At 36.7% G+C, this 144,179-nt stretch overlaps 3 protein-coding genes across 4 annotated transcripts in view; 1 reads left to right on the top strand and 2 right to left on the bottom strand.

The window, feature by feature from the left end:
- Positions 1-1,121, top strand: part of LOC129249932 (uncharacterized) — a 2,023-nt gene extending 902 nt beyond the window's left edge. The window contains exon 3 of the mRNA XM_054889600.1: positions 1-1,121. This exon is cut by the window's left edge and continues 212 nt beyond it. Within this exon, the coding sequence (XP_054745575.1) occupies positions 1-258 (258 nt within the window). The 3' untranslated portion in view covers positions 259-1,121.
- A 27,516-nt stretch (positions 1,122-28,637) lies between these two features.
- LOC129250525 (uncharacterized protein K02A2.6-like) lies at positions 28,638-32,831 on the bottom strand. Its single transcript, XM_054890147.1, has 2 exons — positions 32,544-32,831; positions 28,638-31,583 (listed from the first exon to the last, which is right to left on the bottom strand). The coding sequence occupies exons 1-2, from the start codon at positions 32,829-32,831 to the stop codon at positions 28,638-28,640; spliced, it is 3,234 nt and encodes a 1,077-aa protein (XP_054746122.1).
- Positions 32,832-57,846: 25,015 nt separating this feature from the next.
- Positions 57,847-118,672, bottom strand: LOC129250039 (uncharacterized). Of its 2 annotated transcripts, none has more exons than XM_054889686.1 (3): positions 118,619-118,672; positions 60,985-61,092; positions 57,847-58,220 (listed from the first exon to the last, which is right to left on the bottom strand). In XM_054889686.1, exons 1-3 carry the CDS (start codon positions 118,644-118,646, stop codon positions 58,054-58,056), a joined length of 303 nt encoding a protein of 100 aa, XP_054745661.1. In that variant the 5' UTR covers positions 118,647-118,672; the 3' UTR covers positions 57,847-58,053. The 2 variants fall into 2 exon arrangements, with proteins under 2 accessions (XP_054745661.1, XP_054745660.1); XM_054889685.1 differs by lacking the exon at positions 118,619-118,672 and adding an exon at positions 118,211-118,343.
- Between the last annotated feature and the right edge of the window lie 25,507 nt (positions 118,673-144,179).

Here is a 144,179-nt window from a genome sequence, read left to right as displayed (position 1 = left end):
ACTAATGTGAGCGGTAACACAGCATTTTCTCCTACTCCAGTGCAGCCTGTACAAAATAACAGAACCAACATATGTCCAGCGCGTGAGGTACCGGTACATACAGTTATGCAGTCACCACGTCAGCCGTCGACGCGGACTGCGGCAGAGCGTAGTCAGGCCTTACATGTAGACTGCAACGGTAATTCGGTTCACAGCACCAACAAGTACAGCACGTTCGCCAAATCAGGTATTCGCAACTCAATCAGCCGATACCTGTAATTTTACGACTTCGCAGTTTGCAGCGCGGCAATGCGTGCCAAAAGACTTGCCGGTATTTAGCGGTGACCCCCAAGAATGGCATATTTTTGTTAGTGCATATGAACAGAGCACACAAATGGCTGGTTACTCTCATCATGAGAATTTAGTTCGCCTTCAAAAATGTCTACGTGGTAAGGCTAGGGAGGTCGTGCGAAATTTACTGGTATTACCGGAGATGGTACCTGATATTATAAATACGCTCAGAATGTATTTTGGACGCCCTGAGCAAATACTTATTGAGTACTTATTGATAGGGCGCGTCAATTACCATAGCCTAAGGGTAAACTTGATCTACTCATCGACTTTGCATTTGCTATCAAGAATATAGTAGCAATAATTCATGCAAGCAAACTAAGCGGTTACCTCAACAGCCCATTACTATTCCAGGAATTCGTTGAGAAGCTCTCTCAGGAGTCAAAACTTAACTGGGCAATTTATTCAACTGGCATGAATAACCCTTGCTGGAAGATTTTTCTACCTGGTTGCCCACATTGGCTGAAGAAGCTTGCCGTGTTACGAATCCAGCATCACTCTCAGAGAAACTTAACAAGCGTGAAGCTCATTTGCACACGCATAAATCTGATGCCGTTTTAAAACAATACGAAGAAGCAAAATCTATGCCCAGATGCGCAGTATGTAATAACCCGCATAAGGTTCCTCAGTGTGACCGGTTTAAAGCACTCACTATGAATGAGAGATGGGACTTTGTTAAGAGGAAAAATCTATGCCACCAGTGTTTGGGAACACACTCTCGCCGCTGCTGGAGTAATAAGTCGTGTGGGGTGGATAGCTGTACAATACGTCACCACAGACTCCTTCACAATTCTGATGTTAACAAAAATAGTGAAGTTTCAACGATTCTGAATAATCACCGTTCGATTTCCAGCAACAACACCACATATTTTCGAATCTTGCCGATAGTTTTGTATGGAAGAAATAAAACAATATCCACATACGCGTTTATGGATGATGGATCTACACTGACACTTATAGATCAAACACTTGCAGATGAATTGGGTGAGGCTGGCGTTCACGATCCTCTATGCATTCACTGGACTGGAGATATAAACCGATATGAAGCTGATTCGCAACGACTCGATTTACGAATTTCAGGTAATATTCAAGGTGCGAAAATATATCCACTCCGAGGTGTTTACACGGTTAGTAGCTTAAATATGTCATCATCAACATTGAATGCTGACCAATTGATAACAAAATATGCACATTTAAAAGGCATTCCCTTGCCAAACTTTATTGACATAGCTCCTAAACTATTTATTGGTGTAGATAACCCCAATTTGATAATGGCACAGAAGGTCCGTGAAGGTGGATGGCAAGATCCCGTAGGGGCGAAAACCAGATTAGGGTGGACAATTTTTGGTGGCGGTAATAATCAGAGTAAAGGTAACGGATTAAACTTACATAAATGCGACTGTGAGAGCGATAACAACTTGCATGAACTCGTAAAGTCTTTCATGTTGAATGAAAATATTGGAATTTCAGTGCCAAAGGTAAATCCAGTTTCAATGGAAGATCAACGAGCCATAGAAATTTTGGGTAACTGCGAGTTGCATGAGGGTCAGTACACCGCGAGCTTGCTGTGGTCAAATGATAATATACGATTGCCAGACAGCTTGCCAACAGCTCTTAGTCGCTTTAAGTATCTGGAACGTAAGTTATCTAGCAATCCTAAACTACAACGCAATATGCAGCAACAAATTGACAACTTAATTAAGAAAAATTATGCGACCAAGTTACCGAACGAAGCTATAAATGATCGTGGTGACAAAATTTGGTATTTGCCGGTATTTATTGTCCGCAATCCGCACAAGCCAAATAAAATTCGACTTGTGTGGGATGCAGCCGCTAAATCTAGAGATGTATCCCTAAACAATTTCTTACTGAAAGGGCCAGATATGTTAACTCCACTAGTAAATATATTATTCAACTTTTGGATGGGTAGAATCGCAATATGCGGTGATATCGAAGAAATGTTCCACCGCATTAAGTTACGACACCCAGACGCAGATGCTCAGCGTTTTCTCTGGCGTACTAACATGAATGATCCGATAAACGTTTACAGGCTCAACGTTTTAAGTTTTGGTGCTTCTTGCTCTCCATGTATAGCGCATTACGTGCGAAACCTAAATGCTTCGGTACACGCTGCTCAAAATTCTCAGGTAGCGTGTGCCATAAAGAATCACCATTACGTCAATGATTTTATTGATTCGACTCAAACCGTCGACGAAGATATCAAATTGGCAAAAAATGTACGAGATGTTCACTCTAAATGTGGTTTCAACATGCGTAATTAGTCAAGCAATTCGCCAGATGTTTTAGCAGCGCTTAATGGAGATGGGGAGCCACAACTTAAATCATTTGACTGCAGTAAGGATGTCACCCGTGGAGTTGCCTGATCTCCCATCGGGCGCGTCCCAGGTGGTGGATAGGGAGCCCTGGCATCACAAGAGTGGCCTTCCCTGATGGGGTGGGTTCAACACTCGTGTGATGACTCAAAGTTGGCATAGAATCAGGGTGCCATCCGCGAACCAAACTGGCTAGGGAGGAGTCCCGAAAAAAACCAAAAGGTAATGGAAAACAATGGTTCTATTACTCCCGGTGGAATCCACACAAGTGGCAATCCACCCGCTTCGGCGGCAGGGCCATGGATTCTGGAGGCCCCAACCATTACCCAAGTCTCTCAGCTCTACGAGCGAGAGCGCATCCTGGAGGAGACGGGGGTTGCTATCGCAATCTCCTCTCCTTCAGAGTCTGAAAAACGTTTCCCTGCTTCTGAGGGCCTGAGTTGTGAGGTCTCTTCGGTGGCTGCACGACCTCCCAAAGAAGCAGGGAAATCGAAGAGCGCGGCAAGGAGGAAGAGAAGAAAGCAGCGGGCAAGGCTCATGCGGGAGAAATCCTCATGTGGCTCTGCCGGCCCTTTTGCGTCTGTGTCTTCCAAACGACCTCGGTCAGCGGAAGTGACACCCACGGAAGCTACCGAATCTACGGTGGGCACAGGCACTCCCAAGTTGTCTCGCTCTCGAGGCAAGCGGAGAAAGGCGGTGGCTGAAAGCAGCACACCTCCCTGCCCTGCGGTTGCCGCCAATGGCCGAGCCACGACCCCCCAAGGTACGAGCGCGGTCTTGGCGCCAGTCAATGTGGCGGGAAAAGGTTCTACTGAGCCACGTCCCTATCGGCGCCTCGACAAAATGTCCAGCACAGCTGTCTGCCCGGCGAAATCTTCGTCAGTGGAGGATCGGGAGCTGGACCTTCGCCCAAGCACATCCAAGGGTGCGACCAAGCCATCCTATAGCGAGAAGGCTGCTGGCCCACGACCTGTGGCTGTGATGGGAAAACTGGGGCCTGACCATCAGCTGACGGATGCAGAAATCAAATACTGCAAAAGCCAACTGATGCGTCGGGTTATTGCCTCCGGTCCGGAAGCCAACGCGAAGGGCTATGAGACAAAGGACGGCACCATAAAGGTGACGTGCGTGTCTCTGGCCAACTTCGAGTGGATCAGGACCGTGGTCAATAACGTGCCCCCCATGGGGACCACTCGCTTCGCAGTCTACAGCGAGGAGAGTGTACCCCTCAGGAAGGCCATCTGCTGGATTCCGGATCCAGACCTGTCTACGGCGGATGTCCTATCCTGTCTACGTGCCCAGAATCCGGGCATCAACACGAGGCTTTGGCGAGTCGTCTCGTACACCAAGAGTAAAAACCGGGACGGGAAGGAAGGGGCTACTCTTGTGGTGCGAGTGGACGAGGCCAGTGTTGATGTCATGGGCTCACGGTACGGGAACCGTCTGAGTCTCTTCTTTGGGACGGTCAGCTTCCATGTCTTTCCCAGATGATTGACTCGGACGATTCCTGTAGCTATCGTCCCTTGACGGTCACGCAAATTAACTTGTAGCATTCCAAAGCCGCTACTGCACTACTAAGTAGAAGGCTTTCCCAGCTGCACACATTACCCCACATAACAGCAGTGCAAGAGCCCTGGGTCTTTAGGGGCCGTCTCTGTGGCTTAAGTGCGCTGAAAGGGACCACGTTATTATATGACAGGAGTTCTAGCAGACCTAGGACCGGTCTTATAGTATCATCCCATCTCACTGTGACGGGTCTTGAGCAATTCTGTTGCCAAGACCTGGTAGAGGCTGAGGTGTGTTATAGAGGTAGACGCGGATGGTCGAAGTTTGTGTTTGCATCTGCTTACTTTCCTTACGATGCTCTGGAAGGGACACCACCCGGGAAGGCCACTAGTCTCGTGAGGTTCTGTGAGCGGCGCAGTCTGGGCCTCATCCTATGTTGCGATGCTAATGCCCAGCATACAATCTGGGGCAGCAGCAAGTGCAATGGACGGGGCTCTCGACTATTCGAATTTATCGCGTCCTCCTGCCTAGACATACAAAACAAGGGCTCACAGCCAACGTTTGTAACGGCTAGAAGGCAGGAGGTGATTGATCTAACCCTATCAAACTCAAAACTTGGGTGGTCAATCAAGAACTGGAGAGTCCTTGCCGAAGATTCGTGCTCGGACCACAGGTACATTAAGTTTCAGTGTGGCGAGGAGGCACAAATGTCATTGCCCTCTAGAAACCCAAGAAAAACAGACTGGCAGAAGTTCAGGGAGGCGTTGCGGGACTTTGACGTTGCGCCACCAAGACTTCGAAAAGAATAGGCCATTGAGGCGGCTGTTGAGAAACTCAACGCTGCCCTAACCGACTGTTTTGAGTCAGCCTGTCTAATTCGACCTCTCCCGAGCCGGACTCCCGTTCCGTGGTGGAACCGAGAGCTAACCTTGCAGAGGACTGGGAGCGATACCGTGATGTTCAGAAGAACTACAAGAGGCTTATTCGGGAATCGAAAAAAGCCTCATTTAGGGAATTCTGCAGCGGTATTGAATCTCTGAGTGACACGGCGAAGTTGGTTAGGATCCTGAAAAGGGACCCAACGGCAAAGCTGGGGTCACTTAGGAAATCTGATGGCTCCTTCACGGAGCGGAAAAGTGAGACACTCAGCTTGCTGATGGAGTCTCACTTTCCTGGTAATCAGATAAGCATCAGCCGGCAACAGCCCTTATTGATAGAGGCAGTTGTCAGAGCTGCTACACCTTCTCGGCATGACTGGTTCGTTGCCAGATCTGTGGTGAATGAGGCCGCCATTCGATTTGCCATCAAATCTTTTGGCGACTACAAGTCGCCCGGACCAGATGGCATATATCCTGCTATGCTGAAGGAGGGTGCAGAGTTCGTGACAGCAGCCCTGAAGAAAATCTTCTCGGCATGCCCGGCACTGGCTTACATACCACGCTCTTGGAGGATGGTGAGAGTCGCTTTCATGCCAAAGGTTGGAAAAGACGACTACACCAGCCCCAAAAGCTTTAGACCCATCAGCATGACCTCTTTCATGCTGAAAAGTCTCGAACGACTGGTAGAACTGCGCATACGTCAGAGGTCGCTGAAGGCTCACCCTCTGTCTCTATTTCAGCATGCCTATCAGAGTGGAAAATCCTGCGAGTCGGCACTGCAAAACCTTGTTGCTAGGGTAGAGCTGGCCATCGACAGGAGGGACTACGCTATGGGTATCTTTTTAGACATAGAGGGGGCGTTTGATAATGCCCCTTTTGATAGCATGTGTAACTCTGCTAGTAGGCACGGCGTAGACCGGGTGCTAGTAAATTGGATTCGTTCGATGCGGGCCCAAAGAATCGTTTCGGTGCAAGGAGAGGAAGATCTGCTGGTGCCATCTGGGGTTAACAGGGGCTGCCCCCAAGGCGGTGTGCTGTCTCCATTACTCTGGTGCATGGTAATCGATCCTCTACTCACCACCTTAAATGATTCGGGAGTCTACGCACAAGCATATGCGGACGATGTTGCTTGTTTGGTAACAGGCTCTTCGCTTATGAACATCTGCAGGAAAGTGCAGAAAACTCTGGATCGGATTGACACTTGGTGCTGTGCGAACGGGCTGCCGGCAAATCCCGCCAAGACTGGTATTGTCCTCTTTACCAGAAGGAGGAAGCTTGACGGACTCGTTCTGCCAAGGCTAAAAGGAGTCACAATCCAGCTATCCAAGGAAATTAAATATCTAGGAGTAATCCTCGATAGTAAGCTCCTATGGAAATCACACGTTGAGACAAAGGCATCCAAAGCGCTGACAGCTTTCTGGCAGTGCAAAGGTGACTTTGGGAAAACGTGGGGTCTCTCTCCTAGCAAGGTCCTATGGATCTACACGGCTATGATAAGACCCATTATGACCTATGCATCAGTGGTCTGGATGAGTAGACTATCCCTAGCGGGAGTCAGGAGGACCTTATCGAGACTACAACGCACTGTGGCCATCTGTTGCACCGGAGCTTTTCCGACTACTTCAGGCCCGGCACTAGATGCTCTGATTGGTTTACCACCACTTGATGCTTTCATCCGAGGAGAGGCCCTGAAGGCCATCTGCAGACTGAAACACAGTGGGAACTGGTACGGCCCTTGTCCGGCATTGGAACACAGAGAAGGCATGGACATCGATCCAACGATTCTCTCCATGCCCCTTGACTCAATGCCATCAAGAGTCGTACTTGAAAAGAGATACAGTGTAGTGCTACCAGAGGCTCAGTTGTGGGGAGACTCAGAAAATGAGCCCGGCAAACACTGTTTTCGCATTTTTACGGATGGCTCCAGGACCGAGCATGGCTCCGGCTCTGGGGTCTACGTGGAATCCAGCGGGACAAAACTGCACTTTGCTTTTGGAATGCATGCATCTGTGTTTCAAGCGGAGGTGTATGCAGTTCAAGAAGCCATGAACTTTGTTGTGGAAAAACGATGGAGAGGCAGATCTATATGTGTCTGCAGCGACAGCCAAGCAGCGCTTATGGCCTTAGACAGCCCTCAAACCACATCAGGGGTAGTGAAGTCCTGTAAGTCCAGGCTGAACTATGTCGGTAGACATAATAGCCTGATGCTAACATGGGTCCCGGGACACCTGGGTATCGCGGGTAACGAGACCTCTGACTCCTTAGCTAAGATGGGCTCTGAAGCCAACTTCTTTGGCGCAGAGCCCGCTTTGCCACTCCCCTCTGCGGCCATCACGGCCACGATTAGCAAATGGGTAACTACTACCCACAAGCGAGCTTGGCAGGCTGAGAGAGGCTGCAGATGGACAAAACTGATGTTACCTGCCATGTCCGATCGACTGTCGCAAGCCCTTCTGTCATTAAGCAGAGGGGAGTGCAGACGGCTGGTTGGACTGATGACGGGCCACTTTCTGTGGGCAAAGCACATGGAAAGGTTGGGCATCTCAGACAGTGTACTCTGCCCAGCTTGTGAAGAGGAGGATGAGACGGCGGACCACTTCCTGTGTGTCTGCCCCGCCTTCGCCCGAATCAGGTTTGAGGTCTTTGGCACTGATGTGTTAAGAAGCGACCATCTTGGCTCCTTGGCACCACAAGATCTACTCAGATTTCTTCGGAGATCGGTTAGATTTAAAGAAAATTAAAAGGGAATCCAAGTGTAGTACAATGGACTCAATTAATGTCTGAGTGCTGCACTTGCTAGTTGTCCCGACAAAAAAAAAAAAAAAAAAAGGATGTCACAAATTTCGAAAAAATACTTGGTATATACTGGGAACCAAAATCCGATACATTCCGCTACGTGCTCAAATTTGTTCGGCTTAAGCGCAATGTATTCGCGGACAGGGTCGTCCCTACAAAGAGAGAAGTATTGCAAGTGCTCATGTCAGTTTTCGATCCGCTGGGACTAGTAGCTTGCTTAACTTCATATCTAAAGATTTTTATTCAAGATATCTGGCGAAGTGGAATAGACTGGGATCAACCGTTAAATTATGAACTTTCATTGAAATGGAAAACTTGGATTGGATACATTCCCGTTATTACTAGCGTGTCGGTACCGCGTTGCTACTCTCCACTCCTTTACGAAGATGACTGTAAAGTACAACTGCATACGTTCGTAGACGCAAGTGAAAATGCATACGCTGCCGTATCATATTTTCGTATTAAAGCTGGTGGTCACATCGTCAGTACGTTGGTAGCAGCTAAAGCAAAGGTCGCACCGTTGCGCCCGCTCTCAATACCACGACTGGAACTACAGGCTGCGGTAATTAGTGCACGTTTAACAAACATGGTTGAGGAAGCACATCGTATAAAATTTGAGAAGCGTTGCATCTGGAGCGACTCAAAAACCGTTCTAAAGTGGCTTCATGGTGATCCGCGTAAATTTCAACAATTTGTAATGTTTCGTATCGCTGAAATCCAAGAAGCAACTGCTATCAGTGAATGGCGTTGGATACCAACAAAAATGAATGTCGCTGATATTGCTACGAAAACGAAGCTTTGCATTGAGGTAGCTCATCAGTGGACAAATGGTCCCGCTTTCCTTACTTTACCTACTAAAGAGTGGCCGGAACAAGAAGATCTGGGTACGGTGAACACTAGCGAATTTCGAACTAAGCTTCTAATTCACAACGTGCGAAAGGTAAATATCAACTTTGAATATTTTTCGAATTGGATTCGACTATATAGAGTTATAGCAAACTGTGTGCTTTACATCGAAAACCTTAAACAACGGCTCCAAATCACATCGGAAGGCAGTCATCTAACCGCATATCATTTTCGGCGCTCAAAACTGTTTATTTTTAAGACAATCCAAATGGAACATTTTGATGACTGGATATTGCTTAAAGTTGGTAAGCCTGTATGTCAAACTGGTCCGCTACGAAACCTGCAAGTTTATATAGACGACGAGCATTCATTCGCGTGAAAAATAGGGCAACATATTTTCAGTCATGCGACCAGCCTCAAATGGCGCAATTACCCATAGCCCAGCTTGCCGCATTCTCTCGTCCCTTTACGTATGTTGGGATCGATTATTTTGGGCTGATCTTAGTTACTGAGAACCGCAAGGCGAAGAAGAGGTGGGGAGTATTGCTGACCTGCCTGACAATAAGAGCTATACACATAGAAATAGCCCATTCTCTAAGTACTGACTCCTGTCTAATGTGCTTGCGAAATTTCATTGCTCGCCGTGGCTGCCCTGTTGAAATATATAGCGATAACGGCACGAATTTTCGCGGAGCTGATAGCTTTTTAAAAGACGAGTTGCTTAAACTTAATGCTTCTATCGTAGAACGTGAACTTGCTCACAAAGATATCGCCTGGAAGTTTAATCCACCAGCTGCACCTCACATGGGTGGAGCATGGGAACGCCTAATAAGAACAACAAAGGCAGTGCTGTATAAGATTTCGCCGTCACAGAGATTCTCTGATGAAAGTTTACGTTCGGCTTTGCTGGAGGTGGAGATGATCATTAATTCTCGACCGCTGACATATCTATCGCTCGACTATGAGAACCAGGAACCGATTACCCCAAACCATTTGGGTATGCGAAATGATTCCATCACTTACACGTCGCAGTAAATGGTTTGAAAAAGTGAAACCCATAAGCGAGGGTGACATCGTATTGATTGTCGATGAAAATGCAGAAAGGAACACTTGGCTCAAAGGTATAGTCGTCGAAACAACGATGGCAAAAGATGGACAAGTAAGGCGAGCTAAAGTAAAAACGAGGCAAGGTGTTTTAGAACGACCAGCAGTAAAGCTGGCAGTGCTCGACATCGGCAAAGACAAGGCAATCTCCGAAGATTCGTCCGCTTATCGGGGGGACATTGTTGCCGACTTAAGCAACCCGTAAAAATTTACGAAATAGAGCAACTCTGCGCGAAATTATCACTTGTCATTATAACTAAGCTTTACTCTTTTATATCGCTCATTTCATTTTTATCGGTGCACGCGGACACATATAAGGTTTAATTGAAAGAAATAAAGAATAAGAGAGGAAAACTAAGGTAAATAAAAACTGAAATATAATTAAATTATGAATTGTAAAAAAATATGTAAAAACTAAAAGAATGAAATAAATAAATACATTTACAGGTGTTTTAAAGCATCCATCAAAGAAGCTATTAAAAATTAGAATCCTCTTTTCTTTACAACACCATACAACATTTCTCTCCCAAAATTATAAAATAATCCTAGATAATAACCGTACTTTTTGACATACAACCCTATGTTCTCTGTATGTAAAGAAAAACGTCAAAGAAAAAATTAAATAAAATGGATGCCGGCTAAGAAAACAGGAACAAGACGTAATTCTAATAAAATATTTGTTAGGTAGTATTGCCTATGCATTCATATAGCAGAAAAAAGCGCGTGTCCTCTTATTACTTATTATAAAATGTAATATCGAATTTCAAATGCGTATTTTTTGAAACGTCGTTTATGGATTTCCTCCAACTTTTTATTATTAGCAGCCAATTGCGCAATTAAATTAGCTATTCCTTTTACTTCTAAATTAGCTATCGTTAATAATAGTTAAACAAACCAAAAACACCGAAATATTCCACCAAAATAATTTCTATTGAGAAAAACCTTGCGCAATTAAATTTGCTATTCCTTCTACTTCTAAATTAGCTACCGTTAATAATAGTTAAACAAACTAAAAACACCGAAATATTCCACCAAAATAGTTTCTATTGAGAAAAACCTTTCGCAACAGTATTGACAGCTGATTGTCAATTTTGCAGGTAATCTGCCTTATGTGAACGGCTTGATTAATTTTGTGGATTTATTGTTAATTAATGAAAATGTGAACGTACTTTTAGACTTAATTTAATTTTCATAGAAACTTAGATATTGTTACTCAGCACGTCATCACCATTGCACCTACGGTATTTTTGCATATGTTTTGTTTTTCTTATTTTTCGGTCTTGTCTTTATTTTCACTTCCGCGCGTTTCCATATGTTTTACATTTGTACCAAAAATATATTTTGTGGTATATTTGAAGGAATGTTATTTAAAAGATGGTAGGTAAAAAAATTATACGGCAGCCTGATTCCTTCACGGTTCTCCATTTACGTAAAATATATAACTTAAGAATCTAAAACCGATAGCTCTCTATTATTTCTAAATAGATTTTAGGCTAACCAGAAACACATGATACTGATACGGAGGTTGCCCTAAGTTATGTAAAATTATGTCAAGTCTTGTTTATACATTTTATAGATATACATTGTATATATACTCGTATAGGTGTTTTTATGCCAATAGTTATAAAATATACATACAGTAATTAATGAGTTGCTAAGCTTAATATTTGGTCTTAATAGGGAACATAATTCTAATTTTAGTGATAAAGACCAATCATCGTTTTTAGTCCAATATGAAGCAGCAGAAATAACTTCGATTTGTAAATGCATTAACGATTAACGCAAAAACTTCGTATACGTAATGTACATATATAAGTAATGATGCGCTTACCCATTGTTGTTTGATTTTTGTAACAGGATCTGATTATTAAATAACAAAATAAAATATTATCAGGCCGTTTCTGTCGAGTGAAAGTGATTATGGAAATAAAAATAAATAAAATAAATAATTGGCGCGTACACTTTCAAGCCGACTTCGAACGTTCTCTCTGTGAATTCCGAATGGTAATCACGCAGCAACCCATTCGGCTACGGCGGCCGCCTATGGAAATGAATCTACATAAATGAGAGTGAGAAGTCGTCAATTTAATCAGAGCATATGTATAATAAATTTTTGAATAATAAATGAAAAAATTGGGCAGTAACGTTTGTGGCTATTTTGATAAAAGGTTAGAAACTTGCAAAATAAGTCTTTCAGAAAGTTTCTACCCGACCATTCCATTACTTTAGATTTGCTTGGATTGGGATTGGTTATATTGGCGTTTATAATTAGTTTATTATATTCGTATCGAGCAATCCTGGCCAACAAAAATACTTTTAGCATGGTATTAGAAGTTGCTGCTTCCCACTTAAAATAAACACTCATGCATGCTCAACTATAATTGTCGACCACACTAAAGGTTGCTAACGCGACAGTCGATTCTACGTTCCGGAACGACTCGGATTTACATTACATTGCAAAATTATTACTCGTATGCCAATTATTGTAGAAAAATATATTCGCTCCCGATGGGTAGAGCTATGATTGACGTAAAACGTGGTAAGGTAATCAAATCAGCACTTGCGTAGGCATAGCGTATATAAAAATAAAAATTTGCTTAAAACAATAACCTCTTTTATGACAGAAACGTATATTTTTATTCTTAATATGCCAATATTAATAAACCTCATGTATGGATACATATGTATATATTGGGTTGGGGCAAAGAGTAAGTATTCTTTCGATAGAACTCTTTCTGCTCTACAAAACTATGTTAAATTTATTTTTGAGTTATTCAATTTTTTACTAGTTTTAAGGCTTAGAAATGGAATACCCAGAAGGAAAAAGTCAACATTTTCGACTACTCTTTGCTTTTCATCGAAAGCTGCCGAAGCAGCCCAGGACATTTGCGACGTGTATGGAGAAGGTGTCATAGGTAAGTCTACAGCGCGGAAATGGTTTGCAAAGTTCAAAAATGGTGACTTTGACGTCGATGACACGTTCCGCGGCGAAAGGCGTTCTAAATTCGATGAAGAAGTCTCAGATCACTTTTGAAGTGCATTTAGTGGGATACTCAGATGACATTGCAGCTGTAATAATCGCCCGAAACACTGACGAAGCCAAAAGGAAGTTAAATCAGGTGATGATCCGAGTTCAGACATGGCTAGAAGACCATGGATTAAAGCTTGCCACAGAGAAAACAGAGCTAATCCTTCTAACGAACAGACGTATCCCATTAGAAGTAGACATACAAGTACTCGATGCCACTTTATCGAAAAAAAGGAGTGGTCAAGTACCTAGGAGTGCAATTAGACACAAGGCTAACCTACTGGGCGCATATAAACCATGCTGCCACAAGAGCTGCCAAAGTAAGCGGCATGTTAAGTAAGCTCATGGCAAACCTTGGAGGTCCAACGCAGAACAAGCGAAAACTTTTAATGGACACGACGAACTCTATTCTCTTATACGGATGCGAAATACGGGCAGATTCGCTAAGGGTGCAATGCCGGCGGAAAATTCTGCAATCTGTGAAACGCACCTGTGCTCTCAGAGTGGCTTCGTCATACAGAACAGTATCTGAAGCAGCGGTGTTAGTTATCAGCGGAACCATCCCTATAGATATTTTAGCACAAGAGCGCAAACGGAGATGGGAGGCAAAAAACACAGGAATCCCAGTACCACGCTTCTCCGATATTAGAGTTCAAACGCTCACACTTTGGCAGGCAAGATGGAACTCTGAACGGTATGGTAGATGGACAGCGAGACTAACACCCGACCTAAAAAAGTGGGTAGAAAGAAGCACGGTGAGGTTAACTATTACCTCACACAGTTTTTGTGGGGACATCGGTCCTTTCGCAAGTATTTGTGGCGAATGGGAAAAGTGAGCCAACCAAATTGCATATATGGAGATACTGAGTATGATGATGCGGAGCACACCTTCTTTAAATGCGAGAGGTAGAACGTAGAGAGAACAGGTCTGAGGTCTTGGCCTCAGAAAGTGGAGCAAGGCAGAGTCCTGATCCAGGAGTCGTGGCTGAGGAAAAGTGCCAAAGTGAAATACCTAGGTATAATGCTTGACAGAAGACTAAGGTGTAAGCCCAACTTTAAGGCGAGCATAAGGAAGGCAACAGTTGCAACCGCACATTCCCATGGCAGCCGATTCTACGTTAGCAGAATGACTCGTGTTTTTTCCGACCAAGGGCTGCCGCCCCAGTAAAGTAGTCCTGGCTAGTGTACCGTACCTCACCCCCAATCTATCGGCACAGGAGCAATACTGCGCAACAAGTTTGCTACAAATACTTCTTTTCAAGGCTGCTATTGAACTAGCCCGACCCTGGACCAGAAGTATTCTACTGCTGCATCAAACGGCTCCACCCAAACTCAACCTCGGTTAGGTGCAATCTGTGCAACGGGTGGTGCCATCTTAAGACCTGCTCAGGCCTTGAAACACAAAGGGAGGGGTCCGTACGGTATGTGGCCACGTGTTGCTCCCGCAACCTGGCGCCTCCTGCCTCAACGGTTTCATCGTCAAATGTACCGGCACTGCTAAACGCCGCCACAAATCAAACCACAATGGTTAGGAGTCCATCGGTGCAATACAACTCCCCTACTAAACCACAACCCTCCAGCTCCTATTCCAGTGCGGGGACAAATCAGCAGCTCTTGGTCCCCCGCACAGTCTGTTCCGTGTGCCAGACCAGAGTTCCTCGGAACCTGACATCAGTCAAGTGCAATTCTTGGAATGGAATGGTGCCCCTTTCGGAGGTGCTCCGGCCTGCGCACCACACGTGAGTGGACATGTGACTACGTTGCCCCTGCTGCGGAGCTCACGCGTCCCTCACACCCCGTGTTACGACTACAGGGTTTGATTGAAAAGTAATGAGTCTTCCCGCGCGGAGCGTCTGCCAAGTGATCAACAGAATCGGCTGGTGGGGGAAAATGATCGTTGGGCCTTCCCCTTCCACTAGAAACCGGTCCCAGTTTGCTGGCAACAGCGGTGCAGTCAACATCGCTCCGCACGTGAAATCTGTTTCAAAAGTGTGTTGGGATTTTGCAGTGGCGAAAATGCAGCAATCGTTGGAGCAACGTTACTCGATCAAATTTTGCGTAAAGCTAAACAAAACGAGTACCGAAACCAATGGGCTACTCAAGGAGGCTTACGGGGACCAATCTCTGTCCAGTGCCCTGGTAAAACGGTGGCAAAAGTCGTTCAAGGAAGACCGGGAGGACGTCGAAGACGAACAGCGATCTGGAAGGTCTTCGACGACGCAAACAGACGAAGATGTGAACCGGATTCGTGAATTTTTGAGCATTGACCTTCGAGGTGCTGGTCTACGTGAGAACGGTGAAGAGTTAAATTTAACTTATTACAATGTGCGGGAAATCGTGACCGGAAAACTTGAAATGCGCAAAGTGTGTGCCAAGTTGGTTCCAAAGGTTTTGACTGATGAACAAAAGCAATTGCGTGTGGAAAAGAGTCAAAAAGTAATGGAAAGTGACGAACAGGATAATACTTTAGACAGTTGTATCACAGGAGATGAAACCTGGTGCTTTGGGTACGATCGTAAGGGCAAGAGAGAGAGAGTGCGGAGTGGCACACGAGCCAGTCGCCACGACCCAAGAAGGCGCGCATGTCGAAATCCAAGGTCAAAATCGTGCTGATCATCTTTTTCGACACTCGAGGCATCGTCCACAAGGAGTATGTACCTCCAGGAAGCACTGTTAACGCGGCATTTTACAAAGAAGTGCTCCTTCGGCTGAAAAACCGCGTCACTCGGGTTCGGCCCGACCTCGTCAACAATTGGACCCTTAATCACGATAATGCGCCGGCGCACACCGTCTTCCTCTGCAACTCTGCATTGGCCAAAACTTGGGTTCCGGTGCTTCCCCACCCTCCCTAAAGCCCAGTCCTGTCCCCTCCGGACTTCTTGCGCCTGAAAAGAAAGCTGAAGGGAGGCGTTTCGACTCCATCGAGGCGATCCAAAAAACTGTGACAGCCAAATTGAACGCGATTCCGGCTGATAAGTTTAAAAAATGTTTCCTGCAGTGGAAGGACCGCTACCAGCGGTGTATTGACGCTCAAGGGTCTTATTTTGAAGAATAGTAGTTGTATAAGGTTTAATAAAACTGCTTAAAAAAAATAAGGCTCATTACTTTTCAATCAAATCCTGTATACTCCCGAGGAGTTTCAAGTTCCTCCAAATGAACTGTAACCGGATCACGAGCAAAATAGACGAGACAGTCGGGTTCATGAGCCGTCATGAAAACAAGATAGCTGCCATCCAAGAGGCAAAACTACACGCTAGCTCCTCCCTGATCAACAGGGATGGCTATAACGTACACAGAATTGATCGCGAGTGCGTCAACTGTGGAGGCTTAGTGTTTAAAGTCCACCACACAGTGCAGTATCGTCTTATCGATGAACGCATCGAACGCAGGGACAGCACCTTAGAATGTCAAGCTATAGCTGTCCGGTCAGGTGATGCCGCGCTTGAAATATTTTACATTTACATACGCCCTGTCACCTGTTGCTCAAGAGGATATCACCCTGAAATTGGTGATCTCATCACAAGTGAAAACCGATTGGTAATAGGTGACTTTAATGCGCATCACGATCTTTGGCATTCAAGCCTACCAAACGATCGTAGGGGACAGTACATCGCAGAGCAAATAGACGACTCGCCATTCAGTATAGTAAACGACGACGCCCCCACTGTGGTAGTGGGCAATTACAGCACCTCGCCTGACATAACAATTGCTAGCGCTGATCTGATAAATAGCATAACCTGGTGACTTATGCTATCGCTTACATCAAACTACTTGCCCATTGTCATTTCGATTGAGAAACCTGCCAACTTTCCGCGGATCACCAAAGCTAATTGGGTCGGCTTCGCGGAATCTACCGAGGACACCGAAATATAAACTAAAATGAAGACCACCCATACTGCACCTTCTGTGCAAATGGCGTTGTCGTCTATACTTTGACACTGAAAGGGTTGATTTTAGAAATAAGGAAGGGAAACCAATTAAGTTAACAAATTGATTGATATTGTGCTTGAATCAAAAGAAAACTGGTTCGCTATTGGCAATGCAGCTAATAAAATCATCACAAAGTTGCTTTGAGCGGAGCGTCTCCGCAAATTTTCATAGAAAGGCAGTAAGTGGTTCCCCTTCCGTGAAGCAATACCTAACGGTAGTTCCACAGACACTGGGGTAGGTTTTAAGTGACTTGAGCAGAAAGGTAAGTCCCACACTTCGGCTTTCAATACTTTGTGCCACCTCTACAACAGAAGAAAAAGATCATTTTTATATTGAAACCACCAAATTGCAAGAAAAATCAACCAGTTTCAATTCAAACCGGTTACATCAATTCCAGTAGAATATTTTGAGTTGCTGATTTCTACGTAATTCGCTAAATCTCCCAATGTTCTTTTAAAGGTCGGATGCAAAAGAATACATATAATATATTATTGCATTATTGCAGCCCTGATACTTGCTTGGAAAAGTGTTTTTTGGACAGAACGGGAAATTTAAAAAAATATAAAAAGAAACATTTCAATTTGTTTCAATACTTTCTCACAAAGAACCGATTTAAAGCTCGGTTGACACTTGACCTACATTTGGTTCTAAGCGAGCTTAATTTTTTGAAGGAATAAAAAATAATATTCAAATAGCAATTATTACTAACTTTACTTCCTTCTCGCCCCGCATCCAATTGAAATTTTTTGAATTGCGCATGTTTTGCTAGTGATGAGATATGTATTTTCAACGTATTGCTGGAGTGAGTAATGCTACCGGAATTTTTTCTTAGCAGCTGATGTGGTGTCACAAAAAGTAGCACTGCCGTAATTATTGAATCTCAAACACGCCGCCCTCATAAATGACTTTGACTATGTGCCAATATTTCTTATACCCACCTAAATTCATTTATTCAATATTGATATGAAAACTAAAACATTTATTTAGAAAGTAAGTTTTAAAGACTGAATCAGCAGTTTCAAAGTAATGCTCATTTCGGGAACAATATATTCGCAATTGGCATTAGCCTGTGAACGGTCGTGTTTTTATGAAGTTATTAAATATGAACATAAACCATCAAAAATTAGAAATTGTGTAATTTTCTTTATGAGAGAGTGATTCTAGTGTATTACATTTATTCTTTTTGGCTATTGTATATTATATCGAACTAACAATGCCGTGTCTATGTGCCAACAAAGTTTAGTGTACACAAGATAAAGTGCAGTGCGACAAATGCAATGATATTTTTCACTTAAATTGTGTCAATCTACAACCTGTTGACTTAGAGTTTTGGCTTAAAACGGGTAAGCAATTTATCTGTAATAAGTGTGCCGCTGTTCGACGCCAATCCCTTCGTGCACCATCAGCTCCCATCAAAAATGAGGCGTGAAATTATTTTCTTTTAGGTTTTTTGCTTTTCGCAGTACTATTATATGCACATACATATACTCATATACTCTACCTGCTACTGATTGACCTAAGCCCGATAAACGAGTGCAGACAGTCGTACGATAATGCATACGCTTAGGTAACTGGCGACGAGAAATATATAGATGGACATTTCAGGCAAACTTTTCTTTGCGTTGAGTTTAGGTAGGGGAATTTCGATCGCTTATGTATACATATTTTCTTTGTATTTCTTTAAATCCCGCGCTTAGATCACTTATTAACAATCAAGAACCTCAAGCAAGAACGTTCAGCCAATCTAATCATCAATCAAGACAAATAAAAATAATAATAATAATGCCCAGAAGCAAAGTTTGGCAACATTTTACAATCGTGGAAAATACCGGTGAGGCCTCCTGCAATTATTGTGGTGATATGCTGAAACGTATGGGATCCACCACTTGTTTATGGAACCATTATAACTTTAAGCATAAACTCAGTTATGGAGTTGATAATCAACCGGAACCTTCGAGTAGCCGTGCTACAGATGATTCAGAAGAAGGTAAGGTATTCGAATAGTGAGGTATTCGAATGGTAAAGTATTCGAATAGTGAGGTATTCGAATAGTAAGGTATTCGAATAGTGAGGTATTCGAATAGTGAGGTATTCGAATAGTGAGGTATTCGAATAGTAAGGTATACGAATAGTGAGGTGGTATTCGAATAGTGAGGTATTCAAATAGTAAGGTATTCGAATAATGAACTATTCGAATTATTTGAAACGAATAGTATTATTCGTTTTATTCGAATACTGTTTATTCGAATATTATTCGAAAATAATCCCACTCCTAGTACGCAGCCCCTAACGCGCACAAAAACTCATCCCATGAGAACAACTGCGTTCTTTTAATTACATATAATATTTACACAATACATCGGTTTGTGTGTGTATGTGTTTGGTTGTATCTACACAACGTTGCCATTGATATTTTTGCTTACACACTTTTTCACACATCCGCGTTATCAGTTATAATTTTTCATTGTTTAATAAACCAAAGCCAAAAACCAGCAAATGCAAATGTTCATTTATCTAAAATTAACATTGCTCAACCATGTTTTTAAGTTATTTTAATAAAAACTATAATTTTTCTAAGTTTATTTTATAAATGATTTCGAAAGGTACTGCTTGGCAACACTGTGTGGTGAGAGAGTACTCAGCTGAAAGGATTTTACGGGATTTTTTAAATACCGTGAAATAAAATCTACGATACTACGATACCGAAGGAAGGAATTTTTCATTTACATGGGGTTCTTATTAGCTTGATCGTAACAGCTGACAGGGGACTGCGTTTGCGTCGATCACTGTTTTTAGCATAATACAGCTAAAGTGAAGCTGACGCCAATTGCTGCTGCTGCTGATACTACGTCCGTTCTCCCATCAACATCAACTTGAAAAAAGCAACGGCAATGCCGACTTCTCTTGCACCAACATCAAATCGCATTCAACTGGAAGTGCCAGCTCAATTAGCCATGACAGAAGTCTCGAATGATCTCTCTAATCGTACACGTGAATAAAAACCCGTAACTAAAACCGTAATTAAACCGTAACTGTGACTCTGTCAAATCTGGATGATTCAGAGAAAGTGGTGTTCTCATTGCTGTTCCGAGAAAATTTCGGGCACCATTGGTAACACTTACCAATTTTGACACACTCATCGATCAGCTTTGTGTACGTGTTTATGGCTCATCTGGAACAGTTTACGTGTGTGCATCCTACATTCCGCCGAATAGTGCGGATTGTTTATACTTTGCACATGCTGACAATGTTTCATCAGCACCAAGCATAGCTGGTGACAGTTATCTTTGTGTCCTCGGTGATTTTAATTTATGTCGCTTGAGTTGGTCCCCACTTAGAAACTCGGCTGCTTTTATGGCTTCTGACGTAAATTCTTTAGCCGAAATTCATAGTTTTTTAAGCATTGATTTATCGAAAATTAATGGTTTTTATAATAGCCTTAATAGAATCCTAGATCTAGTGTTTATTTCAAATAACATCAACTACACTTTGGAAATATAATATAAAAATAACATCAACTTCCTTTAGATTCTTTAGATGCCTAAGCCATTTGGTATGCCAAGGTGTCTAAAGACACCTCTAAAAAACAAATTTCCCAAACTGTATAAAAGGTCTGGTGACCCAATGTATTACTCAAAATTTCAGTGCCATTTAAAGGAATTTAACTGTTCGAACAAGTTCTTATATAGGAATTGCATCCTGAATTTCGAAAACAATATTATTTCGGATTTGAACCCCTTTTGGCAATTCAACAAATCAAAAAAGTCTTGCTCAACGATGCCAAACAATGTTTTTTATAATAAATATGCATATATTTTTATGTAAATATGCAAATTCCACAAATGGAGGGACCTACAGTTTTAAGCCGATTCCGAGCGGCAGATATTTTTTATGAGGAGCTTTTTTATGGCAGAAATACACTCGGAGGTTTGCCATTCCCTGCCTACACCACTAATAGAAGGAGGAGCTTGGCCAAACACCCAAAATGGGTGTACGCGCCAAGTCTGCCATAAAACCTTCAATTTATAATATTTGCCGAACTTTTTGCTCTAATTTTGAAACCGACTTAGACTTCGATTCTAGTTTGCCCTCTAATAGTTTTTCACCTCTCAATTTTGGGACATTGTTCCTATCTGTTACTGAAGTCGTCATTATGAAGCTCAAGCCCATATCGAAAACTGACTCGGATGGCCTTTCGGGCGTTTTGCTGAAGAACTGCTTGTGTCTCGCTGAGCCTCTTACAATTATATTTAATAAATCGTTGTCTTCCGGTATCTTTGTTGACGACTGGAAATTAACTTCAGTTACGCTATATTTAAGAATGGAAATAAAACCGATGTTAGTAATTACAGGCCGATTTCGAAGCTATCGTCTGTCTCAAAACTTTTTGAGATAACTGTGAATGATAAGTTATATTTTGCTTTCAAAGGCCTAATATCTACCAACCAGCATGGTTTCGTTGCAAGTCGCTCCACTGTCACTAATTTGTCTATTTTCAATGATTACTGCATTTCAGCCTTCCAGAACAGATCTCAAGTTGATACAATTTATACAGACTTCTCTAAAGCGTTTGACAAACCGAAGACTTTTGTAGAAACTTGCGTCAATGGGTATACACTCCACGTTTTTGTCGTGGATCAAATCATATTTGTCCAACAGGCACTGCGTTGTAGCCTTTGATAATACGACATCCCGTGCATTCATTGCATCCTCTGGTGCCCCCCAGGGAAGTATTCCAGGAGCCCTTCCCTTTATTCTCTTTATTAACGATATTGGCTCTTGCTTTTCTTTTGCTGAACACTTGTTGTATGCTGATGATCTTCAAATATTTGCGGTGATTAACAGTGTTAGTAACTCTGAAAAGTTGCAACCCGACTTACACAATGTCCGGAACTGGTGCTATTTAAACCGTTTGTTACTAAATATAAGCAAATGCTTTCACGTAAAATATGCTAAATCAAACAATACTTTGTATACTTCGTATATTATTGTTGGCTTACCTTTGCAATCCGTTGAGGAAATTAAAGACTTAGGAGTTGTTTTCGACTCTAATAATACGTTCACAAATGCATTAATCGCCTATAAATACACCAAATTAATCTACCCGTTCACATGTGGCAGATTACCTACAATCAGCTGTCAATACTGCTTTGAGAGGTTTTCCTTCATAGAAATTATTTTGGTGGAATATTTCGGTGTTTTTTGTTTCTTTAATTATTATTACCGTTATGAAGAAAATACAAGGAGAAGGAATAGCTAATTTAATTTCGCAATTGGCTGCTAATAATAAACAGTTGGAGGAAATCCATAAACGACGTTTACTGAGGTTGCAAAAAATTATGGCAGCAATACGTATGGGAAATTCTATATTACATTTTATAATATGTAAAAGAAGGACAAAACGTTTATGGACACACGCTTTTTTCTGTAAAATTTATCCATAACTAATAATATTTAACAAAAATTTTATTAGAATTATGTTTGCAGACCTGTTTTCTTTGACGGCATCCATTTCATTTAGTTTTTATTTTGATGTTTCTCCCTACATTTGTAATAATACCTAATTATCGATAACACAGAAAACACAGGGTTGTATGTCAAGAAGTATACAGATTTTGGGAAAGAAATTTTGTATGGGAAATCGCGCTTTTAATTACTGATTTTGAGTTAAGCGCGAAAAAGTAGATTATCTATTTATATGTGAACGTATTATAAGCTGAATTTTACTAGCCATGTTAACCACGTCATAAGACGGTCATATGCGATGCTAGCATTCGTACGCCGAAAGTGTTCTGCATTTACCAACCCACATACTCTCAAAACATTGTATTGTGTTTTTGTTAGATCAAGATTAGAGTATGCCGCTGTTATTTGGAGACCGTACCAAATAGGTCTCTCTAATCGGATTGAGAGAGTTCAGAAAGTTTTTCTTCGTTTTGCGCTCTGATCTTTAAACTTTTCTGAACCTGTACCGCTCTCGATATTTATTGATTGACTTAAGACCCCTTGATAGCAGACGATCTATTCTATCCTGCTCATTTATTATTCGTATCATTTCTGGATATATTAATTGTCCTTTTTAAGTAAAATTCAATTTAATATTCTCAATATGAAACTCCGACAGGACGAAACCTTTAAAATTGGCTTCTCGAAAACCAACTACGGGGTGAATGCTCCGATTCCTAGGGCCTGTGCAGATTTAAATATGTTTTTCAATTCTTCTGGTGCTGATTTTACATGGCCGTATGACATCTTAGTCAACCATCTTAAATCGTTTTTTTCTTAGTAATTACTAAACTATTGTACATTAACTTAACATAGTCTGTAAGAATGTATCCATTCAAAGACAAATAAATAAATAAATATACTATGATAAAGATACAGATAAACTCACTCAGAGTAGCATAGCGAAGTAAAGTAAATAGCAAATATAAAATTACAGGGTGATTCTAATGACACAGTTTACGATAATATCACAATTTTAGACATCCTTTCCGGTTTGCAAGTTAGTTACAATGTCATTCTGCAGAAGAAGGCATAGCTTTTGAACGGCCCGGGTGAACGACCCATGTGAGGTCAAAATAACTGGTTCATCTACCGTAACCATTACCGGTTTTCCTTCGTTTGGTAGGAGTCTTTGGTTCCGGGATAGCTATTATCAGATATCCTTTTAGAAAGTTTGAAGGGGCTAGTACGAGGGGTACCTTTTATATGTCGGGATTAGAGAACAAAAATAAATTTTAATCATCGAAAATCACTTTATTGTTTCTCAAAATATTCTCCATGAAGATCTATACACTTTTGCATGCGTTTGAACCAATTGTCGAAGCACTTTTGCCACTCTGAATGAGGTACCTCCAAAACACGCATTCTGAATGCCGCAACCGCTTCCTCAGGTGTCGAAGAACGTTGACCTCTCAGTTTGTTTTTTACGTACGGGAATAAAAAGAAGTCATTCGGTGCCAAGTCAGGACTATACGGCGGATGACCCATTAATTCGACGTTTCGGGTGCTCAAAAATGCAGTTGTTTGAGCTGACGTGTGAGAGCTCGCATTGTCCTGGTGAAGAGTGATCCGTCTTTGGCGATTGGTTTTCCTAAATTCTTGGAAGACAACTGGCAAACAAATGGTTGTGTACCACTCAGAATTCACTGTTCTGCGTTGTTCTAGTGTTACGGTTGCGACATGTCCAGTTTTTCCGAAAAAACAGGCGACCATTTGCTTGGAAGTGCTTCGTGCGCGAACAACTTTTGTTGGATTTGGCTCATCTTGAAACACCCATACAGTCGACTGCTGTTTACTTTCGGGCTCATACGCGTAAATCCATGATTCATCACCTGTCACGATGTCATAGACGTGTTTCAAAGCCCCGCGATCGTATTTTTTGAGCATTTCCTTCGACCAATCGACACGAGCCTTTTTTGAGCGATTGACAAATTGTGTGGGATCCAACGCGAACAAATTTTTTTGACAGTCAAATGTTTATGCAATATTGAATGTATGCTGGTCCCACTAATGCCTAAGATTGTCTCAATCTCACGATAGGTCACATGACGATCTTGCAATATCAGTTCGCTCATCGCATCAATGGTTTTCGGAACAACAACTGATTTTGGACGACCTTCACGAAATTCGTCTTGGAGTGAACTACGACCACAATTGAATTCACCATACCATCGATAAACACTGGTCCTTGAGCTTCATCGCCAAAAAATGAATTAAGTTCATCCATGCAAAGTTGCTGAGTTAATCCACGTCGAAAGTTGTAAAAAATAATCGCACGAAAATGTTCACGATTTAATTCCATTTTTGGACCGAGATGAATCTTTTAAGTTACTGTAAACAACACAAATAGCGCTGGTATTTCAAAACGTTCTGAGTACGTAAAAGCCAAAAAATGTCAAACTTTGCGATACAGCTGTCAGTTGCCAAATTGCAACACCAGGGTTGCCAAATCCCGAAATATTAAAGGCACCCCTCGTACATACTTCGATGCGAGTATGCCAATGCCAATGTTTCTAACTGAGAGTTCCACAGGGCTTGCGTATCCAGTACGCGAAATAAAAGCTTCTTTGTAGATTTTACAGCTGCTTCCCAAAAATTAGCTGCTTCCTTGCTGAATACTCTCTTCAATAAAACACAGACGTCTAAATCGTTCTTGAACGGATCGCTTTGCCGATATCGCTGCACAAATAAATATCTAAGCATGTTTTTACTTTAGTCTACGATCTTTTGGCTCCAATATGCAAGTTGAACGGACCGCTGTAATCAACACCGGATGAGATAAAGGGTCGAGCTGCACGGCCACGAGGACGAGGTAGCGAGGCCACTTATTGCGTTAAAACAGCACTCCCAATGATGAATAATTTGAAATCGACATTGAAGAGTGAGGTGGGTTCCGCCAAGAAGATTGTCGACAAATGTTCCGTTGATTACGGAAACATGATTGTGAACCTATATGCCTTGATTAACATAGGTTGTGTAATACAGCCTCCAATTCCTAATACGCCATGACCATCATCCAGATAAGAGCTTGGAGTATACACGTAAAGTTCATCAGAAACGTATTCATTTGATCTAACATCGCATCTTAAACATGGGCCGAAAAGAAAACACGTTTTTGTTTGTTCAAAATAAGTTTTATTCATCAACGTAATTTCCATCAAGAACAACACAATCATTCCAGTGCTGCTCTAACATTTCAATACCATTTTTGTAGAACAATTTATTTTTTGCCTCAAAATAAGTCTCATATTCAGCGATAACCTCTTCATTCGAGCAAAATTTCATACCGGCGAGCATTTTCTTTTGGTCTGCGAACAGCCAGCAGTCGATGAAAGTCAAATCTGGCGAATACGTTGGTGTGGGAGCAATTTGAAGTTCAACTCATGTATCATAGTTTTGCCACAGCCAAACACTGTTCAGAATCATCAACACGTTATTATTTTTGGTCAATAGTGAGCAAACGCAACACCTACTTCCAATAAAGTTTTTTCAAAGTGAAATGCTCATGCAATATAAAGCCAACACGTTCTTTTGATATCTTTACGATGTCAGCTAACGATTTCGTGAATCTTTTTTCTGGTAACGGCTCACTTGGACGTCCACTGCGTTGTGCAGAGTCGGTGTATCTGCGACCACGTTGGAAGTCAGCAAACCATCGTTTTATTGTTGTTTCTGTCGGAGAGGAGTCCCCATAACACCTCAGCACTAATGCCATGGGATGTAGAAGTTTCTTTAGCGAACTGAATTGCTCTGTAAGCAGAATAATCTCACTGTCTAAACCTCGTGTTGTTCATAATCGGAGATCCGATTGGAGGTACTTTTTCCAATATCACGCGTGACTACTGTTACACTAAATACACTTTTTTTAGTATTCATTGACATTTCACCCTGGGAAGACTTACGCCTCAACAACGTTTACAAATTGTGCAATTGTATTACAAAAATCGACGCTCTGTGAAAAGTGTTCATCGTGCGGTCAGGCCAACTTGTGGTATTAAGTGATGAGGACCATTTTTGGCTTAATGGCTACGTCAATAAACAAAATTGTCGCATTTTGGCTGAAGAGCAACCCGAAGCCATTCAAGACAAACGCATTGCAGCCATTGAAAACAACCGTTTGGTGCGGCCTATGTGCTGGAAGAATCATCGGCCTTCATTGCTTCATACATGAGGTTGGCACCAATGTAACAATGAATGGCAAACGCTATCGCGCATTAATAAACGACTTTTTGATGCCCGTGATCTCCACAACATTTGGTTTCAACAAGACGGCTATACAGCCCGTGAAACAATGAATTTACTGCGTCGTCGTTTCGGTGAGCAATTTATCTCTCGCAAATTGGATTGGACTTTCATTTGTGGGGTATGTAAAGTCTAAATGCTTTGGAAGCCAACATTACTAAAGTTATGCACGAGATACCGATCGAAGTCCTCTAGCGAGTCATTCAAAATTGGTGTTTACGGATGGCCGAATTACGGCGGGATTGTTAAAGGTATTACCTTTAAAAAATAAATGCCATGGATGGTTCAAAAGAAGCTTGCTTTAGAGGTGCCACCTTGGCTCGCGCCGTAAGAGATTGGTTGTTATAGTACATCACGGCAGTTTACGCCGTTTAGCTGGCATTACAAAACCAAAAAAGCGCGGTAGTCGACTCCTTTTTCATTCCAAGCCAACGAGGTATCGTAGCATGTTGAGAGTATTCAGCTAAATTTCGCTCAAATCAGTTCTTAGGGGAGTATCCCAATCTAAACCTGCAGATCAAAGAGTTCGAATAAATATCTTACCCACAACTGCTATCGGCGACTAGAATACTGTTATTGCTATGGCAGACGGTTCTACGTACTCGAGTGACTCAGGTTTTCCCGACCAAGGACTACCGGCCCAGTGAACTAACCCCGTTTAGTGCGCCGAACCTCATCCGTCGTTTATCGACACTGGAGAAGTTCCATGTACCAAAAGTTTAGTTATGCTGTGTTTGCCAAAGATGGCTCCACCCAAGCTCCTCTTCGGTTAGATGTAACCAGTAAAATAACTGAAAAGGCTGATAGGCTAATGCTACAATCGCCTCCGTTAAAACCTTGGCAGGTTTTTAAGTACGTTCAATGCTACGTCACTATTAAGTTGGTGGTACAGGTTCAGTTGAGAAAACTCCAGACTTGTGTACGATTCTGGCTCTGAACACAAGCTCCTATAAGAACTCGTGTCAAATCCTCTCGTGACCTCCTTGCCCTTGCATAGGCCACGACGAGAATTATTTTAAAACAACTGTACATCGTGCAAATATAGCGGCTTGAAGCGAAGATCCAAGAAACAATAATGAAATCGAAGCAACAGCAACAATAACAAGAAACAGCAGCAAAATACGGATAAAGGTGGACGAGAGAAACATGTTCAAAAAGAGCAGCAGAGTACTGCGATCCCCAGTCCTGAGCAAGCCTCAGCTATCGAAAAAGGCAAAGAAGGCTTCGGTGGTTCTCTAAGGGCACGACAGCAGAAGATATTCAAATAGATATATGTAACAAAACAGCCATTTCTATATAAACGGGACTACTGTCGTGCTCTCACAGTTCTCCAAAACAAGAGTTCATGCAACAAATTTCTTGTGATAGTGGACTAGCTCATTTCCAAGACGGATTGAGTACAGATGGTGGCGCCTTCCCAAAACAGTTACTTTATTTTTAGCGATTTTGACAAGTTTGACGTCAAGTCCCTTGCCAATACAAAACAAGAGCCGCTGAAGAAAAATCCTTTATGAAATGTGAAAGGGCGATAAACAAAATGAGGTTTGCGTTACGAAAACACAAGAACGTCAGCATGGACATAAAAGATTAAAGAGATAGAGAGTAATTAGCAGCTACCGACGAAACTGGATGACGGTACAAAAGAAACAAAAAATAACTCAACCTACACGAGCTACTATTGAGGCAATACCTATAACAGGCAAAACAAGTAGCCACAAGTCCTCCAGCTTATAGTGGCTGTGATGCAAATTCGCAGAACATTATATGGGGAAGCAACAAGTGCTCCCCAGAGGTCTCAAATTACTGGATTTTATCCTGTCATCTCATTTGGTCATTTAAAACACTGGTAACAAACTAACTTTTTTGACCAAAGGAAGACAAGAAGTGACAAAAGGTTAGTTAGAAATTGTTGGATTTCCGGATTTTGATGAAAATGAAACTTCGTTTTCGCTTTCTTTACTATTTTATTTAATTAAAAGATCAAAAAATGGTTGTCAGATTTCACCCTAGCACGTTCTATCTCTCAGCTGCGCTGCCAACACAGGCCATAACCAAAACAGTGTTGTCAACACACACTATAGCCAAAACTGCGTTGCCAACACCTCCTTTTTTTTAGTGTATTTATCGGATAAGTTTTTCTCAAGTTGGTTTAAAACGGTCTACCGGTTTACGAATACGTTGCGGTCGTACATACGGTTGCACTGATGTGGTTTGGTTTCCAGTCCCCATGCTTTGCATATCATTATCGCGTGACTGCCCATTGTTAGTTGTTCCAATCTCAGATTGTGATGGTAATGGTACCTGTTCCAACTGTTCCAATGCCTCGTTTGGATTATTAGCTGGTGTAGGATTATAGTTTAAAACATGCTGTGGTGCGATTTCATATAATTGAAACGCTTCCGCCAGTCTTTTGTCATTGCATACAGCTTCGTTTTCCATCACTGATGAGCTCCCTTCAAAACATTTTCGCATTTGATTCGCGTGACATCGAATAATCTTACCATTCTGCAATCGTATGTTGTACAAAACTTTCCCCATGCGTTCAGCTACCGTTCCTTTCATCCATTTGAAACTGTCTTTGCTTTTGTGCACGCTTATAAAAACAACGTCTTGGATCTCATAATGCTTTTGCTTAGCACCGTGCTTTCTATTAAACTGATTTTTCATTTTAAGTTGTTTATCGCTATAAATTTCAGGTTCAGTAGAAAAAGTTGGCTTAAACAAATCGAGTTTTAGTCGTATCTGTCTTCCGAGTAACACTTCGGCCGGTGATTTGTTTTCTTCGTTCTGCTTATTTGGTGTGGATCTGTAAACTTGTAAAAATACTATAAGATTTTGTGCAGATACCCCCTCCCCGTTCAACTTTTTTAGTGCCCGTTTGAAAGTATCCACAAACCTCTCGGCTTGACCGTTGGACATGGGATGGTAAGGACTGCTGCGAATGTGTTGAATGCCGTGCTCTGCTACAAATTGCTGGAATTGGTGACTGGTAAATTGAGTGCCATTATCAGATACTATTGTTTTCGGCAATCCAAATCTAGCAAAAATTTCATTGAAACTAAAAATCATTAGCGCTGTTGTAATCGATTTTGTTCGAATTACTTCTGGCCATTTTGAAAACGCGTCGATAACTACAAGATAATAATACGAATCAATTGGACCAGCATAATCAATATGAAGTCGCTCCCATGGTCCGGAAGGCTTTGGCCAGGGTACATCCTCCATCGTCTTCGTTGGCATTTTGGCCGCTGCGATGCAGTTCGGACAGGTTTTGACCATATTTTCAATGTCAGCGTCGATGTTCGACCAATACACGTAGTTGCGCGCAATGGCTTTAGTATACTGTATTCCTGGATGACCACGATGAATTTCTTTAAGTATACGCCTTTGGAAAATTGTTGGTATTATAATTCGTCGACCGAACATTAAACAACCTTCGACTATATTTATGCTGTCTTTCCGGTTAAAGTACGGCTTGTAGTCAATATTGTCACATTTGATTGGCCACCCTTCTGTTATATATCTAACAATATTTGAAAGTATAAGGTCCTTCGCTGTTTCGTATCTGACCATTTTACTTGTAATCGGCAACTTGTTAATCGATTCATCTAAAATTTGCTTTATTTCAGATTCAAATTCAATTGCTGCAATAACATAATCTTCTGACGGGTTGAGTGTATTGCTTATCAAGCGTGACAAAACGTCAGCGTAACCAAAACTATTTGTTGATATAAATTTTAATTCGAAATCGTATGCAAGCAATTTAACTGCCCATCGCTGAAGTCTATTTGCTTGGTGTGCACTGATTCCCGCCTTATTACCGAATATGGCAAGTAGAGGCTTGTGATCAGTTTGTAGTTTAAATTTTCGACCAAAAATCATTCTGTGAAATTTTGTAAGTGCAAAAATAATTGCCAGTGCTTCTTTCTCTATTTGGCTGTAATGTTTTTCTGCTGGCGTAAGCGATCTTGATGCATGACAAATCGCTTTCAATGAGCCGTCTTCAAATTCATGGAAAATACAAGCTCCGAGACCATAGTTAGATGCATCGGCTGCCACTATTATACCTTTTGTTGGGTCATAGTGTGTTAGTAGAAGCTTTGATGATAAAATATCTTTTAGGCTATCAAAACAAGTTTGCTGAACGTTTGTCCAACGCCACGTTTTATTCTTTTGTAGCAGCTCGTCTAATGGACCTCGAAAATTTCGCATGTGGTTAATAAATTTCCCATAAAAATTTATCGCACCCAAAAATGATCTTAGTTCTGATTGATTGGTCGGTTCTGGCATATATTTGATTGCATCAATGTACTTCGGATCTGGACTAATGCCGTCTTTATTGAGAATGTACCCTAAGTAGGCCATTTCGTGATAAGAAAATTTACATTTGTCTACTTTTAATTTGAAACCGTATTGCTGTATACGAAGTAAGACTTCGCGCAAATTTGCGTCGTGGTCTGCTCGGTTCTTACCCGAAACAAAAATATCGTCGATGTATGCCGCCGTGTTGTTTAAACCTGATAGCATTTGGTCCATTATCTGTAGGAAAATTGCTGGAAATGTCTTAACGCCGAATACCATGCGATTATATCTGAATAGACCCATATGGGTGTTTATTGTGAGAAGCTCTTTGGCAGAATCGTCAACTTCTACTTGGAGAAATGCGTCAGATAAATCGATATGACTGAAAACTGTGGCATTGTTAAGTTTAGCGAAAATGTCTTCAGGTAGAGACAGAGGATATTGATAAGTTTCCAAAGCATCGTTTAGACCTGTCGAAAAGTCAGCGCATAGGCGTATGCTGCCATTTGGCTTTTTTATTACCACAATTGGCGCAACCCAATTTGAGTAATTAACTGGAGAAATTACGTTTAGATCTTGCAGTCTTTGTAATTCTGCTTCAACCAGGTGTTGAATTGCGTAAGCGACGACTTGCTTTGGACGGAAAACAGGTTGACAGTTAGCCTTTACAACTAAATGCGCTTTAGTTTTATTACAGAGGCCTAGTTGTTTGTCGAAAAGTGCTGGATAAAAATCTTTAAGTAGTGATTTATCGAAAGTTTTTTGTATTGGAACGATACTTGCCTGTTTTTTCGACGAAATATGATTACAAATAGTACTGAGAGGCATATCCTCGAGTTGAAATGCAGATATCCAATCCAAAACAAACACATTAAGATTGATTGTAGTGACAAAACACGTCAGGAGTTTTGTTATTCCGTTCAGCTCCACTTTGCTCACAAATTGTGTGTACAGGGGGGTAACTCACCAGTTGCACTTCTCGCAGAATGCGTAACTTCCTTGGTGTTTGCCAAACCTAATTTCTTGAAATTAGCTTTCGAAATTATTGTGATGTCGGATGCTGTATCAAACTGGAGCTTGACTTCCACGTTGTTGATTTTCACATTCACATATTTACATTGCGACATTGTTGTGATACTGTTTGCTTGGTATATACTGTTCGTTCGAAAATGTTGTGTGTTTGTTCTCCCTTTGTTGTAACCTTTATTTTGACCCTTGTTGCAGGTGCTTTGTTTTGCTGTCGATCTTGATTTTATTTTGCAGTATCCTTCTTTGTGTCCCATTTTGTGACATTTCTCACAGCTATGATTTTTGTAAGTGCAATGACGTACGTAGTGCATGGCTCCACAAAACCAACAAGGTGTTTTCGGCTTTTTAAATTTTTGCTCATTTGCAATCAATTTGTTTACCTGCGATTCGTAATTTTTCTTTTCTACTAGTGCTGTGTCCAATTTTAAATTTATTATTCGTTGACATTCTCTTGATAGTGCGTCAAGATTAATTCTGTCGCATTTCACACTGTTTATTTACCTCCGCTGCGTATGTGCTAAAATCCATGTGTGATGATTTTTTCATTTGAAGGCAGTTGTATCTCATACTGAATTGAGATTTTTGATTTCCAAATAATTGCTTTAATTTGTCTACAGTACAGGCGAAGTCAAATTCTCTTGAGTGTTTAGGTAAGATATAGTCAACGTATTTGCTGTGGACACTAGTGCTTAGTTTTCTTAATAGGAGTCTGACCTTTGCTGCTTCATCGAGCTTATTGGCATCTACAGAGAACAAATCTTCGTAGCGAGCGTACCACGTTTCAAAAGTGAGGTTAAGTTCAGGATCATAAACGAATTCAGTGATGCTGGACGCTAGCGTATCCATTGTTCGCTCTGGTTGCAAATCTACTTTTGGACCATCGAATGTGTCACCAGATCTCGATGAAATGAGCTGTGCTATAAGAGCTTGCATAGCAGCGCTATCTTGTTCCCTTTGCTTTTGCATTTGGTTGAAAAATGCTTGCATTTGCTCTGGATTCATTTTAACTTTTTTTTTTTTCGTTTCTAAAAAAAAATTCACCTCCTCGTCGCCACTGTTGGATTTCCGGATTTTGATGAAAATGACACTTCGTTTTCGCTTTCTTTACTATTTTATTTAATTAAAAGATCAAAAAATGGTTGCCAGATTTCACCCTAGCACGTTCTATCTCTCAGCTGCGCTGCCAACACAGGCCATAACCAAAACAGTGTTGTCAACACACACTATAGCCAAAACTGCGTTGCCAACAGAAATCAAATCAACCAATGGCGAGTTTTGGAAGAGGACTATCTTCTGATCATCGTCTTATCGAATTCCGACTTGGAATTGATACTATATCAATACCTTCCGGTAGGAATCTTCGAAATGTGGACTGGAACAGGTATGGTGAGCTTGAAACACAGCGATTACACTAGCTTACACCAAAAATGGTCCTCGACCAAAAGGCGTTTTTTAAACTAATTTGAGGTCGCTGAAACCAAAAATTTTGTTTTTTTTTTCAAAGAACGGTTTCCGAGGTATTCCCAAAAAACCTGTTTTTTGGGCAATAGTGCAGTTATTACCTGCAATCTCGAAAACAGTGCGCGTCATTTCTTTGGACGGTCGTTGTTGCTCCTGTTGTTTCCCAAGAATCCATGAACAACTTTTTGGAAAGCTTTCCAAGCTTTAGCTTCGGAACTGTCAAGGCATTGCTGAAATTCTGTGTCCGTAAACAATTTCTTTATCTGTGAACCGACGAATATACTCGCTTTGATTTTCTCTGTTAACAATCTTGGAAACTTGGTTTTCAAGTATTTAAGGGCTGCGATTTCTGGTTTTTTTGCCAAAGCTTTCACAAAATTCTTCATTAGCCCTCTGTCGTCGTGCACAAATTTATACTTGCAGAAATATGGCGCCACCGAAAAATATACCCAGACGTACAATGGTCATACCTAGCTCTTATTTAGCTGGAATTGGTACAATGGGCAAATAAGCCTATTCTGCGATATGTATATATATATATACAATATATATATTTATTTATATGAAATAAATATTGTTTTTAATTATAGCGAGCCTAAGAACAGTTATTTTGCGTGACTCAATACGCAGGCTGGCATGATTTACTTTTGTTCGAAACCGTATTGTATACATCAAAAGGCTATACGACAGACGATGAAATTGTTTTCATTCACATAATACGTTATAACTTCTACAATTTTTCTTCGAATCAGACAAACTTGGGCTTAAAATGTAGGTGACAAAATTGTCTTTTAGAAAACCTATCTTATGTCGATATAAAATTTTTTTTTTTTTCCAGAAAAAAGTTAATAAACTTTGATAATTTAGTAAAAAACGTCAAAAATGCCTTTTTTTTAACTTTGAACAGCTGTTTTGCGAAAACTACGACTTCCATTGACACGAATTATATATTGCCATGTAGGTTATATGTGTGCCTTTCGAAATTTATGCACTTCAAAGAAATGGCGCGCACTCTTTTCGAGATTGTAGGTAATAACTGCACTATTGCCCAAAAAACAGGTTTTTTGGGAATATCTCGGAAACCGTTCTTGAAAAAAAAAAAAAAATCATTTTTGGTTTCAGCGACCTCAAATTAGTCTAAAAAACGCTTTTTGGTCGAGGACCATTTTTGAAAGTGAAAATTCGTAAACTAGTGTTACCAAACCTGAAAAAACTCAAATCAATAGAAATGAATGAAGATGCTACTGAGAAATTAGAAGATACTTTAATCAATTGCTTTGAGAAACTGTGCCCACTCACGCAAAGTGTTTCCTTGGTGGAACCGTGAACTGTCGAAGCTTGGTGTACGGTCCAGAAACCTTCTTAAGAAGGCCTTAAAAACCCAAACAGAAGTGAACTGGACCAATCATCGACTTACACAGAGAGAATATAAGAAAAAAGTACGGAAAACCATACTTGAATCCTATAGAAATTTCTGTAGTAAAGTCGAAGAAATGAAGGAAACAGCGAGGCGTGTTAAGGTCCTTCATCTAAACCGCTCAGTAAGGCTAGATTCCATTCAAAAACCTAATGGTTCATACACCATTTCCAAGTCGGAAACGTTTAATGGTCTACTCGAAACCCATTTTCCGGGTAGTAGAATACTCTCTGAAGTAAAGAGCGACATTGACAATAGCGGTAATGACGGTGGAACCTTTAGGTATAGCTGGTATATTGCTAGTCGAATAGTGACAAAAGAATCGATAAGCTTTTACTTATTTTCCTTTGAAAACTACAGGGGGCTTTACCTGACGGAATACCTTCAGCAATTAAATCCCAATGGCGACACGTAAGAGTAGTATTTAATTTGAAACCAGGAAAGGACGACTATTCCCTAGCAAAAAGTTTTAGATCAATCAGTTTGACATCGTTCGTGTTGAAAAGTCGAGAACGAGTGGTGGAGAAACATATTTGAGTAGGGATATTGCCGAGAAGCCCACTTAGTAGAAATCAACACGGTTACCAGAGTGGAAAATCATGTGAATCAGCCTTACACGATCTTGTTAGCAAGATTGAAGCCGGAAGATAGAAGCTGACGAGTACCCAAGGGGCGTGTTCGTGGACATTGAGGGGGCTTTTGATAATGCCACTTTTGGCTCAATATGAGAGGCTGTTAACCGTTGATGAGAACAGTGACGAACTAATCACCGTCAGGGCCAAGTAAGGATGTCTCCAAGGGCGTGGTCTTTCTCCGCTGTTGTGGTGCTTGGCCGTAGACTCTCTACTGCAGGAGATGCAGGGACTCGGTTTTCATGCCCAAGCATATGCGTACGATGTCTGTGTGCTAACATCGGATAAATCCCTATGCAGGCTTTGCATGAAAGTGCAGAGGATTCTGGATAAAATTGATGACTGGCACATAAGACAAGGTCTTTCCCTCAATTCGTAAAAAAATACCTTAGTCTTGTTTGCGTGAAAACGGAAATTGGATGGACTTAGTCTTCCAACATTGAAAGGTGTGACACTCAGTCTCTCTGGACGGACTATGGTTAAGTCCACACTTCAGGAACTATACAGGCTGCAAAGAAGTGCATGTTCATGCATTACGGATGCCATGAGTACAACCTCCGCCGATGCTCTAAATGCTATGCTTAATTAGCTCCCTTGGGTTCTTAAGATACAATAGGAAGCAACAGAAGCAATGTGTAGACTCCATAAATATGGTTTATGGTACGAAGACGGAACTTTGGGACACAGAGACATCTTAAAGATCATATCGGAGCAGGGTCCACTATTTTTGGCACCTAAGGACGACTTGATACCCATGGTTCCATTTGAAAGGAAATTTCACGCAATGGAAATAGGTTCTGAAGCCGGATGGTACTTAAACGATAGTAATGAGTATCATTACGCTGTGGGAGAAATGGCAACTGTTTTCCAAACGGAAATTTTTGGCATTCTGGATAATTAAGGGTAGTTGGAGCGGGAAACAGATTGGAGTCAGTCTGCATTTAAGGCTCTGGAGAACGCAAAGCAAACCTTAAAAAAATGTAAGAAGAAGCTTAATTCTGTTGCAAGACACAAAAAGCTCGTACTTATATGGGTTCCAGGACAGCTTCGGGGTTTAAGGGAATGAAATTGCCGACGAATTGGACAATTGTGGGTCAGCGGTTCCCCCAAAGGGACCAGAGTCAATAATCGGAATAAATTCTTCAAGAATCAAGAAGTAGACCAGCTATTATATTATATATGCAATTTACATAAAGAGTGATGGTCCGGTCTGGAACGCTGCAGAACTGAAAAGTATTTTGTGAACAGAACAGAAAACTGTTTGCAGGGCTCAAAGTTGGAGCCCCCCCTAAATCTGAGGGTCTGCGCACGGGCCTGCTATCCTATCTCTTCCTTCTGTTACTTCTCTCCTTTCCTCCTTGACTATCTAACCTTCCACTTTCCAGAGCTTTAAATACAATGAGCTTTTTAGCCTGAGTGTTTTAGGAGTTACCAAATCTCTCGGTGTATCTTGGCTCGACCTTTCAAATTTCCATTTCACCTCCAGATTAAATAAAATCCGTGTAGACATAGGTTTCGTTCGCATTAGAGGTTTTTTAGTGCAAAATTAATTATCCAATTTGTATATGAATAACTTTTTCACTATATAAATAAAAGTTGTTTTCATAATGGAAATCTTTATTTTGGCCTTTATGCGCTCCTTTGCTCGTTTGTTTGTATACTGCAACAGTCTGCTTCACAAATGTCAAATATGATTGACGTACGCCGCCATGTGTGAAAATTATAAATCTTCCGATAGGGTGATTAATTTAGTGCCACCATTCTGATTAAAATTGTAGTGTGACAGACAGTCGCTACGCGGATTAGTGAACAGCTGATTTCATTAAGATAAACTCGTAGAATTTCTTTTTTCATGTTTGGAAAACAACGTGCATTTACTTTCGGATATACAGCTGATTTGCTTATTGGATATTTTTGTCTGTAAAAGAAGGACCGTAGGCAACAAATGCTGGCCTGATAATTAGAAAAAATTATATATTAAAAAATATCTTAATTTGCAATTTCTCCAACTTTTTGAACGTGTTAGTGCAAACTAGCACTGCATCCAGGTTTTCTTTTTGTTGTCTTTAAAAATTCCAATATTTTGCATTCACAATAGATATTAGTTATATTTTTCGGCAATATTGCTATTGAAAATTCCTCTAATCCGCTTAAATTATGAAAATTAAGTCTAGTTGTCAATCTGCATTAGTTGCACTTAATTCCTGAGATTATTCCCCGCCGTCTGTCTAGGGTTTTCCCGAAATAACAAACTTAACTTTCTTTAAGAAATGAAATTTTGGCTCGAAATTCTGAGCTGGTATTCACTAATTACATAAGCAGTTATCGGTTCCTTCAAACCCAAGTGTTAGTATGACATACCTTAATATATTATATAACAATAGGTATATTTAATACAATGACTTAGATTTGTTGAAATAATTTTTTTTTGTTGAGATAAAATTTATAGTGCAATTCTTTGTTAATATGGATGTTCATACATAATATACGTATACATATACCATATGTTGAACATACTTGCCCAAGGTATTAATGTACATAAATATATAACATACATATAACTTTATTCACTTACTTGCTTTATTTACATCTTACCGAGCGGACGTGTGTAAAGTAAAGGGTGTTTTTTTAGAGGTTAGGTTTTCAAGATGAAATAAAACGTATATAATTTAATGTTGTGGCCAAGAATTTAGCTTTATTATAAAGATAAGGGTTTGCCATTATGTTTTAAAAATGATTTCGGGCAAGTGGCCGCCGCGGCTGGCTCGAATAAATTCCAGCCGAGAGGCCCAATTTTCGACCACTTTTTGCAGCAATTGGAGCCGTATGTCAGCAATAACGCGCCGAATATTCTCTTCCAAGACGTCAATCGTCTCGGGCTTATCTGCGTAGACAAGCGACTTCACATAGCCCCACAAGAAATAGTCCAGCGGTGTTATATCGCACGATCTTGGAGGCCACGCCACAGGTCCACGGCGCGAGATAATGCGCTCACCAAAAGTTTCCTTCAATAAATCGATTGTTGCGTTGGCTGTATGGCATGTAGCGCCGTCTTGTTGGAACCAAAGTTCGTCCACATCAACATCGTCCAATTCAGGCACGAAAAAGTCATTAATTATGGCTCTATAGCGCTCTCCATTGACTGTAACATTATGGCCGGCTTCATTTTTAAAGAAATATGGACCAATGATTCCCTCTGCCCAAAGAGCACACCAAACAGTGACTTTTTGAGGATGTAACGGCGTCTCAGCAATGGCTTGTGGATTATGTTCACTCCAAATGCGACAATTTTGCTTATTGACATACCCATTCAACCAAAAGTGAGCTTCATCGCTGAACAAAATTTTCTTGTGAAAATCGGGATCGGTGGCCATCTCGTTTTGGGCCCATTCACCGAGCGTGCGATGCGCTTGATGGTCGTTCGGCTTCAATTCTTGCACGAGTTGGATTTTGTAAGCCCGCAAACCAAGATCCTTCCGCAAAATCTACCATAAAGTGGATGGGCACATCTCCAATTGCTGCGCGCGATGGCGGATGGACTCATTCGGGTCTTCTTCGATACTCTGCTCCACAGCAGCAATAGCCTCTTCGGTGCGCACTGTACGACGTCTCTGAGGATGCGTATTATCCACTAGAGCAAACGTGATGCGAAACCGATCCATGGTTAATCGAATTAGTGACTCTGATGGACGATTATGTCGACCGAATATTGAACGCAGCGCGCGATGCGTCGCGCGAACCGAACCATTATTTTCGTAATAAATTTGCACGATTTGCAAACGTTGTTCAGGTGTAAGTCTATTCATTATGAAATGGCAAACAAAACTGAGCATAAATCAAGTGACAGCTGTCAAAAAGACCTTCTACGAAAAAAGTAGTGCCCACTTGAAAACCTAACCTCTAAAAAAACACGCTGTAGATCCGGAAAGAATCTAAACGAAGCAACCGCCCGCGCTCCAAAAGCAAAAAACTCCACAAAAACTAGCAGCACTTGGTAAAGGCAACATTTGCCAAATTTTGATCAAAATAATAAAGGCGCACGCCATTTTTTTCTTTCTATTATATCCAAAATCACTCAAAAAACTAAAAGGAAAAGTCAATTCACAAACAAATTTAACAATTCAGCTGTTTCACGTCGCTGAAAAGCAGCTGACTGTCGAAATCAGTGTTGTTAAACGTACATTTACTTTACACACTATTTTAAGCTCATAAAGCCATGTACGCTCAGTCACCAAACAAACAAAAGCTTACGCAAATATGCGGCCAAAAAGAATCGTGGAGCTCTCAGTATGTGTCACCAACAACCAATGATAAATCGACCTCTCCGAAAGGCATCACAAAAAACATAAAACACATGAATAAAGATGCTACGTCTGCAAAGCGCGGGAGATCTAGTCCAGGTAAATATAAACCTAATAGAACAAAACAATCAAAACTTGACAAATACTGGCTATCAACGCCTTTTGTAAGCAACTCGAACCGATTCGCAGTACTCGACCAAGAGGAAATCAATCGCTGTACTCCTTCACCGATATTTGTATCTGGAGTGAGCAACATCCAGTCACTTCAAGAACTACTCTTAAATGTAGCCGTAGATGGCTTCGTATTCAAAGTTACTGGAGGAAGCGAAGTTAAAATCCAACCACAGTAAGTAAAACAATACACTGCAATAACTGCGGCCCAAGCGGAAAAGAAGACTGAGTTCTATACATACAAATTAAAACGAGAACGTAACTTCAATATAGTCCTTAAAGGTATGCAATTTTCGACACCCACAGACGACATTCGAGAAGCAATTGAAAACCTCGGGCATCAAGTGAAATATTTGCAATATGCGTCAATGGCAAAAAAACAAAAAACCGCTTTCTAGGTCCTACATTACCCTCAAAGCAGGCAGCAATAATAAAGAGTTATATGCTTGTGATAATCTGCTTTACACAAAAATTAAATTTGAAGCATCAAGAAAACGGCGCGAAACTCCACAATGTACAAGATGTCAACGCTACGGACACACAAAGCACTTTTGCAATCGTAGTCCAAGATGCGTTAAATGCGTAGGTAGTCACTTAACCATTGACTCTCAAAGGAAGTTAAATGCTATGTGGTATGTGATGGTAACCATCCTGCCAATTTCAAGGGTTGTACTATTTACAAAGACCTGCAACGAAAAACGTACCCAACGCTGCCAATGTTGCGCCCCGTCTTGTACACTTTGTTCACGACAGACCTGCCACTATCAAGGAACACATATATCATGCAGCCACGTATGCAGATGCTACTGTCGTCATGGCCAGGAATACCCTTCTCTCGATTGCTTCTGATTACCTACAAGAAAACCTTAAGAATTTTAGCGACCGCATGAAAAAATGGCGTATAAAAGCTAACGAAAGCAAATCGACGCAGATAACATTCATACTTCGAAACGGCTCATGTTCTGCCATATCTCTTAACAGCGTTCCAATACCTCAAACACATAATGTCAAATATTTAAGTATTCTACATATTAGACTGGCGTCTTACTTCGCGATCGCTTATACTTTTAAAGCGAAAGCAGCTTGGATTGAAACTGCGATCACTACTCTGGTTAATCGGCTACAATTCAGCACTCACACTAGACAATAAGGTGCTTATCTGCAAATCTTATATCTTATATATAAAAATGGAGACGTTTTTTTGTGTTCGTTAGTCGCCGATTCACGCCTAAACACATTCACCGATTTCAATCAAACTTTCACAGATCATTGGTATTGGTCCATAGATGGTTTATGTGAAGTTTTAAAGAAATCGGTAAAAGTATGCGTGCGTTGTGTAAGTGTGAAAAATGCAATATTTGCGTGTTTCCCTTATACGGACATTAGGTATACGGAATGAAAATACACGCGAATGAATAGAATATACACAGACATGAATAACATTGCTTCCATGTCGAGTGACGTATGGGACTGTATTATTCGTAACGCAATAGTTGTCCTCTCTTTTGTTTCCCTTTTATGCATGCGTGACACGGCATCAAAGCACATTGCTTTTTTTTAAACTGGAAAAATATTTTGAGCTTCATTTGAACGTTTTATGATTTAGATAAAATAAAAATTCGTTAAATATATTTGATTCCATTAATAACCATAAGACTGTATTTTTCGAAGTTCAAAGCCGACGAGCAAAATGTAAAAAATAAATCCTCCTGTATGTATACATATATACTCGAAAAAGTTATGCTAACACTTTTTTCATGCATTTAGGTAGTCAATTTTATATGGTTTATACGTTTACGAGATAAAGGTATAGCGCTGAAGACAAATGCTCAGGATATAGTACAAAAATGCATATTTCACATAGTAATATTATCATTGTTAAAAGAGAACAAGTTTGTATTAGGTAATAATTAAATAATGCAACCTTATGTTCTGCTTTGACGAGTGGAAAAACCAAAATAAATAATTATATAATATTTGTATGTGTGTTTAAAAGAGTTGGATTATTTTGTGAGTGTAAGCGGTTTTAAAGCCAAAGAATAGTTGCAACATTAAAAAATTGCTGAAACACATTTTCATTTAACAACTAAAATAACAAATATGAGCAAAATATGTGCTTTCTTCAATTTTCTTCTGTTGCCAACTTTCTTAAAAACGTGAATTCACCGCGATGCGATACAGAAACAAAAAGACAGCGACAGCGCGCAGAGGGTTTTGAGCAGTAATATAAATTTGTACCAAACAACGCATTAAATAGTCATTTTAGTATACTTTTGGTGTTTACTTATTCAACTAAATGCATGTATTAGTTTTTCTTTAAGAAATTAATCTAAAATTTGCAACTTTTTTTTTATGATTTCTAAAGATTACTTTATTTTTGCCCAAGAGCAACCTTGCGTACAGAAAATTGTGTTGTACCTAAAACTTCACCACTATAAACTTGGTCCTTATAAAGGACTTTCACCACAGTTTGTTTACTGGATATACTGAGGTCAAAATAATCAGCTGTATCAAAACCATTTGATGAGTGGTCAACAATTTTAAAGTGCGTTTTTCATTGTTGTTTTTTTTTTGGGAAAAAATGTATAAAAACAAAATATATTGTGCGTAAAATTTTAATAATCAGTGAAAATAAAAAAACGGTGGTTTCGTTGTTGTTGTTAGCGATTGTAATGCACATTGTGAGTTTTTCATGTTTTTTTGATTAAATTCAAATGCGAATAAATGATATCGGTCGTCGGTCGCGTAGAACGCAAAATAGATCAAATGAAAGGCAAAATCAATCACAAGAAGAGCGAGAAATTCAAAACCAAAATCAAAGGGAACGTATAGCCAGATCACGTTCAGGCCATTCACCTGAAGAACGTATACAACGTAATGAGCAAGATAGATTAAAATAAACACAATAAACAAAGCACAAGGACAATCGCTAGAATTATGCGGAATTGACTTAGAATATCCATGCTTCTCCCACGGACAATTATATGTATCATGTTCACGTGTAGGAAAACCATCAGTTCTGTTTATTTATACCACAACTCAGGGCAAAACAAAAAATGTAGTTTACGAAAAGGCTTTGCGTTAGTTTAAGTTTAAAATTAACATTAATTTTATATTCTAAAAAAAGAATAAATACACATAGAGTGAATTTAAATCGAGTGTTCATTATTCATTCTTAATTTTGATATGCCTAGCGAAGCAGGCAGAGGGTCCGCTAGTTATATGTATAAAAATGGAGACGTTTTTTTGTGTTCGTTAGTCGCCGATTCACGCCTAAACGCATTCACCGATTTCAATCAAACTTCCGCAGATCATTGGTATTGGTATCGGTAGTGGTAATCGGTAAAAGTATGCGTGCGTTGTGTAAGTGTGAAAAATACAATATTTGCGTGTTTCCCTTATACGGACATTACGTATACGGAATGAGAATACACGCAAATGAATAGAATATACACAGTCATGAATAACATTGTTTCGATGTCGGGTGACGTATGCGACTGTATTATTCGTAACGCAATAGTTGTCCTCTCTTTTCTTTCTTTTTTATGCATGCGTGACACGGCATCAAAGCACATTGCTTTTTTTTTAACTGGAAAAATATTTTGAGCTTCATTTGAACGTTTTATGATTAAGATAAAATAAAAATTCGTTAAATATATTTGATTCCATTAATAACCATAAGCCTGTATTTTTCGAAGCTCAAAGTTTTTGGACAAATATTGAAACGTTTACTTAAATTAAATGTTAAATACATATATATAAATGCGCAAATGTAAAAGTTTAGATGGATTTAAAATATACGAAATTATTCAGCGGTTGAATCCATACATTTTTTGAAATCCATCAATATGGATCGACAGTCGTTATAAATGTTCTTTTAAAAAATAAAATGTGTTAATTTGATGGTAGCTCGAGTATTAAGATCAGGTTTCTATTAGTATAACTTTGTTCATGGGTTTGCGTAATTTTTTTGTGGTGAAAGTCTAAAACCAAGAAAAGAGAACGCGAAAGCCGACGAGCAAAATGTAAAAAATAAATCCTCCTGCATGTATACATATATACTCGAAAAAGTTATGCTAACACTTTTTTCATGCATTTACGTAGACAATTTTATGTGGGCAAACGTACGTTTACGACATAAATGCCTAAAAGCAGGTATAACTAAAATAGCGCTCTCAGGCATTTCTGTTACAATACTTCTGTAAATTTCATGCTCCAAGTGTTCGAGCATTGGTATAGCGCTGAAGACAAATGCTCAGGATATAATACGAAAATGCATATTTACTTGATTTCACATAGTAATATTGTCATTGTTAAAAGAGAACAAGTTTGTATTAGGTAATAATTAAATAATGCAATCTTATGTGCTGCTTTGACGAGTGGAAAACCCAAAATAAATAATTATATTTGTATGTGTGTTTAAAAGAGTTGGATTATTTTGTGAGTGTACGCAGTTTCAAAGTCAAAAAGTAGTTGCAACATTAAAAAGTACCTGAAACACATTTTCATTTATATTAACAACTAAAATAGCAAATATGAGTGTGTTTTTCATTGTTGTTTTTTTTTTGGGAAAAAATTTATAAAAATAAAATATATTGTGCGTAAAATTTTAATAATCAGTGAAAATAAAAAAACGGTGGTTTCGTTGTTGTTGTTAGCGATTGTAATGCACATTGTAAGTTTTTCATGTTTTTTTGATTAAATTCATTACTTTTCAATTATTTTGTTTTAACTTATTGGAAATCAACTTATGCGGCCAAAAGAATTAGAAATTTAATTTCAACAATAGAAAAAAGAAAATTATATTACTTACTGGAAAGGGAAGAGTTTTGCAACAATGCAAATTAATTGTGTGGGATGAATGTACAATGGCACATAAAAAATCAGTGGAAGCATTTGATAGAACTTTGAAAGATTTACATAATAATCAAGAAATATTTGGTGGTGCTTTAATATTATTGTCTGGTGATTTTCGTCAAACTTTGCCAGTAATTCCCCGTTCAACACCAGCAGGTGAATTAAAAGCATGTTTAAAGACATCCCATTTATGGAGGCACGTAAAAACTTTGACTTTGAAAACAAATCTGCGAGTTTATTTGCAAAATTATGCATCGGCTGACGAATTTTCAAGACAACTTCTGAAGATAGGAAATGGACAAATTCCTATTGATGCTGCTATTGGGTTAATCACTTTGCCAGATAATTTTTGTAATTTTGCACACACAAAACAAGAATTAGTTTCAAGTGTTTTTCCAAATACAGTGAAATTCCCCATTACGGACAGTCCTTATAACCGGACAGCTCCAATAACCGAACAAATTTTGGGCACACAGGTTTTTCATTCATTTTTTCATACAAATATTATCCTAATAAACGGACACTCTAATAACCGGACGCGGACAAAGTATTTCAAACCATTTTTATAAAAAAAGTTCTCATAAACGGACAAAATTCAAAAATATCACAAGCAAGCTTTGTTGTTCATTATAAAAATGACCTTTTTAACATGTATGCACACATTCTGTGTTTTAAATTAAGACTAGTTTTCCATTCAGTTTGTTAAGTCAGTTGCATGCGGATGGTTGCGTTCAAAGTTCGCAATAATATGGCACCGAAAAAGAAGGTACTTTCTATTAAAGAAAAAATGGAAATTATTAATGTTTTCGAAAAAGATAAATTATCAGTACGTGGAATTGCGAAAAGGTAAAGTAGAGTGAGTCCAAAAATTTAATGGTAGGTACACGTTTCTTTTGCTTTGAAAGGTTCAATATTGACAAATCACAAGCTGCTGAAATCAATAAAAATAAAGAAAAAATTCGTTCTAAATGGGAGTCTGGAGTTAATGTTCATCAAAAGCGAAGCTTTCTTAAAGAAGGCGGCTCTGAAATAGACAAGATGTGTTTTAATTGGTTCGCTAAAGCTAGAAGTTAAAACATTCCGATTTCTGGTCCCATTTTGAAAGCAAAGGCAATGGAAATTGCAGGCAAACTGGGTGTAGCTAATTTTAATGCTTCAGATGGATGGTTAAACAAATGGCGAATAAGGAATAATGTTGCTTTCAAATGCGTATCTAGTGAAGCTGCATATGTAAACCAGGATGGTGTCGAACAGTTTAGGACAAAAGTGCCATCTCTGTTGACCCGTTACAAGCCTCAAGACATTTACAACACAGACGAAAGTGGGCTTTTTTTTCGTGCTCAGACTCACAATTTTGTTCTGTGCTAACATGGCTGGAGATAAGGAGCTGCTTTTGGTTATAGGTAAAGCAGCCCGTCCTCGATCTTTTAAACATGTTCCAATCGCAAAACTGCCAGTGGATTGGAAGTCTAATAAAAAAGCATGGATGACTCGAGAAGTAATGAGTGAATGGCTGCAGCAGTTCAATCGAAGAATGAAAGCCCAGAATCGAAAAATTATCTTGTTTTTAGATAACGCGGCTTCTCACCCAAAGGTTTTAAACTTAACCAACATAAAAATTATTTTCTTGCCGCCAAATACAACGGCAGTTAGCCAACCCCTTGATCAAGGTATAATCCAAAATTTTAAAACTTTGTATAGAAGCTTAGTTTTAAAACACTTGCTATCTAAAATTGGCAATACAAGTTCAGTCTCAGCGCTTTCAAAATCGATTAATGTACTAGAAGCTGTGTATTTCATCAAAGCATCTTGAGATAAAGTGGAAGCCACAACCGTCCGAAATTGCTTCCGTAAAGCAGGATTTTTGGAAACTTATGAGGATCTTCCAGAATTTGATTCTGAAGATGATATTCCACTGGCAATCTATACTAGGCTTCAGGAAGGACTAGACTTGGCAAATAATTTGGAAGGTTTTCTCCAAATGGATCAAAATGTTTTCACTGAGGACAACAATATAGAAATTCAATTTGACCAACAAGATGATACTATGGACATAAGTGATCCAGAAGATGAATTTTCAGAAGAAATAAGTGAGCCTATAACATCATATGATGAGGCTTTAAAAATTGTTGCGGGCTTGAAACAATTTGCAAAAAATGACTATGTAGCTTTTCAGCACATTAAAAATATCGAGAGTCACTTTGAAAATGAACATTTTAAATTAAAGCAATCAATGTTTAAGCAATCAAGCATTACCGAATTTTTTCAATCAAACTAGTATTGAAATGTAAAGACTTGTACAATGTACTTAATCGATATATGTACATATATGTATTTATATGTAATACTAAAGTATGCAAATATTCTTTACTTCCAAAAATTTCTTAAATAAACTATGTACAATACAATTTATATGTGTGGTATATATTTTGTGACTTCATCCCTTATAAGCGGACATCTCCCATAGCCGGACAAAAACACTGTGACGGTGAGTGTCCGGTTATAAGGAGTTTCACTGTATTGCGCAAAATTATCAAAATCACAATTGGTTAGCTGAAAGAGCAATACTTTCTGCGAAAAATAAGGATGTTGGTCAATTGAATGCGAATATTTTAAATGATATGCCTGGTGAGATTGTAACATTTAAATCAATTGATACAGTTATAAATCAAGATGACGCTGTAAATTATTCAACAGAATTTTTAAATTCCTTGGATTTACCTGGACTGCCCGCTCATCGCTTACAATTGAAAGTTGGTGCACCAATTATTTTACTTAGCAGATTAGCAGTCAAATAGGTCATTAATAATCTTATTGAAGCAACAATTTTAAAAGGAAAATTCAAAGGTGAAGACGTATTGATTCCGCGTATTCCGCCGATTCCACCAGATTTATATTTTGACTTCAAAAGATTGCAATTTCCAATACGTCTTGCATTTGCAATGACAATAAACAAAGCACAAGGACAATCGCTAGAATTATGCGGAATTGACTTAGAATATCCATGCTTCTCCCACGGACAATTATATGTATCATGTTCACGTGTAGGAAAGCCATCAGTTCTGTTTATTTATACCACAACTCAGGGCAAAACAAAAAATGTAGTTTACGAAAAGGCTTTGCGTTAGTTTAAGTTTAAAATTAACATTAATTTTATATTGTAAAAAAAGAATAAATACACATAGAGTGAATCTAAATCGAGTGTTCATTATTCATTTCTAATTTTGATATGCCTAGCGAAGCAGGCAAAGGGTCCGCTAGTCCATTATAAAACCGATATGGACGTACGGAGCTCAATTATGGGGCTCAGCTGCAAAATCAAATCTAGAAATTATGTAAAGATTTCAGTAAAAGGTGCTCTGCATGTGTGCCAATGGGCCATGGTTTGTACGAAACGAGATATTGCACCGTGACCAAAAAGCTACGAGAGGTTTCGAAGAAATAAACAACCTCAGACAGAGATACAACAACCGACTTGCCACTCATACGAATAACTGAGCAAAAAACCTTTCTAAGATAAAGTACTCAAGATTAAAAAAATATCAGCCTAACGATTTAATGCAAAGATTTAAAACGTAAAATACGTAAATGCAAAAGGTATGCAATTGTATAATATATCTGTTATATGATGTTCATTATTAAGTAACGAATTCCGCTGGGAGTTCTTACTCCAAATTATTCTTTTTTAATTGTTGGTAAAAATAGTACTTATTCTTGTTGTTATGACAGATTGTATGAAATAAATGGAGATCTAAAAAAAAAAAATATGTATAATATTTTTGTTAATGGACTATTGTACAATATGCATAAATTGTAAATGTTTCATCTGTGCTTCTTACTTCTTCACCTAAGTAGTTAATTTAAAAAATATAATCTCCAATATTAAATAATAATAGTGCATATCCTTTATTATATGTCCATGTATCCCTTTTTAGACGTACAAATAATAATAATATTGTATTATTTTAATACATGTTACATAAATGCCTTATTGTTTTAATGTTTACTCTTTATAAAACTATGTTTTATTTCAAAAATTGATTTGGTTTCAAAAGCATCTTTTGCAAATTTTCTGTCAAATAACAGATTTTATAATACTGTCCTTTGAATATTACACTACATGGTATGTGCAGTATTTCAAGTCTATATAATAAAACATTCAAATCTTTTTGAATGAGCGTTTCTTATATCAATACATTTCCCTTTAAATAATAGTTAGTAACTACGTAGCAAACAGGTCACTCAAATCTAATGACATAAAAACATATGCATTTTTATATGCTATGTTGTATTTTTAAATATACACACTATATATAAAATATTAACGCTTAAAAATTATTTGACTTTTCTTAGTTTATTGCTAATTCATTGGTTTTCATAAAATTCATATCTATTATTTTGTATACATAAGTACATAGCTTAGTACGTACTATATAATCATTTACATACGAATGCACGAATTATTGTGTTTTCTAAAGTTTTTTTTTTACTTAAATGTTTCGCTTTTAACGGTTAGAATATGGCTTAAACTCACCGTAATTAAGATAAACAAGTAGTATTTCTTTTTTCATGTTTAAAAAAGAACATGCATTTACTTTCGGATATAAGTAAGTAGGATCTATTGCCATCATTAAGCTGTGACTAGTTTTTTTATCCAGTCAAAATTCTTACTAATATTTTATACCTTTTTGAACTATGACGTTGGTTTATTTAATATTTTATATTAAATTAAATATTATAACTGACTTAAATTAAATGATTTTTTACCAAATAAGCTGTTATATATTAATATATTAACATATACACATGTTCAAACATGCATATGTACATACATAAATATTTAATTTCGTGAGAATTAAAAGTAACATTTTTTTCTAATAGCGGTCGCCCCTCAGCAGCAACCTCCGATATTCCTCTGCCATGAAAAAACTGCTCAGAAAAACCACCTGCTGGAAGCATCACATTTTAGATCCGTCACACACCACAAATAGAAGGAGGAACTCGGCCAAACACCAAATGGTATAAGCGCCAATTATTGTTATTAACACCTTGTCTTATAAACCGAGCGACGATTGTATACATATGTCACTTTCGATAAAAGCTTTTCTCGTACGTAAAAACAATAAGATTGTGTTAGTGATATACGAAAACAAATCAACACAGCCCTCACTCATGTTGCTTCATTGCTATCTGAGCAACGACAAGAATGATAAAAACATCAGAGAGTGCGTGACGTCACATTAGCCGAGTTCTACAGTGTTGTCAACCATTTGCTCTTCGCAAAAAAAAGCACTAATTTTTATACATCAAAATATGAAAATTTTTTAGTTTGGTGTTTGTTTCTTATTTTTAATTTAAAGCTACCGAAACTAAAACGTTTTTCAATTGGCGCGGGTCGATTTTGGCGCCCTGTGGCAGCCATTTTGTTTTGGTGACATCTGTCAAATCTTTTGTTTATTATTCAGTTGTTTATGCCAAATCATCATGGCAAGTTACACGATTGAACAGCTCGTTCAAATGATAAAACTTTATTATCAAAATGAGTGTTCATTAACGCAAACGTTTTTCAATTGGCGCGGGTCGATTTTGGCGCCCTGTGGCAGCCATTTTGTTTTGGTGACATCTGTCAAATTTTTTGTTTATTATTCAGTTGTTTATGCCAAGTCATCATGGCAAGTTACACGATTGAACAGCACGTTCAAATGATAAAACTTTATTATCAAAATGAGTGTTCATTAACGGAAACGTTGCGCGGATTGCGCCCATTTTCCGGTAGACGTGGTGGCCCTTCCAATTTCTTATGGCCCATATTGAACCATATGGACCTAGACGAAATGTGGTTCCAGCAGGACGGCGCTACGTGCCACACAGCAAACGCCATTTTATTCCATTTCAACATCTACCCGCCCTTATTGAAAAACCCTTTATAAGTTAAAAAAAGAACTGTATTATAAAACAAAAGCAGGTTAAAGAAGGTCACTCTGAGAAGATTTTAGTACTAATGAAAATTTGTTGATTCTTACAAAATTTGATATTATGGAAGTGTAAATTTAATTTTTTGCCCCTTTTAAGGTTATGTAAGAATATTAAATGCCCCTCTCTCAACTCTTCTTGACATTGAAAACCTTTTACACATTTTAAAAAGCGTTTGAATTTACTGAATGCGAATTAAAACCATAGTGGTGTAACCGTTTCTTCCGGTCCTCATTCCTTAGTGGAACATAGGGAATCAAGAGGTGTATTCATAGTAAAACAAAAGCAACAAAATACTACTGAACAAACTATAACGGCATTTTTACAAAAAGAGTACCTTATCTTGTTACATAATCTGAAATATAGCAAACACGTCGTTCTCTTAATACAACAGTTTCTCTTAACAAAAAACTCATAAATTAAATTGTACATAACTAGAACACATTTATTTAAAACAACGCATATTTTAAAGACAATTTATCACGCATACAAAGTTTTTTAAGTAATTCAATAAAAATTTGGTATTTTATTTTCTTTAAATGAGCATTTTAGTGCGTTTTTGAGATTTGATTGCTGGAAGGAGACCAGACCTGCGACCAGATGTTAAAAACAAGTAAAATTAAAAAAAAACTGAGTGAATTATTGAACTAATTAAAAACGGTGTATATTTTACAAAAATATAAACATTACATTGTAATTAGAACAGGCTAGAAAAATGCCATGAAGAAAGAATGAAAACTCCGAGACTAAATAATAAAAAAAAAATGCTAAATCAAGTTACGAAAATGGTAATCTGGCCATACCAGTGCTAATACGACGGAACTCATTGTCAAATTCGCTGAGAGCAAAGAAACGGTACCACGATGGGCGCCATCTTATTATTCTTTCCATCGTAGAGCAACGACTGATTGACTGAGTATGTGAATACATGTGGAATGATCATCCACAAATCTCGTGTGGCTGGAAAGCGGCTGTTATCGTTAACTGCATTATCAACTCAACGTGGAATGGGCTTTCCATCACAGGGCGGGCCCAATCATTCTAGCACAGACAGTGAAGTGCGAAATAAAGGTCAAATAGAAAAATTGTGCTCTGCTGTGCAAAATGAAATTTCATATCTTAAATTAGAAAACGGCAAACTTAAATCTGCTATATGTGCAGATAATAATAAATCTGATATAAATACCACAGAAAGTACACCTTTTGAAGTTCATGAAACTGATAATGAGTAGAAACCGACTGGATTCTAAAGAAAACATCTGCAAATGGTGTTAATGATTCAACAAAAAAGGAATCAACAAAGGCAACAACGACTTTAAAAACTCAACTTACTACTACAATAAATATATAATTTTTCGTTAACCTCTAAACAATGATGCGTGCCACTTAATAACGTTCGATTCGTGCGACTATCGGTTTGTAACAAAGTTATTATCAAATAAAAAAATTTCCTTGGCGGCCGCCGTAGCCGAATGGGTTGGTGCGTGACTACCATTCGGAATTCACAGAGAGAATGTTGATTCGAATCTCGGTGGAACACCAAAAAAAAAATTAAGAAAAACATTTTTCTATTAGCGGTCGCCCCTAGATTAATTGTGAATGACTTCCAATCACATGATCTAAATGCTTTAAACGCTATAAATAAACTCAAGTGAAAAACCAAGAAATCACTTGAACCTTTTCTTATCACTTTTGATCCATTTGAGGATGTGAAAAAAATTTGCGAAATTAAAAATATATTGAACACTATAGGAAAAGTTGAACCAGTCAAATCTACAAATCTGATACCTCAGTGTAAAACATGTCAATATTTTGGTCATACTAAAAATTTTTGTGGGAAATCTCCACGATGTTTTATGTTCGCAGAGAAGCAAAAAAAAAATAAACTGGAAGGCCCAAAATGTTGGAACTGCGGAGAGTCCCACCCTGCAATTTATAGAGGCTGTATAGTGGCGAAATAATTCAAAAAAATTACAACAAAAAAAAGATCCCAAAATACAAAACCAGCAAACAATTCAAACGATCAGCATACATCACAAATCTTACAAATATTCCCACAAAAACCCCCAGTATAAATAATCCTGCTACCTACGCACAAATTACCAACAATTTTTTACCGAACCATGAACAAGGCCGAATCTTTAAATCAATTGAACAACGCTTGTGCGCCCTTGAACAAAATATACAAAATTAAAATTGCTTAAAAATTGAAGTAAATATGTAATTTTTAAAATTAAAAAATCGTATTTACCTAATTGACACTCTATTTCTGTCAACTCATAATAAACTACTGCTATATAACCAAAATCTTAAACTGATCTGGACATATGGCATTGAGCTAGGAGGATGCTCAAGCGAATCTTATGCAACGATTCCAAAATAAAGTGATGCGCAACATTATCAATTCTCCACACTATGTGAGAAACCTCGACCTCCATCGTCATCTTGGTATGGTACTCGTCCCTGACGTGGCGAACCTGTATGCCAAGGCTCACACACAAAGTCTAAGTCTTACGCTAAAGCATTTGATTTGATCTAGTTGTAATACCAAAACGTTGAAAAAAATATATGTATCGATGTTTTTCAATATCGAATGAACAAACAATTAATTCTGATCAAAATAACTTAGTTTGCTCAAGATTTGATTAGATTCGTATATGAATGTAACTAGCCACGGGAATAATATGGAACAGCACCTGCTATATGAATTGGATATTTGGCTATATGATTAGGAATTATGTATTGTTGTCAATCGGGTAAAAGTGTACTACGTTAATGCATCAGAACCGTCAGTTCTCCTTTTAGTATTGCAAATCTCGGGACCACTCAAAGCTGTAGCAAAGGAAGTAAGTAAATAGTCCACTAGTAGCAAAATAATTCCGTTTATCCATTGTCTGATTGTAAAAATAATAAACCTCATGGACCCGCTCGCCATGATATTGGTTCGAGGTTTAAGAAAATGCATTTTCGGAACAAACTTGCTTCCTGTGCAGCAGTCACAATAATCAAAGATCTAATGGCAAATAATACACAAAATTTTGAATTGCTGGAATCTGGCTTTTTTGTTGGAAGAAGATCATCAAAAATTGATAAACAAGAGATAGGAATCAACACAATCAGTGGGTGTAATTTGTAATAAGCTATCTATTATTTATTTGTGAAGTTCAGTATGAAACATATTGAAGGGAAAACGAATAAGTAAACTGTTGTTTCTTGAAAATCTACCGAGGCAGCATTAGTTTTAAGCAGTAAAGTACATTAAAGGAACAAAAATGAAAAGATTTTCGATTGCCATGATTAATAGATACGGGTTTTAATAAAATATTGAATTATTATTAATACTTTTTCTTTTAGTTATATAAATAGAATGTGAGAGTTTATTGAAATATAATAATACTTCCTGACATTTATTGATATTTTTATTTATTAGTAACATAAAAACATTCGTCCTGAAAAAAATTGATGTATTCAAGCGATACATCGTAAAACTATGATACAGAGTTCCCTGATCGAGCAAAGTGTAAATGAAATGAAGTTAGAGTGCCAAGAAGTTGTCACTAACGCTGATACTAAACCTGGCACATTCAACGAAATTTCAATTTCTGTTTGTGTTTTGAGCAGTGTGTTTTGTGAGTGTTTGTGTTTGTGATTTTGAATTAAACTGGGTATGTGTTTTTGAGGCCGCCGTAGGCATCGGCGAAAAAATTTGTTCTATCATTTGGTGTTTCATGCCGAAGTTTGGAACTACCGAATGGCAGTCACGCACCAATTCATTCCGCTACGGCTTCGGCCTTGTGGGTATGAAATATTCAATTATTAGAAAAAAAAGTTTAATAACGGTCGCCTTTCGACGGCCAATGGCAAACTCCCGAGCGTATTTCTCACATGGACAAATTTTCTTACAAAAACGATCTGTCTTTCTAATGCGGCATAAAACTGCAAGCGGTTGTTTAATACCATAGGATTATTAGCTACTTCGTTTCTCTAACAAAGTTTTGCTCTTTCATTACCCTCTACTTTTTTCGTTTTCGATTCTAAAATAAGTGTAGTCCAGCGAGAAAATTCCAAGAAGCCAAGGTAAACAAGGCATATTTCCTCTTTTGAAAAACTTTATCGGGGGAGTTGTTTGTGCTGAAAATCTACTGACTGCTTAAAACGTTAACATTAAGTGCGAATTTGAAATTTTATGGCGAATCATAACAGTTTACTTCTTTTAACAAATTTGCACTACCTATTAGACTCTTCGATATCATCATCTGAAGGTGATAAAGCATGTTGTTTATAAAGAGAAGAGCGTACACATATCAAAGATTTTGTGGTGGATCTGGTCCATTAATATACCGATGCAAATGCACATTCTTATTAAAAGATAAATGCAAGAAATGTTCAGGATTTTTCTTGTTTTCAAACTCCAATTTAAAAAACAATTTAGGGTGAATCGTGAAAGTTCAAACTTCTATAATAATAACAAAATACGAAGCAGATAGATGGTAGATTTGTGGACTCCCTAATGTGTTGGGGTGCAGAACTCTTACGCATAAAATAAGTATATATATACATATATAGGTATACATATATATAATTGGCGCGTACACCCTTTTTGGGTATTTGGTCGAGCTCCTCCTCCTATTTGGTGCGTGCGTCTTGATGGAGGGACCTACAGTTTCAAGCCGACTCCGAACGGCATATATTTTTATGAGGAGCTTTTTTCATAGCAGAAATACACTCGGAGGTTTGCCATTGCCTGCCGAGGGGCGACCACTATTAGAAAAATGTGTTTCTTAGTTTTGGTGTTTCACCGAGAGTCAAACCTAAGTTCTCTCTGTGAATTCCGAACGGTAGTCACGCACCACCCCATTCGGCTACGGCGGCCGCCGAGTTCAATATACCTATATAGTAAGCATACATGATCCTATATGAATAGCTATGTGCTATCTGTGGTGTTAATTTGAGATTTTTGGAAGTTTTTACGGGTGCGGGTTCGGAGCTATGTATTATATTTATTAACACTTTACAGAAACTACGGAAATTTAATCGGAAATTTGTCTATGGAAATTTGTCGCGTAAAAGTTTAAAATGCATTTGATTTGTTAAAATGCTGTTTTTTTCCAACACATGATAGAGGACTTTCCTGAAGTAGAAACAACAGAAAAATACAAAACAGCTTGTTGTGTGCTTCATAAACTGTCTCCTGCTTCTTTGGCATTGAAACAACTCATCTCTACTCTGAATGCTGATTTGGACTTCCGGATCAATTGAACTGTCCAATTGGTTGATTTTTTAGAACTCCTCTTCAAATTGTAGCTTTTGTCGCTTAGTGTCTGAAATGGCAATATTATTAACTGCACCATAATTATCTGAATTATAATTGCTAGTATATTGTTCTATGCTATAGGACAATAGTGCTAGTCTTGGAGAATCCTCCTATAGGGCAAATAGCCTTTCACACCTTTCTTGAGGACGGAAGAAGTCGGAATGACAATGCACGTAAAAATGTTAGTTTGGGTAATTTTTATAAGGCGTGAATACAGATGTCTGCAATATTATTTTACACATGCAAACTCTTAGAGCGTTTTCGAAAGAATAAAGTGGATTTTGTGCGTCAATGCATCGCTATAGATGAGAATTGGGTTTATCACCAAGATCCTAAATCAAAACAAGAGGCTAAAGAGTGGTTTGAAACTGGTTCTTTGGCTCCGAAACGAGTTCGCGTCCAGAAATCAGTCAAAAAGTTGTTATCATTAGTTTTTTGGGATACAAAAGGAATTTTGTTTGTGGCTTACTTGCAAACCGGTAAAAAAATAAATTCTGTATTTTATTGCAACCTTTAAGAACAGTTGAGGGCAAAAAATTCGTGAAAAAAGATCCAGTTTGCAAAAGAAAAAAATTGTTTTTCATCAGGACAATGCACCGTGGCGCAAGAGAATTTTGATAATGGCTAAAATCCATGAATTAAAGTTCGGATTGTTGTATTGTGGTATTCACCAGATTTGTTTCCAGATCTAAAAAAAATGCATGCGTGGAAAGTGTTTTTTCTCAAATGATGAGGTCATAACAGCTGTGGCAGCGTATTTTGCAGCCTTCCAGATTCTCACTTCAGAGATGGAATTCATAAATTGGAGTGTCGTTGGAACAAATGTGTTGATGTTCAGAGATACTATTCTGAATAATAAAGTGTTTTTCAAACCAAAACCGAACCGAAAACTTATTGAATAACCTAGTATATTTATAATTGGCGCTTGCATCCTTTGATTGGGTATTTGGCCGAGATCCTCCTCCCATTTGTGGTGAGCGTCTGGATGTTTTCTTACAAATGGAAGGACCTGCAGTTTTATGCCGAACGTTAGATGGTTTTTTATGAGGAGCTTTTTTATGGCAGATATACACACACAATTTTCTTCCGAGAGGGACTATTAGAACCATCTTTTCCATCATTTGGTTTGTTCATGCCCGAGGTTATGAGCTCGGACATACCGATTGGTAGTCACGCACGAACGCATACGGTTACAGGGGCCGAAGATAAGGTTTTATTATGTGTTTAAGAGGGTACTGTGCAAGCCGCACACAAAGTTTTTTTTTATTTGTCAAATTTGCCAAAAATGGAGTTGCTGTATTTAGATGCATTTTGTTTTTACAATTTGTCTCTTGAATTTGTTTAATTTGAATGAGAATGCAACCTTCTGTCTCGACATGCGGCCGCTGGTCGCGCCCATATCATACAATACTCGTATAATGCTCATCCCGAATCTCATGCAATAAATGGCCATACTTCTGGTTTGAGGTTTATCGCATGGCATGAATTGCCAATTTACATGAAATCTTTTTAATACCAGCATTATTAAATCAAAAGAGAAATTTAAAAAATAAGAAGGGCGCGTTGTTGAATGAAATGCCTACGCCAAAAAAGGACTGCGATAATTGTTCCGCAAGCCATAAAATTTATAGTTTTCATGCCATAACTCATCATGAATAGATAGATATGTGGTGTAAACAAATAATCCAACAACAAAGAAGCAGAGCGCCTTGAGATTCCAAACAGCAAATCGCAAAACAAAAAAAAAAAAAACAAAAAAACAAATCAGCTGGTCACCTCGTGAGTATTCGCTACTAATACTATTTTTTAAATACATATATGCATATATGTATATGCGTACGTATTCGATGAACACAAAAAGTGTTGACATTATTGCGAGGACTCAGCTCAATACAACTTACAACATTTAATTTAAAGGTTTAATACCATAGATCTATCATTCGTATATGTTTACGTACTTCCAGAATGTTTTGTATTTTTGAAGTACTCGTTTGAACCTTAAATATTATATTATTCATATATAACTGCAGTAATGCATATTATGCGCTTAATGTATACTATTATTGGTGCGGTGATTTAGATTACAATTCTTAAGATACTACACCAAAAATATGTCCGACGTTTCCGATTTGGTGCATGCACTTCCAGTAGGTGAAGCAGCAGATGCCAATGAATTTGCACGTGTGGCCGCCAAAGGTGATCGCATGTCTTGATTTAGTACGGCCGATGTTTGACATTGGCTACCTTCATAGTAGTACGACGAATCTTTTGAAAGAGAAAACGTAAAATTTTAATAATAAATACACAGGTTGTCTTCACAGTTGCTATTATCATACACTATAATATTTTTATAAGAAAAATAATTTTACAATCACTTTAAGTAATTTACGGTTGTTGGTTTTATGGACAGGGTTGTCCATACGAGGTGTGTTCAAAAAGTATCGCGAACTTTTTGTGTTTTTATTATTATTTATTCATTAATATCTATTTGGTCCCCTTCAAAGTAATCCCCATGAGATATTATGCACTTGTGCCAACGTTCTTTCCCATCTTCGAAGCTCTTCAAAAAATCATTTTTTATCTTGTTCAGCTTCTCCTTCGATGCCGTCTATATCTCGTCAATCGTAGCGTAGGCCCGTCCTTTCATGGGCCTCTTCAGTCACACGGGGCCAGATCTGAGGAATACGGCATCATTAGTGTGTTGTTTTGGCCAAAAAGTCGTGCACAAGCAACGATTTGTGAGCAGGGGCGTTATCGTGATGGAAGAACCAATTTTGGTTCTTCCACAAATCCGGGCGTTTCTGGCGGATTGCTTCTCGCAAATTGCGCATAACTTACAGGTAATATTCCTTATTGACCGCATTACCCTGTGGCAAGAACTCATGACGCACAACGCCCCTGCAATCGAAGAAAACGGTAAGCAAAACTTTTACATTCGACCGAACTTGGCGCGTATGTTTCGGTCTTGGTTCGTGCGACTGCTTCCATTGAGATGATTGAGCTTTGGTTTCCACGTCATAACCATAAACCCACAATTCGTCACCAGTTATGACCATCTGGAGCAAATTTGTGTAGTCGCGGACAGAGTTCAGATACCAACATCTCATTAGCAATGTTCATGCGATGCTGCTTTTGGTCGAAATTCAGCAGTTTTGATCTATATGTCTAGGTCCTCAGCAACTTCTCTAACGATGATTCAACGATTGGCCAATACCATTTTCTTCACTTCATCAATTTTTTCGTCTGTTGTTAAAGTGCTCGGGTGTCCGGCACGAATATACGTATTCGCGATACTTTTTGAACACACCTCGTATAGTGTTTTTCTTATCTTTATCATGTTATTTTGACAGTGCCAGCTCTAGACAGAAAACCAGTATCATATAAATCCAACAACGGTAATACAAACACCTGTTTATTTCTATGGATAAACAAATATTTAAATTCATTTCATGTGGGTGGTTATTTAGCTCTTTTAAGTGAAAACAATCTGTATACGATCCGATCCGACCTGCATTTCATAACTTTCGAAATTATCATGTGTCATAGTACATGATGCATAAATTACTTTTATTTAGTAATGCTCTCCAAAACCGACATATTTTAGTTAAACATTTTTCGATGTCGGCGAAATAAATAAGCGTTATTCATAACAAAATTCAATACTTTTATGGAATTGATATCTTAAATTGTAGCTTCGAATACAAGAAATTATATTTCTAATTTTAATATATCTTTTAAGCTTATTATTTCATTAATCAAGAAGCCAATGCATAAAAAGTGTAAGCGAATAAAATAATAATAATAAAGCAAATTTGGATACAAAATCATGAAATTGCCTGACTTTCATTACTAAACTATACATAGTGTGGAGACGTAACCTATTTAATACTTATATGTTTATGTATCTTAAATTCAAATTAAATTAGGTTAATGTGTATCTGGCAGAACCCAAACTTTGTTACTTTACCCAAATAATATATGAATGTATATGGGGCATTCTTTCTCAACGGGAGACCCCTATCTGTCCAAAAATGTTTTTGACCTAGAGAGTTCTAATAGGGCTTAAAATTTAGCTCTTTTTATCTACTTTTCAATACAGAGTGGCCAAAAACGAAATTCAAGATGGCTCATTTAATAAGGCTAAAAATGTAATCAAAATTCATTAAATTCATTCTAATAACCTATACCAAAAAAATTCATTTCAACGGAAAGAGTTGTACGAGGTCTCAAAATTTAGCTAATAAAGTTTACTTTAAAATACAAAATTAAAAATTTTAAAATCCAAGATGGCGGCCACAACATGGCGGCTAATTTTTTAAAACTACTCAAATCCACTTAAACCCCTGAGTAACGAGTTTCATGCGAATTCATGAGTTTTTTCAAAAATCCGTTCGCCATATTGGATCCGCCATTTTGAAATTTGGAAATCTAACACCAGATTTGTAATCAGCGACCCAAAAAACCCCCGAGTAATATTATACATTTTAAGTGGATTTGAGGAGTTTTAAAAAATTAGCCGCCATGTTGTGGCCGCCATCTTGGATTTTAAAATTTTTCATTTTGTATTTTAAAGTAAACTTTATTAGCTAAATTTTGAGACCTCGTACAACTCTTTCCGTTGAAATGAATTTTTTTGGTATAGGTTATAAGAATGAGTTTAATGAATTTTGATTACATTTTTAGCCATATTAAATGAGCCATCTTGAATTTCGTTTTTGGCCACTCTGTATTGAAAAGTAGATAAAAAGAGCTAAATTTTAAGCCCTATTAGAACTCTCTAGGTCAAAAACATTTTTGGACAGATAGGGGTCTCCCGTTGAGAAAGAATACCCCATATATATTAGGGTGTCCGTTATTTACCAATTTGATTATTTTTCTTGCGTCGCCCCCTAAACTTTTAGTTTTCCGTCTAAGAAAAATTATCAGATCAAAATCAGCTCTTAATATTCAGCAGAAACCTTGCCCCAAACACAATATAATTGGTAAATAAGGGACACCCTAATGTATATTCAACGACTTTTTTACTTACTTAATAGTCCTGTGCCGGCGGTGTATCCATAAGACCCATACGCCGATCCATACTGTGAATACGCCGGATTATAGGCGTAGTCCGTTGTTGGCACGACGGACCCGCAAGCTGTTAAAATATAAAGAAATAGTTTTTGCTTTAAAGAAAATAAAAAAGTTTAAGAACTCTTCAGCATCTAAATATCGACCCATACGTCACTGTTTTTACATATTAGTAGCATAAATACTGTAGTTGTATTGAAATATTTAACACTAAAACTACTTCAAGAGATTTGTGTAAAACTGTACTCGTATTGAGTGATGTTTATAAAGTTTAAGAACCATGCATTAAGAAGTTAAAAACAAACAAAGGTATTGTATTTTTTGTGTCGTCTGTCGCATAGTCCTCATGTCTTCGTTGCACACAAGGGTATAATGCCCCGAAGAGATTGTATCCCATGCCATTATTGCACACAACGATATAAAGCCGCAAAGAGATCGGAAGCCCATTTCTCCCAGATTAGTAGAATGCAAAATCGCGTCTTTTCATGTGCCGTGACGTCAGTACAGAAAGAACAAAACCAAAAAAGACGAAGAAGAATCGAAAGTGAGGCAAGAAAATAGAATAAATTGTGCACATTATACATATCAATGTCAAGACAATAGGACTTGTTTTTATGCGCACTTTAATAGAATTTTTCCACGGAAATATTTGAAATTTCTCGACAATCACTGTTTAACCGGTGAGCGTGTATGCTGGGAACTGTTTTTGCCATTGATAATAACATATAAACTTAATCTCACAAGGCTCATATTGTGAACACTTTTTTGACCAAAAACTCGACAAATATCATCGAACAACCACCGTATTCACCGGATTTAGCCTTCTGCGACTCTTTTTTTTCCCAAAACTTAAATTGCTACTCCGCGGACGCCGCTTCGAGTCGATAGAAGGTTTTGACTGGACTAATCGTTGGTATATGCGTATTGCTTTGCATGGAGCCTATATTGAAGGCGACAAAATAAATGTTGATGATTAAGGGGTTAGGTGGGTTTGAAAATTTCAAAAAATCGATTTTTTTGTCTCATTAAATAGTACAGTATGTTTAAAATACTCTCCTAAAATGTTAAGTCGATTCGAGTAAAATTCTAAGAGATAGACCCTTCAGAAGTTCCGCCCATTAGGCCGCGTCAGTTGAGCGCTTCGCAGGTATACGTGTTTATCTCAAAACTCCATTTTTTAAGTCGGTGGACACGATATCTCCAAAAGTTATGAAGCGATTTAGTTAAAATTTTGTACAAATCTTTGAAATAACATTTTCTAGTTATTGAACGAAGGATTGTTTTTTTTTTAATTACAACTATTTTTTTTGAGCCAATGTATGTCGAAAATTTCATTAAAAAATGTGTTTTTTGGTTCAAGGCCTGTCAAAAATTCGAAATTTGATTTTTTTTCCTTCGTACGACAACGAGATTTATCCATGTACTAACGAAATAGTGTGGTTTTTTGATTTTAGATGAACCAATAATAAGTTCTGCTGTCCACGGCAAGAGCATTTTTTTTGAGACGTCAAGGAAGATGAGGTACCAACTGCTGAGTTTTCAAAATTTTTAAATAAAAATTTCACAAAATACTGTTTATATATGTATCTTAGATATAGTGAATTGTTTAAATAAAATATATGATTTTATATACTAAAAAAAATAGTCAAAATCTTCTTTTTTCAACCTCTGAAACCCACCTAACCCCTTAAACAATTGAACAATTTCTGAACTCCCACCATAACTATGATTATTAGTATACACGTATATCTTCACACACATATATCTTCTACTTTACGTACGATAAAAAGTACATATATACATACGAGTATGTACACTGGTCACACAATTTATTCGTACCCCCTTCGTAGTACGTAAAAAACTTTTGCTTTGCGCAAAATATTTGCTGTGACAATATATTTCTTTTGGGCCACTGTAAGAATGTTACATTCCTGATAAATTGCCTTAAACATAACTCCCGTTATTTCAATTCATACTGAGGGGTTTCAAAGAAAGCAGGCAGACGTAGAGAAATACTACAAAACATTTATTCGTACACTTTCAGCTCACAATATTGTTGCTGCAAAAGTAACACTAAAAATCGTTTGAGTTTTTACTAATATTGCTGAAAACGAAATAAGATTGGTTGTTCTTAGTTTTTATCGCCGATTCCGTTTCAGTTGCGCGTAATTTCTCGATCGAAAGTGACAAAATGGGACGAAGTGCGGATTTGCCATTAGAAATGCGTAAAATTGTTATTAAATTATTCTTGAAAAAGAAGTCTCTGCGCGAAATCGATAAAAAATTGGCAAATCGTATTATACGGTGCAAAGTGTTATTGATACTTACGTTAATATTGGTAAATTGGAAGCCAATCACCACCAAGCCGGAAGACGAAAAATATTGACTCCACGTGAGGAACGCAACAAAGTAGCATCAGTCGCACAAAATCCAAAAATAACCTCCACAATACTTTACCGAAATATTCAAGAGTCTTTGCATAAAAAAGTAAGCTTACAAACAGTCCGTAATTGCCTCACCGCAGAGTGACACGCCGCAAGCCCTGCATTTCAGATATTAACAGAAAGAAGAGATTGGAGTTCGCCAAACGCTATATAAATTAGCCAAATTATTAAAGCTAAAGGCGGCACAACCAAATACTAAATATTCGTTTTTTCGATTATTTTTTTTTTTAATATTTCTTATATTGGCTATGTACGAATAATATTTTTGCATAAAATGGTGCCTTATTTCGTTATTGCCTTAAGTTAAAGGACAGACATAATAATAATGTATGTAATATGTATATGTACATGTTTCTAATACAAACAGGTTCTACTTGACCGCTGCTAAATTTACATAATTCAGTATCTTGCTGTTAACTTTTGGAGAAAAATGTGTCTGTTGTTATAAGACTATCACAAGTACCCCTCAAAATTCCATACGTTCCTCCCATTGAAGCTTTTCTATACATTAACGGGCTCTGCACAGCTTACAGAAGCTTTGGCCATTTCTTCTATTTATATTAAATATTTGGAACTTTCGGTTTCATCCAAATGCTGAATGTATTGTATGTACGAGGCGTGCTCAAAAAATACAATCAATTTCTATTTTATCTGTGTAAAAGTATATTAGTCCCCTCAAATATAATACATTTGTACCAGCGTTTTTTCTTATCCTCGAAGAAGTTCTGAAATGCAGTTTTTGGTATATCCTTGAATTCTCTCAGCGATCTGAAATCTGATGAATACGGTGGCTGAGGAATGATGCATTATCATGATTTTTTTCCACATATCCGGGCATTTTTTCGTATTGCTTCATGTAAACGGCGCATAACTTCATATTTCCCGTACGACCTTGTGGCAAGAACTCCTGATGCACTACGCCATGGTAATCGAAGAAAACAGTGAGCAAAACCTTGACATTTCATCGAACTTGGCGTGCCTTTCTTGGTCTTGGCTCTCCTGAACTCTTCCATTGGGACGATTCGGCTTCGGTTTCGATGCCATAACCATATACCCATGATTCTTCATCATTTATGACCCTTTTAAGCAAACTTGACGTCATTCAACAATTCCTGAGCGATACTCATGCGACGTTATTTTTGGTCAAAATTCAGCAATTGTGGAACGAACTTCGCTGCCACACGCATCGTGCCCAAAATTTCCGATAAGATTGGATGGCATGAGCCAACCGATATTCCGACACCCTCAAAAATTTCTCTAATTATAATTCGACGATTCTCCATAACAATTTTTTTCATTTTCTTAACATTTTCATCGGTTGTTGATGTGCTGGAGCGTCCAGAGCGAGTGTCCTCATTCACATCTTCTCGACCTTTTGTGAAAAGCTTGTGCCACTTGTAAATATTTTTTTGATTCAGAGAATTTTCACTGTATGCCACAGTCAACATTTCAAGTGCTTTTGAGCACTTAATTCTATTTTTTACACAAAATTTAATGCAACTTCTTTGGTGTATTTTTTTTTTTTGATAGCAGAAAATCGCAGAACATGCAAAACACTTGTCTTATTTATGCCTCTCACAAGCAAACTAAACATATTATATTGTTAAAACCATGAACATATCTTCGAGACGAGTGTAACAACATAAAAAATAATAATAATCGAAAGTCAAATGCACGTAATCCGCGAAATTTGAAAATTCACCTTAGTTTTTGAACACATCTCGTACGTAACATCCAAATAAGTCAAACTCGCGCTTCAGTGTAAGTATCTACCTTTGCGGCTATATATGTACATATGTTTTTGTACACATTTTATCAATTGGAGAGCCCTATATGTAAATGAATATATTAATTTAATATTTACCTACTATCAGAGAACAAAAACTAAAGCTTCTAAAAATTTTTTTTTTATTTAAAAATCGCAATTCTTAAAATGAAAAAATTATCAAACCATTCACTGCATATTGCTAACCAAGTAACTTTTTCTTCCTTTTTTTGCTTATTAAAAGAGATTAAGTCATTGGTTGTTAAAGTCGCGAGAAATAGCGTAGTGATTTCGGAAGGCACCACCTTCCGTAACTTCTTGCACGTGGCCTGAAAGGATATATTAAGTGAGTAATAAGATAGAGTCAAAATAACAAAATTTAGAGAAACACAGAAAAAATAATAGGCAATGCTATATACATAAATTTCTATTTTATCTCATTTCCATCTTTCGAAGCCGCATAAGGTGATGGCAGTAGACTGATTTGATTTTTGAGTTCGTCTTGTTTCAGGGCATTAAGTAAATACTTCTAAGCAAATAAGCTTTTAATTTCTATGTACATACATATATTTTGTCTATCTGTGGAGGTGTCTTATCGTTGGCTGGCCCCTATTTATGGGAGCTGCACATATCCAGGTCGTGGTGGCTTGTAAGAAACACATTCATATCCAAGGCAGGTAAGAGTTCACAGACATACCCTGAGAATTTCAAGCCAAACAGTCTTTCAATATTCCTGTTGAAGCCAAGTGAAAGGCTAATAGACCTGAAAATAAGGTATGAAATTCTTCGGGCCCCATTGTCGTACGCCTAACATGCTTACTGCAAAGGCAGATCGGTTGAATACTATTATCTATCTATTACTATATCGCAGTGTGCGACATTAAGAGCGCTTCCAATAACGTCGTTGCGGAGGCTATCACTAGGTCCCTCGATAAGTTTGCTTATGGTGGCGCTGAGCAGAGGCACTCCACATGGTAGTGTGCTCTCACCATTATATTGGATTTTTGTGGTTAAGGACGTCCTGGAGGAGCTGGAGCGAAGGGACTGCAAGGTCCAAGTAACCCTAGTAGATAATCGAACTTGTCAAATAGGCTATGGATTGTAGGCTTTCGGTGATTCTTCGGTAGATGGAGCTGGTCTTATTCCCGAGGAGATATAAAATGCCCAGAGCTGAACTCACCTCTATAGGGGGCACTTCACTGTTGCTCCCTGATAAGGTGAATTACCCAGGGTTAGTCCTTTACAGAAAGCTAACGTAGTAACAGCGATATAGTGGTCGTGGCAGAGTGGGGTGGCGTCTCTCTCCGCCGGCGTCGAGCAGAGGCACTCCACATGGTAGTGTGCTCTCACCATTATTTTGGATTTTTGTGGTTAAGGACGTCCTGGAGGAGCTGGAGTGGAGAGGCTGCAAGGTGCAAGTAACCCTAGTAGATAATCGAACTTGTCAAATAGGCTATGGATTGTAGGCTTTCGGTGATTCTTCGGTAGATGGAGCTGGTCTTATTTCCGAGCAGATATAAAATGATCAGAGCTGAACTCGCCTCTATAGGGGGCACTTCACTGTTGTTCTCTGATAAGGTGAATTACCTAGGGTTAGTCCTTTACAGAAAGCTAACGTAGCAACATTTTGTAAAGTACACAGGGGCGCCTTGAATAGACACAGGGGCGTCGGCCATTAGCCTCTCGCATGGAGTTACAAGTGGTGCACATGCTCACTGATGGCTCGATTTGAAGTACCGCAATCAAAGAAGCAGTTGACTGGTTGAATACTTGTGGAACTACTATCAGGAAAGTAAACAGTTACACTAGCATTTACTTCCCTCTCGGCCGCATCTGAATACTTCCACCATTATGCTAATTTGGCTGCCTGGTCACACGGATATTGCAAGAAATTTCTGGATGGATGGGAGCTCAAGGTGGTTTCCCCACGTAATGAGAGGATTGCGATTCGCTTGAAACCTTGTGGTCTGCTCCTGGAAAAATGAGCTTCGCGTAAACTCAATGAGCGCTGGAAGGTTAGGTCAGGCGCACTCGAGAGATCTTCTAAGTCTAACAAAGTAGCAGCGTACGAAATTTTGTATGTACCCTCTCGGGAGTTGCTCATGAGTTATTCTCGCAATGAGACTTTGTATTGCTTCGAAGCCTTTTCGCAGCAGCTGTCTGGAGGATGTCTTTCTCTCTTATCTTCTATCTGTCCTGTTTTTCCTCTTTTAACTTTTTAATGGTATCACAAGAGGCAAAACTTGTGATTCTCGTCCAATTAAGCTCTTGCTTGGGCAATCATACAACCCAACCTAAGTGAACTGTATAATCTGTATGACACTATTTGCTTCAGTATTTACGGAATTATTTTACTGATGCGAATTTTTAGCTCTGAAAACTAACATTTACATTGATGTATTAATGGATAATCCTAATCTCCTTAGCTTTTCAGATGATCCGACTACCGATTTTTGAAACTTCGGCTGATGTTCACGACGATGAAATAACGCACTGAAAATCGTAAACATCAAGTAGAAGGATAGAATAGGTTAGAATATGTAAATTAACAATATTCCAGGTAGAGATAAAATAAGTGAATTTATAACAAGCCAAAGATCAGCAAATAAAGGTATAAAGGACATTGTTTACGAAACAGTTTACAGAGACCATATATCTAATATATATAGACGCATTTATTTATAAAAATATATATTTATAAAGCTTCACAAAGTCAAAGCTGCCACCATTGAGAGAATTTGTAATCTAAGTTTTTTCAATCGTAGATTTTTGTTAAACGTCTTTTTCATAACTATGTGTCTAAACCGATTATTTTGCAATTATATAATATAAAGTTAAGCTCAATTCATCGAAGTAGAATATAGCAACTGCAAACGGTTCTATACGAGTCCTGTAGTAAAGTGTCATACATATGTATAAGCATGTATATCTAAGCATACATATTATATGTTAATAGTCAAGTCGATAGAAAAGTCGGAATATAGACTCAAAATACTAAATTTTAAGTTAAACTAAAAAATATATTACAATATATTATTACGAATTTAGTTTTGCGTATTACAGTAGGATTCAATTGTAAATCTATGCGTTCATACTGACAACGGACGTATGGTAATATAGTAAGTGATGCGGGACATATGTTAATACACGATTCAGTTATGTAATGCACTTGCCTGCCGAATAATGGTTAAAACTTGGTAAAATCGTTGAATATCCTGTGGGGTTATTATTAGACGACCCAACACCACTGGTGGCGCCATTCGTATTGCTATTATTATTATCTGTGGATTGAATACTTGACTGGAGCAATATCAAAGAGGAATTGTTTGTATTTGGTTGTAAAGTTTGCTGTTGGATATGTTGGCGATTATGATGCTGTGGACCCTGCTGATTCCCAGTTAGGTGAGAATCAGGGGATCTACTAACATTACCACTCATATCAATTGTATTGTTGTTTTCAAGAACATTTACTAAAGATTTTTCTTGTTGAGTATTAGACGATGCCGTTGTTGATAACTCAGCCACTGTAAGATTTTGGTGATCATCTTTGGTATTCTCTTCTCTGTTCAATATTGTTGTGTTAATGGGTGTTCTAATTCCTATTGGGGTTGTTATACTACCACGCACATCAATTGCTTCGGCGTTACAGCTAATAGTAGTATTTCCAGCTAAAATTGCTATAGGTAGTATTCCTGACTGTTGCGCTCCGCCAATACGGGTGTGGGCACCAGCTTGAGCTGCTTCACTGTTCAATGAGCCAATTGTATCTATATGTGAAATTGCTGCGTATTGACCATTTTCTATAGCAATTGCTACATTAGCAGTTAAGGGAGCAAAAAATTAAAATCATTAAAAAATTAAAACGTCGTAACAAGTAAAAAACTAAAAATTTAATAATATATTTTTGTGGTGGATGTTGTGCAGATTTATAACTGTGCGTACAATAATCTCAAATTATATAAGAAATACGATGGAGTTTTTCCACAACATAAAATAGTGCTGTACACAACTAATTGAACTGGATTGGTATCAAGTCGATGACTATAGTTGGAAAAATCGATGTTGGACAAGTTCCCTAAAAAATATTTGGTTTGGCAAGCCATCTGCCAGTGTGGTATGAAAAGCAAAACGTTCATCACCACGGGCGCTATAAATCAATTTTTAGGAAGGAGTGTTGGCAAAACCGTTTGCTGCCATTTATAAAATAACATACAGCATCGTGTTATTGCACCGAAGTACTATTCAACAGGACCACAACTCACATAATTATCAACAATTGCGACTCATTGAAAAATATTGGGCAATTGTTAAAAGAAAATTGCTAAAAATAAAAAAAAGATATTGAAAATGGCAGACACCGTAACAAAAACTTATGTCCATTGCCTAATGAGAGAAGTCAAATCTAAATTGCTTCATTTTTTTATAACAAAGAGAATTGATATGAGTTTTTTTTAACATAGTACGCTTAATAAAGAAGAAAATGAAATAAAAATTGTCTTGGTAACTTATACACATTTTATGTTATAATGATTTCAACCCGACCAATATTTTTCGTGTCCATTCCTTAATTTGCATAGTCTGTACTGGGAAGCACCGATTTTTAAATGCAATATACATAGTATCCCAGATAAGCGAGAAATTAACCCATTTTGCGCGCTATCACCATCTGTTTCACGAGTCGTATTCTGGCAAACAAGCCCAGCAAAGTTTTACATCCAATCAAACCAGTAAATCATGAAATTTGAATGCGGTAAATTTTTATGACTTTCGACGTGGATTAAATCCAACAACTAGCAATTCAATTCAATTCAATTATGGTCGCACTCTTGTCTTAAAAAAGCATAATGTTAAATATTAATACACATGCATATGAGCCTGGCATTAAACCACAATCAACTATATGGATATTTCAAACGAGTAAAATCCATTAAAACTTCTTCATGCGCGAGGGATTTCGGAGCAAATGACCTCTTGTTATTTCGGAATAAAATATGTCGCCACCGTGTCATTGAAACAACAGTCAAATCTATCTAAGTCATTTAAAAAAAGATATTTCAGAACAACCAATTTTGGGGAATTTTATTAAACAGCATAAATCGAATCGGGTAAACAAGCCAAGCTTATTTAACTCCAATCTGAAAATCTTGCTAATAAAACATAAAGATATATAATTTTTAAATTGTGAGTAAATAGTTCTGAATGTTTTTCGATAAATGTAATAGGTCTATGAATAAGTTCGTGCGGTTTTTTTTCGAAATTTAAATTTCGGATCATTCCCATGGCTTTTAAACGTTTGGAAATGGTTGATTGATCAACTCCCAAAGTTTTTGCAACCTCTTCTTGCGTTTGAGCCGGATCTTGATCGAGCAATTCCTCCAATTCGGTATCCATGAACTTTGGCGGCGCGGCCAAAATCACCACTTTTAAAGCGTGCAAACCACTTCTGGCACGTTCGCTCAGCTAGAGCATGCTCACCATAAACTTCCACCAAGATACGATGACTTTCGGCTGCTTTTTTCTTCATATTAAAAAATTCCCCGCAAAAACACATTATTTGGCACGAAATTCGACATTTTCAAGTGTGGTAAAAATATTGTTGTTTACGCTTCAAATAAAAAACTTATACTGACGTTTGTGCCTTACGACAGTAGCTCTCCAATGAATGTTTGGAAATGTGGATCGATGGAATAATAATCAAGTTACGCCATCTGTTGTAAAACCGCACGAACTTATTAGTTGTATACGAGTATACATTACACATACAGCGTGACCCGACACAAGCAAATTCTTTTACAGTTTTGTGTTCAGGGAAGCCAGTTGTGTTTTACACCATTCCAAAACAAAAGTAAAAAACCGGTAGTCGGAGCAGGCAGCAAACATTTTTGTTTATGGACGTAATACAGTATAGAATGCAGCAGGAAGGCGATGCTTCCAACAATTCTGTTTTGGTGGGCTAATTGTCGAAAATGTTGATAAAATCTTTGAAATAAAGGTTCTCAGTGTGGTCGTGCTGTAGCTTCGATATAGCTAATTTTAGCGGCATATATCGTGCGATAAACCTACTGTACTACGGTGGGCGTCCGGTTTAGCATTATTTCACATATACAATCGGATTTTTTTAATAACTACATACTACGGTGGCCGCCGGAATTTACAGAGAACGTAGGTTCGAATCTCGGTGAAACACCAAAATCTAGAAAAACTTTTTTCTAGTAGCGGTCGTCCCTCGGCAGGGAATGGCAAACTTCCGAGTGTATTTCTGCCATGAAAAAGCTCCTCATACAAAATATCTGCCGTTCGGAGTCGGCTTGAAACTGTAGATCCCTCCATTTGTGGAACAACATCACGACGCACACCACAAATAGGAGGAGGAGCTCGGCCAAACACCCATAAAGGGTGTACGCGCCAATTATATATTATGTATATGTATATATATATATTATATATATATATACATACATATAATATAATAATAATAATGATATTTATAATTAGTAATATTTAGGAGAAGGTGGTCTTACTAATTTGGGACCTAAGTTCAATGGCGGTTTGTCATACCGGTTTTTGAGATACCAGTATTTAAACATTTCCTTGGGACGGCATTAAGAAACTACCATTATCATCAATTCTGAAATAAAAAACCTTTCAAATCTTAATGCATATACATATAAATATACTAATGTACGAAGAAAAAAAAGGACTACAAATTTTCTTAAATTTTAATATCTTTGTTAGTAATTCCCTTAGTTGTAAAGCTATTCGGCCAAAAATTTACACAGGACTATTTTTTAATAGAACTTTGATTATTTCAGAAAATTTTCAAAAAACGGATCACTGTAAAATATGGTGTAAGACTATTTCTAAACGAGATCTCAGCAGCTCAAAAGAAATTTGCGAATACCGATACGATCGGGTGTTAAGTTAAATACAAGTGTGAGATTTAAATTGTTAACCTATGAATTATAAAGATAGATATAATTTTGTAACCAAAAGTTGAATAAATTTACAGATTTCAGTGCATTTCCTACAACACTTAAAATACGGTTTTTCATTTCGCACCCGACTTCACATTATAAAATACTTGTATGGTTATTACATACACTGATGAAACCAACATACGTGGCCTTCTAACAACGAATCTGCTGAACGCGGTGGCGGCTATTTGAAATTCTGGATTTGGAATGCTGCAATCGACACGCACAGTACCATAACCTAAGAAATCAATAACACAGGTCGATATCTCAGTGAAAAATAAAGATATTTAAGCAAACTCAACGGCATTTAAAGGAGGAAGACTTATACTTTAAAATACTATGCTTACTTTTTTATGAAGAGCAAAATCTGCGTAGCTACATAACCTCAAAAATGGGCAAAAACAACGTTTTTTGCACATTTAGGTTAGGATATCTCAAAATCCTGACGTGATAGAGCAATTTAAACCCCGGATTCGGATTCTACGCAAAAAATTACTTCGGAAATGACACTACACTTTTATAGGACATTCCGAACTCATTTTTTTGCAGACCTGTGTAATTGAACCAGGAAGTTGAAAAGGCTACAATCGCGTTAAATCAGCCTAACCTGTAAGTAGGAGCCATGATTAAAATGGCGGATGAAGAACAAACGTCGGCGACTATATTGATTTGGCTAGCTAGCAGTACTTCGGAAACGGACAACAAGGCTTCTACCATATCGACTACGTCAAACGTCCCGATGGGCACCATAGCATCAGCTGCAGGCAGCTCGCAATCAGAGACACACGTCCTAACAGATGAGGATGTAGTCATAGTAGATAGTTTTCCCCAAAGAGATCCTCAACGCGTCATTGTGTCAACACCACCCCTTTCGACAAGCAACACTTTCATGTCTACTAAACAAAAACAAAATTTTCCCTTGAAACATCACCACCCCGCACTCGCTCTAGTATTGTGCGCCAAGCACATGTCCCAAAATGCTCCCGTATTGCACTGCCTGTAAAAAATCATTCCACAATAACCATTCTTCTTCTAATAACGTATTTGCTAACGTATCTGCACCCAACCTACAGGGTGGGCCATGTAAAATTTGCTTTTTGAATCGGCTATAAAAAAAACAAAACTAATCAAGATTTTTTCAAACTTTTTTTTTTATTTTGAAGATTGAACATTGTCATTTAGGAATGAAAAATAATATCGTTCAAATGACTGCCACGACTGGCTTTACAGGCCTATTCGATCAACCCAATTTTCAAGCACATGAATGGCAACTTCGATTTCGTGTTTTAAAGCATCAATCGTCTCTGGATGGTTCGCATAGCATTTGTCCTTAACGGCTCCCCACAAAAAATAGTCCAACGAGCTTAAATCACAGCTCCGAGGCGGCCAATTGATATCGGAATTCAAAAACGGTAGCCAAAAGTTCGAGTGTAACTTTGGCAGTGTGACAAGTTGCACCGTCCTGTTGAAACCAAATGTCGTCCATGTCATCCTCTTCAATTTTTGGAAACAAAAACTCGTTGAGCATGTTACATGTTACATGTCTAACATGGTGTCATTTGTTATAGAAACTCTACGTATGCCTGCGTTGTCACCCACAACCTTCAAAAGAAATTAAAACAGCAACCTATTGTCAAAATGGAAAAATTGGAAACGTTGGTAAACTTTGCATTATTGGTCTTGAGGACTGCTTGAATGATCCCGTGCTATTGAATGGCTTGCGTTGTAAGCTTCCAAGCGATCTTAGATTAGATTGGGATAAACTCCGAATGACGCATACCCGAGTTGATGCAGCAATCTCTGACAACTGTCTTTTCAGTCTTGCCACCTGTGCCAGTGAGGTCCATCACTTCATGTTAGTGAGGAAAGAAAGGGGCATCGTAAACTATCCAGTGAGAGGGTGGTGCTTCACGACATTCGCCGTAGTGAAGACGCTGTCGAAAATGTTTTAAGCAATATTTGGCCACTTTTTTCGCCAAGACTTAGCAAATGGCGAATAGATGAAGCAAATGAACATATGTCAGCAAGGCGGACAAAATGATGTGAGCTCGAAAACTGTTGCGCTGAATGTTTCTAAAAAATGTATGCACTGTAACCCATTTCAGTTTGCCAATATTGGCGTAGATTTCTTCGGACCATGTCAGCCTTCGATAACAATGTCAGCCTGGAAATCCAACGTAGAATCTCTCTTGCCAACAAGTGCTACTTTGAACTAAGTAGGCAAATGAGTAGTAAAGTCTTCTCTCGACGAACAAAACTAACACTCTACAATGCTCTCATCATGTTAGTTTTAACGTACGGCGGAGAAGCGTGGACGATGACAACATCCGATGAAGCTACGCTTGGAGTGTTTGAGAGAATGATTTTGCACGCCGGTTAGCACGAGAAAGAAGTTAGTGGCGCGCTTTGTTAAAGTCGGCCAAAATCGCGTAAGCGGTTATCGCGCCAATTAAGAAGAAGAAGATTGAGATCGTAGTTGGCAAGAGGCGAGAAAAGCGTTGGGGTGTGGTTTTTACTTGTTTAATAATCAGAGCAGTCCAAATCGAGATAGCAAATTCATTGTCAACAAATTCGTTTCTGCTGGTGTTAAAGCAGTTTATGCTCGTCGTGGTGTACCAAGGTGCATTTGGTCAGACAACGGCACCAATTTTCGCGGGGCCAGCCGTGTGCTGACAAATGAAATGGAGGGCAAGGTGTCAGGTGAACTGGAGCATCGACATCCTGAATTTTTTTTTTTTTTGTTTCCATTATAAATTACCATCTGTTAATATTAACAATAAGTAATTGGTGTTAGGGTTTGGAATTAAAATGTCCCTTCCCTACGAAAGAGAACATTATTGTCTTTGGTGGTATTTAGTTACAATTTTACTAATACATAGTTTTAGTAATACATAGAAGTTACTGGCGCGCTTTGTTAAAGTCGGCCAAAATCGCGTAAGCGGTTATCGCGCCAATTAAGGGGTAACACCACTGTAGAAATTTCAAAAACTTGATTTTTTTTTATAAGCTTAAAAAATTCTTTGAACCTTTTAAAATACAGAACAAAAAGTTTTATAATATACGTTACCGAAGTCTATTTCATAAATATTTTAAGCTTTTAACCAAGCGTTAGTGACTGCTACCTAACGACTTCTCCAAATTTCCAAACTTTAAACGCGTTTTTCTCAAAACACGTTTTCTGAAATTGGCACGCAGCATAACTCAAACAATTTTAAATATTTTTAATCAGGTTTTTCACTACGTCTGTATAATAACCTTCTTAAGAGAAGAGCGTAGGGGATTTTCGATAGATTAATTTAAACGATTGTTATAATTATTTAAGTGCCGTTATTTTAGTCCAAAATAGAGTTTTTTCCTTCAAATGCTTGCTAATTCCACAAAAATAAATATTTTTTAAATCCCCTACGTGTTTCTCTAGCTATTCTTATCTAGATTAAGAAAAAAAATGTTTCTTTGTTCCAGATTAAAATTTGCACCCTCTGTGCTGCGTGCCGCGGAGCTCCTTCAAGAGAAACCACATTACAAAAATGTCTCCAATGCCGCCATTTTGTAAAATTTTTCGATCAAACTTTGTAGTTTTGTATTTTAGTATATAAGTATAAATTCCCAAATCAGAGTGATTGTTTCCCCTTTCCTTCTATACAAAAAAATTCTTTAAAAATCGTGTTTATTTTACGCGTGTACAGTGGTGTTACCCCTTAAGAAGCCGAAGATTGAGATCGTAGTTGGCAAGAGGCGAGAAAAGCGTTGGGGTGTGGTTTTTACTTGTTTAATAATCAGAGCAGTCCAAATCGAGATAGCAAATTCATTGTCAACAAATTCGTTTCTGCTGGTGTTAAAGCAGTTTATGCTCGTCGTGGTGTACCAAGGTGCATTTGGTCAGACAACGGCACCAATTTTCGCGGGGCCAGCCGTATGCTGACAAATGAAATGGAGGGCAAGGTGTCGGGTGAACTGGAGCATCGACATCCTGATTATTTTTTTTTATTTCCATTATAAATTACGATCTGTTAATATTAACAATAAGTAATTGGTGTTAGGGTTTGGAATTAAAATGTCCCTTCCCTTGAAAGAGAACATTATTGTCTTTTATGCTGACAAATGAAATGGAGGGCAAGGTGTCGGGTGAACTGGAGCATCGACATCCTGATTATTTTTTTTTATTTCCATTATAAATTACGATCTGTTAATATTAACAATAAGTAATTGGTGTTAGGGTTTGGAATTAAAATGTCCCTTCCCTTGAAAGAGAACATTATTGTCTTTGGTGGTATTTAGTTACAATTTTACTAATACATAGTTTTCTATAATTTTATAATATAGTATTATATTTTATTTTATATTACAGTACGAGCAAGATCTGTGGGTGTTTTGCGCTTTAGTCTTCTTGGTTTAAGTTCCATTTCCGGTATCAGTCTCATCACATGGTTTTTGTGCTCTAATTGTCGCAAGATGTGCTTACTGCTGCTTCTTTTTACTGCTTCAGTGACAGTGTCTATGCCGAGGTCGCGGTGAATATCGTCATTTTTTATGTACCAATTTTCGTTTGTGATTGTCCTTAGCATCTTAGATTGACTTCTCTGAATGATTTGTAGGTTTGATTTACTGGGAGTAACCCAAATTTCTAGTCTGTAGGTCCATGTCGGTCTGATTATTGATTTGTATATCATTTGTTTCTCTTCGCGTATATTACATGTTGTGTTTTGTCTTTATTGACCTCAATGCCCCATTTTTCAAACCATTTTGTTGTAGCTGATAGCGTATCTTGCAGTGTTTTTGTTGCTTCTTCTTCATTGTGGTTAGCTGACATTAAAACTGTGTCGTCTGCAAATGTAGCTATCATTGATCCTCGAGTAGTTGGCGTTGGTATATCTGCTGTGTATACTAAGTATAGTATGGGGCCCAGTACGCTTCCTTGAGGTACTCCAGCAGACGCCGTCAAGATAACAGAGCACTCATCGTCATATTTTATGAAGAAGTATCTATCAGTCATGTAGCTTTTAAGGATATTAAATATGTTAAGTGGTAAAATGGTTTTTAGCTTATATAGAAGTCCTTTGTGCTATACTCTGTCAAAAGCTTTCGCGATGTCAAAATACACGGCAATGCAATATTTCTTCTTATCGAAGTCGTCTGTAATTTTGTTGACTACTCTGTGAATCTGTTGCACAGTTGAATGTTGTTTTCGGAAACCGAATTGGTTTGAGGGGATAGCGTCTTTTTGTTTTCGAATCGGGGCAATTCTGTCAAGCAGTATTTTCTCAAACAATTTAGAGAGGATGGGCAGCAAGCTAATTGGTCTGTACGAACTAGCAACAGTGGCGTTCTTGTTTGGCTTGGGGATCGCTATAACTTGTGCAACTTTCCATGCTCTTGGGAAGTATTGTAACCTAATTATTCCGTTGAAGAGGTCTCGTATGTATTTTATTATAGTATCGGGTAATTTCTTTATTTGGTCATATCCCGGTGTCTTTTTGTCTTTAAGTTTCTTTATAATATATAATATTTGATTTCTTCTTTTGTCGTGTTTTTTATTGTGTGGTCTGCATTCTCAATTGTGTTCGGCAGATCAATGTCTTTATTATCCATACTATTTTTAAATATTGTTTTAAAGTGGTCAGCTAATCTTTCAGCCTTTTCTTTGCTTGTTCTAGCCCATGTGTTGGAATTTGTTTTTATTGGAGGCTTATGCATGGTTGTTTTAGTGAGTTTTTTAGTTGCTTTCCATAGGGAATAGTTGGTAGCTGTAGTTGTTTCGAGGCTGCTAAGGTACTTCTTCAGTTGATTGTCATTATGTTCTTGGAGAATTTTTTTGAGTTCGTTTGATGATTTGTTTAGTTTAGTTTTATCGGCTGGGTGTTTGGGGCGTTGCCAGTCTTTCCTGAGTTTGCGTTTTTGTTTGATTTTGTCTAAAATAAAAGCAGGGATTTTCTTTGTTATTAAGGTGTCTAATATTGGTGTCGATTGTGTTACTGCTTTTATTATGTTATCGTTTAAGTATACGATTGCATTGTCCAGTTCGGAGGAGGATTTCAAACAAACTCGAGTTTCCATGTTTTCTTTTATGACATCACGAAATATATTCCAGTTCGTCTTATGGTTATATAGCGGGGTGATGGTTTTTCTAACAGGTCTATCCTGGAGCGTTATTATTAATGGTGAGTGGTCTGATGATAAGTCAAGGCATGATTTTATTGCAATGTTTTCATGAGTCAGGTTTTTCGTAATACAGAAGCCGATTAAGTCAGCAAGTTTTTTAGTGTCAGTTGGCCAATACGTCGGTTCTCCTGTGCTTAATATGCTGTTGTTATTTGCCTTAATGGCCTCATATAGGTGCCTTGCTTTCGTGGTGGTTATCCTAGATCCCCATGTTACGTGCTTAGCATTGTAGTCTCCCCCTGCTAGGTATCGATTTCCAACTGATTTAAGAAAATCAAGGTATTGGTGTGTTCTATTATTATACTTGGGTGGACAATAAACAGCTGATATATTTATAGGGGCAGTCAAAGTGTTGCTGCAGATTGTAGTCGCCTGTATATGTTCTGCTTTATAGCCATCCATTTCTACGCATTTTATTGCTCTTTTTATTATGATAGCTGTGCCTCCATGAGCTTTGTTGTCAGGGTGATTTGTATAATAAATATCGAAGTTTGGTATGTTTATATAGGTCTTCTCAGTGGCATGGGCTTCGGAAATGAGCATGATATCAATTGCATTGTCGGTTAAAAATATTTTCAATTCTAGTAAGTGGCGGAATAGTCCGTTAGCATTCCGTTAACATTCCTGAAATAGAGTAACACTTTATTCCAATTGCCTCGAATCACATGGGCGGCATTTGGGAACGCGTGGTTCGTTCGATTACATTTATTTTAATAGATATCCTTCCAAAAGTAAACTTTCGCGAAAAAGCGAATCTTTTGGCTGATGTAGAGTGCATCTTGAATTCCCGTTCATTGACCTACGTGCCAAAAGATAATCGATTTTCCAGAAATGGAAGCACTGACAGTGACTGGGTGATTCTAGTGAAGTACGAGAACGAAATGAGCAAGGTACCGACGGGACAGATTTGGGTAAGATGTGATTGTAATCACAGATAATAATTTAAAAGGAAATGCCCGAAAGGCGTGGTCATCGATGTTCATCGTTCCAAGGACAGGCAATTACGAAGCGCAGTCTTAAAAACTGCGGAAGGGTTGCTCACTAGACTTGCTGTAAAAATCGCAATACTGGATGTAAACATGTTCATCGTTCCAAGGGCAGCCAATTACGAAGCGCAGTCCTAAAAACTGCAGAAGAGTTGCTCACTATATATATATATATAAAAGCTTATGTCATGTACTTTAATTTGTCATGTTGCACTTTTTAAATATTCAAGATGGACGACGAATACTGACAAATATGTTGGAAAACACCAAAAAAAATGAAGTAGTTTGTTAAGAAAAGTAGAGAGAGAGATTCTGGTGCAACGTTCGACTGTTTCATTAACAGCACTAGTTCTTGATGTATTTCACATGTCAAACGGTACAGAAATAATTTGAACAAATTATAGAAAATTCTAAACGAATAAACTATTAAAAATAAATCTGTCAAACTGTTCTTTTTAGAACTATTATCGCATCTGTTGTCGATATCGCTAAACTTCGTAAAACATTGTTTAACAGTTTTATTGACAGCACAAGTTCTGTATATGTCTTAATCGTTAAACTGTCTGGAGATTATTATAAAAAATTCTGAAAGAATAAATTAATATCTAATACCTGTCAAACAGTTCTTTTCAGAACTATTATCGCCTAAAAAATGTCGGGAAAATCGAGAAGAGATCGATGCATTAATCCCTTTAGAAAAGTAGGTCCATCTTGAATATTTAAAAAGTGCCACATGACAAATTAAAGTACATGACATAAGCTTTTATTTCGGCATAGGGAAAAATTTTTTTTATAAAAACTGTTCTGGGCAGATGGGGGTGTCCGGTTGGCGAAGATTGTCCCATATATATATATCATTGGCGCGTACACCCTTTTTGGGTGTTTGGCCGAGCTCCTCCTCGTATTTGTGGTGTGCGTCTTGATGTTGTTCCACAAATGGAGGGACCTACAGTTTCAAGCCGACTCCGAACGGCAGATATTTTTGTGAGGAGATTTTTCATGGCAGAAATACACTCGGAGGTTTGCCATTGCCTGCTGAGAGCGACCGCTATTAGAAAAATGTTTTTCTTAATTTTGGTGTTTTCAACGAGATTCGAACCGACGTTCTCTCACCTGCTGTAAAAATCGCAAAACTGGATATAAACATTGCACCGAGAACTTAACTAAGTTTACGGAGGGGGATATGTTACGCCGTTTTAAAAAGTTTTAGTAACTTGTGGGATAACCTTTCATGGAATGGACCAATTTAGAAGTATCCTTTCTTAATAGAAGTATCCATAGTAATAGTATCCAGTATTAATAGTATATGCCGAATGCTTGGGATCATTATCATGCTGAAACCAGAAATTATCACCAAGCTCCAACTGTTGAACGTTTTGCATCATGCTAGTCTGTAAAATATTTAAATAAGAAAATTGATCCATTGTTGACTCTATAAAAACAAGTTTGCCAACTCTTTGCGCCGTCATACACCCACAGACCATCACACCTCCACCATTGACTAAACATTTCTCATACAAGTTTAAGATGTTTTAGTTTTTACAATGAATTTCTTTATATGTTGCTTTTATTTCTTTGTGTACGGATACTTTTTCTGGCAAGTCTATATTCCCTTTCGTTCTACCTATGTGTATTCCCCTTCGCTGTCAAAACTGTTACGCTCTCACACAATTCATTTTTGTAACTGTTCAACTAATTCAATTTTCAATTGTGAGCAAATGGAAGCAATGTTCCTCGGACATGTTTTATCTTTTCTTAAAAGAGTAAGTTTCTACATATTGAATTCTGACTAGTGATCTGATCTAGTTAAATACAAGTGTAAGATTAAAATTGTTAACCTATGAATTATGAAGAATTTGTAACAAAAAGTTGAATAATTTTACATATTTTAGTGAATTTTCTACAACATTTAAAATACGGTTTTCCATTTTGCACTCGACTTCACAGCCATTACTTGACATTTGTAAAAGTTACGTCGTCTTGAGTAAATCTACCTCGATTTATCGTGTTTTCGATTTTTTTAAAATGCAACAACGAGTTTCTATTAAATTTTGAGTTAAAAATGGATTCAATGGTGTGAAAACCTTAGAAATCTTCCAAAACTGTTTCGGGAATGATACTCTAAAGAAAAAGCTCTTTAAGAGCGGCATGAACGCTAAAGAAGAGATCGAAAGTTTATCGAGGATTACAAACGTCGACATCAACATCGAAAACTTATGAAAACATCAATAAAGTGAAAGAAAAGTTGCATGATAAACTCAAATTAACCACTAGAGAGCTGGCAGAGTGATTGAACATTTCTTTTGGATCCATTCCGGATAATGTTGTTAAGGATTTAGGTTTGTGCCATGATGCTGAAGAGTTGGTCCCAAAGGACTCGAATTTCATGCAAGAAAGGGGCCGAAGGAAAGACATGGTTTTGAAGGCTAAATCCGTCCAAACTTACATCAAACGCATCATTACTGGGCTTATGAGTACGACACGCAATCTAGACATCAAGCGAGTAAATGGAGAGCTCCAAACCATTCAAACAAGAAAGCTCAAGGTTTTTATAGATTACAACGATATTACTTATATACAATACAAATTTTGGCTAGAAGGTCAGACAGTTAATTCGAATTTTTTTCTTTTGCAACTGGGTCTTTTTTCACGGTTGGTTAAAAGGTTATAGTAGGAGAGCTGGTAAGCATTTTAGAGCAGGTATTTGAGGCAGAATGAAAATCATCTAGAATACTTTTTTTCATTTTATCTAAATACAAAAACGCAGACCTGGCTAAGAGGTGGCGGGGCTAAACCAACCCTTAAATTAAAAAAAAAAAAATAAATTTTGTATGTAAAAAATGGTTCGAAGCACTTTGTTTGATTGAATGTTTGAAAAATAAAAAAAATAACCCAGATTATTTGGTTGGGTCTGAAACTTTGCCAGGTGATTGCAAAATAATTTTTTAAAAAGTGAAAAAATGTTTTTGAGGCACGTTGAAATTTTTACCACATATTATTTATAATTTAAAAAAATATTGTCAAAAAGACAGTATGTTCTGATGGGACTTTCTACCTGCCAGGTATTCGACAATATTTTCGTGAGTGCGAGTGAACAGCGCTATGCCTAGACTTAAGTGTGATTGAGATCTTATATCGGCAGCTCTCTGCGTCGAATAATATTGCAATGTGATTGGCTCTGGCGAGATCACGTGATTTAAAGTTCCCATGCTGTTGTCAAATAGTAATTTTGGAGTAAAATTTGTTCATGTTATTTTCCACATTTTTGTTTAACAAGTATTATTTTCAAACATCGAAATGGATTGTGAAAACTTAGTACGTGCGATTTGTGGTAAAAGCAAGATAAAGTTATCCTTTTTAATGAAAATACCTTAAAAAAAATGTCATGAAATAGTGATAATTCGACAATTACATAAATTAAAATACAAAGATGTGGTTTTGACGTCAAATGTTAACTTCAAAGAATGGGTATCACACACATTGTCACAAACATTTTCTTATATATATATAATTGGCGCGTACACCCTTTTTGGGTGTTTGGCCGAGATCCTCTTCCTATTTGGGGTGTGCGTCTTGATGTTGTTCCACAAATGGAGGGACCTACAGTTTCAAGCCGACTCCGAACGGCAGATATTTTGTATGAGGAGCTTTTTATGGCAGAAATACACTCGGAGGATTGCCATTGCCTGCCGAGGGGCGACCGCTATTAGAAAAATGTTTTTTTGTAATTTCGCTTGCTGTTATGAAAAAATATTATTACAACTCTTCAAGGGAACCTGATATACATCAATCAGGTATTGTAATAATTAATATTTTTTTACTAACGTAAATTTTAAAAAATACAAGAATATTTATATATTACCGATATTTCTTTGGTAAGAAATTTAGAAGTTAGCTTTTAAATAAAACAAAAAATATTATATATTTTTATATGTATTTTGAAACATATATTTTCTTGTAATAAAGTTCTGCAAATGACCATTCGTACAGAAATTGTTCAAAGATTAAAAAAAAAAAATTTATAAAAATTGTTTATGCTAGTAATGAAAGAAAATAAATTAACCTTTTAAGACAATTTATTTGGTGTTATCCAATAACACTTATTCCAAAGCCAATGTGCCGCCTGGATGGAAGTTTATATTAAACCGAAAAATTTGCTATTGTTAAATTTTTTGAAAAGCAACACCATTGTACTGACGTACCAAAACAAATTAATGTAGTTATAGTTGACGGGGTTTTTTACTGCATACAATGGATGATATTCCTCTTACATTCGGTGGTATATGAAAAAAAAATTTTGGGCATCTTGACAGCAACTGGAGCTGAACGTGTGGTTATTATTTTCGCTCAATATTTTTTTCCATCAATTAAGGGTTACGAGCGTATACGAAGAAATGAACAAAGTACTTGTCATGTATGAGAAAAAGACAGACGTAATTGAGACACCGACCGAACAAGTTGTCCCGCGGATTCCAATATTTTACACATACACTACATAATATGTATACCAGAATTATACAGTTTCACTTTAATAAATATCATACGTTCAATACATAACACTGGCGACGAGGATGGGATGTGTACAATAGTATAATACATAATATAATGAAAACAACATACACATATACTATATGTACGTATTGCGCGTAAGTCACTCGAAAAGTGAAACAAAGCATAACGACAAAACCTACCGGCGCACAACAACAAGGACATTGAATGTGCAGGAACCGTTTGCAAATACAAAAATGCACTGACATTCACACAACCTTGTGTTAAGTCGCCTTATTCGCAAAGAATATTTTGAGGTCATAAAAATTGGATCAGCCTTTTTTGGATTGGCCTTTTTACCCAACAAAGCAACAATCGCTGAGCCGTTTCACCGCTTGCTCGACAAAAGTGCTCGATGGAATTGGAAAAAGCAACACGAAACAGCTTTCAATACGCTTAAAAGGCTGATCGCATCAGAGAATGTGCTAATCCATTACAATGAGAACTTGCCGTTAGTGCTCACTTGTGACGCATCGCCGTACGGACTCGGAGCAGTTCTCAGCCACAGGTTAGCAGAGGGGTCGGAAAAACCCATTGCATTCTACTCAAGGACGCTGTCGAAGGCAGAACGAAATTACGCACAGATAGATAGGGAAGCAGTCGCCCTCGTCTCTGGAGTGAAGAAATTCCACAACTACTTATATGGCAGATTTTTTACGCTTGTCACCGATCACCGTCCACTCTTGGGAATTTTCACCACAACAAAAATAGTCCCCAACATAATTTCGAACACAATGCTTCGTCGATCAATTTTTCTCAACACGTACCACTTCAATTTGGTACACCGCGCTGGTCTTAGAATGGGCAATACAGACTTTTTGAGTCGTTGTCCAATGCTGTCTGAAGCAGAGTCTACGACGACCGAAGACATTCTCATGGTAGAAATATCGGCAAAACCAGTTGTCGTCGAACTGAACTCAGTGCAAATAGAGGATGTCTAGTTTGGGGTAACCGCGCTGTAATCCCGTCTACTCTTCGAGGGTCTATTTTGAAAACTCTTCATGCACCACATCCTGGCATCGTCAAAATGAAGGCCGTTGCTCGAAGTTATGTTTGGTTGCCGAACATCGATGCGGAAATCGAACTTTTTGTGAAGAAATGCAGTTCATGTCAGCAAAATCGTAACGATCAACCCCAAACAACAACGCAGCACTGGGAATCTGCAAAACGTCCATGGTCCCGCCTGCATGTGGATTTCGCCGGTCCTTTTCGAGGCAAATTATTCTTCATACCCATCGACTCCTACTCTAAGTGGCTTGAAGTGGTCGTCGTTAATTCAACTTCTTCAGCGGCCGCTATTAAGGTGTTACGCCAATATTCGCCACGCATGGGCTACCTGATGAGCTCGTGTCGGACAACGGAACAGCTTTCACATCTGAGGAGTTTAAGAACTTTATGAAGAACAATCTAATTCGACATATCCGTTCTGCACCGTTCCATCCTTCTACAAACGGGCAGGCGGAGCGAATGGTTCAAAGTACCAAAAATTATTTGAAGAAAGCAGAGCCTGGCATAAACATCGATCTCAGCCTGGCTAGATATTTGTTCAACCAACACACCACCCCGCACTCAACAACGAACCGCTCGCCTGCAGAGCTACTGTTCAATCGTGAGCTAAAAACTTATTTCGACAAAATTCAACCTCACGAAATAGTTTACGGTAAGGTCACCGACCCTGTCAGTACTAAACCTTATATTTCAGGCAGTCCAGTATGGGTTCGTAATCATTCGACGGGCCTGAGATGGATCGAGGGCCTGGTGGAAAATCAGACTGGGCCTATATCTTATGAGGTTCGGTTGAACGACTCTAGGGTCATCAAACGACATCAGGACCAGCTTCGTAGTCGGGTGGCATCAGAAGATTCCGACTGCGAAATACTGTCAACCGAAGACGTCGAAGCCAGCACAATCCAATCATCTGATGAAGTTGATTTAAGTACTTCTGGTCACGTCGTGGAGACTCAATCGCCAGGGCCATCAACGAATCTATAGCCTGTCGCCTCGTCATCGCCTACACCGGAAGAACCGCGCAGATCGAAGCGCGACCGACAGGCCCCACAATTCTACTCCGCCTCTGGGTGTTAAGGGGTGTCATGTATGAGAAAAAGACAGACGTAATTGAGACACCGACCGAACAAGTTGTCCCGCGGATTCCAATATTTTACACATTCACTACATACATATGTATACCAGAATTATACAGTTTCACTTTAATAAATATCATACGTTCAATACATAACAGTACTATTGACTTTAATATTACTAAAATTGGTTAATTTGTTCATGAAATATTTGCGTGTAAAATTATCAAAATTTTCATATTGATAACAGCGATGTCTATGCAAAGCGAGATGACACACAAATATACGCATATATATGAGTACGTTTGCTTTGTTTAGCTCTCTTTCTAATGAGCACAGCATTGTATGGGCAAAGAACTCTTTAACCTATAGTATTATTTTAAAACATGGCGCTTATTCTGACTAAACTACAACACGTACAGATATGAAATATACAGGGTTGGCCATATTAAACTGACCCATTGAGTAACCCTATAACTTTTTACTGTAATTTGAAATCTAAGGTTTACGTCAACAAGCCAAATACACTAGGCGCACTTAAGGCCAATATCCGACGGGAAATAGCCGCCATATCGGCCGAGACGCTGGCCAAAACTATGGAAAACGCCGAAAAACGGGCACATTACGCTATACGAGCTAAGGGCGACCACTTGCGCGATATCATATTCAAAAAGTGATGTAAACGAATCTCCTTGAACTAAATTAAATGTTTTTCACAATGAAACACAAAAAAATGTTTCTTTTTCCATATTTTTTTAATAATCACATGGGTCAGTTTAATATGACCAACCCTGTATATCAAAAGAAAGGTTTTGATGAGCATATTTCCGGAAAATTATAAAAATTAAAATTGGTTAATTTGTTCATGAAATATTTGCGTGTAAAGTTATCAAAATTTTCATATTGATAACAGCGATGTCTATGCAAAGCGGGATGATACACAAATATACGCATATATATGAGTACGTTTGCTTTGTTTAGCTCTCTTTCTAATGAGCACAGCATTGTATACATTTGGATTCTCAATAATTGTTTTGTTTTGTTCTCTTTACTAATAAATATGTATTCATGAACATAGTCCCAACGGGCGCTGCGAATTTTTTTCAAAATTTTGTTGTGATGGCAATAATTGGTATGAATTGATAATTGACTTGAAATTTGTCAATTCACTTAAAACAACGGTAACAGTGCAAATTAGAAAGAGTTTTGGACAGACGCAAAATAGAATTTATTTTAAGAAAAAAGTACATACATATTTAATTTTAAAATATGCCTAGAGGACGACCAAGAAGAGTTCGTAGAAGAGTTCCTACTTTAAGTTGAGGAATAGAGCAGGTAAGTAAGTGATAAATGTTTGAAACGTCACGTATTGGATATGATTGGTAGAAGAATCCTCTTTTGTTTTCGTTCATATATGGTACAATTGAACTACAATATATAAACGTATGTATGTACTTAAAAATTTTGTGTGCGTTTGATCCTTTTTGCAAAACTCAAAATTTTAAATAGTTTTAAAAATGAGGAGAGAGAGACAAATTAGTTATTTATTTGATACTATTTCAAAGGTAAACTGTATTTGGGCTATTCTAAGACAAATTTTATAGTAATAGACGGTGCCCAACGCCATTTAAAAGAACACTATTACCCATCAAATCAACGAACTTTTTGACACAGATATACATTTTTAAGTGGTTTTTTTTTCTTTGTATTGTATTCTATGTGTGTACATGTATATTTTTATGTATGCAGCCATTATCAAACCATATATGAATATGAACTTTGAACATTTTTTTACCATTCTTCTTAAAATTTTTTAAAACGTAAAGATCTGTGAAAACAAAATTTTTACTTTTGCAAATCCAAGAAATTTTACGAATGGCAAAAAGAAATTGTATAATTGTGTTGGTGAATGGCACACGATTTATCATAAAACAAATGCATCCGAATTGTTTGCACGCGGAAGTGTTATGCGGAGAGGCTCAGGGAAGGCGATTTCTATTGCCTCGTATAAATTTCCCACTACAATAGCCTTCGCCATAACAATAAATAAGGCCCAGGGGCAAACATTATCAAAGGTGGGGCTTCATTTAAAGGAGGATTGCTTTGCTCACGGCCAACTTTATGTTGCGTTAAGCCGGGTTAGATCCTGGGAAAATATACGAGTTCAAATGGGCAATAACGAAAACTTGACGTTGAATGTAGTTTATAATGAAGTAATTAAAAAAAAAATTACTGATTTAACTGAAGTAAATTTTAAAAATGTTATATGCATAAGTTCTTACATATTACATATGAATAAAAATAAACACTTTTCTAATCAGCATAACTTTTAATATATAAAAGTGTCACATATGCTGTTTACTTTCCGTGGGAAAAAAGCCCACCCGATTTTCGGGGGTTACATACTAGTGTTATTATAAATTTAAACTATGAATTTTGTCATTCTTACGCTGTTGAAAATGATTCAATACAAATGTCAATTGATGAAAACTTGACCTGGGATAATCATGAAGAGGCTGACACAAAAATGGTTCACCCCGTATGTAAACTCGAAACTAATCCCAAGACAAATATTCTAATCAAAACTTGTAATACAGATGTTTTAATCGTTGAACTAATACAAAAGTTACAAGCATTCAAGTAAATATATCCATATAGTAAAACTTAAGTACCCTACAAATAATATAATATGATTCTGTTTTAACTCTATGATCTTATTTTATAATTGACAAAGTTATGCGTCTTGTTTTGACGCTTATTTATATAAGGATCGGTTTCTCTTATGAGAAACCAACAGTAGTCACCCATCATAGCGACATCACAGAATCCTTGATACCGACTTTCAATCATTTTCATTTGCTGGTGAAACCTTTCGCCATGCTCGTCACTTTCGTCGCCAAGATTTTGCGGGAAAAAATTTAAATGGGAGTGCAGAAAATGAATTTTTAAAGACATATTTACTCCTGAAAGAAAATTAAAAAGGGAATTAGATAAATACATGTAAATTTAAAAATTTACTTTCAAATTTTTTGTTTAGTTTTAAAGTTAACTGAGAAAACGGTCTTATATGTGTTTTTTATTTACCCATTTCCACATAGTTTTTGATTAAATCGTTCACTATTAGCTTGAAGTTATGACTTTTGTGTTTGCCTAAAAAAGAAGTAACGACCTTTTCAAAAGAGTCCCACGCCGCTGCCTCCACTGGTGACAATAGTTCTTTGAAATGGGTATTGGCCATTATTTTCCTTATTTGCGCCTCACAAAAATCCCTTCCTTTATTTTTACTTCTGAAATCTGTGGGAAGATTGTTTTCAAATAATGAAAAGCTTCGCCTTCTTTGTCCAAAGCCTTGACAAAGCTTTTGATAAGGCCGAGCTTGATGTGGAGCGGAGGTAGAATTACTTTTTCCTTCTTTATAAGTGGTGAGTATTTTATGTTATCCACCCCAACTAGAAAATCGATTCGTTCTGGCCAATTCTTTATGATGTAGTGGGCTTGACGTGCTCGGCTATCCCATTTGCATAGAAAGCAACAGTATTTTGTGTATCCAGATTGTAGACCACATAGCATTCCAACGACTTTTAGATCGGCACATATTTTCCAATCATGTTCTTCGTATATAATTAATTTAAGCAATTTTTGCATTGTCTCATATGTTTCCTTCGTATTTACTGCATGCGCGATCGGGATAGATGGTTTTTGGTTGCCAATATGCAATAATACGGCCTTTAAACTTAATTTATTGCCGTGTATGAACAATCGCCACTCATTTGAATCATATGGTTCACCAAACTGTTTAAATAGACCAGCAGTGTTTTTGCAATAACAAACACTGTCCTTCTTCGTATAGTACTGGGAGAATTGTTCGGGACGAGTCCTATAATATGTTACCTTAACATCGGATGAAACAAATTTAAATTGTTGCATACGAGAGGCGTGTAGTTCGGCCTTTTCTTTTGACAATTCCAAATCCCTTATCCAATCATTGAGTTGTGCTTGTGACAAAGGGTTTCTTTCGTTTTCCGTTTGCAATTCAGTACAACATGATGGCGCGTAATCAGATACTGCTGTTAACAATGAAACTGGAGCCGGAACTAAAGTTAAATTTGATTCTGGCAATGTAGCTTCCGTTGAATTTAGTTCTGGTAATGACACTGTAGATACGCTCGCATAGGTTACTTTTCTTGACTTTCCAACCTGAAATACTTTTGTAGTACAAATATAGCAGTCCGTTGAATGGCAAGTTGGTTCCCTCCACTTCATTGGTGTAATAAATTTCATATGTCGCCTAAATAGATAGCTTAAGAAATTAGTCAGATATGCATTAAAAGAGAGCAAATTCCTAATTTTTCCGAATTATCAATTCGACTCGACATGTGGTGCACACAGTATTCGGTGTCCATGATTTTTCATTGTTTCTAGGCTCAATTCCATAACACTTATGGTATGCAATTTTCAAAGGATTTGAAAACACACGTCGCATCCTTTTAACGATAAGTTCCCCGCAGATGAAACAGAACATATCTAGATCATTTTTACACTCAAACTCTCGCGCCCTTTTATTCATATTATATTTTTAAGTAAATGACGGATTATAAACTGCAATTATAAAGTGAACAGTATCCGGCGATCCTTGCAGAAATTATGAAGGAACGAGGCACATGTACTATTATTTATACTTACATAGATCAACTAAAAATGCAAGCCTACCTATACAAAAAGGTTCCCTAGTTATACATAGAAAACACTACCTGCCTTAAACATATGATCTTGCTTGGAATGTATCTGTGTTTGAGATAACGACACTAATAATTTTTTGTATCTAATAACCCTTCCAAAATCTACCTGTAACTGATATGCGAATACTAACACATATTACCAGTAGGGTACTTAAGTATTAAATGGATATATTTACTTGAATGTTTGTAACTTTTGTATTAGTTCATCGATTTTGTTGAATCAAAGTTTATTTTTTTTTAATAAAACAGAGCTTAAAGTGAAAACAAAAATATACGAAAAAATAAAAAGTTTTAAAGATCCTTTCTCTCAAAGTACAAATTTTTTTATATTTTTACAAAAAATAGTTCGTTATCTTTGAATCTGCAGGGCCTAGCAAAAAGTGTTTTGCACACAGTTTATAGCAAATTTTATTACCTTTTAAAAGCTTTAAACGGTTTTGGAATCGCTCAATTCGTTTTCGAGATATATATGATTAAGTGGGCCGAATTTTTTTTTTTTTGAAATAACGGTAATTCGTAAATATCTCAAAAACGTTACCATAGAATAAAAAATAACCTTGATTTTCGGAATCAGACGGTGATTTTACATAGGACTTTCATAACGGCGTCTCTGGTGCATTTTGGCTGTAAACCAGTGTTATTAATTATACTTTTATTATTATTCACAGATAATTCCGATGATTTCGAAGAAGACGAGTATTCAGCTGTGATGAACAGTTTGATGGAGACACTAATTCTCACTTTGAATAAATATCTATATGTTTTTTACTTGTATAAATACTTAAATTAAGAAACAAAAGAAAATATGTAAAATCATTACTTTGTTCATTAACTTTTGTAATGAAATATAGTGAGTGAAAATAATAAAAATAAAAATTAACTAAAATAATCAGAGAGACGATAGTAAAAGATTTTTTATCAAATTTATATTCAGAGTTAATTACAAATTTACGTATATTAATTTCTTGTCATTAATTAATAAATAAAAAAAATTCAGACGAAAAAAATACAACTCAGAATTTAAACTCCAAAAATACTATTTGACAATAGCATGGGAACTTTAAATCACGTGATCTCGCTACAGCCAATCAGATTGCAATGTTATTCGACGCAGAGAGCTGCCGATATACGATCTCACTCACACTTAAGTCTGGGCATAGCGCTGCTCACTCGCACTCACGAAAATGTTGTCGAACACCTGGCAGGTAGAAAGTCCCATCAGAACATTCTGTCTTTTTGGAAATATTTTTTTAAAATTATAAATAATATGTGGTAAAAATTTCAACGTGCCTCAAAAACATTTTTTCACTTTTTAAAAAATTATTTTGCAATCACCTGGAAAAGTTTCAGACCCAACCAAATAATCTGGGTTATTTTTTTTATTTTTCAAACATTCAATTTTAACATATTAAATTTTCAAAGTGCCTCGAACCATTTTTTGCATACAAAATTTATTTATTTTTTTTTAATTTAAGGGTTGGTTTAGCCCTGCCACCCCTTAGCCAGGTCTGCGTTTCTGTATTTAAATAACATAAAAAAATATTCTAGATGATTTTCATTGTGCCTCAAATACCTGGTCAAAAATGCTTACCAGCTCTTAGACTATTACAATTAGGGTTTCTCTCCCGGGATTTCCCGTTCCCGATATCCCGGGTAATCCGCAAAAATATCTATTCCCGATTTCCCGAAAAAAAACGTAAATTCCCGGGATTATTTAACATTTATTATCATTTAAAATGAAAAATTCAAATTACTTTTTTTATTTAAAAATATTCAAAAACAAAGTAAGCTAAGCAAGCATTGACTTTCTTGTTTTCGTGATTATACAGCTGTGCAACACAAATATTTGAAAAGTCATAGCGTTTGGGTGTCTTTACTTTTTATATTTTAAAAAGTTATATATTAAAAGTGGTTAAAAGATTTCTTTGTGAATTAAAGTAAGTTTAATTGAATTTTAATAACAATTAGTTATTATTCCACTGATATTTTAAATATTAAAATTAAAGGGTTATTAAAAAATACGAATGTCGTCAGAAAGAAATTGGAGATTTTATTTTACCATTGATTCTACTAATAAGGACAAAGCAAAATGCAATGAATGTAATCAAGTGATTATGAGAAAGGGAGGTTCCACAAGTGGAATAAATCGTCATATGCAAATCCAACATGGAATAGATTTGGTTACCAAGAACAATAAATTCGACGCTCCAAGTACTTCATCGCCGGACAAATCTGATAAATCAATTTCAGGAAATCAAAATTCCATTTTAAAATATGTAAAGAAACAATCATTGGAAGAAATTCTTGCAAAACTAGCAGCTGTAGATGGAATTTCCATCAATGTTATTTCGAAAAGTACGTTCATTCGTGAATCTATTTGTGCGAAAGGATATTTTCTTCCTAAAAATCCTTCACACATAATGAATCTTATATTCAACTATTATGCCGAAGTTAAATCAAAACTTAAATATAGATTTTCAACTATTCTAAATGCAAATCAAAAATTTTGCTTAACTGTAGATGAGTGGACAAGCAGCCGTAATCGTAGATACATGAATATCAATGTTATGTCCAATGGTGGGATATTTGAAAATTTGGGATTAATAAGAATTGAAGGAAGTTGTGGAGCTGAAAAAACATTAGATTTAGTTAATGAGCGGTTAAAGGAATTTAACTTGAATTTATCTACAGATATTATTGCAATCATAACTGATGGAGCAGCCGTTATGGTGAAATTTGGAAAGTTAGCTCCTGCCTTCCATTTACAATGCTACACACATGGGATTCATTTGGCTGTTCTGGATACCCTTTTTGGTTCTACTAAGACAGAATTATTATTGCAAAAAAATCAGCAGCACCAAGTAGACCAATTATTAGATTCAGATGATGATAGCGACATTGATAATTATGATTGTCTTGACAAAGACGAAAATACAACATTTGAAGGGATGTCATATGAACATGATACAAATATAAGTGACCTTAAATTCAAAGATCTAAAACCTCATATCCAGGATGCAATAAAACAAATCCGCAAGATAGCTTCATTTTTCAGAAAATCGCCAGTACGTAACACAATTCTTCAGCAAAATGTCAAATTAGAATATGGTAAAGAATTAAACCTATCATTAGACTGTACGACAAGGTGGAATAGCTTATTAGATATGTTGGAAAGATTTGAGCAAATAAGAATTCCGATTAAAAAAAGTCTATGCGAAGTTAATGCTACACATCTACTTGAAAAGGAAGATCAGCTGTTCCAAATTGTAAGCACATTAATTACTTGTTTACGTCCAGTAAAATTAGCGTCCGATGCATTATGTCGACGTGATATGGATTTAATAAAGAGTGAGGGAATAATATCGTTCCTAATAGAAACGTTAAATGCGTTAGATAATTCAATATCTCGAGAATTATTACAAAATTTTAAATTCCGTATGACAACTCGAAGATCCAAAATTTTAATTTCATTGGTAAAGTACCTAAATAATTCAAGTTTATTGTATTCCAATCAAGATGATATGTTTTTTGAAATGTCGTCGAAGTCTGAAATGGTTAAATTATCTAAAGAATTGTTACACCGCCTATTTCCAGTTAATATCCTTGAAGACACCACTGTACTTGAAAATGAAGAAAGCGTATTGATTTCCGAAACGGAAAACAATATATGTAGAAGCAGAAATGCCCGCGAATGTTTTGAAACGAAAGCTTGAAAGTGCTATAAATAGTATGAGCGCCAAAAAACAAAGTACTGGAGATACAGAATATAAGACTATATTAAAAGAATTTAATTTATTTGAAGCTAGTGGAAAGTTAACCAAAAATTTGAAAATGCTCTTAGATGCTCTTCTTTGCATTAAACCAACTTCAGTGGAAAGTGAAAGAGTATTTTCGACTGCTGGCCTTTTTGTCACCAAAATTAGGACAAGACTCAACGACAATTCAGTTAATGCGCTAGTTTGTCTCAGAACTCATTTTAAAAACTCTTCTAATAAATAACTTTTTTTTTGTTTTATGAATTTGAATAAATATGAATTTTTTTGTTTTGTGAATATGAATAAAATATGTGAAAATGAATTTTTTAATTGTTTTTAAATTAATAAATTTATTTTAATTAGTAAATATAAAAACTCGATTTTCCCGGGAATATTTTCGAAATATTCTCGTTTCCCGGGAATCATTATGTGACGGGAAATGAGAAACCCTAATTACAATAATATTCAAATTTATTGTTTTGCCAGTTTGCAAGCAATCCTCAAATAAAATTCCTTTCGCATCCCAAAAAACTGATGCTAACATCTTCTTGGCCGGTTTTTGGACCCGAACTCGTTTCGGAGCCGAAGGATCATGGTGATACACCCAAGTCTCACTCATAGGGATAAATCGACGCACAAATTCCACGTTATTCTTTCGAAAACGCTCTACAAGTTGCTGAGAAAGTCGCATTCGAATGTGTTTTTGTTCCATTATTAGCGAATGCGGCACCCATTGCGCAGAAAGCTTTCTGAAACCCAATACTTCTGTCAAAATATTATTTACACTGCCCAATGAGATGCGAAGGGCTTCTACTAAATCTCTTTCAGTCACTTGACCATTTTCCAATACGACTTCCTGTATTTTTTGTACGATTTCTGATGTTGTTGTTGTTTTTAGACGTCCTTGACGTGGATAGTCTTCAAGGCTTGTACGACCACGTTTAAATTCAGCAACCCATCTTTCTGTACGATTTGATGGCGAAAAGTCCTTATATACCTTGAACATTCGTTCATAAATTTCCGTTGCTTTTAAACCTTCCAAAAATATAAATTAAATCAACCACGATACTTGATTTTTTCCATTGTAGGAAGTGCTGCGACACGTCGGTACTAAATGGCTTGTAATCAAAGAATGTATTGACAGATTGAAATGAAACATACGAAGAACGTACCAAAATAACTAAAAAAATATAAGCTAGAAGTAATATCATCTCTTATCGAACCGCAAAGCTTATTGAACAACCTGGTATTTCGTAAGTTTACCATCTCGTATTCAAAATTTATATGAAATCTTTTTATACAGTCTACGCAGTTACGCGTTGATTTTAGCTCGTAAATTTACGTGGCAGGGAATGAAACCTTGCCAAATGTAAATTATGATTGTCATACAGTTGATAAATAAATTTTACATAAATATTTCGCAAGTGCGTTCGTATAACAGCGCGCGTAAACACGTCCACTTATGCTGAAAACAGTCACCGACGTATCGCTGTCCCTTACCGCAGCCCCTAGAGAGCACAAAATTGAGCAAAAATCATACCGTAGAGAATAACTGCTTTCTTTTATTTACATATTTACACAATACATCGGTTTGTGTGCGTATGTGTTTGGTTGTATCTACACAATGTTGCCATTGATATTTTTGCTCACGATGCTTTCCATTTAAATTCAACCGGGCTATTCGGGTCATGTTCTTCGATTTCGATGTAACTTAAATATGTTGCTCTCTGGTCAAAATAATGAGACACGTATTTTTTTGTTCGCCCGAAAAATTTTTTTTTCAAGAGTTATCGGCAATTTTGTTTTTCGCCTCAAACTCGATTTTTTTTAATTATATAAGAAAATTTTTTTTTTAAATGCCCATAACTTAGTCAAAAATGAACCGATTTTAATAATTTTGGGTTCAAAATGATCGTAATTACATACACAAGCGACTTCATGTAGAAACAATTGCAAAAAAGTAGTTGAAATTTTTTTATTTAGCAAAAAAGAAAAAAAAATGAAATTTTTTCGAAATTCAATATTTCAAAAAGTGTATTTTTTTTTTTTTTATAACTTTTTCCAAATCAAAAGGACATCTCAAACTTTAATTGAGCTGCATGCCTAGTAGCTAAAATGCGTTGTTTTTGAGTAATGAATTTTTGAATAAACACCCTGTTTCGCACTTTTTGTTTTTCGCAAAATAAAAAATTTTCAACTACTTTTTTGCAACTATTTCTATATGAAATCGCTCGTGTAAGTAATGACGATCATTTTGAACCCAAAATTATTAAAATCGGTTCATTTTTGACTAAGTTATGAGCATTTAAAAAAAAAAAATCTTATATTATTAAAAAAAATCGATTTTGAGCCGAAAAACAAAATTGCCGATAAAGCTAGAAAAAAATTTTTTTTGGGCGAAAAAAAAAATACGTGTCTCATTATTTTGACCAGAGAGCAACATATTTGAGTTACATCGAAATCGAAGAACATGTCCCGAAAAGCCCTTTTGAATTGAAATGGAAAGAATCTATATAAGAAATTTTTTTTTAATTGCTCATAGCTTAGTCAAAAATAAGCCGATTTGAATGATTCTGGGTTCAAAATAATCGTAATTACTTACATAAGCGATTTCATGGAGAAATAGTTGCAAAAAAGTAGTTGAAAATTTTTTATTTTGCGAAAAACAAAAAGTGCGAAACAGGGTGTTTACTCAAAAATTCATTACTCAAAAACAACTCATTTTAGCTACTAGGCATGCAGCTCAATTAAAGTTTGAGATGTCCTTTTGATTTGGAAAAAGTTATAAAAAAAAAAAAAATACACTTTTTGAAATATTGAATATCGAAAAAATTTCAATTTTTTTTCTTTTTTGCTAAATAAAAAAATTTCAACTACTTTTTTGCAATTGTTTCTACATGAAGTCGCTTGTGTATGTAATTACGATCATTTTGAACCCAAAATTATTAAAATCGGTTCATTTTTGACTAAGTTATGGGCATTTAAAAAAAAATTTTTCTTATATAATTAAAAAAAATCGAGTTTGAGGCGAAAAACAAAATTGCCGATAACTCTTGAAAAAAAATTTTTTCGGGCGAACAAAAAAATACGTGTCTCATTATTTTGACCAGAGAGCAACATATTTAAGTTACATCGAAATCGAAGAACATGACCCGAATAGCCCGGTTGAATTTAGATGGAAAGCATCTCACACAATTTTCCCACATCCGCGTTATCAGTTATAGTCCGGGAGCCAGGGGTCGATCTTGTACTGCGTTATACTGTTAAATTCTTGACTTTACTTGTGATTTAGTTTTCATGAATAACGAATGTGAACGTCAGCTGGCGCAACCGCGGTGGGTGTGATTGTGGGAGGGTACGAAACGTGTTGAAAAAAAATTTCTACCAACTCATTTTATACCGGCCAAAATTTTTTTCATGCATTGAAGACATTTAGTAGAATAAAAAAAAATAATCAGCTGCGCGGTAGAGAGGGGAGTCAGCTGAATAGGTGAACTTGTAAAAAGAAAAGTAAAACTACTTTATGCCGATTGAAATTTTTTAACAAATACACGCATATGAAAAAATAATAATGATGGTCAGCTGCGTTTATAGCGGTGGAAAGACCGTCAGCCGAAGCAAAAATGTATCATTGCGTTCATACATCTCGGCAGCGCGCGGAATTTTCAATGCTACGACTGACGTCTTTTCTCACAACGGACAATCAGCTGTCGATTATTTTTCCATTTTCATTTATTAATACTATAATATTCCACGACAATGATGTTACCTCTTGTTTTAATTTTTTTAAGACTAAGGTTTCTGAGCTGTGCTTGAAGCACATTCCTATTTATCATAAGAAAGTATATAACACACCTTGGCATACCAAACGGCTTAGGCATCTAAAGAATCTAAAAAACAAATTTTCTAAACTGTATAAAAGGTCTGGAGACCCAATGCACTACTAAAAATTTCAATGCCATTTAAAAGAATTTAACTGTTTGAACAAGTTCTTATATAGAAATTACATCTTGAATTTCGAAAACAATATTATTTTGGATTCGAAGGCCTTTTGGCAATTCATCAAATCAAAAAAGTCTTGCTCAATGGTGCCAAACAATGTTTTTTATAATGGTAAATATGCAAATTCTGCCATAGAATCTGCCAATTTATTTGCCTACCTTTTTTGCTCTCATTTTGAACCCGACTTAGACTTCGATTCTAGTTTGCCCTCTAATAGTTTTTCACCTCTTAATTTTGGGACTTTGTGCCTATCTGTTACTGATGTCGTCAAGGGTATTATAAAGCTCAAGCCTAGAACTGCTTGTGTCTCGCTGAGCCTCTTACAATTATATTTAATAAATCCTTGTCCTCCGGTATCTTTGTTGACGACTGGAAATTTACTTCCGTTAGGCCTATATTTAAGAGTGGAAATAAAAACGATGTTAGCAATTACAGACCGATTTCGAAGCTTTCGTCTGTCTCAAAACTTTTTGAGATAACTGTGAATGATAAGTTATATTTTGCTGTCAAAGGCCTAATATCTACCAACCAGCATGGTTTCGTTGCAAGTCGCTCCACTGTCACTAATTTGTCTATTTTCAATGATTACTGCATTTCAGCCTTCCAGAACAGATCTCAAGTTGATACAATTTATACAGACTTCTCTAAAGCGTTTGACAAACCGAATACTCTTGTCGAAGCTTGCATCATTGGGTATACACTCCATGTTTTTGTCTTGGATCAAATCATATTTGTTCAACAGGCACTGCGTTGTAGCCTTTGATAATACGACATCCCGTGCATTTATTGCGTCCTCTGGTGTCCCACAGGGAAGTATTCAAGGACCCCTTCTCTTTATACTCTTTATTAACGATATTGGTTCTTGCTTTTCTTTTGCTGAACACTTGTTGTATGCTGATGATCTTCAAATATTTGCGGTGATTAACAGTGTTAGTAACTCTGAAAAGTTGCAACCCGACTTACACAATGTCTGGAACTGGTGCTATTTAAACCGTTTGTTACTAAATATAAGCAAATGCTTTCACGTAAAATATGCTAAATCAAACAATACTTTGCATACTTCGTATAATATTGCTGGCTTACCTTTGCAATCCGTTGAGGAAATTAAAGACTTAGGCGTTATTTTCGACTCTAAGCTGAATTTCACCAGCCATGTTAACCTCGTCATAAGACGATCATATGCGATGCTAGCATTCGTACGCCGAAATTGTTATGCATTTACCAACCCACACACTCTCAAAACATTGTATTGTGCTTTTGTTAGATCAAGATTAGAGTATGCCGCTGTTATTTGGAGACCGTACCAAATAGGTCTGTCTAATCGGATTGAGAGAGTTCAAAAAGACTTTCTTCGTTTTGCGCTCCGATCTTTAAACTTTTCTGAAGCTGTTTATTGATTGACTTAAAACCACGTGATAGCAGACGATCTATTCTATCCTGCTCATTTATTATTCGTATCATTTCTGGATCTATTGATTGTCCTTCCCTTTTAAGTAAAATTCAATTTAATATACCCAATATGAGGCTCCGACAGCACGAAACCTTTAAAATTGGCTTCTCGAGAACCAACTACGGGGTGAATGCTTCGATTCCTAGGGCATGTGCAGATTTAAATATGTTTTTTAATTCTTCTGGGGCTAATTTTACACGGCCGTACGGCATCTTAGTCAATCATCTTAAATCGTTCTTTTTGTAGTAACTACTAAACTATTGTACATTAGCTTAATATAGTCTGTAAGAATGTATCCATTCAAAGACAATAAATAAATAAAAATAAAAAAAACGGTCTTTTATCAATTTAGCGAAAATATGCTTGTATATTATACACTAGATAACACTATATACTATATAATTCATGTATGATATATATTTTTCCCTACGGGGCCTACTACACATTTTATAAATACAACCCTGTGCCCCCCTTCTCTAGAAAAAGACAGCTGCTTTTCGGCTTTGTTCATTCAATATCAACACGACATTATTGCCAGTTGGAACAGTTTATACCTGACATTCTTATACAGCAGACGCGTGGAATATTCCGAAAATACCATGGCGTCAATTCAAGCATTTTGCGTATTTCGCAGCAGAAAAACTGAATATTTTCACTGCTAAGACAATGGAAAAGTGTAAAATTATTTTAGAAATTCGCAAAGAAAATATTTTAGCAATGAGTAATGCGAAGGTGCCGACAAACATCAGTGATTTTCAACGATATCACTCAAGGTGCTATCGAACATTTACTGCACTACCGCCGAAATATCGGAAACGTGTAGAATCTACATCCATTTCTGCAACAGCTGAGTAAGTAAATTTTTATTAGTTATTACATACATTAATAAATAATGTATATGCATTTAATACTTTGAATTTCGGTAGTCTTGGCTCTCTCGGAAAATTATATTCAAAATGTATTATTTTATCTAACGTTGAACGGTTACAAGGCCCTTTGCCCTCTGGCTAAATATAGAATTTAGAGTCTACATAGTGAGTAATGATAGAAGAAGACAAAAAGAGAGAGATAGATATGGAGAGGCAGGTATAGATCCCTCGGCCCTGTTTTTTTGTTCAAAGTCCAATTTTGGTAGAGTGATGAAAATTATTTTATTAGGAAAATGTAACCAAATTACGAAAATTATATTATTTATAATAAAAATCATATTGTTATAGTTTACCATAACTGAAGAGGCGGGAACAAGTGGATGTAGCGGTGAAGCTATAATTGCCGAAGCTACATGTGCTCCTCGCGAAAAAGCACATGAAGCTGACACTAAAGTAACTGAGGTATCAAGTCCAGATGATTCTGATTCTGCCGAAAAGTCGAGAGAATATACATGCATTTTTTGCCAAAAAAAAAACCCAAAAAATACAATAGCCGCGAGCAACAAATGCAGACATGTGCTACCGCAGACGACGTTAACACATTACTCATTGTTGCTAATAAAATGGAAGATGGCCAATTGATTACTAAAATCACGAAGTTGAGTTCGACAAATGAAGTCATCCTGTATCATAAAATTTGTAAGTTAAATTTTACAAATACTCAGCAGGCACAAAAAAAGGCGAATATGGAAAAGACCGAATGGCATATCACTCGGGAAATATAAAAAACAGCATTCGCAGAAGTGTGCAATTTCATTTCCGAGAATATTGTACAAAAAAAAATTCTTATTTTTTTAGTTTTTTGCATCCATTTTTGCCACTTCCATCGCCAATCTTGATCCCACAAAATTGTTACAAGTAGATTAATATAGATTTGAAAACAAGATATTGAAGAATTATCCTAAAGAAAAATATTAACATAGAGATGGTTAAACCTTATGGAGGAGTGCTTATCAAAACTGATCTGGATATTTTAGAAGAAGAAGATATTTTGGATAGCGCTGTATTAATTTTGCGAAAGTACATACGCAATATAAAGCCTAAACGATTGTCGGAAGATTTAACATGCAATATTTTAATAAATGGAGAATGCCACGTCCCAGAGGAACTCATCAGTTTTTATATTGTAGTAAAATCATATCAACGAAATATGATGCAAAAAATAGCAAAAATGTTGCAAGAACTGCGAAATCATTTTCTGAAGATCTGATCTACGCTGCCACTAGTGGCAATATTGTAGTATGATTATAAGTCGGATATGCCTTAACATTAATATTCATAAACATTTTGTTTGGGTTTTTAATTTATTGTCCACTTATGCATTCACTGTGCTGTGCCGTTTAAATAGAGTATCGTATTTCTTAAAAGGTTCATTACACTTGAAAGTAAACGCAAACATAGCTAACGTAATTATTTTATGTGCGGCGCGTGAATGCTAGAATCATATTACACAAGTAAACACCGAAAAATTGTTATTGGAATGGATTGACAAAAATTACTATAAAAACGCTTGTACGTAGTATGTAAGACACAAGAAAGAAAATAATCGTTTCACAAGCTGGATGCCTAGCTTGAAATGATACTATTTCAATAAATATATTTAAAATTTAAACAATACATTTTTTTTAATCATTTAAAACTTTACATGGCGATCCTGCCAGCTTGAGCATTAATTTTGCTAAGCTATAAAATGCAAGTTTCTTGCACAAACAAAGTGCAAAATATTGCATGAGTGCTGACGATATCTGCACCAAAAATTGTAATATATTTGCAAGTGCCCTAAAAAAGCACAAAATATTAAGTCCTGACGTGATTAGCCAAAACGATCCGTCAGCTGCGGAAGGAAGAACTTACTTAGTTAAACCATTACAACAAAAAAATAGATGAACAATCGAGGTCAAGGGCCGCAACCAATCTCCTTGGAGGAATACAGGAGACGGAACGGGCTCAACAAAAAACCAAAAGAGGTTTTCATCCCAAAGGTGAGCAAGCCAAAAAGAAGAGGAGGCTACACCACCAGAATAAAGAGGGAAATCAGCATACTCATCAGGGAGGTAAACCAGCAGCCACCACCATCCTGGGAAAAAGCTAGCGCAGTCTGGGAGCGTATAACCCAACTGGAATTCCTGCTCCAGCAGAGAAAAGAATTTAAGTAAAATACTGTGCATGATTGAATGCAGACAGTTAGAGTCTGTAAGCGTTAACCGCTCGAGACAAAAATAATTTTCTTTTACATAAATTAAAGTTAAACAACTTTGGCTTCTGTTTGCCTTATAAAAAATTTGACTGTAAAAATTACTCAGAAGGTCATTTTTATGAAAATGTTTTAATATGTTAAATATAATATGCTCACTTAATAAATGAATTAACTTGAAAAAAAAAAATTTTTAAATCCAATGTAAAAAAAAAAAAAAAAAAAAATTTTTTTTTCTTACATTATACATTATTACATTGCATAAATTATTTGATTTACGGTATAAGGTCCCCAATAGATAGTCTTTCAGAAATGAGAAAAACCTTATCAAAAGTTGATAAACCCAATGCCAATGTAATATAGTAAACGAAGTAGTCGTTAACACTGGCTTAAATTTAGTAGAAATTTGCTTAATTATAATCACAGTCATAACCTTATTGATATTAGCATTAAAATTATATGCTATGCATAATAAAAAACTAAAGAAAAAGTATATGACTAGATCTAATGAGTTAGACAAAATATGAACAAATGGTCCGAAATTCATAAAACTTTACTGATAGAAAAGGAAAATTTCAAAAAATCGTTTAAATGTATCAATAAAAATATACAAATAAAACAGGAAACAGTTAAAAAACATTTAGAAAATTTAGTATTAGCATTAGAATCAATTAGAAATTTAACTTATATAAATTTCGAGCGACTCACAAAGGATCATCAAAAAGAAGCTCTTGACATATTTTGGCAACTACGAGATCAATTAGTAAAAGTTTTAGCCAAATACAACATTCAACAGGAAGTATCTCATTCAATTAATGAGAAAATTTCAGTAAATATTATTGAAAACCCACCAGCTAATCTATTAACAAAGCTTAAAGCAGTTTCCTCAGAAATAGATTATCCAATTACTAATTCAGAAATAACAGTTGTGGAGTTTCTCAGCACGGCTGCAAAGCTAGTGACTGAATTCGATGGTAAACCAGAAAATCTACGGTCATTCTTAGATTCCTTAGAATTAGTTGAAGTGATCAAGGGTGAGCACGAAACTGTTGCTGTTTTACTCATAAAAATAAAATTAAAAGGGAATGCCAGAAATCTCATAGACACAGAAACAACAATCTCTGAAATAATCACAAAACTTAACAGGTCAGTTAAAGGAGAATCGGTAGAAGTATTAGCTGCAAAAATAATGAGTATCAGACAGAACAACAAACCAGCTAATAGTTATTTTAATGAGATAGAAGCTCTTACAAAAAACTTAGAAAATGCCTATATCACAGATGGGTTGTCGGCAGAACTCGCAAGCAAATACTCGACACAAACTGCAGTAAAAGCATTGACCAAAAACTGCAGCATTGAAAAAGTCAAATTAATAATGGAAGCTGGCCATTTTAACAATATGAACGATGCGATAAGCAAATTCATTGGTAGCTGTACTGAAGCTACAGGACAACAAAACACAATACTATATTTTGGTCAACGACCATTCAATGGACGATTTGCAAGAAATGGAAGGTTTCAAAGAAGAAAGAACTTCCCTAGAAATCAAAATCGTTCAAATTTTGATAACTTAGGAAATAATAATCAAAATAGAAATCGTTACCGACAAGGCAGACCAAATTTCAACCGGAACATAACACACAATGTACGAGTTGCCCAATCGGACGAAAACAACTCGGAAAATTAATCTATTCCTCTAAGATACATACGCTTAACCTTAACTTTAGCATTTTTGTACAACTTAAAATAGCAGATTTAAATACAAACATTACACTACTTGTAGATACTGGCGCAGATATATCACTCTTAAAATTCAATAAATCCACTTTTCAAAAAATAAACACAAAACACATTACAGCATTAAGCGGTATAGGGCAAGGCAAAATCAGTTCTATTGGTACAATATTTTTTGATTTAAAATTTACGAAATTTTTAATTCCACATAAATTTCACGTTATCCCGGATAACTTTCCAATTCCATGTGATGGTATAATAGGCATGGATTTCATGAAAAAATTTAATTGTGTATTAGACTTTACTCAAAATTACGATGCTCTAATTCTGAGACCAGACAATTTAACACAAATTATAGAAATACCAATAACAACAACATGTAACGACGAAATAATCATTCCCGCAAGGTCAGAAGTTATACGAAAAATAAACTTACCTAATACCTTGGAGGAAGCACTGATTCCAAATCAAGAACCACACCCTGGAATATTTATAGCCAATACCTTGGTAAAACCTGACAACGCCTATATCCACATTTTAAATACAAATTATAATACAGCATCTTTAAAGCAAAGCAACATTTTAACTGAAAATGTTTCTGATTACGACATAATAAACAATAACACGGGAAATGCACAAAGAAAAACGGATATTCTCAACAAATTGAGAAAAAATTTTCCTAAAACATATGAAAAACAATTGACAAACCTATGTTCCGAGTACAGTGACATATTTGGGTTAGAAACAGAAACAATAACAACAAATAATTTTTATAAGCAAAAGTTAATGGTTAATGACAAACAGCCGGTATACATAAAGAACTACCGTATACCCCACACACATAAGGATGAAATTGAGAGACAAGTAAACAAACTTATAGAAGACAAAATAGTCGAACCATCATTTTCAGAATACAATAGTCCAATACTATTGGTACCAAAAAAGTCTCTACCGAACTCAGTAGAAAAAAGATGGAGATTAGTAATCGATTACAGAGAAATCAACAAAAAATTAATTGCAGATAAATTCCCGTTACCGAGAATAGATGACATTTTAGACCAACTCGGAAGGGCAAAGTATTTTTCATGTCTCGATCTAATGACTGGATTTCATCAAATAGAACTTGATAAAAATTCAAGAAATTTCACATCCTTTTCAACCAACAACGGTTCATACAGATTTACTAGACTACCATATGGCTTAAAGGTAGCACCTAATTCATTCCAAAGAATGATGACAATTGCTTTCAGTGGTTTAAAACCAGAGCAAGCTTTCTTATATATGGATGACTTAGTAGTCCTTGGTTGCTCTGAAAAACATATGCTTTCAAACTTGAAAAATGTTTTCGATTTATGTAGAACACATAATCTAAAATTACATCCTGAAAAATGTTCATTTTTTAAACATCCAAACATATCACTCTCGGAATGACAATGAAAAGCTTAACTAACAGAAAAAAAATTGTTAACATTCTGAATAAATATGGACATTGCTGCAGCTACAGTATGATAGAGGGATTGGAGACGGAAGCAATATTTTCTTCTACTCGTCGATCATTGCTTTGTCCCGAAGATATAATTGCAGAGAAAAATGTGTGCACGGGATTAGCGTTCAACAATTTTTATCGCTTTGTGGATACTTCTCCTGGAAAGGATACATTGCATGACACCGTGGGAATAATGTTCCAGGATATCGTGTACAATCCACCTACTGTACCAAGACGTATCGAAAATTTATGTGAGGATGAACCATTGACAAGTGCAACAAGAAGACGTCGAACATTCGATAAAGTAACATTTGAACTTGAGCAGTACAATAAAAGACCAAAGATGTGGGAAACTTTGGCGCCTGTCGACAATTCACTCATTTTATATGACGTTGACATAAAGAAGTTTCAATTAATAGATCTTGCATGGACAATGTCTTATTTTTTGAAGTTACCGAATATACCAGCTTGGGTTGGATATAACAGCATGATTTATCACGACAATATCGTCAAACAAGAAGTATCTTATCTTACAACGATAAATGCATCTCCGACAAATATATCAGTGGTATTACAGACAATAAGACAAGCTGAACAAATCGCCGAAGCATGTCAAGAAAAATTCATGGAGGTCACTTACGATTTAGCAATTGCGAAAGTGGCTCTCCAGATTCAGAGTACAGAGAAGCCGAAATTTAACAACTTGTTCGTGCACCTGGGATCGTTTCATATCATGATGGCATTTAAAATATGCCAGCAGTTGGAAAATTTATCGACAACTGTGGAATAACCAACATAATGGAAAATACGGATGTATTGGAAAGTGGATCAATCTATTCTTTTATCACTGCAAAACATTTCAATAGATGCAAGTGTCTCCATCCACTTTAATATTTTGCTCTTGATAATTAACATTTTGAAAGTTTTATAGAGGAATGCAATATTGAATTGTCAGATGAGATGAAAAATTATTTAGTCCAATTCACCGCTGAGAAATCTGCCAATCCAACATTTACCGATGATACTGCGTTACAAAAACGAACTTTTTTTCTGTCCTATGAACCAAATATACTTTTCCGGAAAGGGGAGAAAAAATAAAAATACACGTGTATCGGCGATTTTCATGTACACGTCACAATTTTTTTGTTTTTTGTATAAAATATAGAGCTCGTAGTCCGCCTGTGTGAAAAACTTTGGATCAACTTTTAACCCTTTTTCCATGATCCAATCGCGCTGAATTTCTGCAGGCAGACTCGTGGAAATGTTTTTATTATGTAAAATTAAAAAAAAAATTTATAATTCTCTGATTTTCTTGAATTTTTTTTTTCTAATTTTCGACATTTTTAAAAAACTTATTAACCTTTAATTTATTGTTTCATACAACACACTCTGTGCCGTTTGTGTGCTTGTTACAGTTCCGGAAGTTCCGATCATCTGACAGTTGCGCTACTAGGAGACGTATACTTTGACAATTGTTTTAAGTTCTGTTGCGCGAAAACGTCTTTCTGTATATTTCATCTTACGAAAAAATACAGTGCTCGACTCGAAATAACTTTTGTTACGTTTGTGGCTTATTCGCACCAAGTAAAATTTTTAAAAATATTACGAAAACAGTGGTTAATTCGTTTCAGAAAATATTCAAGATTGCCTATTTTCCTTACTTGTGCTATACTCCGGAAGTCGTGTGCGATTATTGCTATAGAAATTTATGCAAGTTTACTGATGGAAGGTCAACAATAAAGTACTCTGTACCAACAATTTGGCTACCACGTACGAAGCACTGCAGTGAACTGTGCTACTTTTGCGTAACTTTTACTCAAACAAAAGGGTACCAATACTTTCGCCGCAACAAAATTCGCTACGCTAATGTAGAATCGGTTATTCCAGCGGTTCTGTACTCACCATAAGAACGTATAGCCGCTTCAATGGAGATTTTTTATGATGTTCCCGAATTAAGGGATGGAGAACCAACAGTAGCACCAACAATGCTATCAACATTTCTTGGATCGAATGCGAGATGCGGGGAACCAGAAGTATCGGAATTTGTACCAACACCCAGTGAACTTGGGACTGCAGTGCCGCATTTAGTAACGCAAGCCGACTTCAATGACCTTGTACGAGAAGGAAATTTGTCAAAGAGAACAGCTGAACTCTTTGCATCACGCTTTAAGCAGTGGAATATAGTGGCGGCTGATTTTAAAATAACAGCCGCTCGTGATCGACGTAGCAGTATTCCATATGATGAATTTTTTCAATTGCACGAAGATCGGGAGAAAAACCTGGCTTATTGTTGTGATATTGATTCGATGTTTGAAAAAATTGGTTACCCTCATATTTCAGAGGAGTGGCGACTTTTCATCGATGCATCGGTCAACAGCCTTAAAGTAGTGCTGCTTCATATCGGTAACAAACATCCAGCTGTCCCGATCGCATATGCCACCAACCTCAAAAAAACATACGAAGGCATGGAATTAATATTACAGCTGATAAACTACCAAGAGCATAATTGGAAAATATGCTGCGATCTAAAAGTGGTCGGATTACTCATGGGTGTTAAGCGTGGATTTCCAACCCACCAATGCTTTTTGTGTACATGGGAAGGTCGCAAAAGAGATTAGCATTACACTGAATTTAAGTGGAAGGCGTGAACATGCTACAAAGTAGGCGTAGAAAGTATAGAAAATCTACCATTAGTGCAGCCATCTCAAATCATTTTGCCATCACTACACATTAAGCTCGGTATCGTATCAAATTTTGTTAAAAAACTGGATCGTGAGGGCTAGGCGATTGCAAGTTTGCGCAATATTTTTCCGAAACTGAGCGGCGCAAAGATTCATGGAGATATTTTTTTACGAAGGCTTTTAGTAACTTTATTTTTTTAATGATGTGTATAATTTAAGGTGTTTTCAGTGGTCCGCAGATAAAAAAAATAGTTGCAAGTTATGAATTTTCATCAAAACTGAATGCCGTTATTGCGCAGTTTCTTGGCAACAAACGAGCTGACAATTATAAAAATACTAGCGGCTCTCACCCGCTTCGCTGGGTGAAAGAAAAATATAAATGAAAAGTGTTCTTTGTTTTTTTCTTGTGTCATCATTTAATTCATGCTCGGCTATTATTTTGTGACTTATTCTAATAACAATGTTTTATTTATTTTAGGGACTTACTCTAATGATTGTAAACTAACAACTTATTCTAAAGCCTTCTGATACACAAAATTTTTGGTTTTATTTTCATGCGGTGTATAAATATAAAGTAACGATGGTTTCCCTACTCGAGAACATCCTACATACAGTTGCCCATGTCCAAAGCATGGATAAGTTAGGTCAATTCCACATAATTGAAGTGTTTGACCTTGAGACTTATTGATTGTAATAGCAAAAGCAAGGCGAATGGGAAATTGAAGTCGCTTAAAATCAAAAGGCAAATCTGTTGAAATCATTGGAATGCGCGGAATCAAAACATCTTCACCTTTAAATTTGCCTTTCAAAATTGTTACTTCAATTACATTGTTCATTGTCCGTTTCACTGCTAATTTTGTCCCATTGCATAGTTTCGGCTGATTGATATTTCGCAACATAATGATCACTGCGCCGACTTTCAATTGCAAACGATGTGGTGGCAAGCCAGGCAAATTAAGTGAATTCAAAAATTCAATTGAATAATTCACTACATCGTCGGGATTAGTGATTGAATCAATTGATTTATAGGTGACAACTTCACCTGGAATTTGAGTCAATATACTGGCATTGATTTCATTGACATCGACATTTTTGGCAGCTAATATAGCTCTCTCGCTTAGCCAATCTTGATTTCGATAGTTTTGTGCAATATTTGGGAATACATTTTGCACTAATTGTACTCTTGATTCTGTTACGGTACAAAAATTAATTGGAAGTGTGATCATGCCTGTATTCTTATCAATTGGCTTTCGTCCATTTCCAATTTGCAACAAATTATCGGAAAATTCAGCAGCTGTTGGATCATTCTGTAATTGCACACGAACATTAGTAGTTAATGTGAGTTTTTGAACATATCTCCACAGATTAGAAGATTTAAGGCACGCTCTCAATTCATCAGCTGCTGTTGATTTGGGAATAACAGGCAAAGTTTGTCGAAAATCACCGGCCAATAAAATTAGTGCACCACCAAATATGTTTGTGTTATTTCGAAAATCTTTCAGTGTTCTATTTAAAGCTTTCAGTGATTTTTTATGAGCCATCGTACATTCATCCCATACGAAATTTTAACATGTTTGTAAAACCTTTCCCATTCCAGAATTTTTAGAAATGTTGCAAGTTGATGCTTCATTTACTTGCATATTTAATGGTAACTTTAATGCAGAATGTGCAGTGCGACCGCCGTCCAATAAAGCTGCCGCTATTCCAAATGATGCCAAAGCCAATGCAATATTATTCTGTGATCGAATGGTGCCCAAAATTAACGACAACAAAAACGTTTTTCCAGTCCCACCTGGTGTATCTAAGAAGAATATTCCTCCTCTTTCATTTGCAAAATTGTCTATAATTGTGTCATATGCCTGCCTTTGTTCTGTGTTTAATTTTGGTAGGTTTGTTGTTACAAATGTGTTCAGACCATTTCGATCATATTCTTTTTCACGTCTTAATTCTGCATTGTATGCATCATGCATCGGACGATTTGGTGCGATCATACCTAACTCACTCAGAGTTTTATTTGCAATCATCAGGCAAAAGTCTTCGATTTTAATTAATGCCTCATTATATAATTCATCTGTATAATTCAAATTTGGATTTACAGTAATGCGACGTACTTGATGTAGGATATCTTCTGTCATGTATTCTTGGTAAGTACTCCACAATTCTTTTGGGTTTGCTGGGAAACATGTAGCAATAATGATGGCAAATAGTGTTCTTATTTGGTGTGGAGAACTTGTTGCACATGCATCCATAAGAGTTGCATCCCACTGATTATCATTTTCAAGCAAATTCAATTCTTTGCATGCTTGCTGATAAGTACAACAAAGATGACCATTAACTCGTTTCAAACTTTCGATTGATCTTGGCCCGGGAATATCAACTAAGAGTAAACGTAAATAGAAACATTCCACTTTACTTGGATGCACAGTGTAAAGTCGTCCGATTGCATCACCCAAATGAACACCTGGATATCCATCTACAGGTATTCCTCGTTGCCTTCGTACCCAGGACCTTAATGATGCATTCCAAGTATAATAATATAACTTAGATTAAGAAACTTGTATGTTAAAAACATTCCAGTTGTTTATAATATTGTTGAAGTACTATTAAAAGACCTTAGTCTTACTATGTACTATTTATATAAACAAATAAATAAATAAATAATATTTAGGAACATTTGAATAAAGCAATGTTCTTGCAAATGAATCTGTTTCACATAAGTTGAAAAATGCAGTTAGTGTTGTTGCTGGTGGTCGTTCGGCCATTTGTTGAGCAGTATTTTCAGTGAAATAAACACTTTGTTCATTTTCTAAATGGACTGACAAATGAGTAACAGCTGGATGGCGATCATGAATCGGAAATGATAATATTCTCCAAACTGCTTCGTTGCTACTAATGTATCTTCCCATTTGGTAATTAGTAATTTCATCATTTCGATTTACAACTCCAAATACTGCCATGTCACTTCCTTTATTGATATATTTGCATATGTATTTGATGGATTTTACGGAGTTACAATATTCAACATTTATATGTGCGTTAAATGTTTTCGAAAATAATTTGGAATACGGAACTATCCAACGGTTATCGATCTCCACATCTTGATTATTTATTTTCACAGTGACTGTTTTTCCATTATCTTCTGGTGATCTTCTACGGTACAATGGATATCCATCATTTCCAGTCATTGTTTCAGCAATTAATAATTGCCTTGGCTAGTTTTTTGAACATTTACCATCAACCATACATGCAGAATTTCGATTTAACGTACCACACGGTCCATGAATCATGTTTTTGGTTACAGTAGTATGTAATTCTGATCTTGATTTATATCTGGAATTTCAGTACATATAATATGATCAATTTTATCTGTGGTTAGTTTTTGTTTTAACCAAATCAAAATATGCGCATGAGGCAAGCCTCTTTTTTGCCATTCCACAGAATACATGAAACATTGTACATCTCCGTAAACTTTATGTTTTACAATGAAATCCATTAGAGACTGTAGCTTTCGTCTAAACACTCTTGCAGTAATGTCATGCCTATCAGTAGCTGATTGCCCAGTATATAAATGATTCTTAATATCATCCCATTTCGGATTGCATGTGAAAGTTATGAATAAGTCGGGTCGACCATAATTTCTGACATAACACATTGCATCTTGGGCGTATTCATGCATATGCCTTGGACTGCCTGTATACGATAAAGGTAATATTACCATTTGACCAATGTTATTAACGTTAGTATCGTTGTTAATTGCATCTCGTAAATGTATGTATTCGTCACAGCGTAATTTTCTTTGGTCGAATCTAATGTAATTCAATCGTTCTGTTTCTATTTTCGCATACATGTCAACAATATACTGATCAAATAATTTACGACATTTTAAAATGCTATTCTCTTGATATTCTCTTATCATGATTCTGTATGCATAATAATTCATTGCGCTTACAGTTTTATTTGTTTCTTGACCATTTGCTGAATTTATTTGTTTTATATCAATCGAATAACCATCTTCACCACGACAGAACATGAGAGGATATTGTAATGCATCATATTTTCGATGCGTTTCATTAACACGTTGCAGTGTATCATTTCTTCTTTGCAAAACAATATCTCTTGGTTGAAATTCATCTCCAGATATAACAATTGCAACCTCGTTGCTTGAAGTTGGTTGATTGTATCTTCCACGATGTTCGCCGGTAGGCGTTTTATTTGCATCAATTTTAATTTTATGATTATCAGATGACAATCTTTCGATTGTTGTTTTAAAACTTTGCACCAAAACATTGTATGTGTGTAATAAATCTTGTAACTCTCTCATAATGACTCTGTTTATATTTCTGGAAAATGCACACCGTGCTTCAAGTTCATCATCGTTGTCATTAATGAAATAAATTTGCAAAAATTTTGACTCTTGATCGGGTAGTGGTAGTAATGAACCTATTAAGTGATATGCTTGCCCTTGAATCTGAAAAAAGCCATAATTTGTGTCCATAAAATCGCATGATTCATTAGATGTGTCAGCGAATGTTGTTGAACGTTGAAGTTTATGAATTACCTTGAACGTTGGCATGAAGTTATCGGTTATAATTTTTCCAGCACCGAAAGATGTCATTTGAAAACATGAATTATATGTGGAAATGTTTTCAAGAAAATGTTTGGAATCGGGTGATGTTCCCGATAATAATGTAGCTAATGGTTCGGGCGGATATTGTATGTCTGGTAAACGAACTTTCCTGCAGCGCAACACATGGCATACATATCAACGATGTACTGATGATATAGTTTGCGACATATCAAGATATAATTTTGTTCTTGTGGACGAACCATCAATCGATAAGAATAAAAACTCATGGCACTAACTTTTTTCTGTACATGTAGACCTGAAAATAAGTGGAAAATGTGACTTAAGAGATTTCTACAAATGATGAAATGTCAACACACTTGACTATTTTAACTGGTTGTAGTACATAAGAATGCAATCTCTTAACCTGAAGGTGAGTTCCCAATTGGTCTATATCTGGAGTCCTTAGTTACCCAGCGAAAAGAAAAGTCCTCTTTTCATTAGCATTTATCAACAACTTACAATGGATACTCATGTGGTTCAAACACATCCTAGTGTTATCCAGGTCCACGTTTTAGTCTATATCTCGAAATCCTAGTTACGGAGGGGCATTAAAAATACTCTATACTATAGCAATCATCAACAGCTCCCATTTGCTACCCATATTGTACAAACACATCCTTAAGTTATCGGGGTCCACATTTTGGCCGATATCTCGAGACCCTAGTCACGGAACGGTATGAAAAATACTCTATACTATGGCAATCATCAGCAGCTTCCATTTGCTATCCATATTGTACAAACACATCCTAGGGTTACCCGGGTCCACGTTTTGGCCTATATCTCGAGACCTTAGTCACGGAACAGTATGAAAAATGCTCTATATTGTACAAACACATCCTAGGCTTACCCGGGTCCACGTTTTGGCCTATTTCTCGAGACCCTGGTATCCGATTCTTAAAAACATAAACCTTCTCCACATGTGTCTCTTCAACGTGGCAAAGTTTGGTTAAAATCGGTTGAGCCATTCTCCGTAAAGTTCATCCCAACGCGAAAAACGGCTGGATTTAGTTATATTATATTGTTTTTGATTGATTGTTGCAGAAATGATTTCGGCATATGGCGAAATAGGCATATTAATGTCGCTAAAGATCCATTTCCTTCACAATCATTTAGATTGTTTCCCTGGTGATTTAGGAGCTTGTAGCGATGAACATGGCGAAAGATTCCATCAGGACATTGCGGCTATTGAAAAGCGCTTTAAAGAACAAGACATTACGCATATACTTGCCGAATACTGTTGGTCTATTTGTCGCGATACTGACACAAATGCTTACAAACGCAAAAATAAAAAGCCTAAGTTTCTTTAAAAGCATTAAAATTTTTAATGTAACAATTTTTAATTTTAATATAATATAATAAATTAATAAAAAAATTCGGGGTTTTATATCTCTATTGTAAAGCGGAGTGAAATTTCTTTCTTTTGATACCCACATCGGCATATCTCATGCAATTTTTGTTTTAAATTTCGAACAGGTGGCAACCCTGTGAAACATTGTCAGTGGCAACACCTAGGTCAAAAGTCTAGAAATGTGATACACTATCTGTGTGCCCAATTTCATTCAAATCCGTTAAGCTAATCCTGAGATCGTGTGGCTATACAGATATGCATACAAGAATTGCTCGTTTAAAGTTAATAGGACTATGAATAAGTTCGTGCGGTTTTACAACAGATGGCGTAACTTGATTATTATTCCATCGATCCACATTTCCAAACATTCATTGGAGAGCTACTGTCGTAAGGCACAAACGTCAGTATAAGTTTTTTATTTGAAGCGTAAACAACAATATTTTTACCACACTTGAAAATGTCGAATTTCGTGCCAAATAATGTGTTTTTGCGGGGAATTCTTTAATATGAAGAAAAAAGCAGCCGAAAGTCATCGTATCTTGGTGGAAGTTTATGGTGAGCATGCTCTAGCTGAGCGAACGTGCCAGAAGTGGTTTGCACGCTTTAAAAGTGGTGATTTTGGCTTGGAAGACGAAGAACGCGAGGGTGCGCCGCCAAAGTTCATGGATACCGAATTGGAGGAATTGCTCGATCAAGATCCGGCTCAAACGCAAGAAGAGGTTGCAAAAACTTTGGGAGTTGATCAATCAACCATTTCCAAACGTTTAAAAGCCATGGGAATGATCCGAAAGGTAGGCCATTGGGTGCCGTATGAATTGAAGCCAAGAGACGTTGAACGCCGTTTTATGGCATGCGAACAACTGCTTCAACGGCACAAAAGAAAGGGTTTTTTGCATCGAATTGTGACTGGCGATGAAAAGTGGGTCCATTACGACAATCCAAAACGTCGGGCAACGTATGGATACCCTGGCCATGCTTCAACATCGACGTCGGCGCAGAATATTCATGGCCTGAAGGTTATGCTGTGTATCTGGTGGGACCAGCTGGGTGTTGTGTATTATGAGCTACTGAAACCGAATGAAACGATTACGGGGGATGTCTACCGACGACAATTGATGCGTTTGAGCCGAGCACTGCGAGAAAAACGGCCGCAATACGCCGATAGACACGACAAAGTTATTTTGCAACATGACAATGCTCGGCCACATGTTGCACAAGTGGTCAAAACATACTTAGAAACGCTCAAATGGGATGTCCTACCCCACCCGCCGTATAGTCCAGACCTTGCGCCATCCGATTACTATCTCTTCCGATCGATGCAACATGGCCTGGCTGACCAGCACTTCCGTAATTACGATGAAGGCAAAAAATGGATCGATTCGTGGATTGCGGCAAAACCGACCGAATTTTTCACAAAGGGAATCCGTGAATTGCCAGAAAGATGGGAAAAAGTAGTAGTAAGCGATGGACAATACTTTGAATATTAAATTTGTAACCATTTTACGTCAATAAAGTTTCAAATTTCGAAAAAAAACCGCACGAACTTATTCATAGTTCACAAAAAAAATTGTGACGTGTACATGACAATCGCCGATACACGTGTATTTTTATTTTTTATCCCCTTTTATGAATTGATCGATCTCTTCGATAAATATGAAGAATATAAAATAGATACATTGAAGGGTAAACATGGGAAAACGCCACAATTTTACATGATTTATAAGAATCTGATCAGTCATTACTTCATGTTATGTCGAAGTATCCGCACTGGTAATATCGAATTATTTAAATTTATATTACCTAAAATTACCAATCTGTTCTTCACATTGAACCAGCCAAATTATGCACGTTATGCCGTAATGTATCACGACAAATTATTGAAAGTAAATGAAACTCATCCTGGATTATATTTACGATTGCAAAGTAGATCATATGGAGTTAAACGGACTGACAAACAATTCTCTCGACAACCCGTAGACCTTACACTGGAACAAACCATCAATGCCGATACCGCAAACAAATTGCCAGGAATCAGTCATACTACCAATTCAATAAAGGCTCGTCAGCGCTGGTGTAAAAGCCATAGCCATGGAAGAAACTGGATTGCGTCCTGATCAAGATATTACAGCTGATCTTGAGCAAAGCAGAATAAAAAAGCATTCGTTACAGCTGGAACAATGTATAACTCATATTAAGCAAAATATGAATCCATTTTTCAAAGACGTAGACGAAAGTTTATTGATCAATATTTCTACAGGACAAACGGTTACACCGGAGATCGCAGAATTTTTACTGAATATCGAGACAATTGGCAATGGGCAACGTAAACAATTTATTGAGGAATGTTCTACAGATGAAGAACGATTTGAAAAAGTCATCAAGAGAAATAAAATTCTAAATTTCGCGAGTGCTGCAGCGAAACAAAAAATATCAATTGCTGGAAAAAGATATGATAGATGAAACGATATGCAAAACTGATAAATCGGTATTGTTAAAAGTGCTTCAAAATGAGATTGATAGTAACCCACCAGAACGGTGCGATGTAATCATTTATGATGGCTTTTTCAATATACATTCGATAAAAGACGTCCCGTCCTTATTTGGGAATGTATCAAAGAAGGTGATGCAAGTATTGACGAACAACAATGCCAACACTGTAATAATTGCCTTCGATAGATACATATTACCATCAATCAAAGACAATGAACACTTACTAAGAAGCAGAATCCAAGGGCAGCGTTTCCAAATAAACGGACCTGACCAAGTACGACCATCAAATTTCGCGGAGGCATTGAAAAATACTTACTTCAAAGAAGCACTTATCGACTTTTTAATTGAAGATTGGGCAAATGATCACATGGCACCATTTATTGGCAATAAAATCATTTATGTAAATTATTTGGAATGTCATAAATATCAAGGCAAAGTACAAAGAGTATCAGAGCCATTGTTGGCATGTCCAGGTCACGAAGAAGCTGATACAAAAATAATTTTCCATGTTTGTCAGTTGACTTATGATGCTCATGTAACAATACGGTGTTCAGACACAGACATTTTAACTATTATGTTGGGGAACATGAATAACATCAAAAGCAATTTAAATATCTCGATGCACGTTGGACCGGCAACAATCAGAAATTTACCAACGTCACCAAGTTATATCAAACATTGGGTCCCAATTTGAGCTCTGCATTGCCAGGATTTCACGCCTTCACGGGCTGAGATTTTAACTCAGCGTTCTACCGCAAGGGGAAAAAACCATTTAAAATTCTACGAAACTCACCAACATACATACAGGCACTAACTGACATTTCGAACATTCCAAATTGTGATTCTGATGAAGTCTTTGTAACACTGGAATGGTATGATTGCCGATTATATGCTATGACAGCAATTGAAAATATCAATGTTGCTGGTGTCGCAACATTCACGAAAGCATACGGTACGTATGAGGACTCGAACCCGCTAAATCTCGAATGAAGGATTGATGGCTCATTGTCCCCGCCCTGTAAAACGGAGCTACAACAACATTGTCTACGTGCGGCATACATCGCCCACCTTTGGAGCCATATTTATCTTCCTGTGCCAACCGAATTCTTACCTACCGAGTATGGATGTGAAGAAAGCAATGACAAATATTTCTTCAAATGGTTTATAGGCGATCAATTGGCACCGAACTAGCATCTCTAACCTCGATACGAGCCCTTCTGTTTGAACATATTTATTCTCTAAATTTTTTTTGACAAATATTGACCTACATGATCGATTCATTTGTAATTTTACAGACGATGTCGAAACTGAAGATGATGGTGTTTGACAAAACAATCGATAACTCCGATAATGACAGTGACGAAAATAGCGATGCTGAGAATTAAAAAAAATGTTTATTCTCTTTCATATTTCAACTTTATTTTATATTTCAATAATAAATTAAATATCTTATACAGGGTGGCTGATGAATTTTGCTACATTAAGAAACTCAAATAACTTTTTTTTTAGTGCATGGAATTCATTTATTTTTTTTTCAAGTTGAAGGTCATTAAATTTTATTAAATGTAGCTTAACTAGTTTTAAAACTAATTGAATTTAAATGCCCCCCATGCTCGTTGACACAAGTGCGGCATCTTAGTAAAAAGTGGTTCATTGCTGCTTTGAGAGTTGCGACAGGAATAGCCGCAATTGTTGCCTGAATGGATTGTTTTAGTTCATCCAAATTTGTTGGCCTTGTTTTATAAACTTCTTGTTTACATAAACCCCACAAGAAAAAGTCAGGTGCAGTAAGGTCATGCGACCTGGGGGGCCAACGAAATTCGGAGTTTCTTGAAATCAGTTTATTGGGAAATTTTCGTCGCAACTCTGTCATAACAGTCTGGGCTATGTGAGACGTTGCCCCATCTTGTTGAAACCACACAGAGTTGAAAGGAATTCTCTTTCGGCGTAGTTCTGGATAGAAAAATTCTTTCAGCATTTTCAAGTAACGGTCTCCAGTAACCGTAACGGTGTGACCATTTTCTTCAAAAAAATAAGGCCCGACAATACAGCGTGAAGAAACCGCACACCACACTGTCACGCGAAGAGGATGCAATTCCGTCTCGTGGAGTATCTGTGGGTTAGAAGTACTCCATATTCGACAATTTTGTTTGTTCACATTGCCGTTTAAATCGAAATGGGCCTCATCAGACATGAAAAGGCAGTTTAAAATGTTTTGGTCTTCTTCCACCATTTGCAGGATCTTCTGGCAAAATTCCAAGCGAATCGGCAAGTCTGCTGCATTCAGTTTGTTAACCATTTGAATTTTGTAGGGAAATAAGTCTAAATCTTTGTGCGTTATTGTTTGCAAAGACTGTCGGCTGACACCAAGTTGAGCAGATAAGCTTCTTGTTGAAACCCTTGGATTGCTTTGTATAGCTGCAGCTACAGCAGCGATTGTTTCCTCCGTCCGAACTGGTGGGTTTCGATGATAAGGCCTTCTTGCGACTGTTCCTTGCTCAGCAAAATTATTCACCAGTCTCATTATGGTCCATCTGCTCGGGGGATCGCCGCCAAACATCCGCCTGTACTCTCTCTGTACCAAAACTACGGACTCCAGTGCGTTATAGCGGCGGACTATCCAAATTTTTGTTTGCGTGTCCCAGTTATCCATTTTAATAAATTTTAAAGATCAATCTGCAAATTAAAACAAAAATGGAACAGATAACTTAAAAAGAAAAAAAGTTATTCAATTTTTTTTTGGTAGCGGCTTTCATCAGCCACCCTGTATTTCAATAATAAATTAAGAATATTATATTTTAATAATAAATTAGCTTAAATATAATGAAATGAACCGAATATTCTGTATTAATATGAAGCATGATATAATTTTATCACTTTACTTAAACATATCTCTGGTAAATTGATAAAAGACCGCTTGCAATTTTCAAATATTATATTATTAATACATAAAAATTGAAAAATAATCGTCAGCTGATTGTCCGTTGGAGGAAAAGACATCAGTCGAAGCACTGAAAATTCCACGCGCCGCCGAGATCTATGAACGCAATACATTCTTGCTTCGGCTGACGGTCTTTCCACCGCTATAAACGCAGCGGACCATCATTATTATATTTTCATATGTGTCCAAAATTATGTAAAAAAATTTCAATCGGCATAAAGTAGTTTTACTTTTCAATTTATTTTACAAGTGCGCCTGTTCAGCTGACGTATTTCCCCTCTACGGCGCAGCTGACTATTTTTTTTATTCTACTAAATGTCAACAATACTAAAAAAAAATTTCAGCCGGTATTAAATATATATATATCCCTACTAATATTATAAATGTGAATGTAAGTTTGTTTGTTACGCTTTCACGCCAAAACTACTTAACCGATTATTACGAAACTTTGTACACATGTTTTTGGAGGTGATAGAAGTAACATAGGATACCTATTGGTGGATAGGGTTCGAGATATAGGTCAAAACGTGGACCCAGGTAACCTTCGGATGTGTATGTACAATATGGGTATCAAATGAAAGCTGTTGGTGAATGCTTTAGTTCAGAGTATTCTTCATGCCGCTCCGTGACTAGGGTCTCGAGATAGAGACCAAAACGTGGACCCTAGAATGTGTTTGTACAATATGGATATCAAATTGAAGCTGTTGGTGAATGCTTTAGTACAGAGTATTTTTCATGCCGCTCCGTGACTGGGGTCTCGAGATATAGGTCAAAACGTGGACCCGGGTAACCTTTGGTTGTGTATCTACAATTTGGGTATCAAATGAAAGCTGTTGATAAGTGCTTTAATACGGGGTAATTTTGATACCTATTGATGACTAGGGTCTCGAAATATATGCCAAAACGTGGACCCGTCGTGCCTTTGAACCGAATTAAACCAAACTTACGCACATTGTTACATAGGTATTGAAGATGGTTTCCGTATAGTTTGGATACCTATTGGTAGATAGGGTCTCGAGATATAGGTCAAAACGTTGACCCGGGTAACCTTCGGATGTGTATGTACAATATGGGTATCAAATGGAAGCTGTTGGTGAATGCTTTAGTACAGAGTATTTTTCATGCCGCTCCGTGACTGGGGTCTCGAGATATAGGTCAAAACGTGGACCCGGGTAACCTTTGGTTGTGTATGTACAATATGGGTATCAAATGAAAGCTGTTGATAAGTGCTTTAATACGGGGTAATTTTCATACCTATTGATGACTAGGGTCTGGAAATATATGCCAAAACGTGGACCCGCCGTGTCTTTGCACCGAATTAAACCAAACTTACACACATTGTTAAGTAGGTATTGAAGATGATTTCCGTATAGTTTGAATACCTATTGGTAAATAGGGTCTCGAGATATAGGTCAAAACGTGGACCCGGGTAACCTTCGGACGTGTATGTACAATATGCGTATCAAATGGAAGCTGTTGGTGAATGCTTTAGTTCAGAGTATTTTTCATGCCACTCCGTGACTAGGGTCTCGAGATAGAGACCAAAACGTGGAGCCTAGAATGTGTTTGTACAATATGAATATCAAATTGAAGCTGTTGGTGAATGCCTTAGTACAGAGTATTTTTCATGCCGCTACGTGACTGGGGTCTCGAGATATACATAGGTCAAAACGTGGACCCGGGTAAGCTTTGGTTGTGTATGTACAATATGGGTATCAAATGAAAGCTGTTGATAAGTGCTTTAATACGGGGTAATTTTCATACCTATTGATGACTAGGGTCTGGAAATATATGCCAAAACGTGGACCCGCCGTGTCTTTGCACCGAATTAAACCAAACTTACACACATTGTTAAGGAGGTATTGAAGATGGTTTCCGTATAGTTTGGATACCTATTGGTAGATAGGGTCTCGAGATATAGGTCAAAACGTGGACCCGGGTAACCTTTGGTTGTGTATGTACAATATGGGTATCAAATGAAAGCTGTTGATAAGTGCTTTAATGCGGGGTAATTTTCGTACCTATTGATGACTAGGGTCTCGAAATATATGCCAAAACGTGGATCCGCCGTGTCTTTGCACCGAATTAAACCAAACTTACACACATTGTTAAGTAAGTATTGAAAATGGGTTTCGTAAAGTTTGGTTGTAATTCGGAACACTGGCAACGGGTACAGCGTTCTTTTGAACCAGTCATAATGTCGTTTACTCTTTTAACGCTTAGGGCGGAACTGAACTGTCAAATTGACAGTGTGAGTTACAATGTGTCAATATTTCTTTTTGATTTGGATGCCATAAGGAGAGTCTAAAAATTCTTTGTGAATTTTTTTGGAGTGGATTTTGGAACAGTGAATAATTTCTTCCGAAATTTGAGAATTTAATGTGAAATTCGAATGTTCAATTGAAATTATGTGTTCGTGGAAAAAAAAAAATTTTTGTTTTTTTTTTTGTTTTGAAAAATATAAATGGATAATGGTTAAAAAAGCTCCAATGCTTAATAAAACATATAAATTGAAACGAAAAATTCATGGATGATCAGGAAAAAAGACGATTGTTTCTTAGTTATTCATTTGCGTTGATTTGAAATTCCAAAGCAATCTTCTTTTTTCCTGATTTTCAATTTATATTTTATATTTACTCAAAAACAAATAGAAAAACAAAAAATATTGTTTATGCCAAAGCGCTCGAATAAAGAATAAAGAAATAAATAATATGAAAACCATATCTATTCTATTTTAGTGTGCCCAGCGAAGCGGGCCGGGTGTGCTAGTATATTTATATATATGATTGGCGCGTACACCCTTTTTGGGTGTTTGGCCGAGCTCCTCCTCCTATTTGTGGAGTGCGTCTTGATGTTGTTCCACAAATGGAGGGACCTACAGTTTCAAGCCGATTCCGAACGGCAGATATTTTTATGAGGAGCGTTTTCATGGCAGAAATACACTCGGAGGTTTGCCATTGCCTGCCGAGGAGCGACCGCTATTAGAAAAATGTTTTTCTTAATTTTGGTGTTTCCCCGAGATTCGAACCAACGTTTTCTCTGTGAATTCCGAATGGTAGTCACGCACCAACCCATTCGGCTACGGCGGTCGTCGGTATTAAATGAGTTGTCAAACATTTTTTTTCGACACGTTTCGCAGCATCCCACGCACGTACCCACCGCTACTGGACTAGCTGACGGTTCATTTCGTCATCCATTGGATGGCGTCTGCCTTCAGTATTAAAATCAGTGGGCATGAAATGATGAGAATAATTAACATTATTCAACATTGTTTTTAAGTTATTTCAACAAAAATTAAAATTTTTCCAAGTTTATTTTGTAAATGATTTCGAAATGTACTGTTTGGCAACACTGCGTGGTGAAAGAGCAATCCTGAGGGGTTCTTTCAAAAACCCTGCGATAAAATTTACGATACTACGATGCGGAAGGGAAGTAATTTTTCATTTACATGGCGTTCTCATTACAGACTGCGTGTTCGTCGGTGACTGTTTGCAGAATTAAACATTTAAACGAATATCCCTATGTCCAAGTTGTCAGTAAGAAGAATATATATTTTATTGAAGATAATTTTATAAAACTTCAGATAAATGTTTAATAGATATAGGTACTTATATAAATGGAAATAATAAATGATAATAATAGTAATACTTATAGAAATAATAATATTAATAATAAAAATAAACCTATAAAAATAATAATCTTTTCATACCCATCACGATAAACATTTATTGATCTAACCTCAAAATTATACGGGACCCCAATATGGAAATGAACATGTCCATGGATACATGAATAAGTATAAATATATAAGTATGTATGTGTATTGTGTACTCGTATATGCACAAAGTTTAATCGAATCGAAGTAGTAAAATTTGCACAAACGAATATAATATGAATAATATTATATAATAACGGGGTTTCCAATGGGGCATTCGTTCATCACAAATCCTTAGACAGATCAACAACGTTTGAAAATTGTATAAATATTATAATAATTCGCCAAACTTGCCACGAGTGGAGCATTGAAACACAATAGGCATGTTAGAAACCGAGCTTATTGGTGTCATAACTAGTTATTCGCTAATTTCGTTAGTGTATTTGTTAGCTAAAAAAAATTACCGGTATAAGTTACGGAAGAACACATTTCGCTAATAAAAAACTCAGTTTAAAATACCATGTAATACTATAAACATATTTCGTGTATTTAACGAAATAAGGCCACAAGTTTTAGAAAAAGTTAACTAATAGATTTCATCGGAGGTGCTGCTTTAAGTGGGGCTCTGGTGTGCAAAAGGCATACATCACTATTAATGTCATGGAAGCAATCATATACCATCATTAGAGTTACATAGAGTATATGTATACATATATTAATGCTTATGTATTATATATAGTACTAAAATGATATTGCGTAAAATTGTTGTTCGTGCATTTAGAGGTGCATAGCGAATGAGAAAAAAATCTTACCTGTATAATAGGGTGACATGTTTGATTCATGTGAGTTTGCAATTGCTTTCATGTCTGACATATTTATAGGTACTAAAGGCGTTAACGAATTACTACCTGAAGATGATTTGAAATCAAACATGACGAAATTATAAGAAAGAAAAAAATAAATTTTGGATGCTAGGCAGTTTCCTGATGACGATTTTGTATAAACATAATAAAATTATATGAATAAATTGTGCATGTACAACGGCCACATTGGTGCTCGATGAGTAAATATAATACATATATTATATTTTAGTATGCTTGCGTACCTCAAACTAAAAGCCCCGGCTTGCACAACTTATGTTTTCTGTTTTGTACTCACCAATGGATGTACCTATGGACGGCGTATATAGAGAATTTTGGGTTTGTGATATTGAGGTGATACTATCGTAAATCATTGCATCACTTCCAGGAGCTCCTGTTGCAGGGAAATTATTGTGATTATCATAGAAGGCGGTGCTACTGTTCGTTGTCAAGCTACCTAATTCGGAGAGAAGTTTATGCTCGTCTTTGATACCCCACTTGCCAGACCAAATCTGTTGTAAAGAATCACACATAATGAATTGAAAAAAGAAAAAAATCTTAATCGCAATAGTTTTTAGGTGCGCCATTAATCACTTGCATTTGGGTATATTTGATCACCACTGTATGCTATTCTCTGTCTTTTTATGTCGTCCTCCGTAGGTGTATTAATATCGCGGTTTTCGTCTGCAATTACAAATAATATATATTTTTATGTGACTGAGTAAAAATTTATAGTTTTTGTTATTCACACGAGCTTGTTTAAAATTTTTTTAATAAATCTTTTATTAATTACAAGCTAATACCTTCCACTAGTTGGTCTAAGTCCTCAAATTTCCCGTAACCCAAAAACCCATAGAAATCTTGTTAATTTTAACCACACAAAACACCAAACTACCCACGCACTGCTTTTATGCTAACTTGCTTTCAGAGTATTAATGAAAAAAAAAAACGTTGGACTGAAAATTTATTTATTTTTCAACAATAAAATTGTTAAATGAGCAAAAAGAAACATAGCGCTAGCAACGGAGGCCTTCAGCTGGCTCGTGAAAAGTTGCTGGTTTATATATATAATATAATATTTTAAGGGCAGTCCATTGTGTTTTGCAAACGAGGCGCATTTGTAAATAGAAAAAGCTGTCTTGGGTGTGCTTGTCCGCGCACCTGCCGAATGAAAGGCTTTTAAAGGAAAGCATTAAAAGTGAGAGCAAGCTTAGGATAAAGCTTCCTTATATTGTCCTCCAATTCGAGGCCAAATAGCATTTTATATTGGAAGTTTTCACCTGAGTGTAGTGCGATTGTGATATATTTCGAGTACATGACATCGCGAGTATTTTACAGGGACACAGTTTATTAAAAAAACGAAATTTATTAAATTTCATCAAACTTTTTTATTTCGTCGCGAAAATTGCACCGGTAATTCTAAAAAAACATCAGCTGTCTTGCTCTGTCAAATAGCAGGTGCGCCATATTGCTCGGCTCGTAAGATAAATACTTAATACTAGCTATGTTAATGACCACTAGATGTCGCTAAACACACCTCCTCCCGGGGGAGGACAGTATACAGGGTCCGGCACTGGAAGTGTAACCAATTAAAAAGGCCATACATTTAGTTTGGAAAATTACAAAATTAGGAATCAATTTACTTTTGCTCGATATAACCACATTTTACCTTGACTATGGCCTTGAGACAGACACTTCACTTTCAAACTTCTTTCGAATTTTTTAAACATATTTTTAATAAATAAATGAACTCAAACTTAAATTATTTAAGCCATTTCAATGTCAATGCCATTGTTGTCAAATAAACACTTTAATTTCAATGACAAAATTCTTTTTCCTTTTTTTTTTTTGAAACCCAAAACATAAGTAAACACATGGCACACACCAAATACATTTTGTCTGTCATATGATACCTCACTCCAAAGCAAAACCATAGCTTACTGTCAAGTAAGTCTGCCTAAGCAAAATTTAAGTCTGGCTAAGCAAAATTTTACTGTATAGTATTTTGACGTGATAACGTCTTATAATTCGATTTAACAGGCTGCACGCACGAAAATGTGTCGTTACCTTGCTCATATGTAGTTACCTTGCTCATTAGTGTTACCTTGCTCTTTAGTGTTACCTTGCTCATTAGTGTTACCTTGCTCATATGTAGTTACCTTGCTCATATTAGTGTTACCTTGCTCATATGTAGTTACCTTGCTCATATTAGTGTTACCTTGTTCATTGCATTGAATGAACTGCAAGCGAAAGCGCGGAAGGAACGACAAAGCAAACAAAGCAAACGAACGGCAACGTTCGACATCTTGCTCTCCCCTACTTAAGTGAACGTATATATGTATGTATATGCGCATATGTACATATATAAATTCACGTATTTGTATTGGCATATGCCTTCTTATTGATTATTATTAATTTGATTTACTTGAAGAATTTAAAATAAAACCAAGTTTGTTAATAATACCTGTTGTTTTAATGTTATTATTATTATTTTTTTATTAAGTCTGAAGGAAAAAATGTATGGTAATATTTACCATATCTATACTAATATTATAAAGAGGAAAACTTTGTTTGTTTGGTTGTAATGAATAGGCTCAAAAACTACTGGACCGATTTTAAAAGTTCTTTCACCATTCGAAAGCTACATCACGAGTAACATGGATTATATTTTATTTTGGAAATAGGGCTCGAGATATAGGTCAAAACGTGGACCCGGGTAACCTTCGGATGTGTATGTACAATATGGGTATCAAATGAAAGCTGTTGATAAGTGCTTTAATACGGGGTAATTTTCATACCTATTGATGACTAGGGTCTGGAAATATATGCCAAAACGTGGACCCGCCGTGTCTTTGCACCGAATTAAACCAAACTTACACACATTGTTAAGTAGGTATTGAAGATGATTTCCGATAGTTTGAATACCTATTGGTAGATAGGGTCTCGAGATATAGGTCAAAACGTTGACCCGGGTAACCTTCGGATGTGTATGTACAATATGGGTATCAAATGGAAGCTGTTGGTGAATGCTTTAGTACAGAGTATTTTTCATGCCGCTCCGTGACTGGGGTCTCGAGATATAGGTCAAAACGTGGACCCGGGTAACCTTTGGTTGTGTATGTACAATATGGGTATCAAATGAAAGCTGTTGATAAGTGCTTTAATACGGGGTAATTTGTTATGTTATGTTATGTTATGTTATGTTATGTTATGTTATGTTACGTTATGATATGTTATGTTATGTTATGTTATGTTATGTTATGTTATGTTATGTTATGTTACGTTATGATATGTTATGTTATGTTATGTTATGTTATGTTATGTTATGTTATGTTATGTTATGTTATGTTATGTTATGTTATGTTATGTTATGTTATGTTATGTTATGTTATGTTACGTTATGATATGTTATGTTATGTTATGTTATGTTATGTTATGTTATGTTATGTTATGTTATGTTATGTTATGTTATGTTATGTTATGTTATGTTATGTTATGTTATGTTATGTTATGTTATGTTATGTTATGTTATGTTATTTTATGTTATGTTATGTTATGTTATGTTATGTTATGTTATGTTATGTTATGTTATGTTATGTTATGTTATGTTATGTTATGTTATGTTATGTTATGTTATGTTATGTTATGTTATGTTACGTTATGTTATGTTATGTTATGTTATGTTATGTTATGTTATGTTATGTTATGTTATGTTATGTTATGTTATGTTATGTTATGTTATGGTATGTTATGTTATGTTATGTTATGTTATGTTATGTTATGTTATGTTATGTTATGTTGTGTTATGTTATGTTATGTTATGTTATGTTATGTTATGTTATGTTATGTTATGTTGTGTTGTGTTGTGTTGTGTTATGTCATGTTATGTTATGTTATGTTATGTTATGTTATGTTATGTTATGTTAAAGTATATGTTATGTTAATGTTAACTCATTCTCTATATCCATACAAAATATGTATCAAACAAATAAAATTAAAATTTTCTTTTGAAAAATGCAACCATTCAATCAGTATTTTCTTATGACGTTATCACGTTAAACTATCGTCAGTAAACCGACTTTGCAGACAACCTCTTTTTTTGAATTTATAATTTTGTTATTGATTTTTACTTGTAACAATGTTTAGTTGTAATTATATATTTTATTGATGAGAAGACAAAAAGAAAGTATAAAATAAAGCCATTCTATCAGAAGGCGGGCAATTCAGTCTTAGCCTGGTAGTTGGAAGGCAGTCATTTGCCCTAACTAAATAAAAAAAAAATCTTTTATTTAAAAAGAACCTTTAGTCGGCAGGTTTGCTCTAAAGCTCTTCCCCGATAATAAAGACTTTTCATGGCGAACCTTTAGTCGGCGGGTTTGCTCTAAAGCTCTTCCCCGATAATAAAGACTTTTCATGGCGATCCTACGGACGATCTTTAAATTCTGAAATACCTTTTTGAACTTATTTGAAAAAGTCAATTTTCAACCAAAACTTTAAATTTTTAACAACTATATGGAAGGTCCAAAGAAGCTTTTTATACATCAGTACAAAAATAGACTTGAGCATAACAAAGATACCCATCGTGTGGCTATCCCCAAGGAAAATCTGAAACTTAAAACCCGAGGAGGATATAAAAAACGCCTTAGAGTGGAAAAAGCTAAACTTCATGACATAAAAAGAAGAACAGTGAACCAACAAGCAAGCAATAATTTCTCAAAAGCGTTAGCAGCTGACCTTGCTCTAGAACAAGTAAACAAAGAACTTAAGGCAAAAATACACCAGAGGAAAAAGAAAATTTGGGAAATCATAGAAAACACAAAAAGTTACGCTTATGGGGAACTGGTGGTCAACAGAAAAGAAGGAGGAAATCATCCTAAACCAAACAGCAGCCAACAACAGCAGCTTTTTAGAAAACAAAATAATAACACTTGATGTAATCATTTTATTCACTATCTTTATCATAATTTTATACATTGTACACAGAATTAATAAATATTATAACACATACCTACACAAACACTTGAATAGAAGTAGGGAAATAGTTTAAGACAAAATAAAAAAAAAAGGTTTAATGTATAAATAAAACAAAAAAAAAATATATATATCATACAATAAAATGAAATTCTATAATTACATTTTAAATGGAAAATGTTGAAGAAATTGTAAAGACTCTGTCAGGGATATTAGAAAACATAAAAAAACAGGGAACAAAAAAGTATAAAGTAGAAACTTTAATTCAAAAATTAAAAGACATAGAGAATTTGAAAATTGAATTTGAAAAACTTAAAACTAGCTATGACATAGATCACAAAGAACTCACGATCTTAAAAACAAAATTTCAGAAATTATACACTGAGACAAAAGGACGATTAACAGAACAGAAAAACGATCAAGACAAATCAGAACAGAGTGGTTCAAATAATATTTCAACCAAAACATGTCAGAATTCGATATAAATACATCGATAAAAGTAGTTCCAGAATTTACTGGAAACTACAGGGACTTACCATCATTTTTAAAAATCACAGAGTTGATCTATAAGACATTAAATGAACAGAGTAAAAAAAATATTTATTAGGGAAGTAAAATTGAACAACAAAGTAAGGACAGCAATTGGAATTCTAGACCCAATTGACCATTTTGATAAATTACAAATTGAACTAACAAAGCTGTACAAGAATCCATTGACCATTCCAGAAATGTACTCAAAACTTAATTGCTGTACGCAGAGAAATCAAAATGTGGCTACATTCAGTGACCATATTCTGCAACTTATTTCTGAATTGAATACATTACACATCGCAGAGCTGGAAGGAACAGTAACGAACGAAAGAAAAGACGACGTCATTAGAAATAACCAAAAATATGGCTTAACCATTTTTAAAAATAATCTAAACGACAACCTAAGACAAGCGATATGCTTAACCCAAACGAAAACACTACAAGAAGCCATAAACTTGGCAAAAGACCTAGAAAGGACTACCAGTACGACTGGACAAATTATGTTTTTTAATCAAAACAATATCAGAGGACGAAACAATTACAGAGGACATAACAACACAAATAAACAAGGACGTAATACCTTTAACCAAAAGTATGTTGGGTAAAATTCACACCGTGCAAATAATTACAGAGGAAACCATGGACACCGTGGACAAAATCATAATGCAAATAACTATTTTGGAGCTAATAATAACAATTATAATAGAAATAATTATAACAATAATTTTAGATACAATAATAATTGTGGAAATCAGTACAATCGGGGGCACAACAGGGGACAAAACAATAACCGTGGGAACACTTACAACCGCGGAAACTTTAATAATAATAATAACAGAATTAGAGTAATGCAACAGGGAAACGAGTTTGCCCCGGAGGAAGGACAAACGAACCAGAGTCAATTCCCGGGTACCCAAAATTAAATATTTTTAGAATTTCAAATAATGCTACGAATATAATTTCTTTAAGATGTGCAGACTCAAATACAAATCTAACTTTCATAATAGACACGGGAGCAGAAGTATCTGTCATAAAGCCAAAAAATCTAAATGGCGACTTATTTTTCAATGACCAAGATTAACAGGGATATCAAACGAAATTATTTACTCAAAAAAAGTAACAAACATAAAATTAGATTTTGGAGAGAAATCGCATATCCAAAAATTCAATATAATAAAAAAAAAAAATAAATAATTGGCGCGTACACTTCTGTTAGGTGTTTGGCCGAGCTCCTCCTCCTATTTGCGGTGTGCGTCTTGATGTTTTTCCACAAATGGAGGGACCTACAGTTTCAAGCCGACTCCGAACGGCAGATATTTTTATGAGGAGCTTTTTCATGGCAGAAATACACTCGGAGGTTTGCCATTGCCTGCCGAGGGGCGACCGCTATTAGAAAAATTAAATATATTAAATGGTGGACCTGGTGAAAAGTGGACATGGATGCAACTGGAGTGGTCAGAAGTGGTCAGAAGTGGGTGGCAGTGGGTGGCAGTGGCGCATGTGAAAAATGGTGGACCTGGTGAAAAGTGGACATGGAAGCAGCCAGGAGTGGTCAGAAGTGGGTGGCAGTGGGTGCATGTGAAAAATGGTGGACCTGGTGAAAAGTGGACATGGATGCAACTGGAGTGGTCAGAAGTGGTCAGAACTGGGTGGCGTGGGTGCATGTGAAAAATGGTGGACCTGGTGAAAAGTGGACATGGAAGCAGCCAGGAGTGGTCAGAAGTGGGTGGCGTGGGTGCATGTGAAAAATGGTGGACCTGGTGAAAAGTGGACATGGATGCAACTGGAGTGGTCAGAAGTGGTTAGAAGTGGTCAGAAGTGGGTGGCAGTGGGTGGCAGTGGCTCATGTGAAAAATGGTGGACCTGGTGAAAAGTGGACATGGAAGCAGCAGGAGTGGTCAGAAGTGGGTGGCAGTGGGTGGCAGTGGCTCATGTGAAAAATGGTGGACCTGGTGAAAAGTGGACATGGAAGCAGCCAGGAGTGGTCAGAAGTGGGTGGCAGTGGGTGGATGTGAAAAATGGTGGACCTGCTGAAAAGTGCAGTAGGTGGCAGTGGGTGCATGTGAAAAATGGTGGACCTGGTGAAAAGTGGACATGGATGCAACTGGAGTGGTCAGAAGTGGTCAGAAGTGGGTGGCGTGGGTGCATGTGAAAAATGGTGGACCTGGTGAAAAGTGGACATGGATGCAACTGGAGTGGTCAGAAGTGGTCAGAAGTGGGTGGCGTGGGTGCATGTGAAAAATGGTGGACCTGGTGAAAAGTGGACATGGAAGCAGCAGGAGTGGTCAGAAGTGGGTGGCAGTGGTGCATGTGAAAAATGGTGGACCTGGTGAAAAGTGGACATGGATGCAACTGGAGTGGTCAGAAGTGGTCAGAAGTGGGTGGCGTGGGTGCATGTGAAAAATGGTGGACCTGGTGAAAAGTGGACATGGATGCAACTGGAGTGGTCAGAAGTGGTCAGAAGTGGGTGGCGTGGGTGCATGTGAAAAATGGTGGACCTGGTGAAAAGATGACATGGATGCAACTGGAGTGGTCAGAAGTGGTCAGAAGTGGGTGACAGTGGGTGGCAGTGGCGCATGTGAAAAATGGTGGACCTGGTGAAAAGTGGACATGGAAGCAGCCAGGAGTGGTCAGAAGTGGGTGGCAGTGGAGCATGTGAAAAATGGTGGACCTGGTGAAAAGTGGACATGGAAGCAGCCAGGAGTGGTCAGAAGTGGGTGGCAGTGGGTGGATGTGAAAAATGGTGGACCTGGTGAAAAGTGGACATGGATGCAACTGGAGTGGTCAGACAAATTTCCTAAACAAACTGACGGAATATTGGGACAGGATTTTCTGAAAGATTGCCTTTGCAAAATCGATTTAGAAACGTATACTATAACACTCGTTGTTGATGATGAAGAGATCATTTTACCCATTCATTCAGATTTATCTGAAGTTTCGGATATAATTATTCCTGCAAGATCGGAAATAATTCACCGAGTAAAATTAGATCTAACTAAAGACAGCGTCGTGTTCAATAAAGAAATTCAAAAAGGCGTATTTCTACGAAACTCCATAGTACAATAGTACCATAGTAATAATAACAATTATAATAGAAATAATTATAAAAATAATTTTTGATACAATAATAATTGTGGAAATCAGTACAATCGGGGGCACAACAGGGGACAAAACAATAACCGTGGGAACACTTACAACCGCGGAAACTTTAATAATAATAATAACAGAATTAGAGTAATGTAACAGGGAAACGAGTTTGCCCCGGAGGAAGGACAAACGAACCAGAGTCAATTCCCGGGTACCCAAAATTAAATATTTTTAGAATTTCAAATAATGCTACGAATATAATTTCTTTAAGATGTGCAGACTCAAATACAAATCTAACTTTCATAATAGACACGGGAGCAGAAGTATCTGTCATAAAGCCAAAAAATCTAAATGGCGACTTATTTTTCAATGACAAAGATAAATGTAAATTAACAGGGATATCAAACGAAATTATTTACTCAAAAAAAGTAACAAACATAATATTAGATTTTGGAGAGAAATCGCATATCCAAAAATTCAATATAATAAAAAAAAAAAATAAATAATTGGCGCGTACACTTCTGTTAGGTGTTTGGCCGAGCTCCTCCTCCTATTTGCGGTGTGCGTCTTGATGTTTTTCCACAAATGGAGGGACCTACAGTTTCAAGCCGACTCCGAACGGCAGATATTTTTATGAGGAGCTTTTTCATGGCAGAAATACACTCGGAGGTTTGCCATTGCCTGCCGAGGGGCGACCGCTATTAGAAAAATTCAATATAGTAGACGACAAATTTCCTAAACAAACTGACGGAATATTGCGACAGGATTTTCTGAAAGATTGCCTTTGCAAAATCGATTTAGAAACGTCTACTATAACACTCGTTGTTGATGAGATTTATCTGAAGTTTCGGATATAATTATTCCTGCAAGATCGGAAATAATTCACCGAGTAAAATTAGATCTAACTAAAGACAGCGTCGTGTTCAATAAAGAAATTCAAAAAGGCGTATTTCTACGAAACTCCATAGTACCCAAGGAAGGATTTGCTCACATAAGACTACTTAACGTTAACGACAGTGAAATTCGTATAAAAAATCTAAATCTTGAAACAGAACCCTTAAATAACTATTACATAATTAACCAGAAAAATAAAGATAATTTTGACAAAACACGTTTTCAAAAATTAATAAAAATTTTAAATTTAGATTCAGACAACAAAATTGCAAGGGATTTATTATATAAAATTTTCGAGCAATTCCCAGACATTTTTCATATAGAAGGGCAAACTTTGAGCACTAATAATTTTTATACCCAACATTTGAGTATGAACGATAAAACACCTGTATACATAAAAAATTACAGATTACATCAGACTCAGCTTGAAGAAATAGAAGAACAAGTAGAAAATTTATTGCAAACCGACATAGTGGAACCATCAGTGAGTGCCAATAATTCACCACTTTTGATCGTACCAAAGAAAAGTAGCGGAGACAAAAAAAAATGGAGGCTTGTAGTAGACTATAGACAACTAAACAAAAAGATAATTAATGATAAATTTCCGTTGACGAGAATAGAAGACGTACTAGACAAACTGGGTCGCGCAAAATATTTTTCAACGCTCGACATGACAAGCTCTTTTCACCAGATAACGCTAGACAAACACTCAAGACACCTGACTGCATTCTCCACAAGACAAGGTCATTACCAATTTAAACGCTTACCATTTGGACTCAAAATATCTAGCAATAGCTTTCAAAGAATGCTCACAATAGCTTTGAGTGGTTTAGATAGCAATGCATTTTTATACGTAGACGATATTATAGTGTTTGGCTGTAGTCTAAAACACCACAACAGTAATTTAATTGCAGTTTTTGAAAGACTACGAAAATATAACTTAAAACTAAATGCGAGAAAGTGCGTATTTTTAAAATCCGAAGTCGTGTACCTAGGGCATCTGATCACGCAAGATGGCATAAAAACAGACCCATCAAAATTTGAAGTGATAAAAAAATACCCCGTACCCAAAAGTAGTGACGAGGTTAGGAGATTTGTAGGTTTTTGCAATTATTATAGACGTTTTGTACACAATTTTGCTCAAATAACCAAGCGCCTAAATAATCTTGTAAAGAAGGGACAAATATTTGATTGGACTGACGAATGTCAGAAAGCATTCGAATCACTAAAAGGAAAACTAATCAATCCACCTATCTTACAATATCCAAATTTCGAGCAACCATTTGTGCTCACAACAGACGCATCTAATTTCACACTCGGTGCAGTACTTAGTCAAGGAGAAATAGGAAAAGATTTGCCTATATCATATGCAAGCAAATCTTTAGTAAAACATGATATAAATAAATCGGTCATAGAAAAAGAACTACTCGCGATTCACTGGGGAATAAATTTCTTCCGTCCATACCTAATGGGTAGAAAATTCACCGTGGTAACGGACCACAGACCTCTTATCTCCTTATTTTCACACAAAAATCCTTCGTCCAAGATGACAAGGATTATACTTGATTTATCAGACTATGATTTCGAAATAGTCTACAAGCAAGGCAAAATGAACATAAATGCCGATGCATTATCACGAATAAAGATAGACTCAGACATACTAAAAAAATGATACCAACGGATTGTGATGACAATAATAAAATGTTTGTAATAACAAGGGTAATATCTGCCAAAAATAACACCAGGGTAGACAAGGAGAACTACAACTCTCATTCGAAGTCAGGCCAACTTCACATTTGGGATTGTACGTCCACAGCCGATATAAGAAATATAAAAAGATTAAAATTCGTATACGAAGAAAAAATGAAAGGATCCGAAATACAGATAAATAAAAATGGGGATATAATAGTCCGATATAGAGAGGAGCCTCTGAAATACGTTTCAATCATGGCGAAACTATCATCAATAGCGACTAAAAGAAATATAGAAAAGCGTTAGAAAAAGATAATTTATTAAGAGAAATGAATATTGAAAATTTTAAGAAAGCATTGCAAACTGAAAGATTGGAACAAAATTTAAGACCCTTAAGAATCATTTTATATAAAGCCCCAAAACAAATTAATGACGAAGAAATTATAAAAAATTTAATATTTGAGTATCACAATTCAGCACTAGGAGGACACCTGGGTATAAGAAAAACTATCTTAAAATTAAAACAAAAATACATATGGAAGAACATGAGAAAAATAATAAAACAATATATAAACAGTTGTAAAGAATGTACTCGAAACAAACAGACAAAGTACATAAAAGGAAAAATGACAATAACGGACACACCTAGTACAAGCTTTGAAAATTTAAGCATAGATACAGTAGGACCATTGATTTTATCAAATGGTTTCCGATATATTTTAACGGTACAATGCGAACTGACAAAATACGTAATCTTATTCCCAATGAAAACTAAAGAAGCAATTTCTATCGCAAAGACACTAGTAGAACAGGTAATACTAAAATACGGACTTTTTAATACATTAAAATCTGATCGAGGTACAGAGTTTGCAAATGAATTAATGAAAAATGTATGCGAAATACTAAATATAAAGCAGATCTTTTCAGCACCCTATCACCATCAGACAATAACAGTTGAAAGGAGTCACAGAGTCCTAAATGAATTTCTGTTACACTTCGTAGAAAATCACGAATGGGACCAATGGCTAATTTATTTTGCATTTGCTTTTAATACCACACCGAACATAGAGACGGAATTTTCACCGTACAAGTTAATATACGGAAAACTTCCACGCTTACCAACTGACATAATCGAGGACAATGAACCAGTATATAACTTAAACAATTACGCAAATGAGATGAAACTTAGACTAAAAGAGTCACTTCTTAGGGCACACGAGCTGATAAAATTAACAAAACAAAAGGGAAAAGAACTATAAGACAAGAGCAGTAACACATCAGAATTAAAAGTAGGTGACTGGGAATTTGTAAAACTAGAAACTAGAAGAAAACAGCAAAGTCAATATCATGGCCCTTATCTCATAGTGGAGCGTAAAGGAGTCAATTCTGTATTACAAATTAACAATAAGCTTAATGAATATCATAGTAATACCCTTAAGAAATACAAAATCACCTAAAATATTATCATATTAAATGAATTAAAGAAAAATTTACTATAAAACATACAATTAAAAATAAATTTAAATATACTAAGAAACTTTTAAAGTCATAAAATTATTTTTATTGAAAACTACTGAACTTGCAAAATTTAACCAAATTTTTTAGTAATTTTCAATCTTAACCATAGGGGTGTAGAGTACCTTCACTTCACTTTTAAACTTCTTTCGAATTCTTTAAATATATTTTTAATAGGTAAATGAACTCAAACTTAAATTATTTAAACCATTTCAATGTCAATGACATTGTTGTCAAATAAACCCTTTAATTTCAATGACAAAATTCTTTTTCCTTTTTTTTTGAAACCCAAAACATAAGTAAGCACATGGCACACACCAAATACATTTTTTCTGTCATATGATACCTCACTCCAAAGCAAAACCATAGCTTACTGTCAAGTAAGTCTGCCTAAGCAAAATTTAAGTCAGCCTAAGCAACATTTTATTGTATAAGTAGTATTTTTTTTGAATTTATAATTTTGTTATTGATTTTGACTTGTAACAATGTTTAGTTGTAATTATATATTTTATTGATGAGAAGCCAAAATAAAGCCATTCTATCAGAAGGCGGGCAGTTCAGTCTTAGCCTGGTAGTTGGGAGGCAGTCATTTGCCCTAACTAAATAAAAAAAAAATCTTTTATTTAAAAGGAACCTTTAGTCGGCAGGTTTGCTCTAAACCTCTTCCCCGATAATAAAGACTTTTCATGGCGAACCTTTAGTCGGCGGGTTTGCTCTAAAGCTCTTCCCCGACAATAAAAACTTTTCATAGTCCAGAAACGAGTCGCAAGCTGCCCGAATGTGACTTGCAGTTATTTCGGCCCACTCGCGGACAATGGCTTTTTTTAGGGCCTCCAGACTGGTGAATCTTTTAGTACAGACCTTGCTCTCCTAAATGGCCCAAAGAGAATAATCCATCAGATTAGCGTCTGGTGAATGTGAGAGCCACAGTGTGAACGTTATACAGTTCGGAACCTGTTTCAGCCATTCTTGGTTCTCTCGAGCTTTGTGAGACGGTGCTGAGTCCTGTTGAAATGTACCTGGTCTGCCACCGAAATGTTTGTCTGTCCACGGCTTCAAAGCAAAATCCAGAATACTTTTCCGATAATATTTCGCATTTATCTTGACGCCAGGCTTGATGAAAACGATTGGAGAGCGCCCATCTGCGGTTACAGCGGCCCAAACCATTACCTGTGACGGGTGCTGCTTCCTGGTGGCCAATCGATTACTCAAATTCTCGTATGAACGGTCGGTGAAATAAACCCTATCGTTTTGGGGGTATAAGAATTGCTGAATTTGAAAAATTTTCTCGTCAGAAAACACAATGTTGGGGAATTGACTGCTTTCGGCCAAGCGAAGCCCCTCCCTCGCCCTCGCAAGTCTGAATTGTGGCTGCTTTGGTGTGAGATCATGGGCCTTTTGGATCTTGTAACGCTTGACTTTGAGATCATTTTTGAACCATTTCACGTGACGTTGAAGTTTTTTGATGACCACCTCCATGACATTTCGCGATGCTACCAGTATGATTGTAACGAGTAATGGTGTGATAAACAAAAACTTTATTTACTTTAAGGTGGTCATCTTAAACAAGAACTTAGCACTATAAAAACATCAAATTATAAGCATTATAAGCAACCCAAATAGAGAAACAAATAGAGTACTGCACCGGTGAGGAAGGGCTAGATAGTGAGACAAATGGGAAACTCAATAAAACAAAAAGCCAGATTACGAAGAGGAAAATGGAATCATCACCTGAAACCCCTTCAAATTCTCCAAACCAAGAAGCAAAACAACCACATGAAATACGCCCACCACCAATAATTTTAACACATACTAACATAACCCATCAATTCATTCATAAAATGTTGAAAGAAAACGTCAAGAAAGGTTTTTCCATTAAACCGATTGGTAAATATAAATACAAAATTAATCTATTCGACAGCAGTGACTATAGATCCCCTAAAAAAGAGTTCAGCACACTAAAGTTATCCTGGTGTTCTTACGAAAGCGTACAAAATCGACAAATTAGAGTAACGGTCAAGGAGTTCCAACATATTTGCGAGCCACAAGATATTATATTTTGAATCAAGGTATAAAGATTACCAATGCGTTCAAGAAATCGAAATGGAAAACTAAAGAACTTCTCAATAGGTGCACGTTGTGCTTTGATCCTAACGAAAGCATTAAGAAGATCTATGGAAATTAACATATAATTAATAAAGTTGCCAAAATTGAACAACCAAGACCTTAAAAAATTATTCCACAATGCAAGTCATATCAAGGTTATATGCACACAAAAAAACGACTGCTGTAAACTACCAAAATGCGTGAAATGCACTGGTGATCATGAATCCTGCAAACGCACTAAAAAATATGCCGAATTGCCAAAACGCTGTAACTGTGGACAAAATCACCCAGCGAGCTATAAAGGAGAACCTACTACCACAAGGCCTACCCATACAAATTAACCGTTAACCGCAAGAGTTGAAAATGGCAAAATAATCGCTGAAGTTAAATCTGGATATAAAACGGAACAGGAACGAGAAGATGTCTTAACCCAAATTCTAAAAAACCAGAAGAACAGTCGACTTTCAATTAACACCTGCTTAATCGCATTGGAAAACTTGAGATGGCGGTAGATGCAAGATGCCTAATGGAAAATCTAAAAATCATGGCATGGAATGCAAACGGCGTGCTTAAGCATAAGCGAGAACTAGAGCCGATATTACATAAAGGAAAAACTGATATTTGTTTTATACCCGAAACGCATCTAACCAATCAAATGTGCACCACTTTCCGCGGATACAATATGTATTGCTCAAACCATCCTTCCAGGATGCCAGAGGCGGTAGTGCAATAATAATAATAAAAATATCAATAATGCACTATGAAGATGGAAAAATAAGCTCGTCGAGTTTCAAGCAACAACAGTGGGCATCAACTTCTCAAACCACTAAACATAACAGCACTATACAGCTCATCTAGGCATAACTTAAAATCAGATGATTATAAACCGCTTTTCAAACGACGAAGACTTATAATTGGAGGGGGCTTCAATGCTAAAAATGTAAACTGTGGCTCTCGTTTAACAACGACTAAAGAACGCGAGCTATAAAAATCATTTACCCCATTTGGCTGTGAAGTGATTTCAACTGGAAACCCAAGGTATTTGCCGTTTGATACCAACAGAATTACTGATTTAATAGATTTTTTTTGTGGTTAACCAAATACCGAATTACATGATCTCAGTCAAAGGTGGCGCAGGTTTGAACTCCGATCATTCGTCTATTTACATCTCAATTAATGGCAAATCACAACCTTATGAGCGAAACACTATTTCAAACGAGTTAACAGAATGGAATTATTTTATACTCAAATTTGATACCTACATCGACGAAATCGACGATATAAAGAGCACAGATGATATCGAAGATGAAACAGCAAAGCTGACTGCATACATACAAAAATCTGCCTGAATAAGCACGCCAAGGATTAAAACAAAACATTTTCAACAAAGATATCCGAAAGAGGTACTGGAAATAATTGCAAAAAAAGAAGAGTAAGGAAAAAAATGGCAGTCGACAAGACTCCCGAATATCAAGACTGAACCTAATAAACTAACAAAACTACTCAAATAAAACCAAAGAAACATAAGAACCAGACCTTAAAATGAAAACTGAAAAATTTATCAGCAGAAAAAACAACGATTATTCTCTTTGAAAAGCGATGGCGTGAGTGAAACGGCTCATACAACCCACCAATTAAAAGCTAAAGCACCCAAAGGTGGGCTAAGAGCGATATTCAGAAGGCGGAGATGTTTGCCGTACACCTACAGAAAACATTCCAACCACATCAAAATGTACAATACATCAGCTCAACTATATCATTCCAAGAATCTGTTGAAATAGAACATTTCAGTATAGAAGAAATTGCTGGTGAAATATCAAAATTAAAACCAAGAAAAAGGCCAGGCTTTGGCCTAATAAGGCGTGAAACTACCAAGAAAGGCCCTAAACAAAATTACTTCCATCATGCATCGATTTCCAAGCCAATATAGGGACTACCTCATAGAATCTTGTGCGAGCCATTTCTATACATACTATTTGTAAAATTCGTGTTAGTACACCCGTTTATAAATAAATAAATACATTTTGACCATATATTTTGAGAAATGCTTCACAAAGTTAAAAATAATAAATAATAAATAAATAAGTAAGAAAAGGCTAAATTCGGTCCAACCCGAACTTTTTATACCCGCGTAAAATGAAGTATGTTACGGGACTGATATGTAGTCATTACTAGTATTTATAAGCCAAGCTTCTCTTTTAATTTGTGTTGTAAGCCCGGATGTTTTTACAAATAGAGAGATCACCTCCAAACATACAAGTTTATCGATGTGTACTTACTGAGTGTACTATCATCCAAACATTAATAATATGCACATGTTTCAATTCAGACGCTTCTAAATGCTTGCATATGTATCAAGTAGATTAGCCATGAAATATACCGATTTAAGGGAGGTTTTGGCAGGGGATTTTTAGGCATGTCACATGCTTAATTCTTGTATTTTGAAAGGCTTTTATTGCGCACGTGCTAACAGCCATTCAATTAATATATTATGTATCTATTGATATTTCATAACACTCTATCTTCTGTTGTAGCATTTTTTATATACATACATATACTTCACGTATGTATGTTATATTTCTATATACCAGAATTACATATGTATATGTTTATTAAAGTTATAAGGGATGAGTTACCGTTTTTTAAATGGCTTGGGTTTTGATCTATTTTGGAGCGTTGTATGAGAGCCACAGCTTAACAATCTCGGTTGTGCGTTTTGGGTCGTTATCTTGTAGAAACCAAAATTTTCGGTACTCTGTTTCGAATTCTCTTTCAAAATGTTCAAATACCCCCATTTATCCATGGTGGATTCAATAAATTCTAACTGACCAGCACCACTTACCCCCATGCATTCCCATACCATAACTTCACCTCCGCCATGTTTGACTGTACCAACAAAAAAATAAAATTGACGTTCGTCTGAAAAAATGACTTGTTTCCAAAACTTCTATATTAGCAAATTAATGGGCTTTTTTCTGTTCACAAGTAAAATAAACGGCTTTCTTCGCGCGACTCTACCATGATATTCAGCTTTACTTTTATGAAATGTGTGAGTTGCGTTTGCAATAATTTTTGATGATGTACATATGTAATTTGAGGGTCATCCTGTGAAGCTTCAAAGAATAAAAATTTTTACATGTTTTGTTACAAAACAACATCTTAAGTAATTCAAGGCCGTTTAAAGAAATCGAGCACCAGTTTGCTTTCATCGCATGAATTTATCTTATTTTATCTTCAAATTGTTTTCCATCCGTATACACTATTTCTGTTTGCTCCCAAGTTGTTTATTAATATAAAGAGGTGCTAGTATACGAGTAGTTAGTAAATTATATACGGTTATCTAATAAGAGGTGTTATTTTGATATTCAAAGAAAAATGCTATTTTTTAATATAAACGATCGGATGTTTGATTCATTATAAAGATGAAGGTATCCGTTAATAGTGGAAAATAACATCACGCAAATAACCACCACGGCCACGCTTACAGGACAATATCCTTTTCATGAAATTTTTTATAACCGAATTGCAAAGTGGCTGCCCTATGTCCTCGATAGCCTCACGAATTCCATCTTTGAGGTCTTGAATCGACCCTGGGCTGTTGGCGTAGACCTTCTCTTTCACGTGTCCCCAAAGAAAAAAGTCACAAAGTGTTAAATCACAAGATCTCGGTGGCCAATTGTTATCACCTCTTCGAGAGATAACATGGTCCGGAAACTTTTCCCGTAAAAGATCAATGGTTTCGTTGCTGGTGTGGCACGTAGCGCCATCTTGTTGAAAATACACGTTGTCCAGATCAATACCATCCAATTCCGGCCATGAAAAATCGTTAATCATTTCTCGATAGCGATATATAACACCTGTTATAGGAAAACCCTTTACTTATAAATGTTATACATTCAGCAGTGTATCTTTCGATCTAGGTTAGGTATGATCCAAAAATATTAATTTTGGTTTCATCCGTAAATAAAACGTAGAATGCAGATAAATGCTGGTGAAATTTTGAATGCTTTATTGTTATTTCTCAAGGAATACCTTAGACCAAAAGTCCCCATTCTCATATTGGAACTTCTTGGCAAACTCCAACCTAGCCTTTTGGTTCTTTTTCGTATAAGTGGCTTATGTAGTGGCACTGGTGCATAAAATATGTTTTTTTAAGTAGTCGGCGAATCGTTTCTGCACAAACTTCTACATTTGTTTCCTCTTTTAATAGTTTTTTTCAAATCTACAGCAGATAACTTTTGATTCTGTTTTGCTAAACGGAGTATGAATCTACAACTCCGGTCATAGATTTTTGCTCTGTTTCTTAAGTTAGGTTTTTTACCAAGTACGTTGCCTCTTTCCTCGTACCTCTTAATAATATTATGCACTGTCGACTTTTTTTACCAACAATTTCACTAATTTCGCGAATGGATTTCTTGTCTTTGTAGTTTTTTATAATAATTTCCCGTTCTTCAATTGTAGTTTGACGTATTTCTAAAAAATTATGTTAATTCGACGATAGTTACTGAAA

The sequence above is a fragment of the Anastrepha obliqua genome, chromosome 6 (genome assembly GCF_027943255.1).
Source record: "Anastrepha obliqua isolate idAnaObli1 chromosome 6, idAnaObli1_1.0, whole genome shotgun sequence".
NCBI lineage: Eukaryota > Metazoa > Arthropoda > Insecta > Diptera > Tephritidae > Anastrepha > Anastrepha obliqua.
Note: the sequence above shows the minus strand (reverse complement) of the source record. Positions and strands in the feature narration are given on the sequence as shown.

Bases quoted from the DNA above. Each gene is read 5' to 3' on its own strand.
- LOC129250525 (XM_054890147.1), bottom strand. From the start codon at position 32,831: ATGAATCCAGAGCAAATGCAAGCATTTTTCAACCAAATGCAAAAGCAA. The intron at 31,584-32,543 runs GTCAGACTCCTA...TCGAAAAAACAG, and splicing joins AGCTCGATGAAGCAGCAAAG to GCAAGTATCGTTCCAATACA.
- LOC129250039 (XM_054889685.1), bottom strand. From the start codon at position 118,247: ATGTTCGAAATGTCAGTTAGTGCCTGTATGTATGTTG. The intron at 61,093-118,210 runs GTGAGTTTCGTA...ATATTTTAACAG, and splicing joins TAGTGCCTGTATGTATGTTG to CTTGCGGGTCCGTCGTGCCA. The intron at 58,221-60,984 runs GTAAGTAAAAAA...CTCTTTCAAAAG, and splicing joins CGCCGGCACAGGACTATTAA to ATTCGTCGTACTACTATGAA.